Source organism: Bemisia tabaci, chromosome 3 (genome assembly GCF_918797505.1).
Source record: "Bemisia tabaci chromosome 3, PGI_BMITA_v3".
Classification (NCBI taxonomy): domain Eukaryota; kingdom Metazoa; phylum Arthropoda; class Insecta; order Hemiptera; family Aleyrodidae; genus Bemisia; species Bemisia tabaci.
The window spans coordinates 16,546,171-16,659,601 of NC_092795.1; the positions used below are offsets into that span (position 1 = coordinate 16,546,171).

General features: G+C 38.8%; 5 protein-coding genes, 1 long non-coding RNA gene and 1 other non-coding gene across 8 annotated transcripts; 5 read left to right on the plus strand and 2 right to left on the minus strand.

Annotated features, from left to right (window-relative positions):
* The first annotated feature begins 5,084 nt into the window (after nucleotides 1–5,084).
* LOC109044287 (xaa-Pro aminopeptidase 1) lies at nucleotides 5,085–37,399 on the plus strand. Its single transcript, XM_019061931.2, has 14 exons — nucleotides 5,085–5,310; nucleotides 19,382–19,520; nucleotides 19,973–20,057; nucleotides 21,456–21,635; nucleotides 22,473–22,695; nucleotides 22,919–23,180; nucleotides 24,012–24,132; nucleotides 27,799–27,954; nucleotides 29,579–29,798; nucleotides 30,821–31,054; nucleotides 32,002–32,070; nucleotides 32,722–32,789; nucleotides 33,422–33,514; nucleotides 35,242–37,399. Exons 1-14 carry the CDS (start codon nucleotides 5,274–5,276, stop codon nucleotides 35,473–35,475), a joined length of 2,121 nt encoding a protein of 706 aa, XP_018917476.2. The 5' UTR covers nucleotides 5,085–5,273; the 3' UTR covers nucleotides 35,476–37,399.
* On the minus strand, nucleotides 21,964–22,082 carry LOC140224345 (5S ribosomal RNA). Its single transcript, XR_011899644.1, has one exon. It is a non-coding gene; the product is annotated as a 5S ribosomal RNA (ribosomal RNA).
* A 9,304-nt stretch (nucleotides 37,400–46,703) lies between the features above and the next one.
* Nucleotides 46,704–59,543, plus strand: LOC109044320 (apyrase). Its single transcript, XM_019061985.2, has 10 exons — nucleotides 46,704–47,185; nucleotides 48,762–48,925; nucleotides 49,870–50,073; nucleotides 51,753–51,954; nucleotides 53,885–54,094; nucleotides 54,591–54,754; nucleotides 55,974–56,064; nucleotides 57,290–57,427; nucleotides 58,343–58,543; nucleotides 59,382–59,543. The coding sequence occupies exons 1-10, from the start codon at nucleotides 47,014–47,016 to the stop codon at nucleotides 59,522–59,524; spliced, it is 1,689 nt and encodes a 562-aa protein (XP_018917530.2). The 5' UTR covers nucleotides 46,704–47,013; the 3' UTR covers nucleotides 59,525–59,543.
* On the minus strand, nucleotides 54,605–55,967 carry LOC140224217 (uncharacterized). The gene is made up of 2 exons (XR_011899482.1): nucleotides 55,242–55,967; nucleotides 54,605–54,792 (listed from the first exon to the last, which is right to left on the minus strand). It is a non-coding gene; the product is annotated as an uncharacterized lncRNA (long non-coding RNA).
* Nucleotides 59,544–60,622: 1,079 nt separating the features above from the next.
* Nucleotides 60,623–79,475, plus strand: LOC109044319 (apyrase). The gene is made up of 10 exons (XM_019061984.2): nucleotides 60,623–61,067; nucleotides 67,215–67,378; nucleotides 68,137–68,343; nucleotides 71,513–71,714; nucleotides 74,755–74,964; nucleotides 75,317–75,480; nucleotides 77,341–77,431; nucleotides 78,201–78,338; nucleotides 78,530–78,730; nucleotides 79,100–79,475. Exons 1-10 carry the CDS (start codon nucleotides 60,893–60,895, stop codon nucleotides 79,243–79,245), a joined length of 1,698 nt encoding a protein of 565 aa, XP_018917529.2. The 5' UTR covers nucleotides 60,623–60,892; the 3' UTR covers nucleotides 79,246–79,475.
* Nucleotides 79,476–84,680: 5,205 nt separating this feature from the next.
* Nucleotides 84,681–89,828, plus strand: LOC109044306 (maltase A3). The gene is given in 2 exon segments (XM_019061956.2): nucleotides 84,681–84,805; nucleotides 84,808–89,828. Coding segments are annotated over 2 exon segments (1,806 nt in total). The 5' UTR covers nucleotides 84,681–84,696; the 3' UTR covers nucleotides 86,505–89,828.
* A 4,610-nt stretch (nucleotides 89,829–94,438) lies between these two features.
* LOC109044344 (maltase 2) lies at nucleotides 94,439–107,358 on the plus strand. Of its 2 annotated transcripts, none has more exons than XM_072297926.1 (2): nucleotides 94,439–94,707; nucleotides 105,310–107,358. In XM_072297926.1, the coding sequence occupies exon 2, from the start codon at nucleotides 105,319–105,321 to the stop codon at nucleotides 107,182–107,184; it is 1,866 nt and encodes a 621-aa protein (XP_072154027.1). In that variant the 5' UTR covers nucleotides 94,439–94,707; nucleotides 105,310–105,318; the 3' UTR covers nucleotides 107,185–107,358. The 2 variants fall into 2 exon arrangements, with proteins under 2 accessions (XP_072154027.1, XP_072154028.1); XM_072297927.1 differs by lacking the exon at nucleotides 94,439–94,707 and adding an exon at nucleotides 97,799–97,923.
* Nucleotides 107,359–113,431: the final 6,073 nt, after the last annotated feature.

Genomic DNA, 113,431 nt, shown 5'->3' on the forward strand with positions numbered 1-113,431 from the left:
GGCAAAATCGTAAGGAAAGAAAATAAAATTTTAAAAAATTGGGTGGTTCGGGATTTGAACGCCGATCTCGCAGGTAACAATGAAGGAAGCTACCAATTGAGCCACAAGTTCGTCTTATCTGCCCCGGTGAAAAGCCTCATGATAAGGTTCACTCGAATCAGGGGACCGAACGCGCGTATTGAGATGCTGCCTCCGTCTCAATTCACCTGTGACAGCCTGTAGAGGGAGAGCGCATAACGCCGCCCGCACGCTTTTACACTAGGAATCGCCGAACAAAATGTGCTCTCACTGTCAAGGTCGCGGAAGGTCGCAGTAAAACTAAAGATATTTCAAATCTAGATAGTTTTCTGAACACTCTCATATAAGTTTCATGGTGTTCCGTGTAGTTCCGCGCTTTTGCGGCTCTACTAAAGCCAGGAAAAGTAAACGGTCTCGGGTACTGTTTTCAATGAGCAATTATAATACTTAAATAATGATTTTGGAGAAATCAACGGTCATATTTCCTTTCTCTGGCCTTTGACATCTCGTTTCATCCAGAAATGACCCTTTTTCGCCACGAAGTACTCTAAAAAAAAGCAATACAGTGGCACCACTCCTGATGGCGAGATTGAGGCAGGACGTTTACCGGCTGCAATCCCTTTCATTTTAGCGACCACAATATTTATTTTTGTGATAACCATGATAGATACGTAACCAGTGGGTGCCTGTGGACCCACTCTGACCATAAATAACACCATTTGTTGACTTGATATAAGGGGGGTTTTGAGCAGCTAGATTGGGGGTTTGACACACTGTGCACCGTAGCGATTGGGGTTCGAATCCCCGCGGAGGCTCCGGGGATTTTACGCTCGTCTTCGTCAAAGGACCTGACGGCTGAACCTAACGGCAATCGGCTGACAACTTTAACCCCTTTTTTTGGCGATTTTATCAATCGCTAGGATCATCAACATCTGAGCGATCATCCTCGATCTTATCGCGATAAAATCGCAATTTTTTCGGGCGATAAAATCGCAATAAAATCGCGAAAAGATCGAGGATAATCGCTCAAATGTTGATGATCCTAGCGATTTTATCGCCGATAAAATCGAGGATAATCGCGACTTTATCGGCGATAAAATCGCGATTTTTCCGTTGAAAAATGCTACTTGGGGATCGATTGAAGTTTAACTTTTTGCCTCTTGCGTTAAAGTCTCTGGCCGTAGTGTAGCTAACGGGCGGGCGGGCGTAGCGCAGGTACGTGGAGGTTCGTAACAGTGCAAGTATCGATGGAGCCTAATCGATAACGGATCGACCAAGTTCCGATATTCAACATGTATAAGCTCTCAACTCCACATTATTGACCTCGTATCTCCCAAGTAGCATTTTGCAACGGAAAAATCTGGATATACTGCAATTTTATCGGCGATAAAATCGCTAAGAACATCAAAATCTGAGCGATTATCATCGATCATATTGGGATAAAATCGCACTTTTATCGCCCGACAATTTATCGCGATATTTTCGAAATAAAAATCGCGATAAACGGCGATTTAATCTCGATTTTATCGACGAAAATTGATCAAGATTTCATCGAACAAAAAATTGCGATTCGTAGCGATTTAATCGCCATATATCGCAATTTTTAATGCGATAATATTTCGATATATTGCCACCAATATAATCGCGAAAACCAACCGATAAAATCGCTGTTTACCGCGACCACTGCTACTTGGGAACGGATCGACCCAAGCTCCGATATTCAACATGTATATACCCTGGTAAAAATTGGCAGTAGAATCTGTGTTCCAAAATACCATAGACCTACAGCCGGCTGTAAGATTTCCAATAGCTTCTAAAGTCGGCAACACAATTTCTTATAGTCTTTTATAGCCGATGGCGATTAAGCAACAGCCTGGCGATAAAGTGTATGCTGAACGTTACTAATTGCGGATGCTAGGACTTAGTGAGTTTTTGGACTACCGCCTACCGCTCTCTTTTTGGGCCGCAGTATCTTGATTTAATTTGCGAGGAAAGCTCCGTACTTTTGAAGGATGCCTGCCATGCCTAATATGTTGGAGCGCCTTCAATTTCGTATGATACTGTGCAATACCTCTGATGTGAAATAGTTGCTTCAAGCGCCGCGGTACGCTGCGGCGCAGCGCGGCGCGGCGGGCGGGTAGCCAGCGCTGAACGCGCATTGGCGCCTACAAACCTAACAGGGATACCTCACGCATTGCGCAATGCGTGAAGTATCCCTGTTAGGTTTGTAGGCGCCAGTGCGCCGCCACTCCGCTTTGCGTTAGGCTCTAATATTTAATCTCGCGGAGTCAGCGTTTTTCAACTTATGACTGTGAAATGTTTGCACAATCTGTATGGATTATTCTCATTTTGATTGATGAAAAAAAATATGTAGTAAAGGAAAATATAATGTGCGTTTTGTAAATATTAAGGTGATTCCGTACAAACTTAAGGATTCACAAAGCACAAGAATTTCTACACAATTTCTTATAGCCTTTTATAGCCGATGGCGATAAAGTGTAAAGCCCGGCGATAGGAACTATAGCCCGGCTGTATAATTTGTTATCGCTTCGTGTAGCCCGGCCGTATAATTTGTTATCGCTTCGTGTAGCCCGGCCGTATGATTTTTTCCACTTTCTACAGCCAGCTATATGATTTTCTATCGCCCTCTTCAGTCGGCTATATAAGAACTCCTATGGTATTTTGAAACGCAGCTCCTATCGCCAATTTTTACCAGGGTAAGCTCTCAACTCCACATCATTGACCCCGTATCTCCAGTGTGGTGTTCCAAAATCGCCGCTCCTAGTTTATTTTTTTGAAGGGGACCGAGTCATTTCATAGCTTGAGATTTATACAGAATATTCTACTAACAGAGATGAAAATTTAAGGAAATTTTCAAGAAATTACGTCGATTAATTTTCTAAGGATAAATAAAGAATGACTAGAAGTCTACACCGTTGCAAAGGGAGTTACGTGGTCTCGTACTTAGCCATCTTATACCGCACACTCGCACGAAATGCGACAATGTAACCGAATGTCGAATTGAAACGGACAATTTTACGGGTTTCAGAAAGAGTAATTGAGGGGCTTGGAGGACAAGGCGCATAAATGCAGTTTTTGAAAAAAACTGAGATATTAATCATTTCAAGTAGTAAAACTAGTCTTAATGCATATTCTGTGAAAAATTCGCCGCCAAATTTCAATTTTGAAGCATCAAAAAGTCAGTTTGAACTTTTTTTCCGTCAGAAGGATCCATGTAATTTCGAAACTTCAAACTATTATTAGTATTTCTCGAAATAGCAAAAACTGCACTTACGCGCCTTGTCCTCCAAGCCCCTCAATTGATATTTCTTCAACACGAAATGGTAGGCGGGATCGAGATGCAGCGTGCGGATCACACTACACTATATTGAAGATGCAAGAATCAAAGCAGTGCGGGTTGTTTCATTGAGGTTCGCTATGTCAGAAATCTGATCGGGAAGTTGGAATGTTAATTAAATAGATCTCTAAATGATGAAATATTACATGAGGGTTGCTATATTTTTTCCCGTATAAAAGCAAACTGGTAGCGAACTATAGCAGGTTGCCCACAAAAATTTAAAATTAGCACCATTTGTATTTTGCAAGATATCTGTTACCGAATTTGCTTTGATAAAACACAGATTTTCTTAGACATTTTTGATATTTTCTGTATATTATTTAAGAGAAATAAGCTCACAATTTGATGGAAATCATCTTAAACTTTCAGAGGAAAATAGTCATAACTTTCCTTTAAAAAAACGTACTTTATCGAGTCATTAAACAACATCCGAATGTTCAAGCGGCGCACCGGTCAGCGCACCACGCTTATTAGCCCCTTCAAGACTGCAGGAATACTTCACGCATTGCGCCAAATACAGTGCGGTCGCTGGTCAGCGCCAAGCGCATACTAGCGCCTACAAGAGTGCATGAATACTTCACGCATTGCGCTTAACACAGTGCGATCGCCGGTCAGCGCGAGAAGCATACTTGCGGCACGATCATATTTTGAAGCGAACACTTCACTCAACGGCATGGAATGTTTTGTAGCAGTTTTGACTGTCCATAGCGGCCGTTTTGACGAACAAAAATACCTGTGACGGTTGTGACATGGAAACTTCATGACAGCATATTCTCGAAATATTTCGGGTGGCAAACGCATTTCTTTCTAAATCAAATGCATTGCTCATTTTAACTACAATTAACTATTCTTTATGAAATTAGTACACGACTTGATCGATTCCCGGTTGATCCTAACAAGTTTTTGGGCTCACCGGGAAATGGCGGCATTATTTATTTTGCTTTACTGAGGAAAAATGCCATGTTAATGCAAGAATGTTGCCAAATTTATTCAAATAAAACATTTTTCTTCGACGAAAGTTTTGAATATTTTTCCTCAAAATTTTCAGATTTCCTAATCAAGCGAGAATCAAATTATTTGAAGCCTCAGAAGAAAAATATTCCTAATTTCCCCAGAAAATTCGTATTTTTGAAAGGACTTTTGACAACGTCGAAAGACTCATACGGCGTTCTTACTCAGCACGACTGTATATTCTGCCGTGCTAAAGGATAACGTCGCACGAGCATTCGGATGTTGCCAAATTTCCTTTCAGAAAATATTTATTTTGAAAGAAAGCTATGAATATTTTCCCTTAAAATTTTGGGACTCTTTCGATCAAATTACCGAGAAAATTCTCCGAAAAATCGGAAGAAAAGTATTCACAAAAATTCCCTAAATTTCAAGATTTTTCAAAGGACATTTGACAACGTCGAAAGGCTCATACGGCGTTCTTACTCAGTACGACTGTATTTATTTTGTAAGAAAGTTATGAATATTTTCCCTCAGAATTTTGGGACTCAAATTACCGAGAAAATTCTCTGAAAAATCGGAAAAAAGTATTTACAAAAATTCCTTAAAATTCAAGATTTTTCAAAGGACATTTGACAACGTCTGAAAGCTCATACGGCGTTCTTACTTAGCACGACTGTGTACTACCCTGTAGGATCGGAGCGGGCCCTGCGCGTGGTCCGTGCCTCTAGTTATCAGCAAATTGAACAGAATGCGCTTGCTGTTTCCTTCAAAGAGCTGTCAAATCAAACTGCGGGCTGCCAATAGCCGTTCATTTTTATCTCGCGCCTTGAGTGCTCTCCAACTTTTTCACATGTTCCCACGGTGCGTTTGTTTACAACGCCTCATGATTTTCGTAGTTATGTTTTCCTAGTGGCAAGTTGGTTTAATAGCTAATCACGAGCCGAAAATGGGGAGAAAATTGTGTTCATTTTTGTGCATTTCTGGTAAGTCCATTTTATTTTTTTGCTCTGTTTCTTCTCTTTCCCCGGTCTCACCCCCTTTTTTCTCTACAGTTTTTATTCTAAATAACTCTTACACAACAACCCTTGTCGAGAGGTGTAAATTTATTTTTATGATACGGATCAAATTTCAGAAATGCACTGCAAAATATTTGGAGTTCGACCAAATTCTCGGCCAAGTTACATTTGTATTGGGGAAAAAATTGTCCATGAATGGATCTAATTTTTTCAATAATAGAGTAAAACTTGCATACTGTTTACAATTATTATATTGTTACTTTCGTTACTTTGTTTCATTATAATCCGCCATCGATTAATTCCAAAATTTTAAGTCATACTTTTTAAATTTTTTACTGTTAAAGACCCACTTATTCAGAATTTTAAGTCCAATTTGTTATTGACACTGGATTTTGGAAATTTAGAATTGATCACAATAAAAATCATATTTAAATAATCATTGTGCATTACCGTTTAAAGGATAGAAAATGTACAAAGAAGCATCGCACCAGCGGCATTTTCATCATGTATAAATGTTTTTCGTTCAGAGATATTTCCTGGTATCTCCGGAAAATCTACTCTTTATCAATGCTTTTCTTACCTACGATAACCGTACTTCGTACTAGATTTTTGTCTTGAAAAGTTAGCAGTACCTATATAATATTTTTCTTCTTTTTACAAATGAACGCTTTTTAAAATGACACCACCAACATTGTTACAAAAAACTCTTAAAAAAAGTTCGAAATTTCAAAGGATGATTCTATAATTAACCGTCAATACTTAAGGCTAAAAGTAACTCTTTTAGGTATTTTTTTAAAGTAAAATTTTAAGCAGGAGCAACGTCTCTTCTCCTCTTCCTTTTTTTTTGAAGCGAAACTCTCAAAAGATTTGCTCCAGTTGTTTGGATAAGTATCTACTTGTAATGTTTGAAAAGCGGTGTTGAAAAATGCTTCAGAATATTTGGTTTATATGTAGGTAAAAACGGAGGGGATCCTTCTTCCCTGACTTTTTCCCATCAGCTGGATTTCTCCCACGTTTTCCCCTTTGGGCTTTTCCTCGTACTGTTTGTATATTTTTTATTCTCCTATATACTGAGGTACAGCCCTCAGAGGCTCAAATGATCTTCCCGTTATGGGTGATGTACTCATAAAAAACCTTAATTTTGAGTCACCAAGTCGCAAGTCATCTGGCCGAAAGAAAAAAGGTCCGTAGGCCCTAGCACTCCTTGCCAGTCCGGTCTTGCTACCTAATTTAAACGAGCATACTCACGAATTTTCAAGAGAAAGTGAGAGATGATCTCCACTGGATGAAAATAAAATGAAATATATGTAAGGCAGTTTTGCAACGTTGAAACGAGTAAGTATACGGCTGATTCTAGCTTAAAGCAGCACATTCGACGTTTATCAAAACATGTGCAATTTTCCAAAGCCCGAAACACAGGACTCTCCCGGAAATGTCAGCGAAAACATAAAGACGCAAAGCGCCAAGACGCTAACGACTCAACGATTCGAGAGTAAAGGAGATGACATCAATGGTTGGCCGGTCAGCCGTATCGCAGAATATCAGTTTGATTACAGTAAAATCTATTTTATGGCGATGTCAACATGCAATAAAGGGTGTATCCACTCATTACGCGGAAAAATAGACTAGGAGGGGAGGGGGTAGGTGGAAAATCTGAAGGCGCTCGGGATGGTGTAGTGACAAGTCGGTAACCTTTTCTCGGCTCAAATACCAAGCGGAACACGTGTGCGGAAAACTGGGCCAAAGGAATCCGTTGACATTTCCAGTCCGGTGAGAAACTCCGTTGTCGGTGTGAGGATGGCGCTATGGCGCGCCGTCGGGGAGGGGGGGAGGGGGCAACTTGCTCGAAGGAAAGTAGAGAGCCTTCATTACAAAGAGGGTATGGACTTCTGACGAATGTGTTTCTGATATATGTTCAACAATCTTTTAGCTCCCCTGTAGAATTTCCAGAGTACACAAAAAATAAAAATTGGGACTACAATAATTGAAAATTTAGTTGCATCAACTCATACTATCGTGAATGGAGATGTTGCATGTGTGAGGGATTTGCGATTTGACAATTGATTCTTGTGTAAAAGTTTGCGAGAAACACGATGATGCCACTGGTTTTCTCTGAAATCAACTCCCAAGCTCAAAAAAAGCTCTCAAGTTGAGGCTAAAATGGAGGGGATATCCCACGCTATCCTGAGAGTCCACCTCTACATCAAGACAAACTCTCCATGCAAAGATAGGGAGCAAATACATTGACAGGGTTGCCGTAATTTCAGTTTTAGAGTCCTCAAATGAGGTGGCAGCCCTGTCAATGTATTTGCTCCCTATCTTTGCATGGAGAGTTTGTCTTGATGTAGAGATGGACTCTCAGGATAGCTTGGAATTTTCCCTCCATTTAGGCCTCAACTTGAGAGCTTTTTTTGAGCTTTGGAGTTGATTTCAGAGAAAACCAGTGACACCATCGTATTTCTCGCAAACTTTTACATAAGAGTCAACAGTCAAATTGAAAATCCCTCACATATGCAACATCTCCATTAGGACTAGATTACTCTAGATGTCAATGGTGACCACTGTACTGTAACCACGTTTTTGATTTGGAAAGAAAAAAAAAAAATAGATTTCTTCGAGTTAATTCAATCTAGACGTTCCCCATGGCGACTTCTTAGCATTTTCTCCAGGGTAGGAATAGTCGGAGGCACAGTGAAACTAATGAGATAAATATTCGTGCATCGCGGTACGTCTTTTTGCCTACTCTAAAATTTAAAGGAAATTTTTCTTTGTCATACGCATTCGGCAGTCTCCAAATCAAACAGAGCTGATTGTGAGTAAGCGTTAAAACAAGCTATTTAAAACAACTTGGATCATCTGAGATCCAAAAACACTCATTGATTGTTGTTAAAAAATTGACTTATTTTAATGTGATGCGGCACTTCTTGATTCAAAGGAACACGGTGTTGCACTTGCATCAATACCGTCGCATGGCATGCTCCCACCAGGATTGAGCTGTGCGTGGGGCCTACCTTATTAGGCGAAGGCCGTCACAGTATAGCTTCAAGATCACTCATTTACGCAAGTAAGCTCATGCAACGCAAAGAAACGTGTTACGTTAACACTTGCCTAGGTCGCAAAAAGAGTTCTCGGATACGAATTTTTGTTTGCGAGCAGCAAGGAGACAAAACCAGGCAGTTCGTTTAAATACTTTATTCTGGAGGGCAAAATAAACCAATGTACAAAGAGAGACAAATTCTATGAATACCTGCTTTATCTCGTTCTGATAATAGAAAAAAGGAGAACAAATTTCCCATTATCTTAATTGATAGGCTATGGGTAGGGTAGGTTTTGAAATAGTTTGAGTCCAATTTTTTTTTTTCGAGAGCTCTAGAATTTTACGAATGCAGCAACTTGTTTGATATCGACAACTGTAAAATTCACCGCAACCATCCAAAAATTATAAAGAAAAATATTTAAGGAATATTTTTAGGAAGTACGTTTCCTACCTATCGACACATTTTTTCAGAAATTTTGCTCAACGGATGCCGAGCCACAATCGCATTCAGGATCTTAAAGCGGATTATACTAAATTAGTGGGCCTGTAGACCCCGTTACATCGATAAGTTTACTTTTTCAACATGCTCCCGAAAATATTGCAACGGTGATCGGTTATAAACATATCCGTAATCATGTCGATCTCGTAGAAAACAACCCGAATCCTGCATAGATACAAGTTTAGCCTTGACCATATTTACAATGTCAAGTAATGTGGAAATTCTGGACGAATGGAAGGGGGGGGGGAGGTTGGTTAAAAGAGAAAAAATTAATCGTTTCGAGAGGCAGCAGGGATCTAAAACGACAGTCATAAGAAAACAACGCACAGTCCACTAGACTGCTTTAGGAAATACGCGTGCTTCACTATTTTCTGAGTTGATAGGTCATTGGGTCACGTCTGTTCAATGATGCCTGATTGTCACGAAAACTGAGGGAGACAATGATGTCTCTGTTTGTCACTTTGTGAGAATGGCCACGGACTAACTAAATGCTATTATTTCGCTGAAAGTATGCTTTTATTTTGCGGGTGGCAGCAGTGTTGGACAAAGAGACGAAGGATGCCGAAAACATAAAATTTAAGATTCGAGGATGATACGATGGCGGTGGGGAGGGGCATATTAAAAAATTAACGGGAGGCGATACAAGGAGTAAGGATGATAACGTATTCCCTCGAGTGCCTCAAGAGCCGAACATGATAAGATCGATACAACCGTAAATTAATGTCTTGGCGTCATAGGAAACCGCGCCCCTGCCGATATAGTCAACACGCAATGTATACAGAAGTCACTTGTTAATGACAATCGGAAAAGACTAATGAAATCTTCCTCCTCGACCAGGCACCTTCTCCCGAAATCTTGCCCTCGTTATCCGCTCTCTCTGTTTCTTGTTGCCGGTGGCGTGGTGTTCTTTGCGATTTATCGATTGATCTGACATTTAATCAATGGAAAAGGATCGATAAACAGGGTGTTCGCAACAAACACCTTAAAATTCGATTCTTTACTATAGTTTCAAATGGAGTAATATCGAAATCTTCCTCCTCGACCAAGCACCTTCTCCCGAAATCTTGCCCTCGTTATCAGCTCTCTCTGTTTCTTGTTGCCGGTGGCGTGGTGTTCTTTGCGATTTATCGATTGATCTGCCATTTAAACAATGGAAAAGGATCGATAAACAGGGTGCGCTCGCAGCGAACACCTTAAAATTCGATTCTTTACCATAGCTTCAAATGGAGAAATATCAATAATAGACCATTCACGCTTTGCCACTATACAAGAGATCGTTAGTCATGTGATCCTTCATAGCTTTAAAGAATCCCTTTCGCCCTTTGGATATTTTCAAAAAATCGAAAAAAAAAATTACTTCTGCATCATCCTGTAGGATCCTCTTCTATTGGAACTGTGAATGCTTTGATTTATCACTAAAAACGATGAGAAAAATTTTGGAAAGAAAAAAGTCCTTACACTCTTGAAACGTTTGAATACAAAATCGGAAATTTTTGACCTAAATTCACACGGGGATGCCCAGTTTTGATAAAAAGGCAAATGAACAAAATGGATACAGGGTGACCCAGGGTTAAACGACCAGACTGCAGGAGCCTCACCTCCAAACTCCGTCTTCAAATTGAGATTTTGATTTTTTTAAAGATCATTTATGAATTCTGGGCATAAAAAGTACAGAGGAGTTCAAATTTTCATTAGATTTGGTTCAGAACCGTCGCAAAAATTCAGGCATAACGATTTACTTTCCGAAATGGGGGGGGGGGGGGTGGCGTAGCTCCGACTGGGGGCACTTTTGGAAAAAAAAAAAAAAACTTTATAAAACAAAAAATTCTTATTTTGACCCACAGAATGCGCTCCTGCAATTCGGCCGTTTTACCCTGGATCACCCTCTATATTCGATTAAAAGACGTTTTACAAAGGAGCGTAGTAGTACTCGAAAAACTAACGTATTTCGTTAGTATTTTTACAGCACTGACGAAGTTCATGAAACACACATCTTCCCGTTTGTGGCCTCGTCGATTGACAAATGCTTGATATTTACTTGAGGCACTGTCAAGTTCAGACGCCATTGCGTCTGCCAACTAGGTCTCCAAGTCCACTAATACCAAATGTTACTTATCCACTCTCACTGACGGTCATTGCATGAACTCACGTAGGGACCAATATTCTTCAGACGCTTGGGGGCAGAAAAAGCACACATGTTGGAATCGTACGGTATTCAACAGCTTCAATTGTAGTTATTTTCATTACGAATTAAGTAAATCAATTGAGGGGCTTGGAGGACAAAGCGCATAAGTGCAGTTTTTGAAAAAATTGAGATGTTGATGATTTCAAGTGAAACTAGTCTTAATGCAAATTCTGTGAAAAATTATTCTCCAAATTCCAATTTTTAAGCATCAAAAAGTCGGTTTGAACTTTCTTTCCGCCATGAGGATCCATGTAATTTCGGAACTTTCAAACACGCATTTCTCAAAATAGCAAAAACTGCACGTATGCGCTTTGTCCTCCAAGCCCCACAATTATTTTATAAAATAAAAAATACTGTGGAAATTCGTAACGTTGATTGAGATACGCGATTTTAGATTTCATCCATCGATTTTTACAAATTACACCGCGGATCCATTTTTAGATTTCCCGTAGTTAGTGAGTTACTTTTTAGTTAATGAAATGGGTAAAAGACAAATTGTCAAGGGCCGATTAATATATGGGGATTTGCTGTCAAGGAATTCCTGAAACGGAATGAAATCCTACAAATATATTCAACACAAATATGAAGAAAAGCGATTAAAATGGAGTGATATAAATGAAAAACGTGGCTGAATAATTTTTTAAATAGTCAACTTGTATTGAAGGGCCTCATGGAACGACTATTCTGAGGAGGCAAATCCCGCGGCACGTCCCACGATACACTCGTGATTGAAAGGACAAAAGAGAAAATTCTCTATTTTCGATCATGACCTCTAGAGGAGTAACCCGAGCGGCAAAATGAAAGGTCGAATGCAATATTTTTGTCACTTTTCGTGAATTTTTAAGGAAACGTCTCATCCCAGAATTATTGAAAGTATACGAGTATTTTAGGAAGAATTAGTGTACTTACTTAACCGGCGCGAGCTTATGTCTATTACGCTCACCGAATAGACCGAGTTCATCAGAAAGGAACCAACCCACATTAAGTTGAAACTTGAGAAAAAGAGGTTTGAAGTTTTATTCCTGTTCAAGGCTCAATATAGAAAATAAACGTTAACCTCTCTCTTTACAAACTAATTTCTGTTTTTGGACTTTTCGTTTTTAGTAGGAGAAAATAAACGGTTAGTAAAACTCGGAAACATTCTTAACTCAATTGTTTCAAAAATGTGGGTTGGTTCCCTCCTGATAAACTCGGTCCAAATCATGCACAACCTGCTGTTGTGAGAGGAGGAGAAGGGCGACCGGTGTGGTGCGCCTTCATTTCTAGCAGATGCCAAACACATCGCGCGAACCCGCATAACGCGGAAGTGACATCCCTTGGTTTCTTCCTCCTTACTTTCCTCAATTAGTGAGACATATATTTGCACTGGTTATTAAACTCGGATGAGATCAAGGCGGAAGAAACCAAGAGCGTCATTACCATGACGGATGACGTCACAAACCGAATTTTTCAAAATGTGATCTCTCGGTTGATATTGGACGTAGAAAGTTGCTGTTTGGACAGGCCACATTATTTTCAGCTGTTCTATAAGAATTAACCATTAAAACATGATTATGCATATGACCAGCGCAATTAACCCAATGCAATGGCTAATAAAATGTGACGCGGTGTATACATTGGAGAGAGAGAGGAAAAATAGACCCAACATTATCAGAGGGCAATCGATTAAATTCGATTCGATTCTAAAATGATAAAATAACGAGACCGGCATATCTATTGAGGTAACCAGGGCAAATTTCCTCCCCGCGGCGTAGAGACCTATTTTCCAGATGGAGAAATGTAGAGGGTTGATACATTGTTGAATAGATACCCAAATGGTGTCAAGAAAAACTTGGGCTCCTTGTTCTATTTCTGTGTTGGGTCGTTGTTACTAGGATGTGTTCACCTGCGGATATTTTGAAACCGAAGAGAAAACGGTTCGACCCGGAATTTTTTTCTTTCATGACTCCAAGTGTCCTATTTCAAGTTAAAAACACAAAATTTTAAAGTTTGATCTCGAGTTTGATTTTCAATTTTCAGGTTGAAAAAACAAAATTTTCATGACACCCAAGTGTCATATTTCAAGTTGAAAAAACGGAATTCCATGTATTTCTCAGCGATCTCTTCAGAAAAATCTGGAAAATTTATTTCTGAAATCTTCGACGGTTGTCTCCTTGTTTTCGAAAAATGAGCTCCGTGTTATTTTCCATAAAGGCCCTAGAAAGTTGGCATGCACCAGACGGATCAGCCAATCAGAGACGACTCGTAAAGGTGGAGGGGGGGGGGGGGTGCCACGCGGCCCGCAATTCATACTGTGGCTCTTGTTTTCTCTTTGATGGATATCCAGATGGTGTCACGGAAAACCAGTAGTGCTGTCATTTCCCGGAATAAATTCCGAAATTCGAACTTTTCCCGGAATCTTCTGAATCCCCGGAATTTTTTCAGCTATTTTCGGAATTTCCTCGAAATTTGCGATTTTTCGCCAGTTTGACCATTTATTTAATCAAATTTAGGGACTTTTAGATGAAATTTGATGATCATCGGAACTACATCCGGCCGTATTTCGGAATTTTTCCCCGGAAATTTTCTCGGAACTTTGGCAAATCGGAATTATTTTGGAATTTTTTGATAAAATATCTAAGCTTCAATAAAAAACTAAAACTTTGGAAAACTTTGCCTTCACATTTCATTTCTGCGCTGGGTCATTGTTACTAGGGAATGTTCGCCCACGGCTATTTTGAAACACGACATAGCACGGAGAGACAGAGCAGTAATTTTCAAGGTTCACCATCACATGGTGATTATCCAGCGACGGTCTGCTCCAGTAGAGGATTAGTATCGATGGATAAGAACGGTACCTTTTGCTAAGGAAGAAAGCCGTATGAACATTCGAGAGTTGCCAAATTTCCCCTCGATAAAATACAAATTTTTGATGAAACTTATCCACATTTTTCCTTGAAATTTTCAGATATTTTAGATTAAATTGCGCAAAAAGCTGTCTGAAAATTTTGGAAACAATTATTCACAAATTTCCTAGCAATTTCGGTTTTTATCGCAGACAACTCGGCAACGTCTGAAGGCTCATACGGCGTTTTTCCTTAGCACGGCAGTACACCTCGGTGGAGCTCATCAATAAACGCGGTATCGGCTGTCATAAAACGAGTCGAAGGGGGCTTCGGTTTGTGAATGGGCGCTGGAATCGGCGGCGCACAATGGATCGAGTCAATCAGAGATGTCGGACATGACACTTTTGACTAAAACTGCAACTTTTTATGTTTATTCCGTCATATTTTAAACTTTAAGGAGTGCCTCTTGAAGAAAATTTCACGAGGAAACCAATGAAACCACTTTTAGGACTTCAAAGTTTGATAAAGACGAAGTTATAAACATTTAAAGTTTGGGAATTTTGTCTCCTATTGACTCGACCCACTGTGCGGCGTGGCGGCCGCGGTCGGCGGGGTGCGGCCATCAGGTGTTAAGCGTAATGCACTTTAAAAGTCGAATATCTCCGGAGCCCGGAAGTCGGCGGCCCGAGGGGACGAAGGAATGAAGGGATGAAGGGCCTCGGGAAATAGGTCGATCAAGGGACGAGCGTAATGGCAACGCCCTCGCCTTTTGTTGCCATTGTTCTCGCTATGCCTCGCCGAGATTTGATTGCCCAGAGCACTGATACGCGAAGAAATATGAATTTGTTCCGTGGGTCAAATCAGGGCTGATTCTGATTTTGAGGAACGCGAAGGCCGATCCACTTCGAAAAGAATTATGGCACCCAATGGAGAATTTGCACACACATTTTTTATTGCTTCCTCTGGGAGTGCATAATGAGTTGCGTTCGGTCATGATTTTTTGGTCATGATTTGCCGGCATGGGCAAAAAAATAGATTTAAAAGTGAGAAAATGTGCCGTCTCGTGACGTCATCTAGCGGCATTTCCCATTCAAACACATCGACGGTGTAAGTCGGAAATCACATAACTCGATTTTTGGCGGTTTTGAGTTAGCTGCAGAAATGAACATGGGCGTAGCTAGGGGGGTTCTGGGGGGGGGGGCCTGTCCCCCCCCAGAAATCTCTTGACCTCCCCAGAAAAACGGGATCCTTCATTCCTCACCCTCCCCCCGCTCTCTTCATCAAGAGAGGTGGTCCCATGCCCCCCCCCCCCAGAGAAATTTCCTAGCTACGCCCCTGGAAATGAAGTGTAGTAGATGCCCTTTACCTGCTGTCAAAATATTCCAGTCGAAAAAAATCTGGAAGTCACCTAAAAACGTAGAACTCAAAACACATATATATCGGCGTTAATTCGTTAATTAAAAATGATTTGTTTTTCTGATTCCACACTTAATATATTAGCTTTTGAATGGCTTACATTTCACACTAAACATTGAGCAGTTTGTTATAAGGAACCAAAAAAACGACGTAACCGTTGTTAAAATAGCAAACGTAGATTGAATTTCCGCATTTAATAGAAGAAACATTTTATGAATGGAATATTTCGACTTAAAATCGCATTTTTGGCCTTCCTGAGAAATCAATGGAAGTTGCTTTAAATTCATTCCCGCAGATCTCACGACAGTACTTAATATGCAGAATAATGAGAATAGAGAAAATTTTCTTCTGAATATACAGAAACCAGTAAAATTCGATCTGGGCGATGCGTTCTTGTTCGGTATAACTGTTAGATACAACTTCGAACTGCGGAAGATGACATTAAAACTCCTCTTAAAATGACCTTGACCATAAAAGTTGAGCAATACGAAGTCCATGATCATGAGTGGAGGATGCAGGGCGTGTTGCCTACGTCGGATGCACAATAATCAGTGTTGCCAACGTCATCATGGAAAGCAACATAGTCGACGTTCTAATATGTTTTCACTGTCAAAACAGGAGCTCAAAATGAGTGTGATACCAATCTATAGATGCAAGGTACCAACTTGCATATCGCTACCGCACCATCCTTGCAATCTATAGAAATGACTATCATTTGATATTTGATGATCCTCAATAATTTCTGATAAAAAAGAAGAGAGAGTTGCTGCTTTCTTGAGAACATAGGTTGTGACATTTAGGGTAGGTAAATTTGTTATCAGCGCGGACTTTAGCTTTCAAATGCAATGGTTATAAGTAGGAAGGGGTGGTAGTAAGGGGTTAAAATGTATTGCAACGTTGCTATGTTTCATTTGACAATGTATTCAGTCGCTCAAGGATAGTTGCAAATCCTCTGAATTTTTTTGTAAATTTTATATGATCAAAATAGTGTGACTCTTTGACTGGAGAAAATGATCGAGTTGTTGAATTCCTGCCCCCCCCCCCCCCTCCCCCCAATGAAATGACTTTACTGGGTTTCTGTCAGTGTTCGAAACTCACTTTTGAGTTTCAGGAGCCATGTGGCGCATCAAGCTTGATTTTTAGGGGCCATTGAAGATTTTTTAGGGGCTACATTCACTTTTTGCCGCGGTATATATCACAGCGCATTTAGTGAAAAGCTAGACGCAAGATGTTTTGGTTACAGAACTAGTAGCTTTGAGGGAGAAATTTCGACAAATCACTAAACAGAACAATTAAGATCCTTTTTTTTTTGTGGGAAGGGGGTAATTTTTTAGGGGCAACGTTGGCGCAGAGTCTTCATTTTTTAGGCGCCATCACCGATTTCTTAGGCGCATTTGGCGCGTTGGCGCCTGTGAGTTTCGAACACTAGTTTCTGTTAAACTCGGCCCGGATATTGATACAGTCTAGAAATTTGTTTAGATCTGCGCGCATCCAATAGAGGTGACAACAAGTAAATACTCGGCGTTATGGCGCGTGGCGGGTAATAATTGCCGCTGGTGGGCGTTATAGGTCGCTCGATCATAGCGTCGCTCCTCTGACGTAAGGGCTATTTCCACATGAGCCCCGGAACGCATCGGGTATTACGGAGCACAGGGTTCACATGGAAACTGAGTTACGCCCTTCCGTCAGTGGAGCGACGATAAGTCCCTCCGGCCTGTCGCGGCTGTTGCGAAGAGGAACCGAGGCCCACTCTTATCCTTCCGTCTTACACCTGTTTTCAGTGGATTGTTCTACGAGACTCATTAGTATTTGGACAACTTTATGATCAGAATCAGCCAAACTCCACCATACGTCGCCTGATTTTCTCTCATATTGTATTCATTCAACACATCTTGCACGTGCGCAGAGATGGAAAATTTCATGAAATTTATTCGAATGAAATTTCACGTGTGAAATTTCATGAAATATATTGAAACTTCTAGGGATACGTTCAGGAGGCTAAGAAACGCCTAGAAACAGTGATTCTAAATTTTGAATTTTTTTACCCCGAGCCTAGAACATTCGCGCGTTGAAAATGTTTTCGTATAGTTTAGAGGTTAGGTTGGGGTTTTTCTCTCTAAACTCGTCCCCTTTTTGCCCCCTCTTTATGTCTGGCATCTTCAGTAGAGTAGCATAACACCGCAGCATCAACAGGAAGACCATCTGAAACGCTTTCAGACCTTCAAAGGTTCAATCAATAATTCTAAAAAAAAATTAATAAATAACTTTAGTGAAATTTCAATCTCCATCTCTGCACGTGCGGAAACGGCGGCGTAGCCAGGAGGTTCCCAAAATGACCAGAAATTTTCCCCTCAAAAAAGGGCGTATCTAGTGAGTTTCAGGTGTATTTGCCTGAATTCCCCCCTCCCCTCAATCGTCCCATGAAAAATTTCTGGATTCGCCCCTGTTCGAGAAAACCATCTTGTGAACATTACAAGAATCCCTCGTAATATCTGATCTACAAGACAAGACTTCCGCGTTAGCCACATAAGACTGTCGTTGTTTCGATAACAAGGTTCTGGTTTCAGTGACAATGAGTATTGCATTGGTAGGCTATTTAAACCGGAGATTTCCATGTCCGAAATATCTGGAATGCCAGGAAATTTTCAAATCGAAGAAAACTTGTCACCTTGCATATAACAATGATCACGATAGGTCGTGATTCCGCTGGTTTTTATCGGCAACGGCCCCTTAAAGTGCTCTATTTGGCAACGCTATCACATACGGAATGTGGCAAACAATTATTAAGATACGATTTTTACATACTTTTAAGTTAATTACATGAGAGAATTCAAAGAAGATGCGTAATGGTTGATAAATTCAGGCGAGAAACCGCCGCATGAATGGTCCCGCAATTTGATTTATATAATTATCTGTTTTATTTACAATTTCATCTTTCCAGTTTGATGATATGCCAAAACCGCCATTTTTTCGTGCAACGACGAGGCATGAATGCAATGAGAGACAAATGGTTTAACATAAGCGGAAAAATTGGAAGTGCTCCGGCTTTTTCAATGCCCAGGTCTGGGATGCAACTATTTGTGCTCTCGAGATGTCCGTGTTGCGTGCACAAATATTGCAGGCGCTCCGGTTCTCTCAAGCCCCCGTGTGGCGGCAAGGCGGTTGTTAGTTCTCAAGGGATTTCTACGTTGCGTTTACAACACTGGAAAAAAAAAAACATTGGATCTAGAGTCCAGACTCTTAAAAACATCGACAAGAAAAAGTACTCTTGATTCAATCAGAAACTAGCTTAAATCAAGGATCCAGGCCTCTTAATTTAAGCGGATTTCGTTTTGATTCAAGCAAAAATCCGATTGAATCGAGAGTATTTTTCTTGTCAATGTTTTCAAGAGTCTGGACTCTAGATCCAATGTGTTTTTTCCCCAGTGAATCGTCTTTACCATGCAATCCTCAGAGTTCGAATTAACTGTGTTGGTTCAAATTTTCCACCTAAAGCATTTCCACCAAAGCATCGCGGATGCCAATCCCGCAAATTATAATATTTCCTCCATTTGCATCATGTTACAATGCTACCGAGGTTGTGACGACCCATCCGAAATTCGAGGATGTCATGGTAAACACGATTGTAAATGCAACGTATAAAATCTTTGAGAACTAACAACCGCAGCCACACGTTGTGCTTAAGATAGCCAAGGCGCCTGCAATTTTTTGTGTATGCGACACGGACGTCCTGAGAACCCGAATAGTTGCATCCAGGACTCAGCCATTGAAAAAGCCAGGGCGCTTGCAATTTTTTCCACTCATGATAACATAATGTGTCACTCATTGCATTTCAAGTCCGGAGCCTCTTTCTTTGCGTTTCCCCTTAAATGTGTTTACGTAAGAAAGTTACTGACACTGCCTGTGTCTGCACTGCTGTAGATTTTTAAATAGGATATTTGTTCATTAATGTCTAATTTTACATAAATGTTGATAATTAACATTTTGGAACCGTCTACAAAACGCCGTGCGTATGAAATTAACATAAGGCTTTCCAACTATCGTACTTACACGTGAACTTTCATTTTTTTTTACAGTTATACTACCTTTAGTTTTAAGTCGCGATCTTGAGTCAGGATTTCCGTACGCTGATGCAACAAATAGACTACTGTGCCCGCCAAATAAAGATGAGCCGCAGCCTCCCAACAGAGTCAACTCTACCGATGCTCTTAAAAAGTAGGTATATTCAATATTTATCACCTTAAATTAAGTTCCATGTCCTCAATGTTTTCCTTGTCATTTTTAATTATGTCAATTTTGTACCTCCCACCCAAAAATTTCAAAGAGAGTTCGTTGCTTATCGATGAAATTAATAAGTTGTAAATGTTTCTATTTTGGACACTTATGGGGATCGTTGAAACCAAGTCTTTTGCAATAACCAGGACAGGTTAAATTTTAAAACTATTTTAAATTCAATTGATATTATGTACATGGTATTTTGAGGACGTGCAAACATTTTGGCGTGAATTATTCAAAATTGTAATAAATTAAAGATTCTGAATTCTATACAGTTTCACATTGCGAATACAATAGATGTCTGATTAGCTTGTTGTCTACCCTGTCATTTCAAGGCGCAAATATGTTCTGTACGTTTTTCTTATCGACAAAATGTTCTTTTGTATCTGCAGCTTACGGAAATTAATGGTGAACTGGCTGGCACTACAAGCCCCTCTAATTGACGCATACATCGTAACCACTCATAATGCACACCAGGTCAGTAAATTTTCTGGTGAGTTGCTCCTCACCTGGGTAATTATTATGCCATCCTCCTCAAACGGCAAAACCAATATCAAAATGCATAGTTTTCCAACGACAGCGTTTGGAGGAAGGGAGTCAACAGTTTAGAGGGGAGGGAAGGGGAGGCAAAAAAAGTCAGGTCTGCTTGCTAGAAATGGCCGACGATCGAACACCACATTTATACTTTCGATGTCTACATTTCCATTTGGTTTCTACATCGGTTATTTTCATGGACGCACCTAGAAATTTTTTCGTGGAGAACTATCAGCAGTTTTTCTTGAAATTTTCCGTGACTCATTTTCAATCGTATGAAAATATTCCCGAAAAATTCCGATGTGATATTTTGATTGGTTTCCTTTTGAAGAAACAACTCATGCAGGCCGATATTGTATGTATGTGAATAATTAAAAGTAAACTAAAAATTGATTGGTCACTCGCGTTAAGTCGGAAGTCGTTTAAAGCGATGCGCCTTCATTTTTTGGCCAGACAATATGCCTTGCACATGATAAATCCTTGCCGTTCAATGTTCATAGGCTGCTTATGTAGCTGCTCATAGGGGGTTCATGTAGGTATCATATTTACTGTCGGAGATAGGATAGTCATTCGTGGTACCTAAGTAGCAGTAATCGTGATGAATAGCGATTTTATCGGTTGGTTATCGCGATTATATCGGTGGCAATATATCGAGATATTATCGCATTGAAAATTGCGATATATGGCGATTAAATCGCTACACATAGCAATTTTTGGTTCGATAAAATCGCGATCAACTTGCGTCGATAAAATCGAAATGAAATATCCATTTATCACGATCTTTATTTCGAAAATATCGCGATTAATTGTCGGGCGATAAAATCGCGATTTTATTCCAACACAATCGAGGATAATCGCTCAGATGTTGATGATCCTAGCGATTTTATCGCCGATAAAATAGCAAAATATCGCGTTTTTTTCATTGAAAAATGCTACTTGGGTAACGATACCGTTTCTGTGTAACTTTGGTCCACTGTATATATTTACCTCATTTGACTATATCTCCCTTTCTAGCGGTAATAATGCCAAACTCATTATTGAATTTCTATTATTACTTTGTTTTTTTGACCTAGCATAATTTTCATCAAGAAAACATAGTAAAAAGATCCAAAATATAAAATACAGGCTGGCCCAACGCTACCCCTATTGACGTAATTAAAAATGACAGAAGTTAAAGAGCACCGTGAGTAGCAACCGAGCAGAGTGTGGCATAGTTTTCCTGTGTCAAAAGATGGAGATCGGCGTACTCGTTCTGTAATGATAAACATTGTGATAATGATAACAAAATTACTTGTTCTAATAATAGGAGTTTACCAGCTGTACTTGTATTTCGGTTTTTAGAGCGAGTTTGTTCCAGAGTACGACAGGCGGCTCAAACATCTGTCTGGATTCAGCGGGAGCGAAGGATTGGCAATTGTCACCAACACCAAAGCGGCTCTCTGGGTCAACGGGTTGTATCATACGCAAGCCGATCAGGAACTTTCTTGCGAATGGCTCCTGATGCGTCACGGAAATCCCAATGTAAGGATAAAATTGTTTATTTTAATTTTTTTTTTAAATAAAATGCGAACAATTTAATTATTAAAACCTCCTTGATTTAACTTGTCACAACTTTTATGATGGAGATATTAAAACAGCTAACCGTAAATGAGCAATTTATTCCTGAAAAATTTCGAAAATATTTGGTTTTGAAAAACCTTTTGAAAAAATGTTGGCTGGTTTTTTTTTTTTTTTTTTTTTTTTTTTTTTTTTTTTTGAAATCAAAATACGCGTGGGAATGTTTAAAAATGAATCAAACGTGAAGCATTTAAGTACTAAGTTTTACCATTCAGATGAAGCAAAATTATGAAGTCAACAGCACGCAGTGTTCCCAAGCGGTCTCCCATCCCAGTACTAACTACGCCCGACGTTGCTTAACTTCGGTGATCGGACGAGAACCGGTGTTTTCAACGTGGTATGGCCGTTGACGAGCTACCTCCGCTCTCTGTGTCCCGAAATCAGGTGCTGATGCCGAGCGAGGTTGAAGCTCGAGGTTCTGATATACATTCTGTCGTGCTATACGTAGCACTATGAAAACATTCTCTCTAGTGTTTGGCCGGGGAGAGCTTTCTGGAAAACCGCTAATTGTAAAAATAAACTTTTTTAGCGAATTTTTTCAGCGAAATTTAATGACTGATGAGTTCAAGGAAAATTGTTCACAAGCTTTTTCAAAATTAGATATTTGATTTTGGGGAAATTCGCCACAACCATATGCTGGAAGACTTCATTTTCGAAGTTCTTAACTCACATCAAAAGTCAACTTCTAGAAAGTAACAGAAATTTTAGGAAATTAAAAGTGTTCAAAAACGCATGTTACAGGTTCCCACTCCTGAGGATTGGCTCATTGATGAGTTGAGACCGAAAACCGTGATCGGGGCTGATCCACATCTCATCCCAAACGCGTTGTGGGAGTCTTGGGAGAGGAAGCTGTACAACGCTTCCATCGAACTCAAAGCCATCCCCAACAATCTCATCGATCAATTTTGGACAAAAACCGCCTTTCCAAGCTATGAAGCGTACAATGTACCCCTTAATTATACAGGTAGTCAATTTCTCTTCTTTATTACCCCTTGCTTTGAGGTGTTTCTTTTCTGTTTCTCATTATTTGTTTCGAAATGTGTCCAGTCTTTGGCAACCTATAATTTTCATTTTAAAATCAATGCAAACATAAACAAACCCTACATTAGTTTAAAAAAAGGCGCGATTTGAACTTAGAATTAGCGGTTTAAGTGCGTTTAATTTTAGATTTAGTTGATGGGTTTCAGGTGCGACGTGGCAGACCAAAGTGGGTCGGGTCCGACGTGAGATGGAAAAATTGGGCTGTGACGTTATGATCGTGACGGCGATTGAAGAAATCGCATGGCTTCTCAACATTAGAGGTTATGATAACGAGTTCAGCCCGTATCTGAGAGCTTATGTCATCCTCACGAAGGACAAAATCCATCTTTTTGCCGATGAGCAAAGTCTTACTCCGGCCGTTCACCGGAATCTCCACACATCCCACTGTGTCAACGCCTTCTGTGTCAGGTAATACCACCTTGAAATCAGATCTGTCGAAGAAAACAAAGACGCCCATGAAACCATCGTGCGTGATACAGTCATTTTAACTTCCAAGTCGCTTAAATTGCAGAACTCTTGAAATGAAGGAGCACATCATTTTTTTCTGATTTTCACTTGTATAGGCAAAGCAATGGCTAAGGTAGCATTTCTCAACAGAGAAATGGCGATATTTTGAAATTAAATTGCGATTTTTTCACGATCTTTTTTTTTGCGATATATTTGCTAGGATCGTCAACATCTGAGCAATTATCCTCGATCTTGTCGCAATTTTATTTCCATAAAATTGCGTTCGATAAAATCGCAATTTTATCCCAATTAATCACGATTTTTTGTTTTATAATATTGCAAAAAATTGCAGTCCATAAAATCGCGATTTTATTACAAAATCGTGCGATGAAATAGCAATTTATAGCAATTTTTAACCGATAATATTTAATTAATTGACATAGATAAAATTGCGATACATTTTCCGATCAAATCGCAACTCATAGCAAACACTGATACTTATGGGTTAATGCTCACAACAGCAACATGCATGATAAAACTATTTGCGCTCTCGAATTGCATACATCTTAAAATGAGGGAGTTTAAAACTTTTCGCCGGTATTATCACTTGTAAGAGTAGAGCGAAGGCCATGGGGTGACACCAAATTAAGTGTTTCGAGTCTTGAAAGGATGATAAGGATGATTTTACTCGATTCTTACGTTGTAGAAAATCAAGTACTATATTTATTAATTTTATTATTTTCACGCTCTTATAATTTGACGAAGTTTGATCGAATTTTTTCTACTTTTCAGAGTCAAGCCCTATGAAAGTATCTTTGAGCACATCAGAACTGATTCCCAGGCATGGACTCGAGTTTTACTGCCCTCAGAATCGGTGTTTAGTCCAGGCGCCAGCAGAGCTATCGTTTCAGCGGTTAGTTTTAACTGACGATGCGTTCTCAAAAGTCATGTTTATTTTTTTGGGTTAATATGAGGACCTCTCGCTCTTAGAATTGTTCATGCTAAGCACTTTAATAATGCGGATCATCAAAAAATGCATCTCCGTATACCCGTTTTGCTACCAATTTCTGTCATATCTTTTACATTTAAGGTGACTCGATGGACGCCATATTTTGTGTCAAAACGGCATGCGATATATCGCATCAATTGGTTCCATTTTTTCAGCTACTCGTCATTTTTCTCCAATTTTGAGATCGCAATTCTGTTGTCAGGAGACTAAAGCACCCACTTACCAATTTTAACAAAGAAATTCAACGTAATAAAGGCGTGGTTTTTTCAGAGAGAAAATATTGCATTCGATACTGATATCGAAACTGCACTCGAATTAACACAGGCATGACTCAATCAACAAATCCAGAGAAGACTTACATCCTTGGCTTTGGAGCTGGTATCATCCCCCATCGAAAAACTCAGAGAATGACGTCATCTAAGGCATCATTCAGCGTTTTTAATGGTTCTTTTCGCTTGTTTCACCAATCAGAAAAGTACGAATTGTTTCCAATGTGCTCTTTACTAAAACATGGGAGAGATGAACATAAGAATGCGTACCGACACTGCCCTATACAAAGAAAAAGCGCCGTATTGCTAAGAAAGAATGGGTATTTGCCATCAACATTCTAAAATATCTTTTACTCGTTTTGAGATACATAATTATGCAAAAATAGCGGCAGAAAGTGAAATAATATCGTGTTAAAAAAAAGAGGATAAAAGTGAGCCTGGTCCACAAGATACCATGTAATCGAGCCGACGTTGAAATAGGTATCTTTGAAAGTCTCTTCTTCATTTTGTATTGTGAGTTATCTCGTTGCAATACTCAGCATACCACAATAAAACCAACGTCAGATACCGAAGTTTTCTTGATTTTAATTTTTCAATTTGAGCAGAGAACGGAACCGTTACGCCTGGAGGTACATTTCCCTGTCTGTCACCGGAAATTTCCCATTGACGTGCTAAAGTAAAGCTCAAACTACCCAAATTTGAAATGAAGAATTTATTCAGATCAATGGTGCCAAGTTTCACGAAACTCGAACGAACAGAAACCGAGATAGCATTTTAGGCCACGTCCGTCATCTAAAATTTGAGAATTTTAAAAAATTGACTAAAAATTCAATTTTCCCGTCAAAAAGTACCACCAGACACCGAATTTCAGAAAAATCCATCGAACAGGAGCCGAGATAGCATTTTAAGCCACGTCGTCATCTTGGATTAGAGAATTTTCAAAAATAGACTAAAAATTCGAGTTTCCCGTCGGAAAATACCCCGTGATACAGAATTTCACGGAACTCGTACGAACAGAAACCGAGATAGAATTTTAGGCCACGTCCGCCATATTGGATTTGAGAATTTCAAAAATCGACCAAACATTCGAGTTTCCCGTCGGAAAATACCCCGCGACACCGAATTTCAGTAAAATCCATCGAACAGGAGCCGACATAGCATTTTAGGCCACGACCGCCATCTTGGATTTGAGAATTTTCAAAAATGGACTAAAAATTCGAGTTTCCCGTTGAAAAATACCATCTAACTCAGAATTTCAGAAAAATCCATCGAACAGGAGCCGAGATAGCATTTTAAGCCACTTCAGTCATTTCGGATTTTCGAATTTTGAATTTTGACAGATTTTGATTTAAAACACGTGATACCCAAAATCGAAGCTCAGATTCGGATTCCTCGTTAAAAATCGATGCAAATTCATGTATCATACTCGAGCATAGCGTGAAGGAAAGAGACGTAACGTAGACATACTGATTCGAGCATATGAATGCAACGTGGCAACATGGGTAGTGCTCAGTGGGTCAGCGGAGGAGGAAGAATAAGAATTTATCGTGAGAAATTCCTCGCGACAAAACCGAACGCTTAGCCGGCGCTTAAGCGGCGCCTCCCCGTTCGGTTTCACTCGGGCGACAGGCGGCGGCGTAGTTCAAAAGGGAAGTACGACAGAATCTATACGCGTCGTTAAACCTTTTTCCTTCACGCTATTCTAACATATGATACATGAAATCTCATCAATTTTTCACGAGGAATCCGAATCTGAGCTTAGATTTTGGATATTACGCGTTTTATTCTATTTAAAATCGTAAGAGAATTTACAGAATTGTCCTTGAAAATCGATCACACATTAGTGTTTTTTTTACGTCATTAAACCTCTTTCCTTCACGCTATTCTAACATATGATACATGAAATCTCATCAATTTTTCACGAAGAATCTAAATCTGAGCTTAGATTTTGGATATTACGCGTTTTATTCTATTTAAAATCGTAAGAGAATTTACAGAATTGTCCTTGAAAATCGATCACACATTAGTGTTTTTTTTACGTCATTAAACCTCTTTCCTTCACGCTATTCTAACATATGATACATGAAATCTCATCAATTTTTCACGAAGAATCTAAATCTGAGCTTAGATTTTGGATATTACGCGTTTTATTCTATTTAAAATCGTAAGAGAATTTACAGAATTGTCCTTGAAAATCGATCACACATTAGTGTTTTTTTTACGTCATTAAACCTCTTTCCTTCACGCTATTCTAACATATGATACATGGAATCTCATCAATTTTTCACGAAGAATCCAAATCTGAACTTAGATTTTGGATATTACGCGTTTTAATCTATTTAAAATCGTAGGAGAAATTACAGAATTGTCCTTGAAGATCGATCACACATTAGTGTTTTTATACGTCATTAAACCTCTTTCCTTCACGCTATTCTAACATATGATACATGGAATCTCATCAATTTTTCACGAAGAATCCAAATCTGAACTTAGATTTTGGATATTACGCGTTTTAATCTATTTAAAATCGTAGGAGAAATTACAGAATTGTCCTTGAAAATTGATCACACATTAGTGTTTTCTTTTACCCCATTTTTCTTCTGCATTCACGTAATAAAATTAGACCAACATTTTACTCATCGACTAGTCTAGCCTAATCCCCCAGAATCGGTCTAAAGGGCGAACGATTTTATCAGATAAGATGTGCGGTCCTAGTTTCCGGGCAATTGCGATTTGATGGAAGCTGCGATGAGGAGAAACGGAAGATATGCGAAACTCGGGCGGGTATTAAGTGAAAAACCAGGTAGGGGAAAACCTTTCTTCCCGAAAAGTTTGTGCTCGGGCCAACTTATGTGGTCACTGGAGCATTGTATAGGAGGTTGCGGGAAACTATTTTTTGCAGCAAGGGTGTATTTTCGAATACTTTAAGTGTTTTACATAATGGTACTCAAGTTATTCCCACCTGTAATTTACGCATATCGAAGGTGAAACCTTCAGACCACGTATCTCATTTGCGGTGTTTCAAAATCTCCGGTCCCATTTTATTTTTGTGGACGAGAAAAAATCGATATCATTCCTTGAAGTTTTCACAGAGTTTTCTTCGCACAGTGAAGAAAAACCAGAGAATTGTTCAACAATTGTCATTGAGTAGTTTTCCATCGAAAAAATACAGTAAGACAGGAAGTCTGCTACGTCGCAAACCGAGATACGGGGTCTGGTAGTTTTACCGTCGATATATCATTGCAAATAGACTTTGCTAAGCCATCATTTTCAACTCAGTGAATGGACATTTTTGCTACAGGTTCGCTCGGACAAGCGACTTTTAGCGGTCTCGCCGATCATAGCGATGAAGGCCGAAAAAAACGAGGTGGAAAGAGCAGGCATGAAGCGAGCCCATGTTCGGGACGCCGCTGCAATCTGCGACTTTATGGCCTTCGTCACGCGCACCATGCAGCAGGTAATCTAAACTCCCTGAAATTTCGGCTCGTTCAATTACGAGGCCCTTTTGTACCTGAGCGACATCTCCTCCTAAACAGCGGCACAATGTGCGAACATTACTTTAATCAGTGGCGTGGCGTGAATTGCGATACATCGATTGGTATGCCATTTAAACCTATGAAAAAAGATCGATTATCAGGGTGTTCGCAGCGAACACCTTAGTAATCGATTCTTTACCATAGCTTCAAATGGCGAGATATCGATAATCGATTATTCACGCCACGCCACTGACTTTAATGCTGCCGTGCTGAAAAAACGACGCATGAAAATAAATGTTGTAAAGTTTCCCTCGGTAAAGTATACATTTTTTTTTTAAAAAAAAAGTGTCATTTGTTTTTTTAATTCCTCGGAGAATGGAGTGATGTGAATCAAAGATTTTCTGTTTATCCAACGTAATTAATTCCATGCCTACATGTAAATTTCATTAGAAACGCGATTTTGCCACTGGTGTAATCTAAAATCAACTTCTTTTATCTAAAAAAAAAGCTGATGAAAAAAATTCTGTGAATCAATCATCTTAATTTTTCTCCGTAATTTCTTCTAAATTTTTCAAAGAATTTCATTTACGATTTTTGGTAGCATATCTCGAAATTGTATTGATAAATTTACTCAAAGCTATAAATATTCGAATTAATAATATTTGGCAACACTCAAATGTTCATGCACCGAGCTCCCTTTGTCTGGCGGAGAGTAAGACTTTCGAGACAAAAAGGCCCCTGGAAAGCTCGCAAACAGGGGTAGCTCTATGCCTCGACTGGTGTTTGGTGTCATCTAGGGTCTATTTAATTTTATGGGCGATTTTGCTGTCTGCCTCCGAGAAAGCGCATCATCCATTGTTTCGAAACTCAACTTTTAGACTTATCCCGGGAGGAGGTCGGAAGGGGGGGGGGGAGTCTACTCACTAGAGATGGTGGTGGAACTGCGGAAGTAAGAATGAAAAGATGCATGGATAGAATGCGACCAGCAAAAATAATTTGATGGGCAGAAGGGGGATTTTATCGGAGGATATTGCCGAAAAAGATGTTGAAAGATAGTGAGGATAGGTGAGAAAGGAAGTGAAAGTGGAAAAGGAAAGGGAGGAAGGAAGGTGGAAGTGCTGTCTTCTTTGTTTTGACCGTGACAAAGGTATTCTTTCAGCATGGTGAAGCGTGGATTTTCATTTTCATTTTCTTATCTCATGTCTGATTTCTTTCCACAGAGTGATGTATCTTAATGGGCTCCTCTTCTTGAAAAAGTGCGAGTTTTTAATCTCTTGTTTGTGATGTAAATAACTGGAGACACAATCAACCAAATGGAATATACGCACGTTTTCTTGCAGGATCCAAGAAGTATTTGGTCTGAAAGGCGAAAGTTGTTCCAAATAGTAAGCCTGGTTATAAGGTAACCAGGCTTTCCTCATAAATCAGTACACTACGACCAGTTTAACTTTTCTGTGCATTGTCACAAATAATGGAAAATGTTTAAACTTCATGTGTTTTCTTCTATGCATGTGATCGTATCGATTAGGAAACGTCATTTCAAATTTCGTCTACCTATGAATATTTTTTTATGGGCGAGTTTTATTATTATTGTCAATTTTCCAGGATTTGGATACGGACCACGAAACTTGGGACGAGTTAAAGATGGTGCGGGAATTGAACCGGTTTCGGAGGGAGGAAAATTTGACGAGAGGTATCAGTTTCCCGACAATCGTTGCGTTCGGGCCGCATTCCGCCATCCCTCACTATGTGCCGTCCAATTTGACCAATGTCCAGGTCGATAAATCCAACATGTTGCTCATCGACTCAGGAGGGCATTATTACGGTAAGCTATGGATCTTAATGGAAGTGGGTTTTCCATTGATGGTATCCAATAATGCAAACGTTCTGCACATGACAACTTTTTTGGGAGGGAAGGGAGGCACTGCAAATTTCTTACACAAAATCACGACTAAGAATGATGAGATAGTATGCAAAATCACACACAGTTTACTCACGAATTTGATTTTTCTTCTCCTTTTCGATGAGCATAAAAGATGGAACCTTATTTTACGAAGAACCCTCGTAGTAGATGTTACGATATATCCGCGGAATACTCAAATTCTAATTTTTTGACCAAATGTGACAAACATTTCTTGCCTGAAAAACGGACCTCATTGCACACGGAGAAAAATTTACCTGTAAATAATTTTCTCATTTAAGTTTCTTATTTAAAACAACCAGAATTCCCGTTGTCCGTTTGGGATTCCTATATTGTTGCGACAGCTGGAACTTCATTGGGACGACGGGAACTCCAGTTGTCTCAAATGGACTCCATTTTGCTTAGGAACTGTCATTTCTAGCTTAGATTAGAAACAACGTATGCACCATTAGTTTCCTCATGCACATAAGTGGTTTTACAGATGATCCAGATGTTGTAGTCCGCGCGAATGGCAAAATGAATTCCAAATACATCGACGGTGTAAATCGGCAATCACATAACTCGTTTGCGATGTCTGAAAATCTCAATGTTATTTTTTTAAAGGAGAACAAAATGACATCATTCCTTGAAGTTTTTGCAGAATTTTCTTCGCACAGAGAAGGAAAATCAAGGCAGTTTTGAAGAATTGCCGTTGAGTAGTTTTCGGTGTAAAAAATAAAGTATGGCAGGAAGTCTGCGACGTCGGAAACCGAGTTATGTGACTGCCGACTTACACCGTTGATACGTCAGATGAGGAAATTTTTAACTTGACGTACCTTTAGGTGCTCTGAGAATTTTTTCTGCGTCCACTAGAGTCTGTTCCGTTTCGCAGTGTCGATGGTTAAAATTACATGTATTTTACTTTTAATATTCCTTTGTTTGGACAGATGGCACGACAGACGTGACCCGAACGTTCCACCTGGGAACTCCAACCGAGGAACAGATCACTGCTTACACGCGGGTGCTCATGGGCCTGATCGACTTGTCAGCAGCCCCGTTCCCGAAGGACAGCTCCCCGCAGAGCCTTGACTCCATAGCGAGAGCTCCCATCTGGGAAATGGCCGCCGACTATCCTCACGGCACCGGCCATGGAATTGGCACCTTCAATTCAATCCATGAGTGTAAGTTGGATTGCATTTTGCAAAAAGGAACCACTAGCATTGCAATGTTGCTAAGATTGTGCAACTTCTTTTGTCTTGGAGGAAAAACCCCATTATCTATTAATAGTTTCTATTTTACTCGCTAAAAACTGTAAATTTAAGACAAAAATTACCATCTAAATTTCATAGTTTTTCACGATGTCCTCAATTTTATTGCAAAGGATGAAGTTGCACAATCATCAGCATCAGCAGCATCATTGCAATGCTAGTGGTTCCTTTTTGCAAAATGCAATCCAGTTATCCATCCGCGAAGATGCTTCTTTCTTGCATTTTTCTGCCTGACAACACTAAAAAAAGGGTATCACCATCTGAACTAAACTTCTAGCGGATTTTGGCGCCAGCCATAAGAGTAGTTGCACTAGCTAGAAGTGTAAAGGCACCAGCCAGCGGTATAGTTAATTCAACCGCACTAATGCCAACTGTGAGGGTACCAGCTAGAGGTATGGTTGATCCAACCACACTTTCAGCTGACTTTAACCATACCTCTGGCTTGTGCAACTACTGTAATACCTGGCACTAAAATCAGCGAGGAGTATAGTTGAGATTGTGATACTTTTTTTCCCCGTGTAAACAAACCGAGGAATCTGTCATTTAATACTTGAAAAAGGAAAACTATGAACATTTCTGAGTCATAAATCTGTTGGGTTCTCTAACAGGGATCTAAAGTGGAAACTTTCCCGAGAAATTTTGACGAAAAGCACACAGTCATGCATACACGCGGTACACTTTATAATACTCTAACACTCTACACCTACGAACCCACGATACTCCTAAATGCCGCCGAGAATGTTCTCGTGATATCTATAACCGTTTATTTCGGTACAATTATATCGGACAGTTTATCGAATTTTAATTGATTTACTGAACTTTGAGAAGCTTAATTAAATTATTTCACTTAAAATTTTCAGCACCCCTCCTCATCTCAGGTCACATCACGGAGAAGTTCATGTTCAAAGAAGGCCATTTTGTGTCCATTGGTAAGTTCAAAACGTATCTCAATCATCTCTCATAAAAAAAATCTATAATGATGATGTGATTACAATGTTTGCAGATTGTCCGAGAGCCTTTGCACGCGTCGCAAAGTTTTCGCACGATATTGCACCTGTAAAACAATTTCTTACATTTGTGCGAGCGATTTGCTCCAAACAATCAAAACTGAATAAAATGCAAAGTTAACGAACGACTTTTTTCTTAAGCAGCATTTTTTATGGACCAGGCTTGACAATCAAAATGTAGGGCCTACCCAGCTTGATAGACGGACAGTTTAATGTAACCAGTCTGACAGCCGATTTTACTTGTTTAACAGGTGTAGATAGTGTTAGTTTTAGGAGGAGGAATAGAAGATCGAGTTTCGTTGACAGATGAATCATTTATCCAGATTATAATCTCTCAGTCGCAACGTGCCGTTTACTTTAGCGCCTTGATACAACTATTCGCACTTAATGGATGCCCATATTGCATATACGGAAAATTGAAGGCGTTTTGAATTTCCTTGCCCTGATACTGTGACACGACTTAGCCTTATTATGTTTTTGAATGGCTCGCAATAAATAAACAAACTAATTCATGTGAATGCGGAGCTTTAATCGTTGATAGTATACTGATATTTTTTGTACACTTTTTTTTAGAACCTGGATATTATCGAGATGGAAAATTCGGCGTGCGGCTTGAGAATATCGTCGAGATTGTTAAAAGTGTGAGTAGAAGTTTCATATCCTCAATTCTTTGTATTTACTTCTTATACAACTTGATCATTTCTTTCGCTTTACTTTTAATAAATTCTAAGGCAGTGGTCTTTATTCAACGCCATGGCCCATCGAGTATCTTAGATTGGAAAAATATACTGATTGATTTTATCTTTCTTTAAGAGAGGAAATCGACCTCAATTGTGCCTCTTTCTTCTTTCAAGAATATTCTTTATAACTTTTATGCATGAATCTCAGGTAAAATTCTTTTCCAGAAGTAACATGTAAGATAGCATTTAAAACAGATCAATCGAGTTTTGAGTTCGATCCTGTTTCATATAGAAATAGGCTGTTTATCAGAAAGGAACCAACCCATATTTTCGATAAAATTGATTTAAGAATGATCTTGAGTTTCGCCGCCGTGCATTAGCTCTTGGCAAAAACTGTAAGTCTAAAAACATTTTTTTTTATGAAAAGAGGGTTTAAAGTTTATTTCTTACATTCAGCCTTACGCAAGAACGAAACTTTAAACCTCTTTTTCTCAGTTTCAACTTAATGTGGGTTGGTTTCTTTCTGATGAACTCGGTCCAAATATGATTTGATACACAAAGGCACATACTGATTTCTTGCGGATTTATTTCAGAATATTTCGGAAGCATTCCTTGCATTCCACACTGTCACCCTCGTGCCTTTTGAGCAAAAATTGATCGACGTAAATAAATTAGACTGCAAGCAGGTAAGTAAGCTTCATAGAACTTAATTTCATTCCCGCTCAGTCAGTCAGATCATTTGATTTGATTTTAGGAGCTACATTATGTTATTGCATCGTATAGAAGTCCATTATGCTGTTTTTAATAGAAAAATCCTTCATATAATACGACTTAAAACTAATCAATTGCTCTAGTCATGCAATCGACTTTTCATGATAATAACATATATCGACGGTGAAACTACCAAACCACGTATCTCGGTTTGCGACGTCGCAGACTTCCTGTCATACTTTATTTTTTAAATGAAAAGCTACTTAACGTCCAGTCTTGAAAATTTCCGTGATTTTTCCTCTTCGTGCGGAGAAAATTCTGTGAAAATTTCAAGGAATGATATTGATTTGGTCTACTTCAAAAAAATAAAATGTGAGCGGAGATTTTTAAACACCGCAAACGAGATACGTGGTTTGATAGTTTCACCGTCGATATGTGCCTAATAAGCAGAAAATAACAAAATCTGTCAAGTTTATACATCCCTCTGTTAATGAAGATGTTGAAGATGTACATATTGCTCCTCGAAAAACACGGTAGAAGACTTCATTCAACATGGTCGAGCATAAAAGGTATAATGATTTTCACATCAAATTCATCAATAGTGGACGTGGAATAACTTTTGTTCATCTGATCGGTGAATTAAAAATTATGGAAACCATGATATACTTTATCCCGGTGGATGACGACATTTGAGGGTCTTGGAGGACAAGGTGTCTAAGTTCAATTTATGAAAAAATTGAGATATTAATGATTTCAAGTAAAACTAGCCTTAATTATGCATATTCTGCGAAAAATACGCTCCCAAATGCCAACATTTAAGCATCAAACAGTCAGTTTGAACTTTCTTTCCACCATAAGGATCCATGTAATTTTGAGACTTCAAACGCGTATTTCTCGGATCGAAATAGCAAAAACTGTACTTACGTGCCTTCACTATCGAGTCCCTTATTCGTTGTTTTTCGAAGGGCAATAAATTCTAGCTGAAGCGCAATTCAGCTATGCATTCACGACTGCAAAAATGTCGAAATAAATCGACAAGCCCAGCGTTCATGGAGGCTATTTCCAATTTAATCTTCCGTCACATTCTTACGGCGCAATGATACAACTATTTGAACTCTCCGGAATGCGTGAGGTATCACGCCGCATTTGAAGGCGTTTTCAAAACAGCCAAGTTCCGATACCCGGATTATCGTTTTGCATAGTTCATATTATTTTGTTATATTCCGTACCACTTGTTTATTTTTAATCCTCGTAAAAAAACCACCCATTTGCTAAATACAATTATTCCTTTGCTCCTATTGATCATAGATATTTGGCGTATATATGATTTTCCTGTGCTTCGAGCTATCAATCTGTTGCTCTGCATAGCATTCCGACGGCGTAAGTCCGTAATCACATATGTCGTTTGTGGTGTCTGAAAATCTCCGCCTCTATATTCTTTTTTTATAAAGGAGAGCAAATTGATATCATTTCATGAAGTTTATGCAGAATTTTCTTCGCACAGAGAAGAAAAATCACGGAAGTTTTAAAGAATTGCCGTCGAGTAGTTTTCCGTTTAAAAAATAAAGTATGTCAGGAAGTCTGCGACGTCGCAAACCGAGTTATGTGATTGCCGGCTTACACCGTCGGTTTGTATGATGTCCCTGTGTTTCGAGCGTATCAATTGTTCCAGTGTTCTGTATAACGTTTGGCAATGTTACAGAAAGTTTGGCTGAACCACTACAACCACCGGATCCGGCACGAGGTGGGTGGACTCCTGAACGAGCAAATGCGACGGGGATACGAATGGCTTCTGGTGAACACCCGACACATTCCGATCAACTCTTGCGAGACCATCTCCACACACTCGATGGCCAACCTGAGCCGCCCTAGTGTCTGTCTCGTCGCCACCCTCATCTTATGCCTTTTCTACTATTTGAACTCGTACTCGAATTAGACTCTACGCCTCTTCAGTTTTATACGAAAGACAGAAGGGATTTAGGAACCTAGGGACTTTGCAACCTAGGTTGATGTCAGTTTATCTTTTGCTGAGAGACATCAATGTCTAAACTTTGAAACCACGTATCTTATAATGCAGTTTTGCAAACTTCCTCTCGTATTTTATTTTTTTAGAAAAAGCAACTTGTTATTACATCTTCATATTTTCTTGATTTTTCATTTATCCTGTCATGTTCATTCTGTAAAAATGTCAAGGCCTAATATCCGGTAAAAAATGAGAAATAAAATACGGAAGGAGACTTTGAAATGCTGTTGTCGAGTTGCGTGCTCTCAATAATTATGCATCGATATGCATTTGAGACGGTGTTTCCTATGTCAGCTGAGAGAAAAATAATTATTGATCCCATGGGAGCAGTTTCAAGTTTGAGGACGAAAAATAAGGAATGTTCTCGAAAACCTGTTGATAGTGTGCTGGCGCTATCGCCCCTTTTTTAAAGGGTACAATTCATAACTTCAGAGTATTAGAAAGCGTTTAGGATGGAAAATTTAATATCAATATTTTTGAACCAAAATCGCTTTCTTTGCCGTACTTACTTAACAATTTGAGATTCTACTTCAGGAAACCTTCTGTTTGAGATCATCACAAAAATTCGGTTTGAAAGAATTCTGGGTTTGAATTTTTTCTCGGGAGAGGAGGGCTCCTTGGATGGGGAGGTCATATCTTACCTAATGTTGAATGATCTCGGTTTTTATGGAATCCTACTGATTGCAGCTATTCTGGGGGTTGTCTATGGGGAAGAGTCCAAGTCCATTCTTGTGTTCCCGACGTAAGCTACGTCGCTGGGAACGATTAAATAAAATCATACTCATAGCGTTACAAATCAAATTCATGGAGGGCCCCTCACTCCTCAGGCCTTTCAATTCAAAAATGCAATAGAGGCGGTGGTCTCCTTAGTCAATGTATATTTTAACATGTTCCTGTAACATTTTATTTATAGTTACCTCCGTTACTTATCATAACGATCTTTAAGAGCTCCGAGTCATAAGAGTTCAATTACAGGGAAACGATGTCTCTCGACCCAATGCTAATATTTTTTTATGATATTCCTCTGAACAATTCAACGTTAGTGTTTTTCTTCTCTGTTTTTATACCTCTCGAATGTTTGCAAATGATGTGAAGAGAACTAAATGCAGAATGAATTTCATAAAAAAATTTAATGTCGTTGGGAAATGAAACATCGCTACCTTGCTTATTTACTTCGGACTCCTGGCGCTTAAAGTTTGCATACTTACCTACTTCACAACGCACGATCTCATAATAATGATAATATGTACAACTTTGTATTAAATTGTGTTTCAAATCTCTTGAACTAACTGACTTTTTACTTTTTAAGTCAGTCTTGTGCTGGTCAGTCACCCATGTCCACACAAAAGTGTTACCTAATGTTTGCTGCAGTTAGATTGTAAAGGAATATAGCGTTTTCCGCACTGGAAAAAAAACACATGGGCTCTAGAGTCCAGGCTCTTGAAAACATTAACAAGAAAAAATACTCTTGATTCAATCGGATTTTTGCTGGAATCAAAACAAAATCCGCTTAAATTAAGAGGCTTGGTTCTTGATTTAAGCTAGATTCTGATTGAATCAAGAGTACTTTTTCTTGTCGATGTTTTTAAGAGTCTGGACTCTAGATCCAATGTTTTTTTGTTTTTTTTTCCAGTGCGTGCAATCTCATTTAAATTTGCCTTAAACATTCGTTTTTGTGATGGTGTGATTGATCATTGTAATATTGTTACTTCTTTTGATTACTTTATCAATTTCTTCCAATTGGACCTGTATATATGTATGTTAATTAGATGATACACCCTTGCACTTTAACTATTCGATGACGACGGAAATGAATTAAAATTTGAGTTACCTACAATGACTTTATTTTTGCCCTTATTTTTATCCATATGAAAGAGAAGTTTCAGGGAATCGCGTCAAAAATTCATCGTGGCATTTTCTAACGGGAAATGCGATTTTCTTAATGTGCCTAATATGAATGGAGAGCAGTGTTGGATCTATTTTTCTGCAAATCATTGAAACCCGATTCCCCGCAACTATAATCAACTCTGTACAACTCTGAAAAAATAGAGCCGTTTGGCGGTTTCTCTAGACAGTTGATACTGATTTGAGAAACGAAATCGCTCAAGGCCCGACTGTAGGAGTCGCCGACATTTCGCAGACCGCAGGTATGAATTTTGGTCAAATTTAAATAAGCGCATGCAGGCGCATGCAAATAAGTTTGCATGACGCCCGTGCGAAAACAACCACGAAATCAAATCTAAATACATCGATTCTGCCAGACAATCGTCCAGCATATCACAGCTATAAGGCAAAATTTTGAGATGCGAAATGTCCGGATTAAAAAAATAAAAAATTACATTGTTCAAGTGGGAGAATTCGCAACTTTACCACGTAATATAAGAGAACCTGGGTCATATTTTCAAAATCTGGATAAATCGGGCTCATTTAAAGACAATTGTCTGTCGATAGCCGCAAAAATCATGAAACTAAGCGTTACCAGATACGCAAATTATAGTGTAGAGTTGAGGGGCCCGGTGGATTTACTATTTAAATTAGCTTTTGGCGATATCTTGTATGTCTGTTGCTAAAAACGAGTAAGTCGCGTGGCTTACTTAAGTGTATGTGTGGGGGTAGTTAATTGGTTAGACGGGTATTACCAGCTACCTCTTTGCATTTCTCTTTGACAGTTTATATGCCTGTTGCTAAAAACTCATTTATGCTCCCATCTAAGTTATGTTTTTACGCGGTTTTCCTCATGCACTAAGCTGATTAAAGTTTCGGAAGTGTAGTTTTTTTTTTTTTTTTTTTGCATTTAATTATCTTTCTTCTCCTCTCGCCCGTGGACTGTCTTTTGCAGGTGCAAGCGTTTTTTCGTTCCTACTTATGCAAATCGCTGGGTTTATGATTCCTAGGGGATATTTGCCAAATTTCATCATCTCATTCGCGGATTTTTCCGGGTATTTTTCTTGATTTTATTTACAATTTTAAAGTAGCGAAATTCGATTTTACTGTATCATATACGTGGTATGTTGTGAGTGGGATCGGTGTATTTGAGTTCTTTCAGTAAAGTCGCATAAGGATGGGTCATAAACCATGTATTTGAAATTCCCATAGTAAAATCCCATAAGCGTGGCTCAAGAGACACGGCGGGAGAATTTTGGCAAGTTTGAATTCATAATGTTAAATTCCCATAAGAATGGCTCATAGGACATCGCCTCCCTGTTTTTACACTACTAGTAGGGTGTCGAGTCATCTTCACAATGTGATAAGCCTTCAATCCAGTTAGCGGCAATGTGCCTATACTCGCGGTTGAGCAGTTACCGCAAGTAACTTTCACATTGCGTTTGGCGCAATGCGAGAAGTATTCATGCAGTCTTGTAGGCGCTAATATGAGTTTTACACAGACCGCACCGTGTTTGGCGCGATTATTCGAACTCGCGTAAAGATAATCGCGGCATCGAAAAATGGGGATTAAAAGGCCCATGTTGTGTCTCGACGTCGTTTAATAAATATTGAAAAAATAATCCACGAAATTAAGCCTCATTTCTTATTCTAGATAGTTGGTTGAGACTTGAAAGTACTTGATGTATGGTTTAGTATGTTCGGCAGCGTTATGTAAATTTTTGGATAACGAGTCGTACTGATAGGGGAGAAGATTTGAACTCTAAGCTAAATTCTAGCCCCCTGAATGTATCCTAGTATCGACAAGTTTAAGTTCATTGGTGAGACAAGCCAAAAAGGATAGTGTCATTTGACGTAAAACCCTTTGTTCCTACAAGTGTGCCTCTTGACAAGACTTAATCCCTTACTGCGGATGACACGCTGAAGGAGATCATGACAAGACGAGTAGGTAGGCTTTGAGTGAGGAAGCAATGTAGTATAGACTTCATCAAAACTACTTAAATTTGCGCAAAATTAGGGGCTTTCACGTTAGTAGCAAGATTTTCAAACATGCTTTTACTGTAGGTATAAACATCGACCTCACACCTCTTCTTTAACTGCAATAATAATTGTGTTAATCAACACGCCCAAGCGCTCAGCCCTCAGACGTTGCAAAATTTCCTCCGATAAAAACCGGATTTGCTGGGAAAATCTTGAATATTATTTTACAAAAATTTCAAACAATTTTGTACGCAATTCAATCTAAAATATCTGAAAATTTCAAGGAAAAATATGCATGAATGTTGTCAAAAATTTATGTTTTATCTAAGGAAATTTGGCAACTCTCGAATGTTCATACGGCGTTCTTCCTCAGCACACCAGCATAGCCCCTGTTCCTCCCTCCCACAGCCCTTCAAGGAGTCGATATTCCATCATTCCGTGCAACATCCCCTATTGATTCGGTGTTGATCTTTCGAGCGGTGCGGTCGTGTGCTCTCGCCGGAGAAAAGCTAGTGAAAATTCGCGGATGCTTTGACTTTCGAATCGTGCGTAAACGGGCGAAGTCCACTCATCGCGGTCGGACAGCGCGCGCAAGGCGCGGATGCCGTGCATAACGGCGCGAAAACGTAAACAAGTGCGGTGATATCTTATGTCGAGTTCGCATCAAATATGCAAACACAATGTTGTTTGTTATTGGAAAGACAGTCGGTTCGTCGGCTGTGAAAAGTGCCTTGCCCGAGGAAGACTGGCTCTCCCCAGAGCGAGTCCGTTGAAAACTCAAACACCTACACCTTCAGCGATGCCAAATGCTGAAAATATAAACCCGTTTCAGAAGAGTTCGATCCTTTCAAGATCGCCTCCTGGGGCATCAGGGGAAAATAAGCCCGAGAATAATGCTAAAGCTGGCGCACAACCCCTTCCGAACAGCGATAGCGGTTCGAATATAGGGGAGGTAGAGATCAAAGAAGCAGCACAAACAATTCTAACCACAGACCCTGAAAGTGTCAAGGGAGACCCTGCACTAAATGAAAAGACAAAATTCTTTATTTTGCAGTCGATTTCTGTTGTTAAGTCACTGCACGATGAAAATATCCTTGCTAAAAATTTTATTCAAGAGCAAAAGGCCCTCATGGATAAAATACAAAGGGATAGTAAAGCGATGCAGGCCGAAATTAAGGAGCTTAAACTCAATAAGTCGCAACCTCAAGTGGCCGGCGGCTCTAAAAATAAGGGGAAGACACTCATGACTGTCAACAAGGAAATTCCCCAACAAAACGGCGGGAAATTTGGAGCCCTCCTGCTAGATGCGGAAACGGATGATGATTTTTCATCAGGTGACTGGCCAAACTACAATTCAGATCCGGAGTATCAAGACCAACGAAGGACGGCGGCAAAGAAAGTTAAAAAAACTACAAAGAGGAAAAGGAACCAGGATCAATCCAGCCCGGACTCCAAAGACGCCTCTGGAAGTGGAGCAGACGTCCAAGCTACACAGGATAAGTCGAATAACTCTAAGCCTAGCGATAAGTCAAATACCTCTAATCCTAATGATAGGTCCCCAAAAATTCTACCACCCCCTCCCATTAAAGTGGTAGGAATTAAAGATTATCAGGAAATTAAGCGACTTCTCAAAGAAGCGTCTGATAAAGAAGAGTATGTTTTAAAATTTTTAGGTAGTGAAACCTGGAAGGTAAATCCCTCTAACGACGAAACTTTCAGAAAAATCTCTGAAAAATTAAACGAAAGAGAAGTACAATGGTATTCTCACTCCAATAAAAACACTCGGAACATCAAAGTTGTATGCAAAGGTCTCCCCCCCTCCATACCTGAAGATGAAATTGTCTCGGATCTCCTTTCAAAAAACTTCAAAATTAAATCAGCTGTTTGCATGAGAAAAAGAGTAGAGAAACAACAGAAAAAAAATGAAAAAACAATTATGCCTATGGATACTGATCCTGAATCTGCTACCCCCCTTCAAACTACCCCTTTGGTAACAACATCTGAAAATCAAACCACAAATGCTAAACCTATCAAGGAATTCGAACTCATAAAAATACCAGTTCATCAACTTGATTTTGACCATTCAGAATCAATAGAAAACATCTATAAGATCAAAGCAATTGCTCATACTATTGTTCACATAGAGCCAATGAAGATAGATAATAAGATAGTTCCACAGTGCCGAAGATGTCAGTGTTTTTCGCATACTCAAAACTTTTGCAGAAAAAACCCACGGTGTGTCAAATGCGCAGGCAAACATTTATCTCCTGAGTGTCCTTTTAAAGGTCGGATCTTAAATCCAAAATGCGTAAATTGTGGCGCGATCGGTCATCCCGCGAGTTATCGCGGATGTCCCTTTGCGAAAGAATTTCAAGTTGCACGAAAAAAGCAACTCCAAGCTAAGAAAAACTCCCCTGATCAAAAAAGTTTTCCGAAACTAGGGAAAAATATAACAACTCATGCTCCTCCAAAGAAATTGGATAGGACTTTTGCTCAAGCATTATCAGGCAATACAGCTAATCCGGCAACACAGGGCGCAGGAGACAGTTCTGCCGCTCTGATCGGTGTCTTATTACAAACAATAGAAACTTTGAATGCTCAGCTCAGAGTTCTCACCGAGAAAGTGAGTAAACTTGAAGCTAGCCAGAAAAGATAAATAAAGCAATGAATGACTTTTTTTTTAAATTGAATTGTGATTCATTGACTAATCAGAATTTCTTAATGTCTCAACAGGAAATTTATCCAGAAATCAATTTCGATGATGTTAAAGAGCTACGAGCAAGGACTAATTGCAAGTCATTAAACATTATGGCATGGAATTGCGGAGGACTGACCAGGGTGAAGGCCGAGGAATTCAACGTCACGCTAAGGGATTTCAATGTGGATATAGCCCTTCTGTCTGAGACCTGGTTCACCAGGTCAGATTTTAAAAGGTATTTTTTGGGTTATAAAATGTATAACTCTTTTCATCCATCAAACAAACGCAGAGGTGGCTCTTCCATCTTAATTAAAGAATCAATTAAACATAATCTGATTAAAATCATAGAATCCAACGCCTTTCAAACCGTAGTGATAAATGTTCAATCGGAAATTGACTCATTCAACGTTGCTTCTCTCTACACCCCTCCTCGTAACATTCTCACAAAGGATGATTACTCTGGTTTCCTGGATGAACTGGGTCCCAAGTATCTGGTGGGTGGGGATTGGAATGCTAAAAACCCCAGATGGGGATCGAGGATAGTTAATCCTAAAGGCGAATCTCTTTTAGAAGCCGTAAATTTTGCAGGTGGAAATTTTATCTCACCGGGAAAACCGACAAATTTTCCGTCGGTCCCTGGCCACCAACCGGACTTAATAGACTTTTTTGTTTTTAAAAATATTAATTTAATTGATCAAACCTCATGTGATACCTTAATGTCAAAAGATAAAGGACACGCTAAGGTTATTTTAGAAATTTTTACTAACCCAATTCTGGAAAACCGCCCTCCAGCGTTATGTTCAAAAAGAACAAATTGGGAAAAATTTAGACTAGATCTCGAAAAAGTCATAGATAATAGTGTTCCAATCCTCTCTCCGGCAGATATCGATAGAGAGACAGAGTTATTGGTGGAAAACATCAGAGTGTGTGCCACAGCTAACACCCCAGTTGCCTCAACCAACATTAAACCCTACACAATACCTAAAGATCTCCTTAAACTTATACGTCTTAAACGGAAAGCAAAAAGGACTTCATCAAAATCCCATTTCCCTGAAGACAACTCTAATTACAATAGACTAAACTCAATAGTTAAAAAAAGGATGCAAGAATATCTTAACTTCAAATTTGAAAAATTCATTAATTCTCTCTCCCCAACTGCCGATAAAAATTATTCTCTATGGGCAGCCACTAAATACCTTAAAAAACCAAAGCAATTAAAATTTCCGATCAGCAAGCCTGATAAAACTTGGGCAAACACAGATGCTGAAAAGGCAGAAATCCTTGCGGATCATTTTGAGGCAGCCTTCCAGCCTCATGATGATCTGGAGTTTCAATCAGATTCTGATACACCCGCCAGTAACTCTGACTCGGAGTCGGAACAGGGGGAAATGTCCACATTGAAACCCCGGAAGGTCAGAAAGATTCCACCGGTAAAAATTAAATCTATCTCCCCCTCAGAAATCCTAAAGGAAATCAAAGGGAAAATCAAAGCAAAAAAAGCACCGGGATTTGATAAGATCTCTGGTCTCATTCTTAAAAACTTGCCTAAAAAGGCAATAATGAAATTAACAGTGTTGTTTAACGCAGTAATTCGTTTCAAATACATCCCATCACAATGGAAAATGGCTGAAATTTTCGTTCTTTTAAAGCCAGATAAGCCCCCCACTGAAGCATCATCTTATAGACCTATCTCCTTGCTGCCAGTAATAGGCAAATTATTTGAGAAGCTCTATATAAAAAGATTAAACGAAATTGTCTCTAAACAAAATTTGATTATAGATGCACAATTTGGCTTCCGTGCTAAACACAGCACGGTGGACCAACTACACCGTGTTACTAAATTTATAGAGGATTCTCTTGAGAGGGGAGAATACTGCGTGGCAGTTTTTCTGGACGTAGCGCAGGCGTTTGATCGCGTCTGGCACGAGCGTCTTATCGAAAAGCTTTATAAAATGCTCCCTTGTAACCACGTGGAGCTCTTGTCATCCTTTCTCAAAGGTAGACATTTCCGGGTAAGGTATGAAAATACTACCTCGGGTTTCAGACCTATTAGGGCAGGAGTTCCACAGGGTTCCTGCCTTTCCCCCCTTCTCTATTCCCTTTTCACCACAGACATCCCACAGTCTGGGAGAGGGGGAAAATTGGGAGTATACGCCGATGACACGCTCGTGTTAACAGCGTCCAAGAGTTATAGGGAGGCACGACATAACGCACAGTGCCACCTAAATAAAATTCACCGCTGGACAAGCAAAGATAAGACTAAACTAAATGCTTCAAAATCAATTGAGGTGGTCTTCACCAACAGACCCTTTACTCATATTCCACTTCTCCTAGGAGAAAATGAAATTCCTCGCGACACCGTCGCTAGATATCTTGGCCTTCACCTGGATTCCAGGCTCAAGTGGGGGGCACATATAAAGAAAAAAGTTGCACAATTGAAACTTAAATTTAATGATATGCAATGGCTATTAGGCCGTAAATCGAAGTTATCCTTACACATCAAATTGCTCCTCTACAAGTCAATGTTGAGGCCAGTTTGGAGTTATGGCTGCCAATTGTGGGGTTGCGCAGCCAAATCAAACTTAGAAAAGATAGAAATTATGCAAATGAAAATTCTTAGAAGCATTGTTAAAGCTCATTGGTACGAGAGGAACGCTGATATTCGCGCTGACCTCAATATTGATTCTGTAGAGGAGTACATAACTAAATTGTACAACTCTTATGAGACTCGTCTGCATAGGCATCCCAATCCAGAAGCGCTCGCGCTCTTGGAAAGGGACCAATGTATTCGAAGACTCAAACGACGTAAACCCCATGAGCTTGGAATTCAGGGGTTCACAAAATTCCCTTTCGTTTAAAATATTGGCCTCCCTGTGCTCTTAGGACACAATCAGGAGGACTGGGACTTTGACTGGTAATGGTTGTCCGCAATTTCAAATTAACGAAAAAAGACATTTTTATTGCAGAAATAATCATGTTTTTATTACTCTCCTCATTTGTTAGAGGTAGTATTATTTTAACAGTTAAAAGGTGTTTAATTTTAAGTTAATTTTCAGTTAACAATTAAGTTTAGCTTTTAAAGATATTTTATATATCTAAAGTGTATTTTATGTACTATTATTTAAAGTACTAATAAAAAAAAAAAAAAAAAAAAAAAAATCCCCTATTGTTGCACTTTTACTGGGCGTCCCCTTCCATCTCCTCCCGGTATAGGAACATCCCGGTCAAGCATCTCATGTGGCAGCATTTCTTCCGTCATCCTGTTAGCACGACCAAATCAGATTGGCTATTTGGCCATTACGTCGACTCGATTTGCATGTTCTCCTCTACGGGTTGATTATTGAAATTGATAGACAAAGCTATACACAAATAAGACAAAAGAGATATGGCAGGATCCTATTGGTGGAGGCGGGTGGTTGCAATGGACAAAGGAGGTAGGTAATAGACTAACTAACGGCAACCCACGAGGGACCCGATAGTTAGTCCATCATTTTCTCCCTTAGTTTATAGGAACCACTCATTTCAACCAATAGGATCGCTCCTTTCTCCCTATGTCTTCTTTGTCTATCGTTTTGTCTATTAATTTCAATAATTGGCCCGCAGTTGAGTTCAGCCTGAATGCGGTGCCCATAAGGTAAGTAAGCCAGATAGCCTCTAGATAATTTGTAGAGGATGTTTCCAAGAGGTGACGCTTGACACTTGGTTAAATGCGTATCATACTCTATAATATAAAATTATAATAGTAAGGCGTAACGCTTAATGCCTAAGGAGCGAAGTGCTTCGGGGGGGGGGGGGGGGTTGGACCGAGAAGCGGTCGGGAGGCGTACCCCTTAGTTTTCAAATAAAGTTACAACTGTGCGTTAATCTCTCCGGTGTCTGAACATACTTCGTGAGGGCGATACCTACGATTGAATGATGCACTAATGTTTATTTAACGAGGCATGACTGTCACTGGGTCGATACCTCTGACGTAATTTTGGCGGCCTTCCAATGACATCAAACGGTGATTTGGAGAGTTTGATCATGCAGGTGAGGTTGGTGCCCCATTTTTCATTGCCAACGTCAATGCTTTTGACACTATTTTTACTTTCAAGAGAAAACATAGAAGAGAGGCACCGCAAGCAATCATTACAATAAATCATCAAACATTGAAATAATTAAGGAAATATCAACACCAGAATTATGTAGTACGGGAGTACATGGAGTTTTTAGATCCGGAGTTTTTTTTTTTTTTTTTTTTTTTTTTGCAATTACATACTGACTGATAATTTTGGCGCAAAATCACTATAATCTCAATTTTTTAAAGAGAATCGCTAATCTGCTTTAATTGAGAGGTTATTTGGCACTTACATTACTTACATCAATGTCCTCTCATCTTTTTTCAGCCGCAAGGCATAGTATCGAAAATTATTGCGGAATAGATCGTCTTTTTAAACAGAAATGAAGCCTAGGAAAGTGATTCAGATGTAAGTACGCAGCAACACTTGAAATACTGCAAGTTAAGTTTTAAAAATTAATCTTCCGATTAGCCGAGATTGTTGATCCTGAAGTGTTATGGATCTTAGTTATGCTGCGAAGATAGCTCTTTTACTTGTCAATCGAAGGGTCATTCGCAGTTCAGATGACATGACGTTATGTCGGAATCATCATAGCTGGCTAGATGCTGGTTTTCTAGCTAGCCTCTGACGTGGAAATAGTTCCCAGGCTCAACGAATTTAAATTTCTATAAATCAATCCAAAATAATGTGCCGCGATTGGGTGTTTCAAACATTTTGGAGTGCTTAGTGTTTTTTGGGTATTAATTTAAGTGCAAATTCGATTTGTGAACGTGAAATTTTAAACCGTCCTTTTTTCAAAAGTTTGGAGCCGTAGCCTGTAGAACAATTATAATGACACCCCTAAAACTTGTGTTGAGTGTAGTGCTTTTGGTGTCCATCAAAAGCATCTTCGCAGCTGAGTTGAGAATAATTCATTTTAATGATTTTCATTCTAGATTCGATATAGTCGACCCACAAAATAAAGGTGGCAGATGCACAAAGGATATTCAAGACACCTGTGTAGGTAATGGACCGATTTCCTATATTTCGTAATTTGTTTAACCTCTCCATTGTTCAGGCTAATTATAGATGACTAAGCGCGTACCTAATTTCGATCGAATCAGACTTATTGGAAGCAATATGTGATGAAATATGGGTAAATGCGTCTTGTATCAATATTCCAAAGTCGTGGTTCGGAAATTTTTTGCGAGAGAGGCGATCCTGACGCTTGATAAAGACTCAAGGTTTTTTTTAAAATGTTTATCTTGAATAACAATAATTGACCAAATCATGATTTTTTAAAATAGCTTCAAAAAATTTTTCTAGCAAGAAGAATATCGACAGTGATACTCCCGAACCACGATGTTGCAGACTTTCTGTCATACCGTAGTTTTTGAATAGAAAACTGTTTTCAACATCAACTCTTTAGAACTTCGATTTTTCTAATTTGTTTGATGTTTGTGATTTTTCTTCTCTGCGTGAAGGAAATTCTGTGTAAACTTCAAAGCATGGTGATGATCTGTTCTCCTTAAAAGAAAAAAAAAGAAAAAAGATAAGAAATATATGTAGGAGCGGACATTTTAAAGCACCGCAAACGAGATATGTGATTTGGGAGTTACATCGTCGATATGAAGAGTAAATCGCGTAAATATTTTTGGTACAGAAAGGAATAATTTATTCGATGGTTCCTTTTACATTAATTTGGGGTCAATCTGAGCTTAGCTTTTCGTTTAAGCGTGAATTCTCTTAGAGTTTTTTTTTTAATTTTCAACTATAGCCACGTATCAACGCTATACGATGACTCTTCGAGAAGAGCCGAGAGAAATCGCTCGTCTGCAACTTTTGAAGGGTTTTATTTTCAAGTATACTTCAAAACAATGATGCGTTAATGTCATGAGAAGCACATGTCAGATGGGCAGTATGGGCACGGTACTGGTGTGATGGAGAAACAGGAAACATATTGTTCGTTGAACAGTTCCTCGAGACCTATCCGGCAAATGGACTACATTTTGCAATTTGGAACTATAAATTCCGGCCCGGTTTAAAAACAACGTATGTGCCATTAGTTTCTTACGCACATAAGTGTTTTTTCAGATGAGCCAGAATTTATAGCTCCAAATTGCAAAATGCAGTCCAAATAATAATCCGCAGTGACGTCAGACTGTGTTGAGAATTACATGCTTCATTTTTGAGTTTCAAAAACACGAAGAAAGTCTGGCAAGTGATAGTTATCATGTCTTACAGGGACACATTTAGTTTACCTGGTTTTTTCACCAAAACTTAAATATATACGGAAATTAAGAAATGGACGAGATCACAATCGGATTGAATGCAATTGTGTAGTTTAGTCGAGCGGGAAAGGGCTTTTTTGCATTGGAATTCAGCGAAATTTGTTCTGAAGGTGGTGAGTTTTACCATTCATTCCTATCAAATTTCTCATGAAACCGAGAATTTTCAGCGGTCAAATCTGAATAGTTTTTTTTACGGACCTAAATCGTGTACCTATATTGAAAACATTAGAAATCATTCCGCCACTTTGATTTTTGAAATGGACAATTTAATCTAAATTTTTAAATTGTGTATTTTACCCCATGATTCAGGAGGGTTTGCCCGAATGCACGCAAAAATAAAGGAATTAAAGCAGTCTGATCCGAATGCTCTAGTCGTCAATGCAGGGGACGTATTCACAGGAACCCTGTGGTTTGGTCTTTTCCGATGGAATGTTACTGCAGAGTTTATGAACTTGCTACCAGTTGATGTGCAGGTAGGTTCTTGCAGAGGCACCCAATTTTTTTTTTTTTTTTTAAACAGCCCCCCCCCCCCCTCATCATTTTAATTCTGACCATGGAGCAGAAAGCCATCTGTACAGAGAATACAAAAAATCCGTAAGAAAGGAGGAGAGGGGATTAAGAGCTCTTCGGGTGGAAGTGTAGCTGTAGCATCTCATCACCGACCATTCGCCACAGCGCGAAACGCCTGAGTCCGCGAGAAAATGAGAAGCGCCTTCATATCGATGAATATGCAAAACAGACAGCACATGAGCTCGAATAGTTGTATTCAGGCGTTAGGGTCATGGGACTTGATGAATCCTTCCAATAATCTGCTGTATATCACACTGGGTGATAGATTTAAGGAAAGTCCACACCGGAACTATCCAGAGATACGGAACAATTCTGCAATAATGGGCGTACCATTAAGTTTATAACAACTTCAGGACAACATTTTGTGATGAGGAACTACTCTTTCTGGCCCATCTGTAGGAGCAACCATCAGTATAGAGAAACTTAACGCACATACACAAGTTCCTTAATGAGCTATAAAGTTTAGTTCCCAATCGAAAAATGTAGTTCATTTCAGGTTTTTCTCATAATTATCTCTCTTGTTAAAAACCTCTAAAGCAAGCTGCAATTATCATGGCGCAGTGTAATTCACAATCCCGTGAAATAAAGGTATCAGAATATGTTTTGATTATTTCCTAAAAATTTGTTTCTATCATTAAAAAGAGACGTCTTTCAAGACGGCCAGTTCTTTTGGTTTGCTGTTCGGGCAATGACTTTATAAGAGGCCTAGGTTATGGCTTTTATACAGATTTTAACTGAAGTTACTATTTTAGAAAAAGTTGTTCCATATCGCGATGATTATCCACTTCCCTTGCGGATTGACATGTGATTACAGGTGTTTTGATTTTTATATTATTTTCTTATCTAGACGATAGGGAACCATGAGTTCGATTTAGCCGGACCACAGGCAGCGGCCAGTTATTTGACGATGCTAACTAATGTAAAGACGGTGATTTCGAATGTTGATGCTTCAAATGAACCCGAGTTGGAACCTTTCATCCAAATCTCTCACATCGTCACCAGATATGGTTTGAAAATTGGTATCGTCGGATACGTCACCACCGACTATCCGGTAAGAATTTAAACGTCTTTCAGCGGAATGGCAGATCAATATCTATTTTTATTTCTCTTAAAAAGTGGAATTGAAGAATAACGAATGGTTCATTAAAGGAAATGATGAATGTGAAATTTCAATGGGCACTAGGGAAAAAATACAATCACCCTAAAGAAATTACATCGACGGCTAAAGTATAAAAATGCGTCTATTTGATTGCGAGACTGCAAATCTCTACTATATTGAATTTTTTTTAGAGGGATAATAATCAACAGCTTTTCTTGAACTTTTTTGGGAATTATTGTCACTCGTTTAAATGTATCCACGGACAATATCAAGAGAATATGTTGGTTAGTTTCTTCTCTCGAAAAGTAAAGTGCGATTGGAGATTTTGAAACGTTACGATGGAAAAATGCATATACTTTAACTTTAGCCATCGATGTTGAGTCTGACTTGTCAGAATTTTATTTTCTTAATGTGATTTCAGAACTGCACTGAAAGATGATGGACTTGTTTCATAGTTTTTGTGTGGAAATTTGGTCCATTAAAGACAGACAATCTCTGTGAAGAAAAAAAAATTGAAAGTAAAATAATAGCGAAAAGTTGAGCAAAATCAAATATACACAAATTTTCCACGCGGAAGACACTGAAGAATACTTCAAGGCGTCAAACAGTGTCAGTTATTAATTCCTCTCAAATCGACTATCTCTCTTACCACAAGTACAATGCATGTGTAAGATAGAAAGTTGCCTTTCACATCGACATTGCACTTCTAGTAGGTTGATCTTACTAAAAAAAAGTACGTGTGAAACTCAACAATTCCTCGTACATAAAATGCAGTTTTGTTTGCACAGCTTTATGTACCTTGTCTACGTTCAAGAATGAGTTTCCACATCGATAAGTCTCATTTTTATTTCCGGGATCTGCCATCCTTAAGATAGAGCCACTCAAAGCACTCATACCGCTCAAAACGCTCTAAACACTCGAAAAGGAGCACAAAGAAGAAAGTTCTAGACACAAATTTCAATCTCAACCGAGGGATTACTCTTCTTGAAATGCACACTTCTTTGTTTTTTTATGCGTATCACCTGAGCTTATATTAATGAAGACGTCGTTAAAATTCCGTAATTTTTTTTTATATATAAGAAGAGCAACGCTCTCCGCTTAATCAAACAAATTTGGTTCATCTCTCCCAGTAAATCACCATGCTCAACTCAAGTAGCATTTTCCAAGGGAAAAATCGGGGTATATTGCAATTTTTTCGGCGATAAAATCGCTAAGATCATCAACATCTGAGCGATTATCCTCGATCTTATCGGAATAAAATCGCGATTTTATCGCCAGGCAATTTATCGCAATATTTTCGAAATAAAAGTCGCGATAAATGGCGATTTAATCTCGATTTTATCAACGAAAATTTATCGCTATTTTATCGAACAAAAAATTGCGATGTGTATCGATTTAATCGCCATAGATCGCAATTTTTAATGCGATAATACCTCGATATATTGCCACCGATATAGTCGCGATAACCAATCGATAAAATCGCTATTTATCGTGATCACTGCTACTTTGGAAGTGCAGCTCAACTTATTGCAAAAGAACATGTTTAAGTTTGCCATTTCTTCTCAAAATAAAATTTAAACCACAGATCATGTTTGTGACCATTTTAGACGGAATTTACGTTTCGATTTCAGAATTTGCAAAATACGGGGAATTTGGTGTTCCACGATGAGGCATACGCGACGAACCAGGTGATTAAAGACTTGCGAGAAATCGATAAAGTCGATGTGGTGGTGGCTATAGCACACGCAGGTTACGCGAAAGATTTGTACATTGCAAAAACTCTTGATGCTGATATCATTGTTGGCGCCCACTCACACACTTTCTTGTACACAGGCAAGGTGTTTTTCTATGTTACACGTCATATTAGCTGTGCCTACATACATCCGAGAAATTGTTAACAAATATGTATACTTTATAGATAAAATATCTATGCATATACAGGGTGTTTCAGACCACCCGTACCAGGCCTTTTTCTCGGTTGTTTTAGGTCGTACGAAGTCGGGGACCGCGGAGTTGAATAGGGAATTGACCCCAAGGAATCCGAATTTCGTGGTCCCGAAACCCCCCCGCCCCCCCTTGGGGGGTAAAGGGGGGGTCACGATGCTAAAAGTCACGGCTCCCGACCGAATTGCGGATTAATCGCATCAGAATTGAAAAGCACGGAAAATTTCACGTGAAATTGACCCCTAAAAATCCATAATCGGCCCATCCAAGGCCCAAAAATGACCCCCTAAAGAGGGGAACAGTACCCCCCTCCATAATTTCTCTTTGGTCTCAAAATTGACGTAGATTCTCCAGAAAAAGATGGTTTCCCAGGTAATCGACCCCGAGAAATCCAAATTTCATGGTCCCGAAATTCCTCTAGACCCCCTTGGGGGGTAAACGGGGGGCCCAATTTTAAAAATCAGGGCTTCTTTCCGAATCGCAAATTGATTGCATCCAAATTGAGGAGCAGAACACTTTTACATCTTAAGTGACCCCCAAGAGTTTTAATTGACCCCCCTGAACGGCAGAAAGTAACCCATGAGGAGGGGGGCTCCGCCCCTGCCAAAAATTTCTCAAGATTCCTCTTTGGTCGCAAAATTGACGTAGATTCTCCAGAAAAAGACGGTTTTCCAGGTAATCGACCCTGAGGATTCTGAATTTCATGGTCCCTAAGCTCCGCTACCCGCCCTTTTGGGCAGGAACCGCCTTTTTGTGGAGAATCGACGTCAATTCTGCGACCAAAGAGGAATCTTGAGAAATTTTTGGCGGGAACGAAGCCCCCCTCCTCATGGGTTACTTTCTGCCGTTCAGGGGGGTCAATTAAAACTCTTGGGGGTCACTTAAGATGTAAAAGTGTTCTGCTCCTCAATTTGGATGCAATCAATTTGCGATTCGGAAAGAAGCCCCGATTTTTAAAATTGGGCCCCCCGTTTACCCCCCAAGGGGGTCTAGAGGAATTTCGAGACCATGAAATTTGGATTTCTCGGGGTCGATTACCTGGGAAACCATCTTTTTCTGGAGAATCTACGTCAATTTTGAGACCAAAGAGAAATTATGGAGGGGGGTACTGTCCCCCTCTTTAGGGGGTCATTTTTGGACCTTGGATGGGCCGATTATGGATTTTTAGGGGTCAATTTCACGTGAAATTTTCCGTGCTTTTCAATTCTGATGCGATTAATCCGCAATTCGGTCGGAAGCCGTGACTTTTAGCATCGTGACCCCCCCTTTACCCCCCCAAGGGAGGGCGGGGGGGGGGGGGTTTCGGGACCATGAAATTCGGATTCCTTGGGGTCGATTCCCTATTCAACTCCGCGGTCCCCGACTTCGTGCGACCTAAAACAACCGAGAAAAAGGCCTGGTACGGGTGGTCTGAAACACCCTGTACATATGAGAAACTCCGAACTACAGACCTGCTATAAGTATTGCAAAAAAGTATGAATTTTACAAAAAAATTAAATTTGAAAAAAATCTATAACAATGCAGATGTAGACCCAGATAGTTTCTTCATTGATATCCACTGTAAAAAGAAATATGACCAGACCCTCGCCCGAAGTAGATGATCTATTTTGCAATCAAGACCTTGTTTTACATTTTTTTCCCTAACCACATATAATTCTGAGAGTCAAAGGTTATCAATGGGCTTAGGTAATTCTGAACCTGTCTCCCACCAATCATCTTTAGGCGATTATTGTCTAAAAGTCCTGTAAACTATCATCAATCTTGAAAATATGTAATTTTATCCCTTTATTTTTTGCTTACCTGTCTGTTCAATTTTCAGGAACGCCTCCCCCGAATTACGACAAACCTGAGGGGCAGTATCCAACCATCGTGACGCAAGCAAATGGACGCAAAGTTTTAATAGTTCAAGCAGGCGCTTTCTCAAAGTACATCGGGTACTTAAAAGTTAAATTTGACCAAAAAGGAGGCAGATACTCGGTCACATCATGGGAGGGTAATCCTATTTTATTGGACAAAACAGTGCGAACAGGTAATTATGAACATTACCAGTAGGTACATCTACTGGTAGGTGTATGATTTCATACCTTTATATTTTCATCCTCTTCTCGATTGACGAAATTAATACTAGATATGTCGTAGGCCTTGGGGCTTTAGGTGGCGGGTGTAGTAAATTATCCGGAAAATTGGGTCAAAGGATCATACACAAAAGTCGTAGTTAAGTATTCTAATGTTTGAAACTTTCCAACCAGCAAAAATCACACGATTCGTCCGAATGGCAAGTCTTAACGTCTAGTGAACATTTATAGGTACCCTACAACACCCACCGAAAAATATCGTAATTGACGACATCTTCAGGAAAATGCAGGAGGTGGTAGCTGATATTAAAAGTGTTGCATCCGTTGACCTCACGAGAGGAAGAAAAATTAGGGATGTGGAAAGAGGGGCACATTAAACCATCAAAATCGTGTGAAGTTTGGACAAGATTACACCCGAAAAATAATCTCTCTATGGTTTAATTTTTCCAGATCCCGCAATCGAGGCCAAACTCCAACCGTGGCGAAATGAGGTGGAAGCATACGGGATGCAGAAAATTGGCGAGACTTTGGTGCCTTTAGATGAAGCAGGCGGTGTTTGTGATCGTCAAGAATGTCTCTCAGGCAGGATGATCACAGATGCTATGGTGTTTGAGGTAAATTAGTTGTAGCCAAGGAAACTGATGCCAAAACCCTATAAAATATCAGCTATAAAATAAATGGAAAAAACAAAAGAAACACTTCTGAAAATCAATCACCTTCATTCTCCAGTTTCCAGTCAAAATTATGCTGAATCCCAGCAGCCAGCACTTTTAAGATGCATGCCACCTTGGACAAATTAAAGTTTCAAAAGGGAAAAGTACGTCTTAATGACTACTGAAATCTCTAAGATTGGCCAAATGTCGAGAACGATTTCATCAAATCAATTTGATTTGCCAACTTAAGTCCAATGTCCATATCATGAATCAGTATAGACAAACTTGAGAGTATGCTGGATATATTTTCACGCTCGCTCGCCAATTTCTTCCAACTTTCTGCGGATTAAAATTGTTTGTCAAATAATGAAAAGATCTTCTTTGGAGAGAAGATTTAACGATAGTTGATTTTATTTTTTAAAAAAAAAACTAGGTATTAAATACCTACTTTTTATGGAAGAGGAATAGAGGAATAAATCCAGACCGTCCCCGCGCAGCTTTTTGAAATGAGCTTATTACAATTTAAGGGAAAACGTCCTTCAGAATCGCCTTCATTTTTCGCAAGTATCAATGAAACCTGAAAAATAGAAGGGGGTGTGGTAAAAGTAAGAGAAATGGGATTTCGATAAGCAAGCCCCATTCTAACCGTAGTACTACTTCCTCTCTGTTCTTGCGGGGAATTCTATTTAAAAATCCAATGATATAGAATGAAGAATGACAATCGTACTTTTACAACATAGAAGGAGTTTCAAAATGCCAAAACGGCAGTGATGACGTATCATTCACAAAACTTGGGAACTAGGCGTCTCGCTTACATTGCTCAAAAGTATCTGCTTGTAAATTTTTTTTATTTCAGGAAAGACAGACCAACATTATGGTTTGAAAATTTTTACAGGAATTTTTTCCAACAGAGAAAAAGCTCATACTTACACATTATCAGGACATTGCGTTGATAAATTATTTAACTATTTGTAAAAATTTCAGTATCAATGAAAGTCCGCAATATCCAAACCGAAATGTGTGATTGCCAGCGATAAGACCCATCGATATGACCCATCGATAAGTGGGAATTAGATATAGTGACAAGAGGAATCAAGGAAAGACAGGGTTGCTTTTCCCTCTGATAATAGGCCAAATCCCAATACTTTTTAAGCTGCATTCAGGTGAAATTTGTTTCCAGTACTCGAAGCAGAGAGAGGGCCGAAGTTGGACCAGAGCAGCTGTTGGTGTGCTCCACGCCGATGGTTTTCGTCCGGCAATAAAGCAAGGAGGTAAGAAGCGCATTATGCATACTTATTCTAGGTAAACATTGTAAAAATAATACATAAGAGTCAGTCCAACTGGAATTTGATGGAAGGAAATTATAGGGGGAAAAAAGTGTCGCTGTTCCCGGATTTCTGATCCTGCAGACTGTTCTAGTCCTAATCGCAGTATTGTTTTTGTGATAAAAAGGGTTCCGGTTCCACTAACGATGTACAGTACTTTTACCAGGATCAAACTACTTGTTACCACAGAGGTAATGTTGTAACTACGACCAGAGACCAGAGTATGTGTTGTGCGTTTCACGTCGACCGCTGCTGCATGCACTGTGTTTGACGCAATGCGTGAAGTATTCATGCAGTCTTGTAGGCGCTACGCGTTTCACGCCGCCCGCTGCTAACCGCAGCGACCGCACTGTATTTGACGCAACGCGTGAAGTATCCATGCAGTCTTGTAGGCGCTAATACATGCTGGCCGCCGCGCCACGCCGAGGCGAGGGTTTCTCCTTTTCATCTCAAGTTCTCGTCATCATTGCTCTCTGCGCCGCGCTGTTCCTGGCCAAAGTCCGTGTTCGGTTTCTCTCTTAGTCTTAACTCGACAAATTAGAGGTGCTGTCTATTGTATCACAGAAAGACCACAAAATTAGAGTTATACTCTCAGGAAATGAGAGATTTTGTCACCTTCTCTCGTTTGTATATTTTTTTTCTGAATCCGATTTTTCTTTATGACTACATTTAAAAAAATTGCAAAATTTGCCTCCCCCTAAATATGCCGCCATGGGCCGCGGCCCATGTGGCCACCCCCTAAATCCGACCCTGCCCCTTTATAGGTTGCTAAACGAGGTGAAAACTTGTATCTTTTCGTGGTTGACTTCCTCATCGAATGGGCAGGAACATTCCTCCCGCGTTATATAAGTACTTTTTGTCGGCTGTCAAGTAAACCAAGAGTATTTCGCATACCTTTGTTTTCAAAAGGATTGTTTAAACCCGTTTTTTAAGAGTCAGAGAAGGTGGTTTCCAGGTAACACATAAATTACAATTTATCGTTAAGAGGCTGAAGGTACGCATATATTCTATTTGTTTTCCTGGTGGACCGGCCGAAAATCGTAGCTTATTCTGCCTCGTCAATAAACGCCTTCAAAACCGTGAGGACGCAATTGTACTTGCTTGCCAACAGTTTGCAACAGGCATAATCTTTTGAGTATTTGCGTTGATTGAAACTGCATAAATGTTACAGTTATAACATATGCCGACGTCTACGAGGCATTTCCTTACAATGATCATTTTGGAATGGTGGAATTGAATGGGCAGCATGTTCAAGAATTTCTCGAGCGCTCCGTGGAGAAGGACAATTCGCCGTTTTTGCAAATGTCAGGTAAATGGAACATAAAAATATATTTTATGAATAAAGGCGCAGCGAGGATGGGGGATTTTATTCAGGCAATACTTTGATTCATCATAACAAAGTTTTTGCTGTACCAAGTAACATTTTACCTATGACAACGAAAGTTTCCTCGGTGCAACGAAAAGCTCAATGCCACTGTAACATTTTCTTCCGATTGCTACAACCAACGAATTTGAAGAGAGTTCGAAGGAATTTCGTGAAAATCGTCATTAAAAATTTTCTTTCTTGGTGCAATATTAGGTTTTCTTGATGCCTTGAATTTTTTTTCGGCAAAACATAAAACCGTCAAGAAAATGGTTCCTTTTTTTGTCAGTAATAAATCCAATTTTTTCAGAGCAAAGACTATGCCTCTACTTCCGTCAAAAACGCAGAAGTTGCTCAGAGTTTGGGTGACAAATACACCCCATGGAGTGTCGGCTGCTACCATACCACGTGTCCCTTTATTATTTCGTCAAAGTTTGCATGCTGCATGTTTGTACATTGACAATAAATTCTTAAAAATATTCTCTTGAATTAAAAGAAAAGTTAAATAAAAATTCTTCGTGTGGAAAACGCTTTTTTCAAAGAAAATAAATTTTGAGGGAAAGTAATGTATTTCAGTCGAAATGAGTTTTCTTTAATTTGGAGAAATTTTAACTTTATCAACGATGAAATATTTAATATATTTTTAATTTTAAAAAACCCCTATATGAATTAAAACAAATTTCGTTCACCCAAAATTTATTTTCTTTAATTTAAAAAAAAAGATTTGCTTTAAGAAACTTTTCTCTCTGAATCGAAGAGCACTTGTGCTCCTCTTCATTTTTTCTTAAAAATAATTTCTTAGAGTACGGTGCGTTTATTATGATGTCCTTTATATTTCATTGAATTCATACTTCCACGCAGGTATGAAGGTGAAATTTGATTTGACTAAGCCACCAGGACAGAGAGTTTCAGAAGTTTACGTTCGGTGTGCGACTTGTCCCATACCGAGGTACGAGCCTCTAATCATCCACAAATACTATCGCATCATCATGAGTGAATGGATGTACAATGGTGGAAGTGGATTCGATCAGATTAAGAAGCGTGCCAGATTCTGGGCTCCAGGTGAGATCTTACACAAATGTCACATACTGGAATTCAAAAACTGAAGGGGGTGGTAGTCAGAGAGCATAGTTACCTTATTCCTCGGTTGAAGTAGCCCTTTTCCAATTATAAGTTTCTGCTGAAAGAGCAAACTTGATCACAAAACCTGGCAATACATAGTTAGTGCGAAATTAGAAAGAACTAGTATTTTGATTATGGTCTCCCGAAATTTCGGTTTTCAATTCTTTTTTTTTTTTTTTTTTTTTTTTTTTTTTTTTTTTTTTTTTTTTTTTTTAGAAATCTCTCCGACTTTGAATATTTTCATGAAAAAAAGGAGAAATAAACCTTAATACTTCGTTATAGAATTTCTAGATCGTCGAGGACGAATCATGCGAAGTTCTACGGAATAAAAACGATAGGTTTTAATTGCTTCCATTGGAGTTAAATATTACAGGGAATCACTATGTCGCAAACTAATATACGTATTTTCCTAGTTTTACCAGCAACAAACTGTGGAAATTTCGATATGAAATCCGAGATACAAAAGTTAGGCACGTAGCTACTACAAAACTTTTTCACTTCCTCAAACTGTATTAAAAGCTTACCTTGAACAGAGTGGCTGAATAAAGAGGCTATCTAATTTCGGGGATTCCTTTGATATTGGAATCTGTAATCATGTGATTGTTGTCTGGAGACATAGCTCAATGTTGTATCAAAATTAAAATGTCGCCTCATTTTATCTGCTACTGTTCGAGGTAGCTTAAAATTTGATTACATAACGTAGGATAAGCTTGTTTTTTGCTCTCTATTTTCGGGAAGAATTCGTATTTAACTCCAGTTTTGAATTTAAACATTTCAGGAAGGAAGGATCTAGAGATTGTTCTGGATTACTTACAGAATTACAGTCCTTTAATCCTGGAATTGGATGAAAACTTATCAATCAAACTGCCCGTGGAAGCTAATACGAACACATCAGTATATGTGAATACTGCACACAAATAAAACCCATAGATATGTGTAATTTTTTTCATCTTCCTCATTTTCTTTCAACCTTTCAATTCTCCTAAACGTTTTCACAAATGCTGAATGCAGCTCCATGACGTCAAAACAGTCAAAATATTTGCAAGGATCAGCGCTATATGAGACCATTTTATCATGGAGGTTCGAAACTTGACATTTTGATTGATCTTATTATTTTCTGATAATTTTCCAAGTACGATTTTGTAACGGGCAGTATGAAAAACAATATTGAATGGTTGCAAGTGAAATCAGAATTTTTTTCAACGAGTACATATTTAATAAGCATGAGCGGACTTATGAACGACAAAATTATATTTCTATAATAAATAGTAGCCTAAAATGAGAAGATAAAATATTTCCACGATGTGAACGTGTTAATTGTATGCAAAAATTGATTTCTTCTCCATTACTAAGTTTGGCCTGTTCTTATTTATTTGATCACTCTGAAAACATATGTTCTACTCAGACTTATTTATTTTGGATCCGAAAAATGACGTCATTTCATATTACTTAGTTAACTTATTGTAGACGTAACGCACGTTTAGAGATCATTATTTGAAGCGAACTCTCATTCTAAGAGTGCCTTACGCCAGAATGATTACTATTAATAAGAGTAAAGACACGCCGGTCATGTAAAATTGCATATGCATCAAATTGAAGGCGATTCCTACGCTGTGGCAAAGAATACTTCTAAAATAGAGACTGAAGTAAGTGAATTAGGAGCTAAGGCACAAGAAGTAGTAATGCAGGAGCAAGATGAGTTTCAATGATACCTCTAAGCGCAAAGGGTAAACTATAAACTCACGGGAAAAAGGAACTAAGTGCTTTCATCAACGATGAAAGAACTACAAGTGGGCGACTCTGTTCCACACGTAATTTACATATCAAAATGCACGTGAGCAGATAAAAGATAGATAAAAACAATCAAATACATTCAGTCCTCGACGTGTGATGTATGTAAATTTCAAGAGTTTCCCACGGCCAATTACATCTAGTTTAGCAGAAGGATTAATAAGGTAATAAGGGCAACACCTCTTCAGTAGGAGGATAATCTAGAGATTAGAAAGTTATCGACATGGTAACAAATTTTGCATTCCTAGAGTTGATGAAACTTCAGTGTGACAAGAGGCCTCGGTGGCAGCACTCATTATCTGTGCAATTTCCTGGAGTCTACAGCTAGAAACAATGACCCGTTAGGCTATTGATAATGGTTTAGATTATAGCGTTTTTGGAAGGTCTCGGCTGAAGTTAGCCGGATTGGCTAACTTCCAAGTTAGTTAGTGTTTCCGATCATATTTTGTGAGGCTTATGAGTGTGTTCGTTTCGCTTATTTTCTAATATTTCAATAAGATGAGCGGTATGTTTGTAACCGCGTGTGCGGCGTTGTGCGGGTGGTATCTTGCCTCTGCCGAAGGCGCTGTCGAAGTAAGCATAATCCACTTCAACGATTTCCACGCTCGCTTTGAACCGGTCAATCCTGTGACGGCCGGCAAATGCGAGAAAGGAGCTGAGGATACTTGCGTGGGTAAGTTGGGAGTAACCAGGCCGTATAAGCTATCGAGAGTTGCCAAATTTCCTCGGAAAAAACATGTATTTGTGGGGGAAGTTTTCCTTGAAATTTGTAGAGCTTTCAGGTTAAATTGCTGACAAAATTCTCTGAAAAATTTGATAAAAAATTATTCATGATTTTCCCGCCGCGGTTAATTCTAATGTTATTGCAGGAAATTTGGCAACATCTGAAGGCTCATAGGGCGTTCTTCCTTAGCACGGCAGCAGGGCGGTCACGGGTGGAACTGGAGGCGGGGCGGGGAGGGTAAGGCCTTCCCTATAAAAATGTTGAGAGACTTTACTAAATTAGTGCGAGAAATATCCTCCATCAATATTGTGTATCATCAATCAACGTTTCGATAAGAACCTCAAAATTGCGCTTAAGATCACTCATTTTAGCGGCTCTGGTGCTTGCACTAGAGCTGCTATTCCGGACGGTCCCAGCTGGGGAGTATCAATGCAGCATGTTACATTGTAGAGACCGCGCGTTGGTTGATGGGAATCGGCGCCATTTTCGGCTATGTTCCTTGTCATGACTTTATTTTATTGCATACTGTTTTATTGTTAGTCAATGCTATGTTGTGTATTGTATTTTTGGAATCATGGTGATACAGTCAACAATTCAAAACTTGTTTGTGCTTTTATCTCGTGATGGAAAAAATGTACTTTACGTTCAAAATTTGAAAATTTGAATTTGAAAGTTTTCGCGGTTAAGGAAGCTTTAACCACTGGGTTGGAGCTTCCTAGTCATTTACTCGATATCAGCTGATAGCAAACAAAGGTTACCAGGGAAACCGTAAACGTCTAACAACTATCGTGGCCATTGGGGCGATTATTGAAATGATATCGACTGTATGTCGCCGCTTACGACAGGACATAGCCCTATCTTAACTGTGTAATATATCGCAATTCGATATTGTTTTGATTTTTAAAAGGAGCAATTCATTCATACAGTTCCGATTAGTTTTGGCGAACGGGCCCTTAACCTACGGCACTCGGCTCATGGGAATTTTTTAACTCTAAATTTTTTAACCTAACTCTTCCATTCCGGGAACATATTTATTGAAAACGGCGACTTTTTCAACAGTCCTATTTTTATCTACAACATCTAAGTGGCCCTTCATAATCATTTAATTTTGGCCCCTGGCCAGAAAAAGGTTCGGAAATTGCAGTGATTTTGCCGAAAATGCTGAAGTAAGTAAATTTGGGCATTTTTTTTCCTTCTGCAAACTCTGTGGAGAAGCACTTCTCCTCCAGTACATCTATTTTTTTACTTATCTCTCGCAAGGTACATTTACAGAAGGTGTGTTCCAGTATTAACAGTTCAGATTCGTTGTTTTTTTATTATAACGCTTATTTCGGAAAGCAATTATTACATTGTTCAATTCTACTGACTTTCAACACTCGATTATACTCCCGGCAAATTCTGCAGCAGCGTTTCAAATGTTGACTCTAATGCTTCCAACAGCCATCCGATGTCTAAGGGTTTATTCCTAGATTTAGGGATTTTCCGGAATTTCCAGGGATTTAGGGATTTTTCAGGAAATCTAGGGATTTTTTTTTGATGAGGTAAAGTTACCAAAAATCAACTTTTTAACCTCAATTATAGCTTCGACAATCGAAAACATTTTTTCATCTATATGTATATTTTGTAGGCCTTTTTGGCAACACTATTTTCCCCGCAAATAAGCCGGAAATTAAAACGATTGTGTCCTTCGATGTACTTGACATTCAACTGCATTCAACCTGTTAATAATAAGAAATCAACTAATATTCTTTCATTTTATTGGTCTGGATTAGCACTGCTTTCAGAGAGCGCCAAAATTCAAACGAGCCAATCAGATATAAATATTGCAAATCGCTACATCGAATGACATCATGATTCTTCATAAAAAAATGGCGCTTTTTGCAAAATCTAGGGATTTTTTAAGTATATTTGAGCAAATCTGGGGATTTAGGGATTTTTAGCGAAATCTAGGCATTTTTTTTCTTCCCCGCTAGGGATTTAATATCGGAAGACTGGCTTCCAGTATCGCAGCGTTGATCGTCGCTGATGTCGAAATGGAACCTAATGCCGGACATACTGTAACACCTCCATTCCTCAATTCCGGTGAGGAATACGTCTCTACCCTTAACTCAATATAAATATACAAATTGATAAGTGAGTGCTTTAGTCTCCTGAAAACAGAATTGCGAAACTTAAAATTGGAGAAAAATGATGAGTAAATGAAAAAATGGAACCAATTGATGGAAAAGTCGCATGCCATTCTGACACAAAATATGGCGTCTATCGAATCACCTTAACTAAATAAAATAACCAAATTTTCAACTCTCAAACTATCAACTATCAACTATCAAAATTCAAACTATCAAAATTTCCAACAATGACAAAAATGATTGTAATATACCTATAATGTAATGAAATATACACGCTCTAATCATTTAATTTGTATTACCTTTATGTTATGTACCTACATGTTATACTATTTTTATAATAAATTTTGCCAACATGCTTTTCAATTCAGTCTACAACATTTCATTCCGACGTGGCAATAATGATTTATAATGCCCCTAAACATTAAAATGAATTACAATAGTAATGCCGCATTATAATGTCGTATTATACATCGCAACGATTCATGTCCTACTGATTATTGATTATTGTAAGATGAATTCTGTTTTCTCTGATTGTATGTTTCATACGTGCGAAGCAAGTACGGGTCACTAGAAACGTGGTTCGTACGGGTGGCTGATGAAATTGATCTTCGAATACCTTTTGATGAGCTAGGGAAATGGAACCATCTGCATCTCATGGACAATAAATAGTTGCCGTAATTAAGGTCATCCCGTGATTAAGGTGCCGTGATTTAAGTCATAAATTCTTCATCTAATTCTTGATTCATCTCCAAAATGTCTGCTAAAGCTTTCATGCGCTTCTCCTTGTATGCATGAATGAGCAAATTGGGTATCGAACAAGCGGACACTTTTTGAAAATTTAGATGATTCTGGACAATATCGTACAGAAGTCCACGAGCTGCAGATAGAACCATTACCTCTAGCTCATCAAAAGTTATTCGAAGATCATTCAACAACCTCTTTGACAAGTTGCAAAAACTTTTCGTTAACAATAGTGTCACACGGTACTAGGAATATTTACTATTTAACGAACCTTATATTTCCCTGACTCAGTCCTAAACTATAGAAGTATGCGTTACTTTTCCAGCAATCCAAAAAAACAATTATACAAAAAACCAATACCTACACTTTCAGATATAAAAATGCAAATTTTTTGCAGCCTCGCTAAACGACTTATCAACCAGAGATTTTTTAGGAAGCGGACCTCCAAAGAGCTTTCAAAATTAAAAGTATACAACAAGTGATAATGCCATGTATTCGCCATATCAAAGCCCAATACACATTTATACACCGGCTACGTAAATCTGCTAAGTTACAAAACATGAATCGACAGTTGTCGGATTGTACATCAATGACAAAATGTGTCTAGGCCCTCATTCTTGACTACAACTACTGCCCCAGCAGAGCCGCTCTCCGACGCCAATGCGTTGGAGCTTCCTGCTTGTTTTTTCAAATATATCCAATTTGCATCTGGTTGAGTCCCCCAGATTTCTTTCGGCGGGGTGTATCTGTACCTTCTTCCCGAATTCTTATTTGTGATATGCCCTTTTGGCCTCTCACAAAAGCAGATTCCGAGTTCCGCCCGTGGTGAATCTTTTCAGGCATAACTGAACCCCTGAGCACTTTTGATGATGCGATACACATAAAACTGAGACAAAAATACAAGAGTGATTTGAGAAAATTATTCTTTGCTTACACTTTCACCGGTGCTTAAGTTAAAGAAAAAAAGTATATAGGTTCACAGAGTTACAATTTTTTTGTTTAATTTGGTTAAAAAAAAAAACCGATCACCATGATTGCATAAAATTTTGAGTGATTTCTGTCGCGGTTACCCGTCGAAAAGATGGTTCGAAGTAAGCTATAAAGTTACTGAGCGGGTTCTCGGCACCATGTCGCGGTTATGGATTAGTTAAGCCTTAGACGGACTGAAACATCTAAAATAATCCTAACCGTGGCGGTAAAATTAGCTGTGGGAGAGCAATGAAAAAAAGACGATAGAGTTACTGGGTGACGTATTTTCAAGAAGATGGAATCGTTACAAAAGATTAAAGGACTGACTATCGGAGCACAAAGGATGGCGGTGCTAGTTGGTAAGAAAATCCGAAGTACAGGACTTCGCGGTCGAAATCGAAGTGGTCCGGCTCCTTTTGTTAAAAGAGGAGCTCGGTCTTAGAGAGTCTTATCTTTCAATCCATCTCGTGACGCTGGTAATAAAAATATAATAAAGATAGATGCGTACGACGTGATCACAGCAACGAGTAAGTGAAGCTTGCTCGATGCTAGGTTTTGAAAATTCATAGAGAGAGACCGAAAATATGGGAGAAAGGGAGATAGAGAATCTCTATGAATAAACGCGTTGCGGTATACGCGACAATTTCCCTGTGCTCTATCAAGAAATTTTTTGAAAATTTCTTGTGAAAAGTTCGGATATTATTTTCTTGAAACATTGAAATACATATATGAGCGATGCTTGATTGAGAAAGTGCGAAAAATTTGAATTACCGCAATTTGGATACGGTCGAATGAGTTCCAAAATTTCTACGTAATCGACAGATTTGGTAAGATATTTTTGTTTAGCCATATCATTGATATACTCTGTGCTTTCGTGGCATCCGCGCAGTTGCCAAAATGTTACAAGCACATGTTCATGGTTATGTCAAGAGTGTTCAGCTCCCCATACATGTTTCATAAAAATGCGCAACATTTTAGAGTGATAAATACGGCAATTACTATACTGACGTCTCAACAAGCAGTTGAAGAGCGTCGTCTATTTTCCGGATTCACGGTTCTTCACTGTCCACGCATTCGAGCAAGCAATTGTCACGTAAAATTTATCTCCTAGTATAGGAGCAGGCAAGTATCCCGTGCAACTTATTCAAATTATTTCAAGAGCCTGTCAAACATCTCTGGGTAACACCGATAAAGTATGCGGGCGAGGAGAATAAACCGGGCGTGTTCAAAGCTAAAAGAACTATCTCTATTTTGACATGAGCTCTGTCATGGATGTATTTTTACGAACCTTAGGGCTCAAGTCACAATCGAGATAGCTTCTTTTGATTTAAAGACGGTCAATTGAGGAAAACTTTGTCACTGTGTAATACGTACATGGAGGTCAATTCCTATTGTCACTTGTGGAAGTGCTCGGTATTATGCAATCAAGAGCAAACATGAGGCTTTGAATTTTAGCATGATTTTGTTTTGTGCTTTCCAATTCAAAATTCTAAGCTCCCTCGGATAGAGGTATGCTGAAAGGCGTACATCCAACAACTCCCATAATTGTATATTGATGACTTAATTCGGAGAATGCGTATCTCCATTGTAACGTTTCACAATTTCCAGTTAGATTTGATTTTTTTTTAACGTACTGTAGTCACTGTATCTCCTTCAAATTTCACGTATATATTAACGCACGTAGGAAAACAAATTTCCAAAAAATTCAAGAAATATTTTTCGCTAGTTTCCTTTAAAAAAATAAATAAATAAAAAATGAGCGGGTATTTACGATGTCTTAATCAGAAATAATTTTGTTGTTTTTTTTTAAAAAAAAAAAAAAAAAAAAAAAAAAAAAAAAAAAAAAACCAGCAGTATGCACGTATCGACCTCATCCATCGATATGAATTTTTTGAGACCTTTCTGAAAGCCTCACACAATGATGATATAACATTCACGAATTTGCTCCAAATACGTAGGAATTCTTTAATACGCAAAATTTCGTTGAGATCAAACAAAGAAGAAAACCAAACTTGAATGTCCATGCTGACCTTTCTTACTTGATGCGAATGCGTTGAATGTTTCTTCTTCTTACTAAAAATGAAGGTACGTATGGCAATTGAGTAAATGCTGCTTTTCTTCGTACCAAAGGAATTTATAATGTACCTCTCAAGAACCCAATTACGTTACAGCAAATTCTTTTAACAATATCACGTAACGAAAAAAAAGTTTAAAAAATTCTGGGTTGGCTAGCCTTAGCATTTCTTTATCTTTGCAGGTGGATTCGCACGCATGCATGGAAAAATACTTGAGCTGAAAAAGCAAGAACCAAATGCCTTGGTAATAAATGCTGGTGATGTATTTACCGGAACTCTTTGGTTTAATCTCTTTAAGTGGAATGTCACCGCAGAATTTATGAATCTCTTACCAGTGGATGCGCAGGTACAGTACTTTTTTAGTGGATGTCGTCACCTTCCGGCCAAAGTATCACAAGCGCCATGCGACGTTGAAAAATTTCCGCTGCCATTTTATTTTTTTACAAAAAAATTGTTGGTTGAATCTGTTTGAAAATTTCACTGAATTTTATCGGCAGCTCAAAGAAAATTCAGTGAAATTTTCGAATTGCTTTATTGAAAAATTTCTCTGAAAGGAAATAAAATAGCGGCGGAAATTTTTAAACGTCTCATGGCGCTTGTGATACTTTGGCCTAAAGGTGATGATGTTTTGAACAACTGGAAAGTCAATCGATTGATTGATACTTTTTGTGTGTTAGATTTCTGAGAAGAAAAAAAATTAAATTATCTTAAGTCACAAAACGCTATACATTACAGCAAGACGCAGGTATTGATGCTAAAAATGTTATGTGGGTACAATTTGAGATAATAGCGAAAGTTTTTCCCAAACGAGTGTCACAAATCGTTTTGTTTTTAGATTTTTGTGCCTAAATTTTCCAGGAATATTTCGCGTGCAATCGTGCCAAAATTACTAATTTTTTGACGTTACTGAAATAAAATCCCTCTCCTCGTGGATAGACAAACATGCACAAACTATAAATTGTCTAAAAACGCCTATCTGTTTAAAAAATCAATAACAGATATGTGATTTCTAAAAGAGAGAAAAAAGTTGAATCATCCTTTTAATCAATGCTGTTTATACTTAGAAGCAATGTCAGAAAATTAGCCCACTTTGTTTTGTTGCAGACAATTGGAAATCATGAGTTTGACATCGAAGGGCCGCAGGCTGTCTTGCGATATCTAAGCCTGATGAAGAAGGAAACACCGACTGTGCTCTCAAACGTTGACTGTACAAAAGTCCCAGAGCTGCAGAAATACCTAAAAAAATGGACAATCGTACGGAAAGGTGATTTGCGTATTGGCATCGTTGGATATGTTTCGACGAGTTTCCCGGTTTGTGTATTTTTTACTTATCCCTTTCTTGTTTTTGTTCAAAAATTAACAAGAGACACGAAATATTATTTTTTTGATATGCTGTCGATATATAGCTTCAGAAAACTTTGATTATTTGTTCCCTGATCTCTCATTGAAACGTGTGAATGAGTCATAGTGCCAAGTAATATAATTTTCTAAAAAAAAAATTTTAAAAAAAACCGCAACACCACTAACAATAAGTTATGACCTGAATAGTGTTTAAAACAGGATGTTAGAATGGCGCATGCGGTCATACTATCGTGGTAGCAAAGCTGAAAACCCAAAAACTGGAATCGTAAATCGAGGAAACTAATGTAGTTCTTAGTTTAAAACGAAGTAATAAGAGCGCTTGGCCCATGGAAGTGTATGAGAAATGCTTTACACACGGTTTCATCGACAGTTCTCACGATTTTTCCCACATTATTTCGACGTATTTCTGCTGAAAGGGACCGGAGACGGATGGAAAAGAAGGAGTGTGCTCGTTAGTTGAGGGCCGTAAGAATGAATGGGAATTATAAAGCGCCAATGACGTCAACGGCGACGAAGCTGCCGCATGCCGCCGCCGAGGTTGTTCGTGGGGGTATTTTCTGCCATGAAAGCGAAGAGCAGTAAGTGTCAAATTTTCGAAATCGAGTTTCCTTCAAAATTCGTCTAAACTCTTTTGAATAAAATCACTGACATTGCCAAAACAGCGAAATCCATCTTAACTGTATCAAAACGAGACTTATGAGAAAGCCTTAAGTGCACAAAAAATTACGTAGTTTTAGGCAAGACAGCATTAAGTGACAATATTCCTCCATAGAGCCAATGAAAACAGTGCTTTCAAGTGGAGTGCCTCCCTCTTCTGCGAATTTCGAATCTGAAAATGTGTTTATTGTGTGTCCAAAACGCAACCACGAAAGCATACAGAAGATAGCACTTAGGGCTGTCTTGCCTAACAATAACATGCTGTCTTCCAATAACCTAGTATAAAAATTAAAAATATCCTTTTTTGTAACTGGAATAAAATTGCTCGATTTTTAATCATCCAAACGATTTCAAGGAGTCTTTCGGGCGATTAGTGACAATTTGACAAAGAACGGAGGCTTCTTTTAATAAAATTTTCCGGTCAGAAGCTTCTGAGCCCATTTTCTCAAAACTTAATTCTTACACTTACCGCTCTATTCGCCCTGGTAAAAATTGGCAGTGGAATCTGTGTTCCAAAATATCATAGACCTGAAGCCGGCTGTAAGATTTCCAATAGCTTCTATAGCCGGCTACACAATTTCTTATAGCCTTATATAGCCGATGGCGACTGAGCAACAGCCAGACGATAAAGTGTATGATAAATGTTACTTATTACGGATGCTAGGACTGTTTTTGGATTACCGCTCTATTTTTTGGCCGTAGTATCTTGATTTATTTTGCGCGGAAAGCTCCGTAATTTTGAAGGATGCCTGCCATTCCTATTATGTTGGAGCGCCTTCAATTTCGCATGATACTGTGCAATACTTCTGGTGTGAAATAGTTGCTTCAAGCGCCGTGGCACGTTGCGGCGCGGCGGGCAGCCTGCGCGAAAAGCGCCTTAGCGCCTACAAACCTAACAGGGATACTTCACGCATTGCGCCATGCGTGAAATATTCCTGTTAGGTTTGTAGGCGCTGATCGCTGGCAGCACGCCGCTCCGCTCTGTGTTAGGCTCCAATGTAATCTTGCGGAGTCAGCGTTTTTCAACTCATGATTTTGAAATGTTTGCACATCCTGTATGAATTATTCTCATTTTAATTGATGAAAAAAAAAAAAAAAAACATGTATTAAAGGCAAATATAATGTGTGTTTTGTGAATATTATGATGGTTCCGTATCAAACCTAATGATTTTCAAACAGGCCCGCCACAAGGGGGGGGGGGGATACTGGGTCCTTGGTACCGGGGCCCGGGCCCTGGAGGGGCCCGTGACGCAGGTGACAAACCACTACTACGAATTTATGTGTAACCCTTGTCTCGTAGGGAAAAGTGAAAAAATTACCCTAAAAATTCCGCAAAAGGTGAATAAAGTTTCAAAAACACGCTAGGGCACTATAAAATTTTTCTTACTTTTTTAGAGATTTTCAAGATTTTGAGTATATGTAGAATGATATTTTTAGTAACTGTGTTTCATTTTCTTCCGTTGTCGGATGCTAAGAGGCTCCTTTCTGGGCATCCTCGACTTCCATGGCTTAACTCCCTTGCCATAGACGTACGAAAGGGGAGTCCAGGGGGGCCCGGCTCCCCATAGAATTGAAAATTATCATCTGCCCCCTCAAAAAAAAATTTATAGATGTTTTGAATGCAACAATTCGAAAGTTTTTGGTGCTGAAAGTAAACAACAAGGCGTAATTATTCTGCAGAAATTGATGGAAAATCTCCATCATAAGAGCTTCATAATGCATCCAGATAGATTTAAAATTTCAAAAATTTCCCGCGGGAGGCCCCCCGGACCCCCCCCCCCCCCCTGTGCTAGGGGCCCGGGCCAGAAAATTGGTACCAGGGCCCGAGATGGGATGTGGCGGGCCTGTTTCCAAAGCACACGAATTTCTACACAATTTCTTATAGCCTTTTATAGCGGCGATAAAGTGTAAAGCCCGGCGATAGGAACTATAGCCCGGCTGCATACTTTTTTATCGCTTCGTATAGCTCAGCTATATGATTTGCTCCGCTTTCTACAGCCAGCTATATGATTTTCTATTGCCTTCTCTAGCCGGCTATAAGAATTCCTATGGTATTTTGAAACGCAGCTCCTATCGCCAATTTTTACCAGCGCTATCACGACAGTTTTACTAATGAACCCTGTCCACAACGCTCTTGTCACATGCCCACAGCTTATGAGTGCAGCATATTTTGGCACTTAGTTCCGTTTGATTTGATGTCAAATCCCACTTTTCTATTTCCACAGAAAGAAATCACCTTCACTTTTAAATTGTTTCTTTTGCAGCTTTCTAGAACAGACTCCATATTTCCCACCCGCCTCTAGTTCTTTCTAGCAGGAATCCGTCCACAATTTATACCCGCGCTGAAAGTAGGCTTGATTTTCATCGAAGTAGGTCCGATTGAACAAAGTGTATCTTCAATTCTATACGCTCAAATTTTTCCCCTTTAACTGACTCTTTCATTTTTAATTTGGGTGTTCAGACCATGGAGAACACGGGCGATCTGATTTTTGAAGACGAAGTGGAGGCAACGAATAAAGCCATCAAGGAACTGAGAGATCGCTTTGTTGATGTGGTCGTGGCCATCTCCCATACTGGATACAAAGCGGATATGAGAGTTGCACAGCAGGGTTTGGACGCAGATATAATAGTTGGCGCTCACTCTCATACTTTTTTGTATACTGGTAAGTCTGCAGGTTTCAAGTGGCATACTTTTTTCAAACCAAAGCTTATAAGATACGGTCCGGGAAAAGTGATCGCAGAAACGTAGTTACAACCAGGGTCAGACCAGTGCTCAGGAGCGCGGGATGCTGGCGTGTACGAGGGGCCCGCACATTTGCAGGTCGCATACTCTTTAAATTGAAGGCGTTTCGCGTTTCCAAAGAAACGAAGGGTTCGTAAGGCCCTCATGACCTCATATGAATCATATGCCCCTCATATGCCCATTTGACCTCATGACCCTTGAAATCTTGTCTCAAAGCCTCTCCAAATCTATGGTTTTAACTTCAGGGGCCCTCAAGAAACTTGCTTTCCGAGACCCATCGTGACATTGGTATTCAGGGCTTCAATACTACTTTAAGTTCAGAGCCGGAGAGTCCATAAAAATGGTCTACTTTACGGCCCAGAACACGCTGATTTCATAAATTCACCGAAATTTCAGCGTATCAGACTCACAGTTTCCAACGATCATGAGGAGCCCCACATATACTAAACTTTTAGGGCCCCATGACACAAGTCAATATTCAAGTCTAAGGGCGTCTCTAAATCCGTTTGTCAGATTCCAAGGACCCTAAAAGATCTAGTCGGATTTCTTGCTGAGATAGAGGATTAGAAATAGTGGTAAAAAAAAATCGCCCAGGGCGATAGCATCTCGGCACCCCGGCTAATCCGGCCCTGGTTACGTTACTGCCAGAATTGGACTTCATTTTGCAATAAGAACTACAATTTCTGGCTTATGCGTAGAAACAATCATGTGCATAGGGAAAGTGGGGATACGTATACATTATTTCTTAACTGAGACAGAAAGTGTAGTTCTTAATTGCAAACTGTAGTCCAATTAACGTAACAACAACGTTTTCGTAAAGTCATGTTCGGCATTTTCCGAGCGAAGGGTACTCAAAAAAGACAACAGGAGGCAAAAAGTAGGTCTGATGATAATTAAACCACGAATCTTAATATTTAGTTATCTGAATAACAATAATTTTAATCATAATAATTTGTAATGGATAGTTACCTTATTCTTCTCTGCCTTAAGGGCCTTTTTGCCAGAAATTATCACATTTATTCGTCTATGACTTGCAAAGGCGTGCAGCCTCAAAATACTACGGAAATTCTTCCATTCCATACAACGATGAAAATGCGTATTCTATTAACTTCGTCACGTATGAAAAAGAAAACTCCATCATTTGTGTTGATTCGGTTAAGCGCCTTATGTGTGCGGCGTCATGATTGATAACACGAATGCGTCACAATTTCATTCATTACTTCAGTAGGTATTTATGGAATAAGGCGTTTGATTTTTATCTTTCCGTAGATATTTTTAGCTTAAGATATGATAGTGTGATGCACGATGACATAAACATAGAAAATGATAACAGGTATATTCAAGCTTGACTAAACGTAAAAGGAATCTTAATCACGATGTTGGAGTAAAGTCCGGACGTAAGTATACAAATTTGCGTCGCGTTCACCTTAAGGAGTTGTTCGATTCTTCGGTTATGGAGTGAGCTAGATTCATTAGTTTCAACAAAAGAAATTAGTTCATTGATCAGTTCATCATTAGTTCATGAAATTGTTAGATGTACATTTACAAAGTTGAAAAAATTAAGCCCCAATCGCTTTGATATCTCCATAGCTGAATAGTTTTATAAAATAAACATTGGTATGTTTTTCTTTGGTGGCCAAAAAATTGTCCCGAGAAAAAAAAATATGACGTACAAGTCATATTGATTTTCCTTTCTTCTTCACAAAGAGAAGTACCTAGGCATACCGTTTGGAAAGAGAAGGAAATGTAAACGTAATGAAAAATCGAAGAGATTGGAGAAAAAAAGGAAGGATGAATAACAACTCTGCAAATGCTGCAATATGCGTGTCTCAACCAGAACCATTGACAGGATGCTTTTGACGCCTGAAATTTTACTCCTTAGCCTTAAATTTTCTCACAACGTATCGCCGTGCGTAACATCTCTGGCTCGATGGTAAACATTTCATCGTATGACTTTCCGTGTGAATCTTGAAAACACGCAGTTTGTGTTTTCTTACACGTCACGAAAGTGCATCAGCAAACTAGGCGAATCTGATTATTGACGCGCAGTAATTTCGATTCCTACGCTCTTCCGGTGCTCGCCCAATATTATTCAACACTAGTTGCGCTCTTTGCGTGGTTCCTCTTTTAGATCAACAACCGGTTCGAATAGACGACTGACTTCGAGAAACGAAATAGGTGACTCAGAGAAAAGTAGAGACCGTTACCAATGCCCTCTCGGCTGGCGACAGGTGGAAACTTTCGATAAACATAAGAAAGAAATGCAAGATTGAAAATCTCAGTGAAATATTTCAAGAAATTTCACAAGGCTGTGAAATAGCTCATATGTTTCAGGGGCAGAGTATGCAACCTGCACTCAAACACACAAAAATAGACGAAAGTCGCAATTTTTACATTTTGCGAAACATGGAAAGGAATCGGTATTTTTCAATATCTTTCATTAATTTCTGATATTTCATGAAATATTTCACATTTCAAGATTTGATTTACCGTGAGATTTTGCCACCCTGCACCCAGCCCTTGTGGAATCAACCCGTTGTTGGCTACTACACAACGTGTTGAGTAATTCGTTTGATGTTGATCAAAAACTCGTTGGTGGAACGACTCTTAATTGCACTGGATAAAATGTGGCTCAATACTCAAGAGAGAAGAGACGAGTGTTTTTGTTAGAGAGAAACGTTGACCCTCGAAAATGTAAGTTCCCACCCGGTCAGAATACCGGTAGAAGGCCCCTATTCGTTTTTGGATGAAACTGGTGGACATTTCCAGTGAAACAATGTTGGGACCAGAGATTGTGGTACAATCGCCCGTTTTTTACGATGAGGAGGGGAGGATTACGTCAAGAAGTTTGATAAGAATCAGGGATTTTTTCCATCAACTTCTTTGCTAGAAACTTAGGTTACATCGAAGTATTTTGAACCTTTTGACACCCGATTTCTGTATAATTCTTCTTTTCCCAGGTACTCCTCCGTTGTCCACCGACAAACCTGCAGGGCTTTACCCAACGGTCATAACTCAGCAAAGCGGTCGCAAAGTTCTGATTGTACAAGCCTTGGCTTACTCAAAGTACATGGGCTTTCTAAAAGTAAAGTTTGAGAAAATTGATGGACAATATCAGGTGTCATCGTGGGCGGGCAACCCTATTTTGCTGGACAAAACTGTGCGTACAGGTAAAACCAGATTCTCATCTAATTTTATAATCATCACATTGACAGGAAGTCTGCGACGTCGCAAACCGAGTGATGTGATTGCCGACTTACATCGTCGATATGCTTCTTCTATATTATTCTATCAGTAGTTCTAATTAGCATTTCGTGGTAGCAATTTTTTTTAAAATTTTCAAAATAATCCGCAGCAACGTTATGCTTGTAAAAAATTAAATTGCTCAGTTAAATTTGGCATCAGCTGATGTGGCTTGGTTCCTTTTTGCTAGACGTGGTCTAGTTTTGTTCCTTGCTATTAGGAGTATGGATCTGCAAAAGATTCCTCGACCCAGAAGCTAATTTTTACCGTTTTTATCAGATCCTGCCATAGAGGCGAAACTTCAACCCTGGCGCAGCGATGTTGATCTGGTCGGGTCGAGAGTGGTGGGCAATACATTGGTAGATTTGGACGCCACTAACTGGGTCTGCCACTTAGAGGCATGCACGATCGGCAAGATGCTCACGGATGCCATGGTCTATGAGGTAATAACTAGCTTGAGTTTGAGATTCGTGTTATTTTGCAAGAACAGCGTGGCAAGTATTCGCCGTATCACTCGTAAATGCTTGCATAATCCATTTGAACTCAAAAAATGTAGCAATCAAGGTAAAAAACGAGCACGGAGTTGTTGGATGATATGGAATTTTTTAATTATTTGTGGTAGTACCCGATTAATTGCAGTGGTACCCCAATAAATTAGGTTACTTACCCAAATGTTGCGATACTACCACAATTAATTGGAAATATCCATAGCATCCAACAAATTATGGTGCCTTAATTTCAGGGGATATCCCCTAACACTTTTTTCCATTAAAAATTGCTTCTAATCACGATAAAGTCCCGATTATCCGAAAATCTCCGGTCCTATTTTATTTTTTTTTTTAAGGAGAACATAACATCATTCCTTGAAGGTTTTCAGAATTTTCCTCGCACGGAGAAGAGATATATAGGAAATTTTTAAGGTCTGCAAAATCGCAAACCTGGGTACGAGGATTGGGAGTTGCACCGTCGAAATGGAAAATATGTAAAAGATCTTAATCAAAAATGTTCGTAAGATAAGATATATCGATGACTATATAAAGCCAAAAAATGCAATTTTCCGATTGCATCGTTGCCAATCTCCGTCCATGCTCTATTCATATTTTTTATAGAGAATACTAACCTACAGTTTCTCTTGAAATTTGCTCCACTCGATCTTTTACTTCCTCGTAGATCGCAAATCACGTTCTATAAATTTTCAATAATTCTGCAATGTATGCCATTGCAAAAGATAATCCGCCAAATGAGAGCGGCATTATCAATCAGTTAATTGAAACTTTCCGTTGCAGATTGTAGGATGCGAACAAATAATGAGTTCTCATTTTTTTAAAAAATTTTTCGCTCTTATATGTCAGATAAAGAACACTCCCACTCATTCTTAACGGCACGGAGGATTACATTCCTCCACTTTGTGTCGAAGTTTCAAATTTTAATATTGGCGAGCCATTTAAACACTAAAAAACGTTTAAATTCTGTCCCATTGGGTTGAATGTCAAGAATTTGACTGATTTAGTCAAGTATTCAATCATATTTTAAAAGTAAACTCACAAAGAATAAACCTAGCACAGGGGCAAAATGCATAAGACACAGTAAATCAATGTTTGGTTTGAGGGATTTTGACAGTTTTTTTGGCGTCTCAAAGACACATGAGCGCAGAAATTTATGAGAGACTGAAATTTCAACATACTCACTCATTCTAACACAATACTTATGTACAACTAAAAAACTACAGGGAGGGGTGATTTATTTGTATTTCTTTCATTTGCACTTCCTGTGTCAGACTAAATCGGCAGAACGGAGCCAAAGTATTTTAGAGATCTTAAATGCGTCCTCTTGTGTAAAAGTTATTTTCAGATATACTGACACAATTTTTTATCCGTTGATGATTTATTACCAAAACGTCATGCGATTTTACCTACAAGGTCTAGAAAAGCAAAACCCAGTTCGACAGTGGTAATGGCCACTTATGATCTTAGTAGTGCTGAAAAGGTAACTAGCCTTCAGGGGGAAGCGGGTTAGTCCCTCGCGACCCTCCAGCGGGCCGATTGAAAGTTTAAAGCAACCCCATAAGACATCGAATTACGATATATTGCATGGTTAAGATAGGGATATGTCTTGTTGTGTCAGGCTGACATGCGTCGCAGGATACACCCATGATAATTTTCCCTTGCAAACTTCTCAATAATTGTAAGTTTTTTCCCTTGGGCGACTATATTGTGTTGTCTCTTGGCTTGGAGCTTATATTATTCCTAAGGAACTTTACGAATGATATAAAAAAACCTATTGATTTTTTTTTCTTTCTTCAGTACACAAAACAGAGAGAGGGTCGCAGTTGGACAAGAGCGGGTGCAGCGGTCCTCCATTCCGGCGGAATACGAACTTCGATCCAAAATGGAAGTAAGTTTCAGAGTTGTGTGTAAGCGTTCCAAATGGAAACAACCGTCGCGTCGATCGAGGAAGTGCTGCGCTGGCAAATTATTTTTTTGCTTCGAAAGCGGAGAGAAAACGGCAACTATATACTGTCTTCGTATGCCAGAAAAGGGCGGCCAAAGGCCTTAGCCTCCGCCAGTTGTGAGCGACTGAAAAGGGCAAGGGCCACATGGAGAAAAAAACTTCGTGCAAAGACCCGAAAAGGTCATTTTTTGATCCATGAAAGTTTTTGGATCGTGCATCCAAATATTTGAGCTAGCTGCCAAAATTCGGGTCACACATTTGGAGTACTTCGGCACTTCGGTTGGAACTTCTTTAGAGTCAACCGAAATACCGAGGTACTTCAGATTTGTGACCTAAACTTCGGCATGAACCTTACGTTCCCGTATGCAAGAATGCACGATCCGTAAACTTTAGAGCTTCCACAAGATCTGTAAACTTCCAGATCCCACGAAAGACTACGTCCCCTACTTGCCCTTATTTTCGGACGAAAGAACTTTTTGAGCCCGCACCAAAAATAAGAATAACGAAATGTTTAATTTTAATGAGTTAATTTCCAAAAATCTAGTGCTCCCATCGATTTTTGCGTGGAATCATATCAGACGGGCAAATTAAGTAATTCATCCGCACATGCTCATTGCTCAATGATATGAATCAGTGCCGTAGCACAATGCTTAACGATTTTTTCCCCCCATTGAATTTGTTGGTTGCTCAAATTTTTTTTCAAAATTTCTAGATATTACTTTTGGAGATGTGTGGGCCGTCATACCGTTCGAGGATAGATATGGTATGGTAGAACTCAACGGACAGCACTTCAAAGAAATGTTGGAATTCTCAGTGGACCATTATAATTCACCGTTTCTGCAAATGTCAGGTAATCAATTCTACAACCCCTTCACGGTAAAATTTTATTTAGTGTGGTAAAAATTTCTTCATAGTACTTATGAAAAGTTAATATTGAAAATAACCCATGAGAATGATTGCTCTGTGCGGTTCATATTTTAAAGTCGCAATCTGGCATAGATCCATTCTGAGGGAAATTAATGGATTTTGCTTTTATCTCAGGTGTAAAAGCGAAATTCAACATGACGCAGCCAAAAGGAGATCGAGTCTCGGACATCTTCGTACGATGCTCAACGTGTCCTGTGCCGGCATACGAACCGCTTCTCCCACACAAATATTATCGCATCATAATGTCCGAGTACTTCTATAATGGAGGTGATGGCATGGATCTCATCAAAAAACGAGCTAGATTTTGGGCACCAGGTATGTAATATTCTACATTTAGTTAAGTGTGCATGTCTGAGAATCGTAAAATTGTATGAGGATCCTTCCAAGTTTCAATGTCCATTAATCAGCATTGCATTAATCAGCAAAATTAGTGGCATAACTTCAGTCTTTGCGCGCATAGAAAGGGTGACATGAACGCCGTGGATGGTTTCATCTTTCGTATTTTCAATCTGAGATGTACGAATTAATTTTGACCAAAAACTTCGTCAAGCTCGAACTTTCAATGGAGGATTGTCTCATCATTCCGTTTCGTTCGGGGTGAATTTGAAGGAAATCCCCTCGTTTTTAAAAAAAAAAAAAACACTTTTTTGACACTTTTTCACGTTGTCTTTAACTTTATTTCAGGAAAAGTTGACACTGAGGTCATAATGAGCTACTTGGAAGCTTTCAGCCCGTTGATTGTGGAACTGGATGAGAACATCGCCGTGCATATGACTTCTGAACACGCTACAGGCATCAGATCAGCTAAAAAAAATAAATATGGTCCGTAAGAATCTCAGAAGGGATGGGAGACATGTTCCCCTCTTTATTGTTAAAAAGAAGTAACCAACTCACATAGCTACTCTTCTTTTGATCGATATGCCCCTAATAAAAACGCGATACATAATTATTCACTCGCGGTTATAAATGTTAATGATTGTTGTACCTAAATTATTCCCAGAAGATCTGTTTTTATACCTTATGGATCATGGCTAACTAAAATAAATTAACTTTTATTTGACTCGAGTTTTATTATGGAAAGAAGTAGCCATTTAAACTAATGAATGAATCACTGATTCTTATTTATATGTTTTATACATTTAAACATCTTTAAAACGACGCACATGCTCACATGCATGATTGTACCTTTCTGGCAGGAGAGCGCCGAGCGCCGCGCCAAGTGGTTTCTAATATGTAAAGCTTTGGGCATGGATACAATTATTCGTGCTCTGGGGATGCGCGTGTTGCATGCTCAAAAATTGAAGGCGATCTGTCTTTCTTTGTCACAACGCAACACCGCACCGTGCTGCACACACAATCCCGACAACCATAACAAACCTCCGAACTTGGATTATAAGGTGTAGAATCGCCAAAATGTTGCCAAACAGTGCAATTTTGGCACGATATCGGCAAAGATTTGCGGAATTGATTTTTAAAGGGCATGGAGGACAAGGCGCATAGGTGCAGCTTTTTCTATTTCGAGAAATACGTGCTTGAAGTTACGGAAGCGTATGGATCCTAATGGCGGAAAGAAAGTTCAAACTGACTTTTTGTTGCTTAAAAATTGGAATTTGGAGGCGAATTTTGCACAGAAAACGCAATAAGACAAGTTTTACTTGAAATCAGTATTATCTAAATTTTCTCAAAAACTGCGCATACGCGCCGTGTCCTCCAAGCCCCTCAATTGGGCAATCATAATGCGAAGACGTCTCGATAAAAAAAATTTGCGGCGATGTTATGCAGGTATTTCAAAGAGATGCCTTTGGTGGACCCTGCTTCCGGAAAGAGGGTGTAGCTGTGAGCGTCCACCGTAAAAGGAATCCACAAAAAATAAACAAGTGTTGCCAATACCAAGAGCGGCCTTTGAACTTCTTAGAACTAAAGAAGACGTCCAAAAATGTCGACCCAAATCGATGTTACACGTGTCAACGGTGAAACTCTCAAACCATGTATCTCGGTTTGCAGCGTTGCAGACTTCCTGAAAAATCTTTTGAATTGGTAAATTACGCGACAGGAATTTTTAAAAAAAATGCCGTGATTTTTCTTCTCTGTGTCTATGAAAACTTCAATGAGGGTATAGTTTTGATTTTTTCTCCTTTAATAAAACAAAATAGGAGCGGGGATATTAAAACATGGTTGAAAAGTTACATTGCGTCGATATTGCATAATACGGTTCTACAAACGCAGTTTCGAAAAAAACCTGATCTATTCTATTTCTACTTCGCTCAGAGCACAAGATCGCAAAAGTATACCTAATGAATTTTTACGCCCTCTCTATGCCCTCTACGCTCCAACAGGCTCCAAATACATGTCTGAAGAATTGAAGTTTCTTAGCGTTCCTAAAATATAATAGATTGTAATAAAGATTTGTTTGATCGTCCTTGAAAAAATAACTCAGGGAGCCAAAAACAGGAAACATCATCTTGACTCGAGATGTACGGAGTGTGGTTACATTTTATCATCCTTAGTACACCAGTAAATTTGAAATTGAATGATGTATTCGTATGTATCATATCAGGTGGTAGAGTATTACCGAAATAGAAATCCGCAAATGTGAAAAGCGTGCTTTTGCGTATATTCGCGTGCTCGAGAGGTTTTTCTTAAGCATGGTATCAAGACTTTCCTTATTATTGAAAAATTAGAGTAATTCTTCAAAGCAGGTAACACGTGGACAGCACGAGGTATACATTTTGCAAACTATGACTATTTTTGGTGCATATCTAAAAAAGACCGATCCCAAGATAAAAACCATCACATCAAGGTATGATTTGCACTGTTCTTTGCGCCAACACTCCGTCGATTGCGAATTGCCGATTGTTGTTGTGATGACTGTCTGAGAAGCGCTGATTTATGAATTATGTAATACTTTCTTCATCGTGAATAGTGGCTGACTACTAAAAAGTCGGCACGCTTTGATAAGTGATTGTGAATGTTGAACCCGACCCGATTTTGTCGAGGCATACCTTTTCGACTTTAATTAGTAAAAGACGAATATATTGAGGTTCAAATCTGAAACCTTGTATACTGGTTTGCGACGATGCAGATGGTCTACTCTCTGTGCTGTATATTATTTAATTAAAAAAATTAAGGAGACCCCCTCCCGCCGCCCCCTGATCGCTTCGCAGTCCACCCCTTCGAAGCGCTTCGCATCTCAGGCGTTATGCAATTACGAGTCACGCTTATGATTTTACATATTAAGGAGTATGATCAGGGCCGGATTTAGAGATGGCCACATGGGCCGCGGCCCATGGCGGCAAATTTTGCACTTTTTTAAATGTAGGTATATAAAAAAAATCGAATTCAGAAATAAAATTGCAAACGAGAAGGGGCGACAAAAACTCTCATTTCCTGAGAGTACAGTAATTTCTAATTTTGTCGTCTTTCGAAGATATAAGAGACATCACCTTTAGTTAGTCGAGTTAAGAGAGAAACCAAACACGCAATTTGGCCTGAATTGGCGCGGCGCAGAGAGCAATGATGACGAGAACTTGAGATGAAAAGGAGAAGCCCTCGGCGCGGCGGTTGGCATGAAACACATATTAGCGCCTACAAGACTGCATGAATACTCCCTGCATTACGTCAAACTAGCGTCAAACACTGTGCTGCCAGCAGCGGTCGATGCGAAACGCATAGCGCCTACAAGACTGCATGAATACTTCACGCATTGCGCAAAAACACAGTTCGGTCAGCGCGGTGCGGCGGAAGTTAAAATTATTAAACCATATTTATGTTTGTTCTTTCATAATTTTTTCGTACGTTTCTAATAAACCTAACTTTCGCGCAAAGTTCCATGAACTTTTGCTAGGGATATCAGGTTTTCTGTGAAAAATTGATGAGTTGACATTGCGAAATACCGCAATTCGTCGCTTTTTCATCAGAAAAAAGGAAAACAAGAAATAAAGAACAACTTTAAAATACGGTAGTAAAACATATACGAGTCAAGAAACCATACAGTATTTTTGGATGACAGATACACAATGAATCCTTCAATTTTTCACAAATTATTCCTGGATTTTTTTTAAATGTCCCTTTCGTATTTTTTGACTCATGACTTTTTAGAGATACTTTGATCTTCAAAACATGCATTTTAAGTCTTAAGATTTCCAGCGAAAAAAGCATTCGAAGTTTACGGCTTTTCCAAGCGGAACTCATGGCTCGTTCAAAAAATGGTCAAGACAGTCAAAACGTCGAAATTGTTGAAAAGCACCATGAAGCACCAATGACGCGGCAACGCTGCTTTTTGAATCCTAACCTCACTCTAATCAAAACAAACCGCCCTTTCGCCTCGATCCTCTTTTACAGATGTTTTATCTTTTACCCCTAACTCATTTGAATATTCTCGTACCAATTTTTTTTTTTGTCTAAAGTGCCTGTCAGTTTCCAATGTCAATATTCCTACACTTATGTAACATCTTGAGTCGTGCATTGAGAGCTTTACCCTTTCTGTGACACATACCCGCTTACAGCAAGAAAGTGACTGTGGTGTTATTTTGTTCATGAAACACACAAATAACTCTGTTATATTTCACCAATTTACATTGAAAAATCTCGGTAAGAGTTTTAAATTTTTCTGCATGTATTTATTTTAATTCTATTCAGACAGGCCTTATTTGGGGCATACTTGAGTAAAGTGCAACTGTTCTGCTGCACAAGTGTGACTTGTGCTTTGTGCTGTTGCAGCAATTTTTTAAAGAAAATCAATGCTAATGAAGCATTGCTCCTTGTAAATTCGATCCTAGTAATGCATTTAATTACAAACACAACCCTACATGAAATGGCAACACAGCGTAATGATGCACTTGCCACATATTATGAATTTTGTACTGATGTCTAAAATTTTGTTGACTTGCATGCCGGTCTGTCTACAAATACGAGGCACACAAATATTACGTCAGATAAGATATAGAAGTGAATTCATGATGCATAAGTCAAGATAAAATTGACGCAATCTGCTAGATATCTTACGTTGGATTGAAGTTAACATATAAGAGCCAGGCTCTGTTTATCAGTTGATCTAGTGCGTTTGATCTGCTTGTGCATGAACCGAGTAGCCAACCGTCAAATAATTCACAGTTTCCAAGCTATCAGTCATATATTTAGATTATCCTCGTTCACTGAGCACACTTGTAAACTGATAAGATAAAGTATCTTCTTTAATTTTGTAGTATTACATGACAGTTTAGTCTTCAGTGTTTCGTCTACATCACCGGTAGCTTTTAAAGTGAACTATACCTATTCCTCGTGAACTCTAAACAATTAAATTACATTTTAATTTTTAAGAAACTCTCCGAAAGATTGTGATGAGCAATACTTATAAGTGATTTTATTTACCTAATTATTGACTCTTAGTTCAGTGGTAAGTAAGTTATTTCATTTCTCTGTTTTCCCTCTCATATAAAAAAAATATAAAAATATATAAAGTAGGTATACTGTTTGTTAAATATTAAAAACATTCCTTCTTGCTTTGTGTGTTTTCAGGAATATGGTATTGGAGTTTTTTTTTCTAATTCTCATTTTCAATCATAATGCCACAAAAAAAAAAAAAAAAAAAAAAAAAAAAAAAAAAAAAAAAAAATTTCTCTCTATTTCCTAAGTTTTAATTTTTATTCATCATTCTCTTTCAATATTGCAGGAGAGAGGGGATGTTAAGGCAATATCAAATCAATAATGCTTTACAGAGCAGGATGCTGCATCGAGATTATCCACCAAAATTTTTGTGAAAAATTATCCAATGATATTTCCTTGAAATTTTAAAACATGAAAGAAACTTTTGAAGCAATGTGGTCAAAGTGCTTATTTTTCTAAACCAAATCAAGCTTCATGAGCTCTAATTTAAAATTAATATCAAAGCTTTTTATTCAACAATAGCTGATACCTTTTCTCAGGGGATTTAATGAAATCTTCTGATCACAATGCTCGAGAATGTCAGGTGGACATCCTGAAATAGGAGTTGAAAAAGAATCACCCCGTTCTATACTGAGTATGCTTAAAGAATTAGATGTGATTGCATCTAAGCACTTGCTTGATAACATCTGATCATGTGTAAAGGACAATATTTTAGTTCAATTTTGTATGCAAATGACTGACCCTTGAATATTTCTTTCATAATCCTTTGCTTCTGATTTTTAATGACTTTTCAAAAGATTTTTCATGGCTTTTTTTCATGGATTGTTCAAAGCACGATAGTATGAGTTATTACTAAAAGACTTGTCTTTTTTTGTTTCAGTTATTGAAGTGGGATCATGAAGCTCATCCTGATCTTAAATTTGTTCCTTGTCTATCATCCATCCCTTATCAAAGCTGATGAACCGCTGGATTGGTGGCAAACTGGAGTTTTCTATCAGATTTACCCCGCTCTTTCAAAGACAGCGATGGCGATGGAGTTGGTGACCTCAATGGAATCACAGAAAAAGTTGACTACTTGAAACAGCTAGGTATTACTGCCGTCTGGCTTTCACCTATCTTTAAATCACCCATGGCTGATTTTGGGTATGATATTTCTGATTACAGAAACATTGAACCCCTGTTTGGTACTTTAGATGATTTTGAAAAATTGAAGAACACACTCCATTTACATGGGATGAAACTCATTTTAGATTTTGTTCCTAACCATTCAAGTGACGAGCATGAATGGTTTCAAAATTCTGTCAAAAATATCACTCCTTACCGAGATTATTATGTGTGGAAGGACGGCCGTTTCATTGATGGAGTCCGCCACCCGCCGAACAATTGGGTCAGCCAATTTGGTGGTGCTGCCTGGACGTGGAATGATCAGCGACAGCAGTATTATCTCCACCAGTTTCATTACAAACAACCTGATCTGAACTACCGTAATCCTCTTGTTGTTGAAGAGATGAAGGAAATCCTCCGATTTTGGCTCAATAAAGGAGTTGACGGCTTTCGTATGGATGCTGTTTTCACAATCTTTGAAGATGACCGATTTTTGGACGAGCCCCGATCCTTCAAGCCTGGCTATCTTCCCACGGATTTTGATTATTACAATCACAAGTACATGCTTGACCAACCGGAAACCTTTGATATGATTTACCAATTTCGAGAAGTTTTGGATAGTTACTCAAGTCAGTCGTCTAAGTCCAAAAAACCTTGCTCTGAAAATGATGTTATTGAGTGTGATGACACCATGGCCTCTCAACTGTTAAGTGCTCATACTGGGACAAGATTCATGGCTACAGAAGCGTATTCACCAATTTCAGATGTGATGAAATACTACGGGAACACAACCCACAACGGAGCTCATTTTCCTTTCAATTTCTTATTTATTACTGATTTAAATCGTCAGTCAGATGCATCTGACTTCGAAAAAGTAATCAAATTGTGGTATTCAAACATGCCAACGGGTAAATGGGCAAACTGGGTTGTTGGGAACCATGACCAGCATCGAGTTGCATCCCGATATGGTAGAGAACTTGTGGATGGAATTCATATGATCCAATTTCTATTACCTGGCACTGTTATCACCTATATGGGTGATGAACTTGCATTAGAGAATACTTTTATTCGCTGGGATGAAACCATTGATCCACCAGGTCTCAATGCAGGCAAAGACCGGTACTTGAAATTTTCCCGTGATCCGGAACGCGCTCCATTTTTGTGGGATAGCTCAGTAAGTGCAGGGTTCTCTACAAACAAAGACACTTGGTTACCTGTTCATCCCGGTTACTGGCACTTCAACTTTCAAAAGCAGCTAGCTGAATCGAAAAGTCATTTTAAAATCTACCGTAAATTAGTCGGTTTGACTAAACACAAGGTACTGATGTATGGTGAACTAGCCATCATCATCCCATCAGACTGGGTTATCATGATTGTAAGGACATACGAAGATTCATTTTTCCTCACTATTGTTAACCTTGGAAGTCGTTTTGAAACTTTAGATCTACGAAAGTCAATAGCTCTCCCTGCATCAAAATTAATGGTTTATGTGTCCAGCATGAATTCAATTTACCAAGACGGAGATATGGTTCCGTTTGAGGAGGTTCATCTTCGACCTAAGGCTGGAATAGTTCTTACAAACACAAATATTAAAGCTTGAAGTGAAAATGTTTTTTCTTACTGATCAAATTTCCAATCTGAGGAAAATGTGCGCAAATGTTACGACTCAGTCTTCGAAATCTGTCATCAGGCTCCTTTGTTTACCTTTGCCTTTGTTTCCTGTATTCAGGATGTCAATAGGGCGTGAAACCTCAGAAGAAAAAACGTTTCCCCAAAATATCAGAGGAAAGAGAACTAAGTTGGGGACATTAATGAAGTAGAGTGGATTCATTCTATCAATTCTCTACTGTACTTTAAGTTTTCACAATTGTTAGAATGATAATTTTGGACACTCATAAGTGAAAGCTTTGCAGAAAACTGACAAAAAAAAACTGCCTCAGAAAACTGATAAAAAGAAACTGAGAGCTTTAAGGTAAATTTTAAAATAATTGGCAGAAAAATGTCATTTTTTGTGCACAATGATAGACCACCGTTTCAATTAGTCTTAAAGGTTTTGTAATTTTGATAAGATGAGCCTGGTACAAGTGAAAGTCTGTTGGACACGATGCAAAAAATAACTGAAGTTTTATTTAAGTCGCTATTTATACGGGTACTTATTGCCTTTGTCATCTGAGGAAAGGTGAATGTTTTCATCTTCTGCTTTCTAATTTATTTAATGTTTGATCTATGAGAGGTCGAGGAAAAAGAAAGTAATTTTATGGAGAGTTGATTATGTGATCAAACAGTTAACTCAGAATGTATGCATACAACGGCCCAACATGATAAAGTGCTCCATCAGCCCGGCAGCTCCTACGAGAGAAGAACCTTATGCCTCTGTGTAGTTTAATTTTTCTTTTAAGTTGCCAAAAAATACTCTAAAAACGTAGAACAAGCTGGATCAAAGGTTTTTTTTCTATTAACAATTTATTCAATTTTGTCATTTCTCTGTCTTTTCTCCTCTGAAATTACTTTAACAATTTTTGGTTTACCTCTCATTATTTAAACATAATTCATCCTTGCTTTGAGCACTCGTTCAAATTTCTTTAAGAGAAAATTTCTTTAAAAGAAATCTGAACACTCGTCCAAATTTCTTCAAAAGAAAATAGGTATCTGGAAAATTACATGAATGAATGAATGTAGGTTTTGTTTGTGGTGATTTTTAAGTTTTTTATTTTTATGCAGTGAAATTGCAAGGTACATACTCTCTTCTATGATTTTGTGATATTACTGTTATTTTTAGTCTCTAATTCAATTTTAATCATTAAGTGTCTGCAAACAGAGTATTAGTCTTTTTTTTCTTGTTATCTTCTGTTATACAGAAACATTAAAATGCTGTTTTTATTTTATTTGTTAATTTTACCTCTCTATAGTTTTTGCACTAGTTTTTTATGCAATGAAGTATATATTTTTTTCTATCTACAAAATGGAAGCACTGAGAGTGTTAGTCATTAAAATCTTCTTCATTTTTGTTCTTTAAGAACATCTAACTTGATTGGTAGTGAGCAGCTTCATTTTACTTTCATTTGTACCCTTAAAATTTTGAATTTTCACATTTTTTTCTCAGTTACTTTTTCATTACCACGCAGTGTTTTGGAGATTCTGAATCTCTATTGATATCCAAACGGCAAAAGGTAATATATTTTCTAACTGTATGCTTTTAGATTGAATCCTTGATCTTTAAATATTTTTCATTACTCACTGTAAAAATTTTGCTCTCTTTTTTTAACGCATCAAATAATTCTAGTAAACCCTTTCATTAAAGTTACTGTATGCAAATGACTCTCTATGTTTGATCATACTTTTTCTCATGTTAATTTCTCAGTTTTTCCAATTGGTTCTAGAATGATGAACCTCGGTCCCCTACTTCATTACCATGATTTTTTTTACTTGTTTTTGTGTCAGATTGTTTCCACGCACATTTTTAATGAGACTCCTGTTGTGCTCAATCTAATGAGTGATTTAAGGCTAATGAATGTATTTTAGCCTCATTGAATAATTCCAATCAATTTACTTAGGATAATAAACATTTGTTATCTCTCCATTGAAAATCTCTCTTTAATCTCATGCTCCAGGGAGTCAAAAGTGAAGGTCACGTATCAGTTAGGTTTATCTTATATGGTGTTAAAACTTAAAATAGCCATTGCTGCCATTTTTTTATCTTCATTCCTACATCTGCTTTAATCAATCTGCTGCGCGAAAATTCATAGCATGAAAATAGTGAGGTGAGAAGAGAAGGTGGACGAAAGATCATCGATCATACTTTTGCTCACTTTTCTGTGGTTCCGCAAAATTTGCTCCTATTTTTAGCTTCGAATCAATTTTAATCAGCGGACTTTAATCTATTCCTAGCTTGTGAAGGTCAAAGCATAGGAAAATTAAAATCTTACCTCTTTCATGGTGGAAATTTTTTATGAGAAATTCAGTACTGCCTTTGCTCCTTGATAGTACTAAACGCTTTTATTGAAACCTGTAGTTGCTCACAAAATAAAAAGCTAAGAAAAGGGACATTTCCTATTGCGTCCACCTGTTTAAATTACACCTTTCAATAAAACCTCTTTTTTAACTGCAGCTCGTTTAAGATTTTTAACGCAATAATTTATTTTTGAAACTTTTAAAAATTTACTTGATTATATACTGTGGCATCTACTAATTTTATATTTCAGCTATCCATCCTCATTAAATGGATTCACAAGTGCTCTTATCAAATAATCGTCGAGAGTGTATCAAGTTTTAGTCATTATAATATTGTACCTATTAAGAATGATGAAAATGTCATGAAATGTAAGGTCAAATAGTGTTGTTAAAGAAAAAGGAGAAAAAAAATAGACATTGCACCTTTTTAAATTCTTACGATGTTTAACAGCTGAGTTTGCAGCTTCAGTTGATAATTTCACACTTACTTAAATTTGTGATGAAACTTAATTAAAATTCTCTACTTTCGTTTTCGATCATTTTCCAGGAGTTACACAAATGTGTTTTCTTATAAAACTTTGCTGCATTTTTAACACTCTTTCATTTTAAAACACAGTAATGAATTAATTCACACCAAATTTTAAAATCTACAAAATTGGGGAAGAAGCCATGAAGAGGCTTGTACGAAATGATCAGATTTCTCAAAAAACATATCCAGGTGCAATTCTTAAAATTTTAATGATCAAATTTCACTCAAAGACATGGTGCTGGCATGATATATGTTGAATGTTCTGTAACTTCTTTTTGGTTAATAATCTGTTTTTTTTTTTACTTTGTATATAGTATATTTAGGTATTGATAAGTATTATTTAAGTTAATGTGCAAAAACTTTTACTATAGGTACCTTGTAAAAACATTTTGCTATTTTGTCCCACAAATATTAAAAGACACCTGAATAAACTTCAAAAATTCATTCATTGGTCTCATTTTTATTTAAGTTTACACCTTTACTTTTATGATTTGAAACAACCTAAGCCACAAGTTTCGCTCTATTAATCTGCCTTTGTGGGTTTTCTCAAATTCCCTAGTCAATAGAATATCTCAAATAGGTACGCCCTGTGCACCCAAGTTTTAATAATTGATCTAGCTACTCTATATTTCATCAGTTGACAATCCACCTTGAGGAAATTACTGTAGTAATATTTTAATCTAGAGCACAGGTCAACGGTGAAATTAGCAGACATTGCATACATTGGTTTGCGACATTCCAGACCTTCTTGTCATACTTTTTTTTATAAATGGAAAACTACTCATCAATTCTTAAAAACTTTCGTTATTTTTCTTATTTCTGCGAGGAGAACTCCGTGAAAACTTCAAGAAATTATATTGATTTGTTCTCCTTCAGAAAAATAAAATGGGAGCAAAGATTTTTAAACATCGCAAAAGAGATGCGTGGTCTGGTAGTTTCACTGTCTATGTCCCAACTATATGAAGCAGAAATTAAAATAAGAAATCAAGAGTAAAAATCATTTGTCTAGGTGCTGCGAAAAACCAATCAAGTTCTATTGGAGTGAAATTAGAGGATCAATGGAACAAAGAGGGTCCAATTGCAATTCTTGAAAAAGAAAAAAGTATTGACTTTATCGTGGCCTTAGTAGCACATAGCACAGGTTACAATAAATTCCCCGTTGCCTCTGTTTCGAAGTGTTATGCATGTTGTCGATTCTCTAATTGAAGGGGCTCTTTGTGTTGCAGTCTATCTCAATAAAACGATTGGTCTAAGTTGCAATCGTTGTATTGCAAAGTGCTTACCCTATCCACATGCAGATTAATTTTATCAATCATTTAAATCAGCAATAATTATTATGACTAACAATAAGTTACATTAAAATGTGCGATTCTATGATAAAAATAATTTTTTTTTAAAAAAAAGAAAAAAAAGTTGCTATCATATTGCATTAACCCGAGTAGCATTTCTCAAGGGAAAAATCGCTACATTTTGCGATTTTATCGGCGATGAAATCGCCAGGATCATCAAAATCTGAGCGATGACCCTCGATCTTATCGCGATAAAAACGCGCTTTTGCGCGATAAATGGCGATTTGGGAGGAGGGGGGGAGGGTTAAAAGCGAGCCGTCGACACTCATTTAGGGAAGAGTGTATTAATGTTAAAAACACTTAAAACATTATTGGAGTCATGCAAAAAGGTTCTGAAGCAGAAAAACATGAGGCTAATTTTTTCATCACAGATCAGAGGGGTTAACGTTAATGCTGCGCATATAAGCTTAGCGTCAAGGGGATCCAAAAATTCAAAATATTGACCTTTTGGAAGCAATCCAAATTTTGAAGACTAGAAATGGAACAATGCAGAAACACGCTGTCAAAATTTACCGGCACTGCCATCTGCCTCAGAAAAAATTCACTTCAAACGCTCACAACATCATTAATGATGCAAATTTAGGCTTGAAATATTGACCCATTGTTCTCAAGAATTTTAAGAAGCGTTCAACATCGATAACTGAAAATCGATTTGTCTGACCTCGAACCCAAGTAGCATATTTCAACGGGAAAACCGCGATTTGTTGCGATTTTGTCGGCGATAAAATCGCTATAAGGTCATGAACATCTGAGCGATTATCATCGATTTTGTTACAATAAAATCGCGATTTTATCGCCCGGTAATCTATCGCGATATTATCGCAACAACAATCGCGATATACTTATGGCGATTTAATCTTGATTTTATCGACGAAAATTGATCGCAATTTTATTGAACAAAAAATTGCAATGCATAGCGATTTAATCGCCGTAAGTCGCAATTGTTTATTCGATAATATTGCGATAAATTGCCACCGATATAATCGCGATAATCAACCGATAAAATACGCGATCACTGCTACTTGGGAATCGCTTTTTTCGCTATGAGCAAGAAACCTACTAAATCAGAGGGTTTTCATCCCAGGGACTTTGTTTTGCACAACTTGCACTTTTTTTGTGCTTTTTAAAGCACAAAAAACGGCTAAAAAACTCCAACATAGGTAGGTACTGACTTTTTTTGCCTGATTTCGTATAAGTAAAAATCGCCAGTAAGTAAGTGAAAAAAACTTACAATAGATTTTGAAAGAGAATTTGGAAGCTTGGCTGACCACGTTTGCTCTCAGGAATCCTAACGCCAGAATACCTACGTCATACGCCGGAAACAAACGAACGTGCCCACTTACAGGAAGAAGTTGTGCGTGACGCTGAGGAGTAGGTACCTACGCTTCGAGAACCCCCTCGTCCAGGATTTTCCTGAGGAGCGGAGCGCATCTTGACATACGTAATTAGGGATCCTTAGCAAATGGCAAGAGCCGCCCCTCACCCGAGGTATACAAATTCGGCGCGTTACCTATGCTAAATCGTGCTAAATATTACACTTATTCAAGCTTTATCTGTGTAAAGAGTAATTATTGCCAATAATTTTTGCGATCTGGCAAGTCTTGATTGTGCATAGTTGACAAATGGTCAGCTGATGATGAGACTACCGTGGACTAGGGGGTGGGCCCCTTCACCACTTCGCGGTCCAACCTCCGAAATTCTTCGCGCCTCAAGCAAAATCGACTCTTTTTTTTATCTTAACACGTGAAATCAATGGAATAGTCCCCCACTCATTTAGCTATAGACATTCGCTCACTTATTCACAACAACTGTTAAATTTTTTTCAAAAACTCTGAAAAAACTGACAAGTATTATGTTTCAGTAAACTTTTTTTGAGTAGGTATAATTTTAAGTAAAATTTACGTCTATTGAAAGAAAAAGTCCACAAGAGAAACCACTAAGGCACAATTTTTTAGAAGTTTTTTTTTTTTTTTTTTTTTTTTTTTTTTTTTAGCATGTTTAAAACAGAGATACCTTTAATAAGTGTTAAAAAACGACTGTAGATATTTTCAGGTGCTTAAACTTGTTTTCACTACATGTTCACCTCTCACACATTTTAACTTGAAAAATTACCCAACAGTCACCTTAAATTAGTAGTTTTCCAAAAGTTCTTTCTTCTTTTTTGTCAATTCGTCCGGCCAAAGTATCAAAAGCGCCATGCGTTTCAAAATTTCCGTCGCCATTTAATTTTTTCACAGAGAAACAGGGCCGGATTAAGGGGGTGGCCACATGGGCCGAGGCCCATGGCGGCAAATCTAGGGGGCGGCAAATTTTGCAATTTTTTTAAATGTGGGTATAAAAAAAAATCGGATTTAGAAAACAAAAATTAAAAACGGGAATAGGCTACAAAATCTCTCATATCCTGAGAGTATAGTAATTTCTAATTTTGTCGTCTTTCAGCGATACAAGAGACAGCACCTTTAATTAGTCGAGTCAAGAGAGAAACCAAACACAATTTGACCTGGAACGGCGACTTAGGGAGAAATGATGAAGAGGACTTGAGATGAAAAGGAGAAGCCCTCTGCGCGGCAAACGGCATGTAACACATATTAGCGCCTACAGGACTGCACGAATACTTCACGCATTGCACCAAACACAATGCGGTTACTGTGGTCAGCGTAAAACGGATAGCGCCTACAAGAATGCATGAATACTTCGCGCATTGCGCCAAACACAGTGCGGTCAGCGTGCAACGGATAGCGCCTACAAGACTGCGTGAATACTTCACGCATTGCGCCAAACACGGTGCGGTCGGCGCGGCGCGGCGGCGGAAGTTTAAATCATTAAACCAAATTTTGTGTTTGTTCTTTCATAATTTTTTCGTTCATTTCTTATGAATGGAAGGCCTTGACCATTAGAGATAGGTTTACGAAACTTGACTTCCGCGCAAAGTTCCGTGACCTTTTGCTATAGTAGTGTTGACAGGGCTTTCCCAAAAAATGTGTTCAACGCGAGTAAACGCGTCTTATGCACCCCTCCCCGCTGGCACGTTCACTTGATGGTTTTTATTGATGTTTTAAAACGAATGAGGAAGGGGCGACAAAATACAGGCGGTGCTTGGGCGGCAAGTAGGAAAATCCGGCCCTGCAGAGAAATTGTTCAACGAGGCTGTCCGAAAATTTTATTGAATTTTCTTTGTGCTGCCGATAAAGTTCAGTGAATTTTTCAAACAGATTCAACCAACAATTTCTCTGTAAAAAATAAAATGACGGCGAAAATTTTGAAAAGTCGCATGGCGCTTGTGACACCTACTTTGGCTCGAAGGTGACGAATTGGATTACATTTTGCAATAAGGAACCAATATCTCTGGCCCTCCCATAAAAGCACATATCTGTGCAGGGAAAGCAATGGCATGTAAGTATGCTGTTTCTTAAATGGGCCAGAAATAGTGGTTCCTTATTGCAAAATGTAATCCAATTGTTGGTACCAGGGGCTGATTTCAATGAAAGGGGAAAAATCCACCGACACCTCTTATTTTTTCCCCTATTTCATTGAGCTCTACACTCGCTCCAATCGATTCCTATCTCACGAGCTTCAAGTGTGTGCAAAATTGCGAAGAATTATCGTGGCACGAAATTTCGCAACCACGTCGCGAATGTGCTCCAGAGCAACGAAAAGTGCCTTGCCTGAGTGTTCCATGTGTCATCGAGATAATTGCCGCCGGGAAGCGTCTCCTTAGCATTCACCAAAAACAAATAAGAGGTGTCGGAGAGACAGAGCGGCAAAATTGAACACCGCGGTTCCTTCCTTTAAGTCGCGCTTTTGCACCGGCTCCATTCATTAGAGTCACAGCTACCGCCGGTGTACCCAGTGATTTTCCTCCGCAGTGTTCCCAGCCAGGAAGTTACAACCGAGGACGCAAGTTTACCTCAATCGGCGTCTGATTGGACGACGGAGTTACGGACCCACGGGGCGCCGAATTCGACTCCAAGCAAGTGAGTTCTTTTTTAACTATATGTATTCATGAAATCGTTCATTATGCTTAGTAACACCATTTGAAGTATGATTAATGTGAGAGGATATGGTACCAAGCTTTATGCCGATATTCACACAGCGGTAATTTATTGATAATTGTGACCAGCGTTTTTTTAAAAGTTTTTTTAGTTTTGAGTTTTTGACCTTTCTTTGTAAGCTCTGATGATGGCCGCAAGCCGAAAAGCTTTAGCACGTTTGCAATGTTTATTAAATAAATAAATCAGTGAAAATCCATAACACCTTGGCAAATATCCTCTTACATTAATCATATGTATTCATGGTAGCCACTCAAAGCAATAAAAAACCCAATTCACACTATTAAACTTTTCATCCGACATAATTGAACGAAAAGTTAGATGGAAAGTCGGACGCAAAAGAATTTGATTCAATTACTTACCGTTGCAGTGTGATATTGTCATCAGCCTGAGCTTCGCGAAGATACAATTTCGGCTCATGTCGGTCGGAGGATTTCGTTCCAACTTTCCATCCAGTTGGCGGCGCCAAAGAAAGTTGGACGGAAAGTTGGATGTGACGTCACATGCTAGTTTCCGTCCAATTTTTCATTAAATTGTCGTTTTCTCTCGTCAGTTTCACACTATCCAATTTTTCATTCGAATGATTGAACGAAAAGTTGATAGTGTGAATTGGGCGTAAGAAGAGGGACGTTTGCTCTCGAATTTGAAATGACATTAACTGAACCGCGCTTAACAGAAAGGAATCAAGCCACATCAGCTATTGCCAAATTTAACTGGGTAATTTAATGTTTTACGAGAGAACGTTTGTGCGGATTCCTTTGAAAATTTTAAGGAATTTGCTTCGCACTATGGAGAAAATTCACTGAAATTTGCAAGAAAATCCGCACAACCGTTTAAATGTAAAAAAAATTAAAGTGCCCAATAAAATTTGACAATAGCTGATGCGGCTTAGATCCTTTCTGTTTGACGTGGTCCAACTGTGTAATGAAGTTAGGCAAGAGGGATCCAAATGTGGTAACTTAAATTGTTCGGAATAGCGAGAAACCTGGTTGGGGTGTACGAAAGTCCACTTTTAGTTTTTGATGCTAACGCTCACTTTTACTCTTAAGAACATCAGGCTTTCCGAGCCATACCTTGCCACATCATGTAATAACCTTTAAATACCCCTCTCTTTTTCCGCCTCCACGTCCTATGCCATGGGCATTACGGATGGAGTTCATAGATCTAAAAGTAATAACCTTTGAATTTAGTTATCAGCACTTTAGTATCTTCCATATTCATTTTTCAACGCATACTCGTAAATAATAGATAATTCTGGTTGAACTGTAAATAAGTGTACCTACTTCAATTTACCACGCTTCAAAGTTTTTTTTTTTTTTTTTTTTTTTTTTTTTTTTTTTTTTTTTTAGTTTATTTTTTAAACCATAAACTTTCTCATCACCTATCATCTCCAAAAAAGCTGTCATTTGTCCTCGCTGTATAAAAGTGAGGTAAATCTTCGGCCAAACTTTTAAAAACTGAAGTTTGCGTGTTTTCATTGGAAAATAAATGAATAAAGTGAAGTCGGAAATTTTGAAACGTTCCAAGTAAAATGTAGGGTTTGAGTTTCCAAAGCTTAAATAATAGACACTCGCGTCTCACTCTTCAAACAACTGTTAGTATCAATCATTTTTGAGTGCAATTAAAGTAGCGAACGAGGGAGATACCAAGTTCGCCTTCAACTCGGTAATTATGCAATTTTAGCTACTTAGGAGTTGATATAGTCGTATCACGAATTTGAACCTAACTTGACCTAACTTTTCGATTTACGCATTGAGGAAACATTAGAAAAGGGCTGATGTAACCTAATCGGTCACGGCTAATATACAACTCTGATCAATTACTAACTTTACTTTGGCTGATCTAAGTTCATTATGGCCGCAACCGCAAGATTTTCTTGTGTTCGTGGGGAGTCAAACGCCTATAAATCTCATCATTATGGAAGTTAATTTTGTTGGAAGCATTCAAATTCCAATCAATGACCCAATGTCCCATTAGTTCTCATGTTTCCATACTTACTGTGGATGGTTTATTTTATTTTTTTTCTTGTTTCTTTTCTTTCTTTTTTTCTACCGCGTGAGCTTTCCTGTCTCTTCTTTTTTTTAACTTGACAAGAATTGTATTCATATTGCGTTCAAAAGAAGCCATTCTTTGCAATACAATTGGTTTTTTTTTTCTAACCATGTGTATACATCAGCATTCGGAACGGACTTTTTCATTTATTTATTCACTAACGTATACATCAATTAGTTGTTTTCATACTTTTCCATCTTTTATTTAATTTAATTCTAATTTTATTGCCAGGGAACCCGATATATGTTTGCGAGTTTCCTCTTATAACTCAGATTTTGTTGAGATTTTTGGAATGCTTTCCTATCGACCCCAAGAAACATGAAAAATCGCAAAGTAGATGATTTTATAGATTTTGGGTGCATTTCTCCCAATAATTTTGAAGAGCATACAGTGCTTTCTCTCACATTTATGCATGTTTTGCACAAAATGATATAACCTGGCCCGTGCACCACAATGCCACATGGATCTCACCAAAAAGTGTTTCGACCACTGGCCGGCCACATTCCGCCATAAGAGACCGCTATTTCCGGCTCAATTTAGAAATAACTTTTATGCAATTAGTTTTTACATGCAGAAAGGCGCTTTTATAGATGAGTTAAAAGTAGTAGCTCCTTATTGCAAAATGTAGTCAATTTATCCCCAGTACATAAACGGTAATTCGCTCTCAAGTGGTTTTTTTGAAAGCTTGAACATTTGCATTCAGGGAGGAGCTAATCGCCACCTCGAGGTATGGTCAAACGACTCATCTACAATCAAAACAGTCCATCATGAATAATTTGGTCTCAGTTATGGTTGAACTTGACCTTGAACTGTTCGCAGTCGTTACACCTACCTTTCAAATAGTCAAGCTCTTTGATTTTGTCCATCCCTCCTCCTATTTCCTGTCCCCTTCTTCTTGAGTCTCAATAAGTCCTTCATTTTCCGCGTTTTATTTCGCGAACGAATTCCGTTTAAGTCGATTACATTTCTACCACGGCTAATAGTTCCAATTTTGTTTTCATGAGCGTTTGAAATATCATGGCTAATTTTTTAACTGTGCAGTTACATCAGTGCTGCTGCTGATAGATAAATCGACACCCATTAAGTCAGGTAATGACTCAATGAAGCCATAATCTAATATTATTACATCATTTTTGATCATTCTCCCACGCAAAGTATTTTTGATCGTATGAGCTCACGTTAAGCATGAGGCTGGACTGAAGGGTAAGGTACCTATTCCTCCTCTCTCTTCGACCGATTTCTTGATTTCGGGAAATGACCAAACACAACTAAGTGGTGAAATTGAGAAAACAATATATTTTGACTGCGGCTCACCTTTGTTTTTTTTCCAAAATAACCATTCCTACGTTAAATTTTTAAGTCAAAATAATAGAAACTTTTGCTCAAGTTTTTCAGGGAGTATTCTTAAGAGCGCTAAAAAAATTATATGAAATTTGAGGCGATAGTGATGATATCTCTCGAGCAGATATTTCTTGAAATTTTAAATGTGAACGGAAATGTGCAACGTTGCAAGCAGAGATATAAATGTTTGTAATTTCACCATCTAGAGGTGGATCTAGGAGGTTAATAACACTGAGTCCTGTCCATTTAAACTGTACCGAATAATCGATTCTTGTCGGAGCAACTGGCCCTTCCAAGAATCTATATATTTCCATAGGTTCGAAAGAAACAGAGACTATATTGCCAATCTGCCGCCGTTTTCACCATCGATATATTTGTGACCTCTTCTGAAAGTATGATGGAGAGGAGAATTAAGGGCCCTGGACGACAAGGCGTATAAGAGCAGTTTTTGAAAAAACTGAAAAATTAACGATTTCAGGTAAAGCTAGGCTTACTGCATATTCCGTGAAAAATTCGCTTCCAAACTGCATCTAAAAGTCAGTTTGAATTTTCCTTCCACCTCAAGGATCCATGTGATTTCAAAACTTCAAAAACATATTTCTCGAAATAGGAAAAACTGCACTTATGCATCTTGTCCTCCAAGCCCCTTGATTCAAGGAGAAAGACCCAGAAAGGGAATAACGTAAGGTTGCCTAGTTTTGTCTGAAAATTTGTTCGCCTGTCTTCCTTTTAAAAAACAAGTTCTGGGAATTTTTAATTTGTGATTTAACTTAAATTCCCTAAAATTTTTGCCTTAGATCATGCACCCGTTGATCATTAAAGACACTAGTTGTCGGGTAAAACTAAACGTCAGAATGCAAATAAGTCCCTATGGCTCTCACCCATTCATTCAACATTTCTGAAAAAAGTCTTGGGAATTTTCCGAAATTTGAGTTTTAACACACTTGCAAATTCAGAAAAATTGGACTCTTAAAATTTTCTAGTGGATCACGGCTGACTCAGTTTTAAGTTTTGCCTTCACTTACGTTGAAACTTCTCTGTATGCAACTACATAATCTGTCGTGGGGTCTAGGGCATACTTTTATTGCGTCAATATTTGTTTAATTGATTTTAACATCCAGCCTTATCCCATTTTTACCCACGAATCGATTACCCTCCTCGTTCTCATAATCACGATTAGCACGCTTGAGAGGTGTCGGGAAGGATGTCATGAAATTACGTGCATTTAATTTTGTCACTTAAACGCGCTTCCTCATTCTAATTTTATTCAATCCAATCCCATGTAGATCTCGAAATATCGCTTCAATAAATTGGAGATTTATGACTTTTATGATTACGAGGAGTGTGTTAAATCGTAAGTGATTGTATGCATTTATCTCACTCATTCGAGCCAATAAACTAGTTTTCCGAATTTCAATTCAAACCCATGGCTAAAAATAGATAATCGTGTAATATGATTGTTTTTAAAATAAACGAGTAAAAAAACTTTAAATAAAATTGCAAGAAACAATAGCAAGTTGAAAGTTGCTTTCTTCTTGAAATATAAACTGCAAGAAGAAATTTGCAACGTTGCATTTTAAGATACGCGCTTACAGAGTTTCACCATCTGTATGCCTCAATTTTTACATAAACATAAACACAAACACAATTAAAGCAAGTGCCGATTGGTAGTCACGATCATGTTTTCACACGTATATATAGGTTTGCGTTTTTTTTGGGTGTTTTTTGAGGGGGGGCGAGGTTGATTTTTGCTAGTTGAACAACTGGCCACAAAAATAAAATGACGAGCAACTTATTTTTAAACAAAACTATTCAAATGAAGTCTGCATCAACAGTTACCAACGCACTAGTTCGAAAGCTCGCGGAAGATGACTGTTCCAATGTTTCAATACGTATTCATTGCTAACGTTTTGCTTGCATCCTAAATTGAAGGCGCCTTGTCATGAGTAAATAAGTGAACTTGTTGGAGTGTAGGAGTAGGTTTGTCTTGTCATGCCCATGATTAAGAACGGTGAACTCGAGCAATAATTTGTAGATGACCACTGCAATGATAAATCTGAATGGTACATGGTACAATTTTACCGTTAGGTGTGATTAAAACATGACACTGAATGAAACCTGCATCAATCAAGAAGCCTCGTCAAGCTTCGATGAACTTGTTCTATAATTTTGTGAATAGAGTATGAAGGATCAAAATGTTGCATCTCCGAATTTTCGGATTTTCCCCACAAAATATTGCAACGATCCTCTCACTTAGTCTCTAAAAGTCTAATTGTTTTATGCTCAGGCATGAGGCAAAAAGGTTTTTTACTCTTTATTCTGGCACGATCAAAAATCAATTTCACGATCAAAAATCACGATCAAACAAAACATTTTTTCTGACTTGTGTTTGCTACTGAACAAATCTCAATTAAATTGACATGTGAACTCATTTCAGTTTTGAGTGTAATCCAAAGGGAACCTCCCAAAATAAATTAGCGATCATGACTATAGTACCTAGGCCTGACTCGATGAAATAAATGGTAAGCGATAAGAAAGGAATGCATATCTCAGAACTCCTTATTAAACCACCTTCTTAAAATTGTTCAATTCTCTTTGAATCCTAATTCCAAAATTTTATTTTACTTTACGTTTCAAGTCATTGTACCAAACTTCAAAATATCTATTCGTTTATCCGTCTTAACCATGGGGAGTGGGGGAGTATTGTCTAGAAAACCACGGCGACGCTTAAAATAAATTACAATTATTATTCTCCTGCTTTCTCCTAATTTTCGCTTCTCCTCTTTTACCTCTTTTTCCTCTTTTCTCACCTCCCTCTCCTTGCCCCTCCTTTCCCCTTTTCCTCCTTCCAATTCCATAAAGATATTTTTTGTCCATAAGAATCCAGATTTTTTTTCACGAATCTCAACGTTCGTTATGTAAGTTTCGTAAAGGAAATCATATTGATTTGAAAAAAGCGCGGGAGGCAAGGGGAGGGGAGCATGAGATAGCTTATTTGAATGTAATTAGATTCGTTAAATCGAGAGCGTTTAATTTAAAGAGAGGGGGTTATTTCCGCTCTATTTTAATACCTTTTCCCTTCTCATTCCTGCATGAAAAAATTAAAACCGTCGGTCTTATATTACCCGCATACCTACCCATAGAAATGACCAGATCAGTCGATGGACTATAATCTTAACTCGAGCAAAAATTTTCCGAGGCAGCCAGTTTCATCTGGAAAATACCAATCATTAAACGACAGCTTATCGGCGGCTCAAGTCAAAAAGTATATACGAGCCTTTAAACTAGAGAATCAACCAACCCGCCGCACAGTGGATCGAGTCAATTAGAGAGGTCGAACATGAGTTTTTTTTACCAAAACTGCAAATTTTAATGTTAATTTCGTCAAATTTTACATTTTAAGGGGTGCCTCTGGGAGAAAATTTAACGAGGAAACCGATGGGACCACTTTTAGAACCTTAAAGTTTTGTATAAGCAAAGTTATTACAAGCGTTTAAAGTTTCAAAATTTTATCCTACCTCTCCTATTGACTCGGTCCAGTGTGCGCCGCGCCGGCATGAAGTTCTTTGAGATAATACAACTCAACGTGGCAAAAAATTATCACACCGAATTTCAAGCGATAATATTACTTTGTTCTATGGAAATATTGAGTGAGACGGACATTCTGAAATGCTGTAATGCCGACGTGCGATTTTTTCTAACACCTGTGATAAGCCACATTTATTCTGACACTAGAAAGCAGCTAATGACAAGTAAAAGAGGAAGGTAATTTTTCGGACGTGAATCTTTGAAAGACTCAAACTGAGGAAAATCGATCGATAGATAGAAAAAACGTTGACCTGAGTGATTCGTAGTCCCGCGTCATAGATCGATAGCATTATTCGGTTCGTCAAACTGAGCTATCGGATTACGTAACCATCCTTTTGGCTCTCATATTCGAGCTTTTTAACCGGACCGCAAAAAGAGTCCAGTTCTTTAAACAAAGTACAACTGTATGAACCAAGAGTTCGGTTTGACGCATCTACTAACTCGGACAATACAGATACTTCGCACTGAGGTTCATGAAATCGAACTTTGTTAATCTTAGTAGAGGTATCTGAGAAATTCGAGACAATGCTCATTATAGTACGATTAGTAAATAAGTCAGTTATTACGAAGCGTAAATGACCTGAGTATAGAATTTTAAAAATTACAATCCTTCGTAAAAAAACTGCATGGGTGTCTACAAGTTTTTAAGGATCGAATTGAATGACTTTTAAAACACGCGAAAGCTCGATCTTAGCTTCAAAATGTAATCTTCAAACTCCTGGAATTTGATTTAAAAAGTGGGAATTTTTACATTTTTTGGAGTATTGCCAGGCTAATTTCCACAAATAGGAATACTTGCAGAATATTTTCAGAAGATTACGTGCATAGAATTTTTCCAGAGTGCTCTTACAACTATTTTTAAGTGAGAAAAATGCCAACAATATATTCTCCAGAGAACATTCCATATAGGAGTCTGATGTATTTTCTCAGCATAATGTTTGCACAGGTGTGCAAACACATAACTTAATTCAAGTTCAATCTCATCGTCTTCTATCGATTTGGACAGCATTTGAAAAAATGACCTGCTGATACCCCTTCAATGCCAGAAATGACAACCTATACACGAAAGTTGATTGGTTTGCATACTCAAAACTTTTGAAGGCAATTTTTGCTTTGGCATTATATACATATGTAGATAAAATACGTCAAAATGCGCGCCTCCCCCGCGATGCAAAGGTTATATAAAGCTCCATGTCATGTCGTATTTACATGCGCCATAGAAATTAATGTTTTTCTACATGCACTAAAATGGCCCCCGTTGATGCGTTCGACCTCCCAACGATTTTCACTGGTGATCGATGAATCCGAAGGAAAAATGACTCTCCCCAAAATCTATCCCCAACACGAATACACTGCAGCAAAAAGGACAAAGTATTGACATTTATTTGTGATTGGTTTGTCATGCTCTAGACCATACCTGGTTTTCCTTAAAAGCATTTGATAACAGCTCAATCGTAAAACTGCAAAAATTCGTGCATCGTTTGCGGTGTTTCAAAATCCCTCCTCCCGTTTTATATTATTAAAAGAGAACAAACTAGCACCACCGATTGATATTTTCACATAATATTCTTCGGATTGGGTAGAAAAATGAGGGGTTTCCAAGAAATGACGCTGGGTTATTTTTTTTTTTTTTTTTTTTAATCTAAAATGTTTATTTTAATAGGAAGTCTAGAGCGTTGGAAAGGAGATATGCGTTTTTGCAGTATACTTTCTCCAAGTAAAAATGAACGCATTAACGAGTGACTCACAAACAAACAAACAAACAAACAAACAAACAAACAAACAAACAAACAAACAAAAATAAAAAAAGAGTACAAGTTTTGGTTTGAACCGGTTCAAACGGTTCTTGAGAAATGAGTTAATCTCTAATGACTGTAAAATAACGATCATTTTCGAAATAACACAATTTCGACTAGTTTTTTCTGAATGCTTTTATCATTCAAAATTATGGTACGATGAAATGTAGTGTAAAGTAGAGTAAAGTAATTTCCTTTTGCTGTATTACGATTTTTTTTCTATCTAATCCAGTTTAGTTTATCCTATGCCTACTTTCTCCGGCTTTTTGAGGAATTATCAATACTGCTAATTGACTACCTTTCTCTTTTCCTGTCTTCTCCTCACGGGGAACGAATGAGAGACAGGTGAGGCATTCGACTTCTGCGCCTAACTTAATATATAATCAGAGTTGAATAGGTACTGAAATTATTGACCTTAGTGACACCAATAATTAATCGGTATTTAAGACAATTCCCTCCATTAATTTGGGTTTAAGATAACTTATACATGTAACATGTTGGTGTCAAATTGATAAGATATGAAAAGGGATGAAATAAAATAAAATAACGAAAATCAGTTAAGTCTTCTCACATCGTCACTAGCTGTATCCCACACAAGTGATATGGATTTTTTTCAGCCCAAATCTTATCTACTGTTTCCTTTGAAAATCTCAGAGCCGCAGTAGACAACTATTTACCAATATTATTTTTTCCCTGCATAATTAGCGATGGATGAAAGTGTATTTAACTCTTCAGCACTGGTATTTTGAACTTATGTCTCAAGGGTAGCTTTATCAATCTTAGACTTGCCGTGTTTCTTTTTTCAAAAACCTGTGTAGTACAATCCTTGTTCGACGATTTTGTGGAGGGTTCTTCACCTTTTATTCCTCATTCCTTTCCTATATTCCCCCTTAATTTGCGATAACTTTAATTTTTTTACGTATATACAATATGGAAAAAAGGATGGAATACAAAATTTGATTGAAATGGAGTCAGAGACGGCAAGGCTTCTCTTTTTACTCCAAATTCTACACGTAGTTATTTGAGTTTATGTGGATCGAAAACTTGTATCATTGTAAACTTGTAAACATTGTATTTTTACAATGTATAATATTAGAGCATAATTTCGAAAAAATTAGGGATGAGAAATAAAATACTTTTTCTACGGTAATTAGGGTATAAAAAAATTCCAACCACTACTACCACTAGACTGTTCAGAATTTTATGACCAAAAGGAGCCAGTGAAATTGGTAGAAACAGTAAAGCTGTTATTAAGGCATTTTGAGTTATTTATTGAAATTTTATTCCTCATCGGCAGCAGCTTTTCTAACAAGAGGGGAATACAAAATAGCGCGGTTAACTTTTTAAACTGGCTCATCTAAAAATAAAATTAAATAAAAAGAAAAACCTGTGGACCCAATTTAAAACAATTGCTCGGACTTCCGTCTCATATCTCTCTCGTCTAAAGTTACCTCATGTACTATGCACTGAAAAAAGAGATTGGTAGAATTTACCATTCCTTTACGCTGTATTTCACACAGAGTCAGAGTCAACTCTGCTAGAAAAAAGGTAAACGTTACTATATACTGGTACAGGTAACCATTCCTCTGGCAGAATCGACTTTGAATTCACGCAGTGTATAAAATACAGCGTGAATGAATGGTGAATTCTACCAATCTTTTTTTCAGTGTGCGCGCTTTAGTGAAATACCCCACTTGCTGTCGTGCTTCACCACATTTTAATAATACTCGTTTGTTTTCTGCTCTTTCAGACATATAACATGGAGAGGAGGAAAACACTAGGCCTGCTGTTCCTAACAGGGACCATATTTTGCACAGCCCTCACTCAACCAATTGAGGCAGAGACTGGAAGCAAGAAGGTACAAGACCTAGACTGGTGGCAGAGCGGCGTCATCTACCAGATCTACCCGCGCTCCTTCAAAGACAGCAACAGCGACAGCATCGGCGACCTGGACGGGATCACCGAGAAGATGGACTACCTCAAATCCCTGGGGATCACCGGCGTCTGGCTCTCCCCGATCTACGAGTCTCCCCAAGCCGACTTCGGCTACGACATCTCCGACTTCCGCAAGATCGACCAGTTCTACGGGACCTTCGAGGACTTCGCCCGCCTTCGCGAAGCCGTCCAGTCGCGCGGTCTCAAGCTCCTCCTCGACTTCATCCCCAACCACACCTCGGACGAGCACGAGTGGTTCGAGAAGTCCGTCCAGAACATCCAACCCTTCGCCGACTACTACGTCTGGCGCGACGCCCGCTACGAGAACGGCACCAGACTCCCGCCCAACAACTGGGTCTCCTTCTTCGACGGCTCCGCCTGGACCTGGAACGAGAACCGCCAGAAGTACTACCTCCACCAGTACCACGAGAAACAACCCGATTTGAACTATCGAAACCCGGCCGTTCTGGAGGAAATGAAGGAAGTCATGCGGTTCTGGCTCGACGCCGGTGTCGACGGATTCCGCGTCGATTCCTGCAACACCCTCGTCGAAGACGCTCGCTTCCTGGACGAGCCGCGCTCCTACCTCACCGGCGTCCGCGAGAACAGCATCCAGTACCTCAACCACGTCTACACCCAGGACCAACCGGAGACCTACGACATCATCCACCAGTTCCGCCAGGTCCTCGACGAGTACTCGAAGAAGGAAACCAACATGATCCAGTCCTGCGACACGGAGAGGGAGAACTGCACGTCATTGGCGACCAGGAGACCATCCACGAGAGCCATGATGACCGAGGCCTACGTCCCCATCAAGGACACCATGCGTTTCTACGGAAACTCCACTCATCAAGGCGCCCACTTCCCGTTCAACTTCTTCCTGATCACCGATCTCGACCGGCAGTCCCAGGCGCAGGACTACCTGCGAGTCATCAACATGTGGATGTCCAACATGCCCGAAGGGCACTGGCCCAACTGGGTGCTCGGCAACCACGACAGACCCAGGATCGCAACCCGCTTCGGGCCGGAGCTGGTGGACGGTTTGCACATGATCCAGTTCATCCTGCCGGGTACCGCCATCACCTACTTCGGCGACGAGATCGCTATGGAGGACACCTTTATCCGCTGGGACGAGACCGTGGACCCCTTCGCTCTGGGCGTTGGCAAAGAGCACTACTTGGAGGTATCGCGGGACGGGTGTCGCGCCCCCTTCTTGTGGGACAACACCCTCAGCGCCGGCTTCTCCACGCTCGCCTACACCTGGCTCCCCGTTAACCCTAATTTCTATCGCTCCAACCTCCAGATCCAGATGGAGGACGCCAAGAGCCACTTCAAAGTTTACAAGAAGCTTGTCCAGTTGAAGAAGAAACCGGTTATCCAATTCGGTACCCTGAATGTTAAGACTCTCTCCAGGCAGACGCTGATGATAGAACGAGTTGATAGGGCTAATCAGGTGCTCTATGTAACAGTGGTTAATACTGGAAGTTATTACGACTACATTGATTTGAGCGAACTCTTGAGTTTGCCGCTACCGAATCTCACAGTCTATGCTTCGAGCGTCAACAGCATGTATGCGGAGGGCACTGAAGTATCACCTGACAGGCTTCGTCTTCGACCGAAGGAGGCCCTGATTTTAACCAATGAGAAACCAGCGCTGCAGAAAGAAGAATCAAAAGACGAGACGAAGTGAGTTTTTAAAAAGTAGCGTACAGCTTGAATTTTTTTAGTATTTGATTGTTAATAGTTCCTATAAGTATTATTAGTCAGTATTCATGATCAAACTTTATCGACTGTATGACTATTGTTATGAATTAAAATTTATTGTTGCATTTTAATACAACTGAATGCATTTGCTTTAATGGAAGATGCCTTCAAATTTGTCTTCCCTAATTTTGAGAGTACCCTGGTAAAAATTGGCGATAAGAGCTGCGTTTCAAAATACCATAGGAATTCTTATAGCCGGCTAAAGAAGGTTACAGAAAATTATATAGCTGGCTGTAGAATGCGGAGAAAATCATACGGCCGGGCTATACGAAGCGATAAAAAATTATGCAGCTGGGCTATATTTCCTATCGCTGGGCTTTACACTTTATCGCCTGGCTGTTGCTTTTTCGCCATCGATTATAAAAGGCTATAAGAAATTGTGTAGAAATTCGTGTGCTTTGGACATCATTAAGTTTGATACGGAACCACCTTAATATTTACAAAACGCACGTTATATTTTCCTTTAATACATATTTTTTTTCATTAATTAAAACGAGAATAATCCATACAGGATGTGCAAAAATTTCAAAATCATGAGTTGAGTAACGCTGACTCTGCCAGATTAAATATTAGAGCCTAACACGAAGCGGAGCGGCACGGCGGCGCACTGGCCCCTACAAACCTAACAGGGATACTTCAAGCATTGCGCAACGCGTGAAGTATCCCTGTTAGGTTTGTAGGCGCCAACGCGCGTTCCGCGCTGGCTGCCCGCCTGCCGCGCCGCAGCGTGCCACGGCGCTTGAAGCAACTATTTCACACCAGAAGTATTGCACAGTATCATACGAAACTTAAGGCGCTCTAATATATTAGTAATGACAAGCATCCATCAAAAGTACGGAGCTTTCCTCGCAAAATAAATCAAAATACTACGACCCAAAAAGAGAGCAGTATTCCAAAAACGCATTAAGTCCTAGCATCCGTAATTAGTAACGTTTAGCATACACTTTATCGCCTGGCTGTGAGTTGTTTAATCGCCATCGGCTATGAAAGGCTATAAGAAATTGCGTAGCCGGCTATAGAAGCTATTGGAAATCTTCCAGCCGGCTGTAGGTCTATGGTATTTTGGAACACAGATTCTACTGCCAATTTTTACCAGGGTAGCCATTTTCTTTGAGAACTTATCCGTATCATAAACCAGTATTTAAGGGGTTGGGGGCAAGGCGCATAAGTGCAGTTTTTGCTATTTCGAGAAATACGTGTTTGAAGTTTCGAATTTACATGGAAATTTCTTATGGCGGAAAGAAAGTTCAAACTGACTTTTAAATGCTTGAAAATTGGAATTTTAGAGCAAATTTATCACAGAACATGCCGTAAGACTACAGTTTTACTTGTAATCATTAATATCTCAGTTTTTTCAAAAACTGCACTTATGCGCCTTGTCCCCCAACCCTTCATGTCTTCACTATCGATACCTACGGAATACCATGTAAAAAATGATGCATGCATTAAAACTTTCGAAAATCAAGTCCTTAAGCAAATTAAGAATATTCTATGATAATTAATTTTATCACCGTCTTGATATGCCTCAAATGCGGAAACGCCTGAAATCGGAGGACTCTAACCAGGTATTATTTAAAATAGGTCAATTACAATAACTTTGCAAAAAATGACATTCACAGCGGCAAATAAGATTTTGGGAGAGAATATTAGAAATTTCTGCAGCGTTAAACTGAAGCAATTAATCGCCAGATAATCTCGATTGATTCGATGAGGGCACTATTCACCCGATAAGTAAATCAATAAAATAGCGTTGAGCTGATAAAACTTGCACCTTAGCACACCGCGTCATCAAAGTTGAGCACCGTTTGAAACTCAATGCAGTTGCATTCACAGAAGCGATAACCTAGACTCCGCTCAGTTCTGGCAGTGATAAGCCTCGAAATAGATTCTGCACTTTAATTGTGGAAAAAAACTTTGACACAATTCCATGAGGTGTGAAGTGACCTTCATCCGATCTATGCTGTATTTATATGCGATTTGTTTTGAAGCTTGAGGATATCTGAGAATCTCACAGTCCTGCTCCAGGCAATAAGATTTGTCACATTGTATTCACCAAATTGCCGCCTGCTTCCGACTGCTTGTAGTCTCGAATTTCTTACCGGATTCGTCATCTTTTTCCTTCGAGTAATACATTCACCAACAAGGCTCATTCAGGGTATCCCAAACCTATAGAATCAGGTATTTTTCTCGGTCATTTAAGTCCAGGATCGCGGATATGAATGAGGAATCAACCCCAAGGAATCCGAAATTCATGGGTCTGGAGCCGCCCCCCCCCCCATTTTCCACCCTTGGTAGGTAAAAGTTCACATTTCGAAAGTGCGACAGATCAACTATTTTGATGCTTAAATTAACTTTCAATGCTAGACAGCTTATCTATTGTCGCATATTAAGAGTGCGTAAACTTACTTGGCGTAAACTCTATGTGGATTGCCGCACTTTAACCATGGCTATGAGGGATGCAGATTTCTCGGAAAAAAATGCTTTCGGTCTGAGAATCGATCAAAGCCGAATCATGTAGTTGTAAAAATCGATTATAGTCGAATCGATGTAGGTGTAAAAATCGATTATAGTCGAATCGATTTTGTTCGCAGCACCTGTGAATTTAACGATTGAGTAATGCAAAAGATGTAACTTACATACATAGTGAAAAAATCTCAAAATTGCATCGAAATTCGAGGGAAAAAATCGATTTGGTTAAAAATTCGATTTGGTTAAAAATTCGATTCGATTCCATCGATTATTCGGTCGAATCGATTAAAAATCTGCATCCCTGATCGCCACGCTATTATTCAATTTAACAGAGCGTGGCATCCGCACGGAGTTTTGAATTTCCATCTCAATGTATCCTCAGCGCTTAAGCGGCGTCTTACGCATTTTGGACTGCCGCGCGTGCTATCAGTCGCGCGCTCTTATCAGGACGGACACGGTGACAAACAGGCTGATGAAATGGAGCGGATGGATCTATTCTTGTCGACGAGAACGAGGCAATTATGCGTTACTGCAATTCGCGGACATTCGACTTGTGACACTGTCGTAAACAAGGAGCAGCGCAGCGGAGGAGGCGCTGCGTTTATTGACCTACTCACGGGCACGGGGTGATATTCTGCCATGCCAAGGAAGAACGTCATACGAGCCATCGGGCGTTGCCAAATTTCCTTCGATAAAAAACGAATTTCCTGGTATACATGTGAATATTTTTCTTCCAATTTTTCATATAATTTTGTTCGCAATTTCACCTAAAGTTTTTGAGAATTTCGAGGCAAAATATTCATAACTTGCCGAAAAAATCAACATTTTATTGAAGGAAATTTGGCAACTCTCGAATGTTCATGCGGCGCTTTTTCTGAGCACGTTAGTGATATTGAACCGATGATAACTCAACGTTCAAAGAAATCGTCAGCGCTGTCGCTGTGTCAAGTTCATCGGACAAGAGTGGAAAGTAGCTGCCCTCGCTGACCTCTGCCCTGTCGCCTCTCTTCCATCCACTTTCACTTTTCCGACTTTCATCGGATTTTAAACACACGGAGTGGAAAATATTCTGGGGTGACCTGCTTCTTAAAGACATTTATCTATCGACGGTGTAAGTCGGCAATCACATAAATCGGTTTGTGATGTTGCAGACGTCCTGTCATACGTTATTTTTTAAACGGAAAACTACTCAACGGCAATTCTTTAAAACTGCCGTCATTTTTCTTCTGTGCGAAGAAAATTCTGCATAAACTTCAAGGAATGATGTCAATTTGTTCTCCTTTAAGAAAATAACATTTTCAGACACCGCAAACGAGACATGTGATTGCGGACTTACGCCGTCGCTATGCATGCTCTTCGCAGAGGCGGATCTAGCAATTTGGCAACACCGGATTCCCTCCATTTAAACCTATGGAAATATATCGATTCTTGGAGGGACCAGGTGTTCCGACAAGAATCGATTATGTAGCATAGGTTTAAATGGAGGGAATCCGGTGTTTCCAAATCGCTGGTTCCGCCTCTGTCTTCACACGAGAGTAGTGCGAATATGGGAACTTTTCGTGGGGGCCAGAAAGGCACCTTAGGTATCAAGGGGGGTCTAAGGGAGGGGAGGTGCCCCAAAAGACACTCCATTAAGGAGGATCTGTGCCTATGAGACTTTCCTAGCTCTATTTAGAGGGTTTGGGGGATTTTGTAGTATCAAAAATCTAGGATGCCTCCCCCGAAATTTTTTGAAAAATTAAGTCATCTCAGGAGCCATTTTGAGCTGTTTTCACCTTAAAATTGATCTAATTACAATTTTAAAGATAAAATGTATGTCACGCGCTTACTCCGTTAAACTCTCACGCTTTTTTTGGCGAATCGAGTGGAGGGTGTAGGCCGTAGGAGGATGGGGGTAGCCCGCCCCGCCGGTCGCCTGGCCGCCCTATTTCCGCCTATGATTGCGGATATGAATCACATCGTGACTATTACAACTGATTAAAATGGCATTTTGGCATTGAAATAAATAGGTATTCTAAGATAGTATCCTGCGTGTCAAAAATGAGTCTAATAGTCCCTGAAATGATATATTCATAGCCCCCTCAGTTAACTACCTATATACATCCTGAGAATACAAACAATACCTGCGGGGCAGTGAAGTCGCATCTGCGGTTCACCGGGCCTATTTCTGCCATTCCAGATTTTAAAAAAAAGCAAATCGACAGCTTAAATTGGAAAATGCACAACCCTAATTGTGACGATGTAAGTTTCTATTCGTGTATTTTTTTTTTCTTGAAGGAGAACGGACGGACTGAATTCAATTGAATTTTTGTGTGAATTTTCTTCATTCATTCTAAAAAATCGCACAAAATTGCAAGGGGAAATTTTGATGATTTTTCCTTGAAGAAAAAGAAGTACTCTGGGAGATTTTCAGACATTTCAATTTGTTTTCGCATTCCGTTATTGATATTATTTTTTTCGGTGTTGGAGCTATAGAGGCTTAGTTGCACTGCGACGTTGCAAAGTTTTATTTGACGCATATTCGCTCTCTCATGCAAGAACGGCTGAAATAATTTTTTGGACACTTTTTCTAAAGACGGCTTCATTTGCATCTTGTCTTTTCATCCGTCAATTTCACTCACCGACGCCTTACAAACTGCAGCACCACATCGACTACGTAAAACTTTGTCATTATTCAGCCAACAGCTATTCGATTGATGTGTTTATCTATGCTGAGTTCACCGCGAAACATCCATTTCGTGTGTGTTAAGAGCTCCAATGACCCACTAACCAAGACCTCTAATGTCAAGTTACGCGCGTTCTCTAACTAGGACTAAGGTTAACGCAAGGTTCGAATCTTACTTCGGTTAAGGTTTCGTTGGCATGAGATACTCCTGCCTGCTGCTTTGGCGCCTCAAACCATACATAGTAATAGGATGAATCTTAAACTTGTATAACTCGCGATTTGCTAGCTTCATTCGTTTGCATGTACGATGTTGGGTGACCTTTCGGGACTAGAAATTATTTATGAAGGGCGAAGGGGGGAGGGGGGAGGGGGGCTCAACGGCCAAAAATGTCTCATGGGTGGAGTGGGGGTGGGGGTTTCAAGGTATTAAAGTCCTAAAATTCACAAAAATAACTTTGATTGGGAAACATGTCCAGTCATGGGGGAGGGGTGTTCACATCCCCTGGATAGTCAGTAGACTTTTTGCAGTAGGCCTACAAACAGTAGAATAAATAATCGTAAACCTACTGGTCTCTAACCCCCGTGGACACCCCCTTAGATATGCCACGGTTTACAGTGTATCAACACTTGCCATCCCCATTCGACTGGCCTTTGATCTGTTTATCTCACATCGCTCCTCACTCGGCAGACATAATTCGTTTAACTGTGGTGTTGCTAATTAACGCGAAATTTTGATTTTTTTTACTTATTTATATAATTTGAAGGTGAATGACTTCCAATGATCCAGGAACGAGATTCATCACTGCGTCACGCTGATACACATTTTAGTGTCTCAGAGAGGCAATAATTATTGTAATCTACGAAATTTATGTAGAAAACTGATACTAGATATAGACTGATACTCGATGATACTAGATATCACACAAAGACAAGAAAAATGTCTAATTTCTTATAACATTGGATTCATCTGATATTTTCTCTAACGCAAAAAACGGAACTTTATCCGAATCAAAATAGCTTAATCCTTCCGATGCCGAGG

What these genes read in the sequence shown, in the direction of transcription:
- LOC109044287 (XM_019061931.2), top strand. Translation starts at nt 5,274, where the DNA reads ATGGGGAGAAAATTGTGTTCATTTTTGTGCATTTCTG. An exon ending in TCACGCGCACCATGCAGCAG is followed by an intron (nt 27,955 to 29,578) that starts GTAATCTAAACT and finishes TCAATTTTCCAG; the next exon opens with GATTTGGATACGGACCACGA. An exon ending in CTTCAATTCAATCCATGAGT is followed by an intron (nt 31,055 to 32,001) that starts GTAAGTTGGATT and finishes TAAAATTTTCAG; the next exon opens with CACCCCTCCTCATCTCAGGT.
- LOC109044319 (XM_019061984.2), top strand. Translation starts at nt 60,893, where the DNA reads ATGAGCGGTATGTTTGTAACCGCGTGTGCGGCGTTGTGCGGGTGGTAT. An exon ending in AGCTGAGGATACTTGCGTGG is followed by an intron (nt 61,068 to 67,214) that starts GTAAGTTGGGAG and finishes TTATCTTTGCAG; the next exon opens with GTGGATTCGCACGCATGCAT. An exon ending in TCTTACCAGTGGATGCGCAG is followed by an intron (nt 67,379 to 68,136) that starts GTACAGTACTTT and finishes GTTTTGTTGCAG; the next exon opens with ACAATTGGAAATCATGAGTT.
- LOC109044344 (XM_072297926.1), top strand. Translation starts at nt 105,319, where the DNA reads ATGGAGAGGAGGAAAACACTAGGCCTGCTGTTCCTAACAGGGACCATA.
- LOC109044320 (XM_019061985.2), top strand. Translation starts at nt 47,014, where the DNA reads ATGACACCCCTAAAACTTGTGTTGAGTGTAGTGCTTTTGGTGTCCATC. An exon ending in TGCTACCAGTTGATGTGCAG is followed by an intron (nt 48,926 to 49,869) that starts GTAGGTTCTTGC and finishes TTTCTTATCTAG; the next exon opens with ACGATAGGGAACCATGAGTT. An exon ending in ACACACTTTCTTGTACACAG is followed by an intron (nt 51,955 to 53,884) that starts GCAAGGTGTTTT and finishes TTCAATTTTCAG; the next exon opens with GAACGCCTCCCCCGAATTAC.